Source organism: Prionailurus bengalensis, chromosome B3 (genome assembly GCF_016509475.1).
Source record: "Prionailurus bengalensis isolate Pbe53 chromosome B3, Fcat_Pben_1.1_paternal_pri, whole genome shotgun sequence".
NCBI classification, from domain to species: Eukaryota; Metazoa; Chordata; class Mammalia; order Carnivora; family Felidae; genus Prionailurus; species Prionailurus bengalensis.
In genome coordinates, this window is record NC_057355.1 from 115,993,943 (window position 1) to 116,123,182 (window position 129,240).

The 129,240-nt window shown below is 46.4% G+C and overlaps 1 protein-coding gene across 4 annotated transcripts; it reads left to right on the plus strand.

Annotated features, from left to right (window-relative positions):
* Nucleotides 1-6,348: 6,348 nt before the first annotated feature.
* On the plus strand, nt 6,349-105,104 carry SUSD6 (sushi domain containing 6). Of its 4 annotated transcripts, none has more exons than XM_043556446.1 (6): nt 6,349-6,670; nt 52,564-52,764; nt 92,761-92,958; nt 93,946-94,084; nt 98,351-98,778; nt 100,918-105,104. In XM_043556446.1, the coding sequence occupies exons 2-6, from the start codon at nt 52,644-52,646 to the stop codon at nt 100,941-100,943; spliced, it is 912 nt and encodes a 303-aa protein (XP_043412381.1). In that variant the 5' UTR covers nt 6,349-6,670; nt 52,564-52,643; the 3' UTR covers nt 100,944-105,104. The 4 variants fall into 4 exon arrangements, with proteins under 4 accessions (XP_043412381.1, XP_043412383.1, XP_043412384.1 ...); XM_043556448.1 differs by lacking the exon at nt 6,349-6,670 and adding an exon at nt 6,914-7,058; XM_043556449.1 differs by lacking the exon at nt 6,349-6,670 and adding an exon at nt 52,186-52,302.
* The last annotated feature ends 24,136 nt before the right edge of the window (nt 105,105-129,240 follow it).

Below are 129,240 nucleotides of genomic sequence, written 5' to 3' on the forward strand. Positions count from 1 at the left end.
ATAATAGATGTAAATAAACTCGAAAACATTATTTGATAAGGATACAATATAGTAAAATAGTTGGGAAGTGATAAGATTTGAGTACTTATTACTTAAAAATACAATTTACCGGGGTGCCGGGGTGGCTCAGTCATTTGAGCATCTGACTCTTGGTTTCGGCTCAGGTCATGATCTCACGGTTTATGGGTTCGAGCCCTGCATCGGGCTCTGTGCTGACAGTGCGGAGCCTGCTTGGGATTCTGTCTCCCTCTCTCCGCCCCTACTCCACTCGCGCTTTCTCTCCCTCAAAGTAAATAAATAAACTTAAGAAATACAATTTATTTAATTTTCCATATATAATTTAATTTTTATTAAAACCCATATTTAACAGCTGAGTCACAAAAATCTTGGCAATTTTACAGTTGGTTCTTGAAACACAGTACAAGCAGGCTTCAGCACTGCAGGTAACCGACAGTGATTTCCCTTTAAAAATCACATTGGTCTTTTGCAGTGCAAATTGCGGTTGGATTCTCTAAGAGGTAGGTAGGCCTTGCCCCGATACTTAGTAACTGTGGCCTTGGTCTTATCTTTAATCTCTCTGTACCTCAGTTTCCTCACCTGTAAAATGGAGATAATAGTATTAATACCGACTTCACCAGGTTACCGCAAAGATTAAATGACGTCACGTATGTAAAGCCGTGAGCGTCGTGCCAGACAGACATTGGGACGTAAATTAGCAGTGGCTGCCAGAACTTCTGCAGCCCTGTCTCTGCCTCTTCAGACAGTCTGAATGAGGGGGCCCCTCCATTCCTCCATCCACCTGCAGCTCAGAGCTAAGCGGAGCCAATCCACCCTTAAGTCACCTGAAACTGAACGCCCAGGGCAGCTTTGAGGAAGAAAGCCATCAAGGGAATGCGGGGTCAAGTGACCCGGAGCAATGTGGGTGGGGTCTGTGTCTGCCAGAGCGTCAGACCTTGGGCTGCCCCGAGTGCCTTCCTTCTTCCCAGCAGGTTGACTCCCAGAGTCACTGCCAGCCCTTGGGCAAAGGGCAGAAAGTAGAAACAAGGAAACAGGGCGACTGGAACCTGTGGAGGGAGGATTGGGGCAGTTCTCCTCTGAAGACATAGCAGGTAAACACTCTCTTTGCTACCTGGGCTTTTCCTTGAATGTAATACGGGGCTAACACTTTCCCCCAGTTTACCTGGTTTGCGTCAGAGATAAAACTGTCAAAGACTTGTCAGTGCTTCAGAAAAGCAGAGGGTCACCCTCTCACACACGCTCATGGACTGGGCCGCATCAGGTGCATGCTGCCTCAGGTGTACATTTTCCAGGGCTGGGCTCAGGGTTGGGGCAGGCAGGGAATCGTAGTTGCTGTTCTGAGCAGCCCTGCTCTGACCTCTGACCTCTGCAAAGCCCCCCTGCCTGGAGGCCAACAGGACCTGGGTCACCGAGCCTGGCTCTCAAAGCTTCCTGACTTGTCAGGGGTCACAGGCTGCTAACATAACAGAGGAAAGGTACTGGCAGAGGCCTGCGTATTCAGACCAATGACCTGAGCGGATGATCTTCCTCCTCAGGCTGGGAGCCGCCCCTCAACTCTGCTGGCTCAGCACTGCCTGGCCCACCCATCTTGAACTCTGACTTTCTGTGAAGACATCCTCATGCTCTGGGGTCAAGTGGGTTTTCTTATATACTGTCATGGGGCTTTGAAATCTGCCCAAGGAATCTTGCATCAAAACAAGAAAACCTCAGGGCACCTAGGTGGCTTAGTTAAGCGTCTGATTTCAGCTCAGATCATCTCACAGTTTGTGAGTTTGAGCCTCGAATGGGGCTCTTTGCTGTCCTTATGGATCCCTCTTTGGATCCTCTGTCTCCTTCTCTCTCTGCCCCTCTTTCTGTCTCTCTCTCTCAAAATTAAATAAACTTAAAAAAAAAAAAAAAAAAGAAACCCCATGCTAACTCCTGTGTGAGGTCAGACAAACCAGTAATCTGCTCTGTGTCTCAACTTCCTTATAGGTGAAAGTATGGCATTAATAATGTCTCATTTTATGGGGATGTTGTGTAGATAAAATGAGCTGGTATGCAAGAAAACATTTTCAAGAAGATCAAGAGATATGTAAGGACAATTTGTGTCATTATTTGCTATTTTTATTGAGGGTAGAAGGGGCCATATATGATGTATTTGGAAAAGTATAACTTTAGGAACAAACACAAATGAATTCTTGTTTTGCAACATACGTGCTATGTAGTTTTTTTTTAATTTTTTAAAATGTTTTTATTTATTTTTGAGACAGAGAGACAGAGCATGAGCAGGGGAGGGGCAGAGAGAGAGGGACACACAGAATCTGAAGCAGGCTCCAGGCTCCCAGCTGTCAGCCCAGAGCCCAACGTGGAGCTTGAACCCACGGACTGTGAGATCATGGCCTGAGCTGAAGTCGGACGCCCAACGGACTGAGCCACCCCGACACCCCTATGTAGTATTTGATGCTACAAAAATGTCTTCTGAGGCTGTTTCCTCCTGTGTGAAATGTTAATTTGGAGGGTTGTTGTCAAAATTAATGGCTACATGAATAAAGTCTTCTAAGTACCTAGCACACAGTATGTGCTCAATTAACAGTAGCTGTGATTCCTGCTGTTAAACAGATGACGATAGCAACACAGATCCCAAGTACTAATCCCCAACTTTTTCCTCTCCTTTACTTCCTGCCCTTTAAGTGGTAAAAGCACAAGCTCCTAGTCACATTCCTGGAAAAGGAAGAAAACCATGCCTTCTGACTCATACCACAGGAGTGACCAACTCCTCTCGATTTGACAGGAGGACTCTCCTAGTTTTAGCCCAGAGGTCCCAAGTCCCACGGGCCCTCTGGGCCCCAGCCAAACTGGGACAATTGACCACTCACCACCAACCCGGGTCCAACTCCGAGCCATCTTCCAGTACCTAGGCTTAGAGTACTAGGATTTGTACTGGAAATCTGGAAGGACCCAGGAACACGACCAGCTCAAAGAGCCATTTTAAGTCCTTTTATTTATTTATTTAAAAAAAAAATTTTTTTTTCCAACGTTTATTTATTTTTGGGACAGAGAGAGACAGAGCATGAACGGGGGAGGGGCAGAGAGAGAGGGAGACACAGAATCGGAAACAGGCTCCAGTCTCTGAGCCATCAGCCCAGAGCCTGACGCGGGGCTCGAACTCACGGACCGTGAGATCGTGACCTGGCTGAAGTCGGACGCTTAACCGACTGCGCCACCCAGGCGCCCCTTAAGTCCTTTTAGAACAAGACAGGGTCTAGATAAATAAATGAAAATAAAAAAATTAGCTCTGGTCCTAGAAGTCATTATGGTAGGTGTAAGATACAAAAAATTAATTCTGAAGACCACATATTATATAATACCATTTATATAAAATGTCTGGAAGAGGTAAATCTATGGGTAAAGAACGTAGCTTATTGGTTGCAGGGTAGAGGTGGGGAGTGACTGCTAATGGGTATAGAGTTTCTTTTTGGGATCATGAAAATGTTGATTGTGGTAATGGTTGCACAACTCTGTAAATGCACTAAAACCCATTGAATTATATACTTTAAATACATAATTATACATTTAAACTGTAATTGTATGGTATGTGAACTGTGTCTCAAAAAAGCTGTTGAGTTAAGAAAACACAAAATTTGAAAACAATATTTTTGGGGGCTTATTTATTTTGAGAGAGAGAAAAAGAGCAAGCGGGGGTGGGGCAGAGAGAGAGAGAGAGAGAGAGAGAGAGAGAGAATCCCAAGCAGGCTCCATGCTCAGCAATGAACCCGATACACAGGGCTGGTTCTCATTAAGGTAAGGTCAGTCATGACCTGAGCCGAAATCAAGAGTTTGACACTTAATGGACTGAGCCACCCAGGTGCCCCTAAGACAATTTTTGACTTAAAAAAAAGGGTTCTTCCACATTAGAATCTCTAAGTCTAAATTATTCTTTTTTTTCTAAGCCTGTATTATTTAAAAAAAAATTTTTTTTTTAAATTTTGGAGAGAGAGAGTGCACAAGTGGGGCAGCGGGGCAGAGGGGGAGACAGAGAGAGAGAGAGAGAGAGAGAGTCTTAAGCACGCTTTATGCTCAGTACAGAGCCTGTAAATCTAAATTATTCTTAACCCTCATTTTAAGAATTATCTTTTCAATGGCATAATAATGTTTAACCTAGGCTGTGAAATACCACCCCAATGTTGCAGGTAAGATGAGTAAGACCCACAGCAGAATGTAAAGAGGCTTTTGCTCAGTTCTGTAGGAGGCCCGTGGAGCCTCAAGCAGGAGGGGAAATGTGGGAGAGGAGAGGCTGGGGAGCCAGCATTTACAAAGGAAGAAAAGAGATTCACCCCGCATCCTGTAATAGAAAGCAGAAAGAAATATGTGCTAAACTGAGGCTTGTCCAAGATGCCATAGAATGGAAGAAGGAGAGCAAAGGTGGCAAGGGTAAGTGGGAAGGACATTCCAGGCCCAGGGAATAGTGTGAGCACAAGTTCTGAGTTGTGAAGTAGGTAGCATGTTTGAGGTACAGAGGGGGTATGTAGGGTGTTATGGAAGGATGGAGAAGACTTGGGACAGATTGTGGAGAGCCCTGGACACAGTCCTTGCTTGGGGGTTTGATTTCATTCTGTGGACACTGGGGGCACCCAGGGGACGATTTTTAAGAAGTGAGTTACAGATCTGCAGAGGGTCTAGAAGCCATTTTACAGTGTGAGAGGTGGTGAGTCTTGCATGAAGTCACTGAGCTGGTTAGTGGCCAAAAGCCAGGGGATCTGATGGCTGGCCTAATCCATATTCCGTTACACCAAGCTGCCTTTGTAGGTAATCTGCCCACCTTTTTTTTTCCCTCTCCATTTGTCTTCTCTAATTCTTCCTCCACCCTTTCCCTTGTCCCCTTCCTGGGCCTTGGGTGTGCCTGGTGTGTACTTGCAGCCCACACAGGGTTGCTGAGCTCTGTTGCAGATCCAGGCCAAGCTAATACTTGCTTTTCAACCCCCTGGTGGTCTGGGTAGTGCAACCCCAGTAGAGAGGGAAAATGAGGAGGAAGGGAGGGATGCCCAGCAGGAAGGCAAGAGAGAAAGAAGGCAGAGCAAGGACAGACATAATGGAAAAGGTAGCTACAGTCACAGGTTTTGCGGGGCCTAGAAGGGGAGGGTTCCCTTGGGGATGGGTGCCTGTGCATGGGGTGGTGAGGAACACTCTGCTTGTCTGGTTTGAGCTACCTCAAGGACTTGCCCTGGTAATTCACAGCATCTTCTCAGAGCACCTACTAGAACTAGGTTTGCTGAGAGGTCCTGCGGGGGGAGTATCCTGTCCAAAGGACATCTGGGAGAAAGGGCTTGCCTGACCCAATCTGCAGCTGGAGCCTGAATTCTCAGGTAGGAGAGCTGCAACATTTATTGAGCCAGCGAGCATCTCTGAACAGGCACTGCATGAGGCCCTGGGGCACAAAGACAGTAAGTCACCATCTTGGCCATGAACGGGCCACAAGCCCTGTAAACACCCAAACAGAGGACTTATCTCCCAGGGTTGCAGTGAGATCACCAACAAATGATGTAGTGATACAGTGCACAAACTGTTGGCATAGTATATGCTGGAAAACAGCCCAAAGGGGCAAGGCTCAGGATGGGAAACAAAGTTAGGAGTATGACAGGGTCCTAGCCCTGACTCTGCCAATTCTTGCTTTTAACTACTGTTTTCTCAACCTTGAGATCCATTGAGTGCTTTCAGTATGCTGAGAAATCACTTCGGAATGCTTCTTAAAATAGATCCCAGAATCCGATCCTAGCTTTACTTAATCAGAATGGCTGGAGACTATCCCGAATCTGCATTTTTCAAGCCCTCCTCCGCCCCCCCCCCCGCCCCCCAACCCCGGGACAACTTGGAGCTTGTTCATCTGGGAAGCACTTCTGAATAGGGAGATAATGATCTGCATCAGCCCTAGGTCTGGCAAGCGATTCAAGACCTAACAAGGCAACCAACGTGCGTGGAAAGTGCCCTGTGAACCTGAGAGCAAATTATTTGCAAATAATAGTAATCCAATAATCCTAATAACATCCAAAATATCCACAAAATAATGATAGTAAAAGAACTGGAGAGCGCACTGCAAATGCGGCGCAGGCTAGGTCGGTACCACGGCCTCGGCCACTCCAGCGCAGTTGGCGTGACTGTCCCTTTAAGCAGTCCCCCGCGCCCGCCTCCTCCCGTCACGGCTCCAGGCTCGCCTCCCGCGGGGCGTGCGGCCCCGCCGGCGGCGCGTGCGTGCTGGCAGCGGTCGATCTGCAGGGCCTCCCAGCGGGGCGGTCCCGGCGGCGCGACGCCGGCGCTTGTTGCGTGCGCGCCTGACCCCGCCCCTTGCCCGCCCCTTCCCCTCCCCCCGCACTCCGCGGTCCTCCCCCGCCCGCGCGGTACAGCTGGGCCAGTGACGCGGGAGCTACCGCCGCCGCCACTGCCGCCGCCGCCACTGCCGTCGCCACCGCGTTCCATTCTCCTAAGCCGGCGACAGCGTCGCCCCCAGCCTCCCACCGCCTTCTCCCGCAGCGCGGGCCAGCGCCAGCCAGACCAGGCACGCAGGGCCTCGCCTAGACCCGAGAGGGTTACGGGCGCGCGCAGGCGGCAGAGCGGATCCCGGCGCTGCGGAAGCTTCGAGCGCCCCCCTCGCGGAGGTCGCGGTGCCGTTCCCCGGGTGAGTTGTCACTGCGGCCCGGGGGCGGCGGGGCCAGGCATTGTGTCACTGGCGCGCCCCGCGGGCTGTCAGGGGCGCCGGGCTGGTGCGCACTGCTCTGGAGGGACGTCGGGGAGCCCCGACCGGCCGCCCGGCGTCTGCTGCTGTGTGCGCTGGCCCCGCTGTCACCCGGACGGCCGCGCGAGGGGCCGGGAGGGCCACCGGGGAGGCTGACCCGGCGGCGGCGTGGGCTGCGCCGAGGCCGGGAGGAGGACCGGACTGCCGGTCTTCGGCTGCGAGCTGGTGGCCGGGACCGGGGCGCGCCGCCTGGCCTCGCCTGCCGTGGGGGTCGTGCTCCCTGCCCGGGAGTCAGGGCGGAGACCACACTTTGCGGGTCGCGGGAGAGAAGGTAGGCGGAGGCCCTCTTTCTTATTGCTGTTATTTTCCCCTTGGGCCGACCAAAGCCGCCGGTCCTGCGGCGGGCAGGGTTGGCTTGGCGACGGTGGATTTCCTGAGGAAATCTTGGAGCCCGTGTGTGGGAGCATCGGAGCTTTCTGGAGCCTCCGCGCCTCGTCTGGTCTTTAATCTCAAAAACTTTACTTATTATCCGGGCTGAGACTCACCGAAACCACTTCCTGTTTATATATGTAGACTTGCTTTCTTACTCCTGGCTTTTGGGGACTCCAGATATTGGTGGAGGTCTGACTCTCCCGCGTCGTCCAGCTGTGGGGCTGTTGAATTGGAAAGTTACCTGTAACGAGGTTAGCATGGGGTGGGGGTGAGGTGGGACCACAAGACTCAGGAGGAAAGAGGAGTCACAATCAAGTCTTTGGCTGGCTAGGGGGAAGTTCATGTCTTGGCCCAGAGGCCTGATACTGCTGTTCCCACAGAACGTACTCTCCGTGGCAGGCGGCTCGCAGGGCTTTGTTGCTCTTGCTAACTGGGCTTGTGTCAGCTCTGTGCAGAGGTGCAGTGAAACTACCCAGTTCACTTAACTGGAGGAGGCATTTACTCCCTTTCGAGATCTGCAGCGGTAGGAGTACGAAGTGTCTTTCCATCCTTAGCAGTGGTGAATTCATTTCTTGCTCTTTTCATTCCTCTGGTTTAAAACATATGTCTGAAGGATGCACACACCTTTTCTCTTTGGGGAATTCCACACCCAAATTGTCACCATCTAGTGGAGGCTAGTAGAGACATGTTCGTGGCATTGAGTTTTGAATTTTCTGGGCTTTGCATTTTTAGCTAGATGCAGATTCAGCCTGAAATGAAAATTTTCAGTTGGTTGGGTGGAGAAGCGGAAGTAGGTTTACCTCCCCCTCCGTAAAAGAGGTGTTTAATAAAACAACAATAACAGCAACGATAGGAAGAGTTCTTGAGGACTGTGTACCAAGCTTTGTATCAAGAACTACTTTCTTGATCTCATTTAATAACAGACTTTTGTGGTAGATATTGTTTCATATATATATATATATATATATATATATATATATTAATGTTTATTTTTGAGAGAGAGAGGCAGAGCACAAGTAGGGGAGGGGCAGACAGAGAGGGAGACACAGAATCTGAGACAGGCTCCAGGCCCTGAGCTGTCAGCACAGAGCCCGACGTAGCCCTTGAACTCGCGAGCTGCGAGATCATGACCTGAGCCCAAGTCAGACGCTTAACAGACTGAGCCACTTAGGTGCCCCTAGGTATTGTTACTGTTCCCCCTTCCTTTTTTTTTCAGTTGAAACCAAAGCCAAACAAATAACTTCCCCAGAGTCATAAAAGTAGCCCATGGTAGAGCCCGCACTTTAACTGCTAGATTCTACTGTTAGCTTCTAATTTGCTTGCCATTTGGTAAAATTCAAAATGGAGTATTTCTAGAACTTTTTCAAAGCACTACTTCTTCAGGCTCTTTCTCATATCATGAGCACCCATAACTCTCCCAGGTACACATTTATGGTATGTGCACAATAATCATTTGCTTATTTATTCCTTCATTCAGTATTCACAAGTATTTATGTGATTTAGAACATATGCCCGGCACTGTGCTAGGTTTTGGAGATACCGCAGTGAGTAAGAATCCAGCCATGCCCTCATGGAGTTCGTGGTCTTTAAGTCAGTGTATTTTGATTTATGTTGTTAACTTTCATTGGCAACCATTTGCTGCTTAAGGAACTTCTGTCCGGTAAGTCAAATTAGAGGAGACTACTGATATGAAGCCTGATAGATAGGACTTCCTGTCCACAGAGTGGCTTTTTGGATACTGTAGTAGACATGGCATATGAAACAAATCCTCACCTATAGCTAGATCGGGGGGTATCAGGTCCCTGGGTGCTCAGAGTAGGACTGACCCCCTCCCCCCACCCCCAAACCCAGTGTCACATGGCAGTGTTCAACTTACTTGCTGAGGCCTGCCTTCTCAAAGCCCAGAATTTAGGCAACAGAAAGAAGAAGAAAGGTAGAGTGAGGTGTTACAGATTCAGGCTGGCGGATGAAGAGACCTCAGCACTTTGTTTGGTTTCCTGGCAGGTGTCTGTTGTGTGGTGGCTGAACTTGTGCTCTTATGTAATGGTGCATCTCCTGGCAGGGGATTTCCTCCTTTGCTGTTGCCGGGGCAGCAATTTCTACAGCTACCCTCCCATTCCATACACACATAGGCACTCTCTGAAGGTAATAAGGTATCTGGCTTTTTAAAAGTAAGAGCTTATTTCAGGTTTATTGCTACTAAGCATTATTTCACTCCCTCCGTACTTTTCCGTCCTCCTGATAAAAACTTGCCTTATGTTTTAAATTTTTCCCGTGCTCTTTTCCCATATCCTTAGCTGTTTTGACAACCAGATAACTATGCTTGCTACAGTTGACTCTTAAAGAACACGGGATTAGGGGCACTGATCCCTATGCAGTCGAAAATCTATGTATAACTTTGACTCCCCTCAAACTTTGCTCATAGCCTACTGTTGACAGGAAGCCTTACTGATAACATAAGCTGTTGATTAACACTTGTTTTGTATGTTACATGTATTATATACTGCATTAGTACAATAAGCTGGAGAAAAAAGTTACAAAGAAAATCACAAGAAAGAGAAAATAACATTTACAATACTGTACCGCAAAAAATCTGTGTGGAAGTGGGCCCACACAGTTCAAACCAGTGTTGTTGAAGGGTCACCTGTGCTGGTGCCTGTCTCTGGGCTCAGAGAATGATATCTTTAAAAAAAATCCGAGTCACTTAATCTAACTCATTTCTGTACTAAAACCAGTGAAACTGTGAAGTCTTTAGCAGAACTGCTTGTGGGCTGAGAAGGAAGACCAGAGAGCAGATATGCCGTTTTTTCCCCTCTAGTTCCCCTGAGAGGCAGCCCGGGACTGTAAAGCTCACTGGGAAGCCTGAATGTCAGCAGACCCCCCGGTACTGGTTGTGTAATTGCCACGCAGGAAGCATTTTACTGAGTTCCTGACGTGACGTGTGGTCTCCTAGTTGAAGCTGATCAGTGGGATTCACTTTCCTCCTTCTGTCTTCCTGGACAGTAGGAAAGTCTTGTTGTTTAGAGGCATTCCTTTAAGTAGTAGGAGGAAGAACAAACAGAGGAGAAAGAACACATATTTGAAAGCAGACTTGAGTGTTGAGGATTAGGACAGTTGGGTTAAGGGTAAGCATTAGGACAAATACGTATATGATAATAGAGACTCTTTTTCCTGGTTTCTCCTCAAGAAGGCTGCAGTCTTGGGGCCACCCACATATTCCACTATAGCGAGATTTCATTGAGTGGAATGGTTTTAAAAAAAATAATATATATTTTTTAAGTTTATTTATTTTGAGGGAGAGAGTGCGTGGGGAGCGGAGGGGCAGAGAGAGAGAATCTGGAGCAGGCTCCACGCTGTTGGCACGAAGCCTGACGTGGGGCCCGATCTCACGAATCCAAGCTCATGACCTGAGCCAAAAACAAGAGTCAGACGCTTAACTGACTGAGCCACCCAGGCCCCCCTAAAAAATTAACATTCTTAAGTTTTGGTGCCACATTGCAGGAAAGTTGGAAGCTAGATCAGTGAGAAAAAAAAATGCCTGTAGTGTGGGAGGGCTGTTTTCATACAGGTAGAAGTAAAGGATGCAAATTGAGGTTGGGGCTGAGGGTTTTGTGATGGTATTTATTTGAAGCTGCTAACAGCTGTGAATCTGAGACCAGTGAAGCAATTTCAGGACAGCGTTGGGGTGACTGTCCTTGAGCATCAAGATCTGTTCACTCCCACTCTGGCTCAGATTCAAGGCAACAGCCATTGTTCCCTTGGATGCTTATAAGTTCGTGTCTTTGTGTAAAACCTTTATTTGAAAAAGTAGAGGTGCGGGGGAAAGAGGTACCTCTTATAAGGCTTAGATTTTAGCAGTAAAACCTGTCAGGCACCCGTGGACGTTTCCTTTTTTTGTGTGCTCATGTGTGTCTCTGATGGTGTCCTTTTTCTTTCCCTTTTAGTCCTTTGGCCTAGAAACCAGCAGGGTGTCTCCATTTGCTCTCTCATCCTCTGATTCTTACCTGAGTGTGGAAGTCTCCACTCTGCTGGTAGACCTCCAGTGGTGCTGAGCTGGGTCACTTTGGCTGTGAAAGGCCACCTGTGCTTCTGTCGGGGCTTGGGGACACTTGAGTCTCTGTGAAGGTACTGGTATGGCAACAGTAGAAAATGTAGCAACTGTAGTGAGAACTGGACGGGTTTCACAGGCAGGCTCTGCTGTTGTCTGTGATGTATTCTCTTTCCTGGGCCCTTACATCTCAGAAAAGGAAAATAGCACCCTTGAAACATCTGAAGGCTGCATGCCAAGAATTCATGCAATACTCCAGAAACAGGATATTATTGAAGCATTTTTCTCAAGCAGAAACATATGTAGTTCCCTGTTACTGTCGCCAGTGTTAGTACATCCTGAAAGTTACCTGATAGCTGTGTGTGCCCTTACATGTACTCTCCCGTCTTATACTCCCCCTCCCACACGCACATGTACAAGTGCTAGACTGGTTTTTGGTTTTTTGTTTTTTGGTAGAGCTCCATTGCTTGGTTTGAGGAAAGTTAGCCTGGGTTCCTGAAGACAGAAATAGGTTCTCAGGGGTTTGCAGACCGCAGAGTTGGTGACTGACAATTCTTTGTTACTCAGAAGAGGAGGATCTTTTGTGGTGAAAAATTCAGTGACTCAGGATTCTTTTCTCCTGTAGTTGGAGATTGGACGTAAAACCTCAGAGAGGAGATATAAATAGGGGCTCTTTCCCAACCTTCCCTTTCTTACCATCCTTTCTGAAGGAGGGGGAAAGTTTAATCTTTCCAAATCCACCCTCCTGCCAGCGTTGACTTGCCTTCACCCACAGAAGTTTAAGATCAGAGCATGGAGTTGGCCTGTGTGTAGACTGTCTTTGCTAGGTTTTTGGCTAGACTAGGCTTGGGCTTTTGACAAAGCCAGTAAAATGAAAGCGGCTTCTGGGAATGGGATAGGACTGTTTATCCCATTCTTCCTTCTTTGGGCTGTTCTCAGTAGATCTCAATAAACTAAGTGGGTGGAAGTTTAAAAAGGGAACTTGAAAAAGAGAACAAGGTGATTTTGCTTATTCATTTAAGTGGTAGCCTAGGCAAACTGTCAGGGAGAAGACTGGGGCTACTTTTTTTTTAATTGTTAATACACTGGGATAAGATTACCGAAAGCTTGGAAAATAGAGGGGGAGAAAAAAAATCACCGTGATTCTACCATCCTACCACAAACATCATTTCCATCTATTCTGCTTTTTCTTTCAGTTGGGAATCCTGGTGTGCATTTAATTTTGTATTCTGTTTTTTCCAGTTAGCATTACGCCATAAATATTTTTCTGTAATGACATATAGGCTTTATAATTATTTTTATTTTTAATGGCTTTATAATATTCCATCAAATAGGTCAGCTGTGATTTAAATAGCCTCTCATTGGGGGCACCGGGGTGGCTCAACTGGTTAAGGGGCTTACTCTTGATTTCAGCTCAGGTCATGATCTCAGGTTCATGAGATAGAGCTTGAGTCTAGTCTGCTTGGGATTCTCTCATTCCCTCTCTCTCAAAATAAATAAATAGGGGCACCTGGGTGGCTCAGTTGGTTAAGCATCCAACTTCAGCTCAGGTCATGATCTTAGCGATTCGTGAGTTCGAGCCACCCATTGGGCTCACTGCTGTCAGCGTGGAGTCTGCTGCAGATCCTCGGTCCCCCTCTCTCTTGGCCCTTCCCCTGCTTGCACGTGTGAGCTCTCTCTCAAAAATAAATAAACTTAAAAAAAATAAACTTGAAAAAATAAAGAAACATGAAAAAAATAAATAGCCTCTCATATGTTTAGACTATTTTTTTCTTTCTTTTTTTATAATTTGTTTTGAGAGAGAGCGTGCTCATGTGTGCACACACACGTATGGGGCGGTGTTGGGTGGGACCAGGCGCAGAGAGAGAAGGAGAAAATCCCAAGCAGGCTCCGTGCTGTCAGCTTAGAGCTGACTCAGGCTCGATCTCAAGAACCAGGAGATCATGACCTGAGCCGAAATCCAGAGTCAGATGCTTAACCACCTGAGTCACCCAGATGCCCCTGTCTAGATTATTCCTAAGATTTGCTCAAGGCGATTTTTTTTCAGAGGGGTCATTTCATTTGTCATAATTTTTAAAAACAGCTTTACGGAGACATAATTTATATATCATAATATTCACTCATTTAAAGTTTACAATCCAGTAGACTTTAGCATATTTACAGAGTTGTACAACTGTCACCATATTCTAATTTTAGAACACTTTTATCACCCCAAAAAGAAACTCCATTAGTGGTCATGCCCAGTTCCTCACAATCCCTGTAGCCCACGGCCAGCACTGATCTCTTTCTCTCTACAGTTCACCTGTTTGGACATTTCACATAAACAGAATGTGTAATTGGCTTCTTTCGTTTAGCATAATGTTGAGTTTTATCCATATTTTAGCATATATCAGTACTTTATTGATAAATGATCTGTTGTATAGGTATATCACATTTTGTTTGTCCATTCATCAGCAATGTAATGGACATCTGAAATGTTTTTCTGGTTATTATAAATGTTGCTGTGAACACCGATTAGTATAAAGTTTTGTGTAGGCATATGTTTTTATTTCTTAGGGAGGTATTTTATTTTATTTTTTAAAAGATTTGATTGATTGATTTTTAAAATCTCTGTACCCATTGTGGGACTCAAACTTACAACCCTGAGATCAAGAATTGTATTCTCTACCAACTGAGCCAGCCAGGCGCCCCTCTTAGGGAGATATTTTAAAAGCTGCATCCATATTTCTACTTTAGAGTTAACATTTTACTTGGTTAAACAGTTTGTTTGGGGAAGAACAGTGTTATAGCAGAACGTTTTGGTCTTGTGTTGTTGAGGATATTGCCCTGAATTCAGAAAAGATGCTACTAAGAAAATGAAAGGAAGAATTATGTGTAAGAATATAGCATTGTTTCTAGAGGTGCCTGGGTGGCTCAGTCCGCTAAGCTTCGACTCTTGGTTTTGGCTCAGGTCGTGATCTCACGGTTCGTGGGTTTGAGCCCCACATTGGGCTCTGCGCTGGCAGCGTGGAGCCTGCTTGGGATTCTCTCTCTCCCTCTCTCTCTCTGCCCCTCCCCTGCTCACTCTCTCTGTCTCTGTCAAATAAATAAGTTTAAAAAAAATATAACACTGTTTCCAAATCTTCAGTGCAGAACTTTAAACAGTAGTGGGAGTTCACAGATGCAGTAGTGCCTAAATTCAGTGCACATGTACTGCTGCTTAAAAAAAAAAAAAAAAAAAAAAAAAAAGGATTTTCAGCCTGAAGTCTCCGTTCTAAATTGCGTCATTGTGTTTTATGGAGTGAACTTTACCATGAACCCCACAGAGCATTCCTTATCAAATGTAATTTATAGTTCTCAGAAGCTTTTCCTTTTCTTATGAAACATTCCATGCCGGGGCTGTGTGCACCTGCTTAGAGGCTTCTGGTAGGCTGGAATGGAGAGCCAACCATCAAGGTAAAGGGGAGGGAGAGGGGCTGCGAGTGTGGTTTAAATATAGGTCTGAGAAAGACTGCTCTTTAGAGCAGCTCTTACAGGGCTCTTGCTGGTGGACCTCAGTTGCACCTGAGGTTAAAAATATAGCTCATGCCAGACACAAAGAGGAACAGATGGTACTGCTGGGAGTGTCGTTTCCTCTACAGGACCTACCCCTGGGTGGTTTCACACCATACCAGCCATATGACTGAAATAATGCAGTGCCTCCTTTCGCCCTTGTCCTAATTGGAACTACTAGCATTCATGATCAATAGCTGTTCTTGCTTTCCTGACTCCTGGTTCATACCAAAAGCTCTTGAAAGTACGTGTATACAGGCCACCTAATTTTTTTTTCTTATCAGAAGATCAAGATGCTTCCACCCCAGAGAAATGTGGGGCACAGGGCACGTGCCTTTTGTCCAATAAGCCAGACAAAAAGTAGGAACTTGAATTATCTTCTCTTGGACCTGTATTAGTTTCTTGTACCTGGAGCCAAGCCCAAGGATCAATCCTTCCAGAAAGTTCCTGTGTGTATATGTGTGTAAGTGTAAATGTAAATGTATGCAGCCATAACTTCCCTGCCACAGTTTTAGAATTTTTTGAGTGTTCTCTACCTGGTAATGCAAATTCTGTTCCCAAGTCCTGGGGGAGTAAGGTAATACAAAATTCTTATCTGAAGATTAAAATTCTTGAGTATAGTATCCAGATATTACCAAAACTTCTTGAACAGCAAACCAAGTATGTGATGAGAGAGACTCTGGGTTCATTAGATGCTAGAGTTGGAAGAATGGGACTTTGGGGATAGTCTCCTCCTACCTCCTCACTTTATGGAAAGGAAGAATGGGAAATGCGGTGCTCAGCGCCGACCTCCCTGAGTGGTGATGGGGCCAGGGGAGAACCCAGGCTTCCTGATCCCGAGTCTAGTGCTGTTTCTTCCCCTGTACGATCAACTTCTCTCTCCTCTGGGCTTGTCTCAGGAAAGGGCATTGGAGCCCAGAACAGTGTATGGCTCATACTGTTTGGAGCAAATTCATCTCCTTTTTGTGATTGTGGTTTTGAATCTAATAGTGAAATTACAAAGAGGAATGAGTCGTTAAGTTCAGTTGTGAGGAAGAAACTGGGCATTGTTGTGCTTAGGTTGGCCCTGCTTAACTATTTATCTCTGTACTGTGCTTCCTTGTAATTAATAAAACACCACCTGCTTTAGACCAATGGGATGTGTTCTCTGAGTCATTTTCCCCTTTGGGTCCCCCTTGACCAGGTGGGACAGTGGCAGGTGCTGGTGGCATCCTAGATGTGGTAGTTGGGAACATGCTGTCTGGGAGGGCTGATGCTCCCTGCCCCCACCCCATTAGCAATCCAGAACCCTTCATAACTGTGATTCTGATTGCAGTGTGAACACACATCTCTAACTGTATCCCTAATCAGTCTGGAAGGAACCAGGCTTCTTGGGCTGAGGTCATGTATGCTAGCTTTCTCCACCCTGGAAAGCCGGTGAGCAGTTTTATGCTCAGTGGGTGCAGCTTTTTCAGTTGGCCCGCTCAAGACATTTTTAGAGAATTGACAAATGGTATGTTAGCTGGTCCACACCTTTATCAGTCCTTGATTCTCATCCACCTGCTAGGTAGAAACTGTGCTGTGGGAAGGCGATCTGCCTCCTCATTTCAGTCCTGTGGGGATTTTGCTTATTACACAGTGGGATGGCAAGAAAAACAGGCTCTGGGTTTCATAAGAGTTCATTGGTCCATCTTTTTTTTCCCTTTACATGCACCTTCAAGTCTTAATAATTTGTCAACTGATAATCTGGTTGGGCTGTGATGTCAGGCTGGTGGGAGTTAGGTAGGTGGTTGGTGCAGAAACCAAAAGGAAGTAAGTCTGGTTATTTGCTTGACAAGTATTTAGTGAATGCCTGTGGTTAGTGTTAGGTATACAGTTGTAAACAAAGAACAAAATGGACACAGTTCTTGCCTTCATGGCCTTAACCGTCCTGGAGAATACCCATTGGTTATTTAACTTGAAGTATAGCATTGGAGGAATCTATTGTGTAAAGTAGACTTTCAATTTGATACTCTGAAAGAGTCACTCTTTTTCAGTGACCTCTGTGCTCCCATCCAGCAGTCATCCTGGAAGAGAGGTAGGCTTGAAAAATATCCTTGGAGAATCCTCCTGGCATTCCAGGCAAGAAAGCAAATTGCCTTTCCCTGCAGAGTAAGTTAGGTCTAGGAGTTTGGTCTGCTGTGAGGATTCCTGTTTACAAGCTTTATTTAACTAATCATTTTTTATTGTGCAAATGTTTTCTGACCCTGAAATATCTTCTTTTTAAGTACTTTTTTTTAATGTTTATTTATTTTTGAGGGAGAGCATGAGTGGGGGAGGTGCAGAGAGAGAAGGGGGACAGAGGATCCAAAGTAGGCTCTGCATTGAGAGCAGCGAGCCTGATGCAGGGCTCATACTCAAAAACTGGGAGATCATGACCTTAGCCGAAGTTGGGTGCTCAACTGACTGAACCATCCAGGTACCACCCCCCCCACTTTTTTTAAATGAAGGGAGAAAAGCAGGTCTGGATTCCACAGTGAGAAATTGGAGGAAGGGAAATAGATCAATAGTGTGAATTCTTTAGGGAATCTTTTTTTCTCCCATCTCCCACAAGCCTCAATTTTAGATGTAAATATTGACTTGTGATACCTCTTTTCTTGATCTGTCTGTGGCTTTATAACCTGCTGGGGCATTAAAGGACCTAACACAATACTGGCACAAATAAAGCTCCCAATAAGCACACATCCTGTATATATTTTTTACCTCTATCGGTAGCCATCTCTGTTGGCCCAGGTTTCAGGCTTAGACTGGGAGTCTCCGGAGGTCATTGATGGTCTTGTCCACTTCTTTGTACTCAGCTCCTGGATTACTTGGTTGATAAGTGATTGACCAGGTAGAAAGGATTAAAGTCAAAAAAGGGTGAGAGGGCAAGGTGACTTTGAGGCCAAGAGCCCTGATGACAAGGAGTCAAAGAATGGTATTACTGATGAAATTCTAAAAAGAGACATTTGGAGGGGGACCTCATTTGAGTGAAAAACAGATATAAACAAGACGATAAAAAGCGGTTAACATTCACCAGCTTTACACTGGTGGTAGGAAAAGAAGACTGCTCAGAAACCATGGAGGTGGGAGGAGGTGAAGGAAAGAGATGGTACTGGAGGTTTTCCCAAATGTTTTAGCAAGACCAGTGAGAACCGAATTACAGGATCCTTTAAGAATTTGGACCCAAGGGGCACCCAGGGGGCTCAGTTGGTTGAGCGTCTTGATTTCAGCTCAGGTCATGATCTCATCGTTCTTGAAATCAAGCCCCAAGTTGGGCTCTGCGCTGACAAGGGAGCCTGCTTTAGATTCTTTCTGCCTCTGCCCCTCCCTGCCTCAAAATAAATAAATAAACATTTAAAGCTTTAAAGAAAAAAAAAAAAAAGAACTTGGATCCAAGACCAGAATTACCCTGCTAATTTTTAGGCACAGGTCTTTATTTCTAGAACTCTGTCCATCTTTTAAAAGCCTCAGGAGGCATTAGTCATGCCCTAAATCCAACCTACAAGTGTTTATCTACAGTTTGGCCTTATTTACTTAATGTATTTTTAGCATCCACTGTGAATCCTGTTGTAGTCAAGGAAGTAGTTAGTAGTGGGACACCTTGTTTCTGTTTGTGCTCCAGAACCCAGCTCTTTTGGGGGTGGTCCTGTTACTTCTGGAATTATAACATGTAGTTGTATGGGTAATCTCCTTTGAAGGTCTGTGCATGCTTTGGAAAAATCACATCTTTGGGGCACCTGGGTGGCTCAGTCAGTTAAGCATCTGATTTCGGCTCAGGTCATGATCTGTGGTTTGTGAGTTGGAGACCCACATCTGGCTCTCTGCTTAGTGCAGAGCCTGCTTCAGATCCTCTGTCTCCTCTGTCTCTGCTCCTCCCCCAATCTCTCATTCTCTGTCTCTCAATAAATAAACATTTTTTAAAAAGTGTAAGAGACTATAAAAAGAAAAATCATGTCTTTGAAAGAAGGGTTGCTCTCTACAAATGCTAACTGCTTTTCTTGGATATATGTGAGCAACAACAGAGTAACAGATTTCAGAGCCTTTGGTGTTCCTAGAACTTTCTGTGAATAGCAACAAGGCAGGTATTTTTCAAGCAGTGCGTCTGACTTTATTACGTGAACAAGTATTTATTGAATGCTCTTTCCCATTTAATGATCTCCCCACAGGGATTCTTTTTTTTTTTTTTTTTAATGCTTAACAATGTTTAGTGTTTTTAATGTTTAATAATTTTGAGAGAAGAGACAGAGCACGAGCTGGGGAGGGGCAGAGAGAGAGAGAGAGGGAGACACAGAATCCAAAGCCGGCTCCAGGCTCTGAGCTGTCAGCACAGAGCCCGGGGCTTGAACCCACATGAGAGCAGTAAACAGTGATCAGTACGATCATGGCCAGAGCCGAAGTCGGATACTTAACCAACTGAGCCACTCAGGTGCCCCCTCCTCATAGGGATTCTTTGCAGCACATAGCCCAACAAATGTTTTGTATTGTTGCTTCAGTATTTTGATTTTTCTTTTACACGCAGATTTTAAGCCCCTTGAGGATGGAAGTGCTGGTTTAAGTCTCCTCTGTGTTCACTCTGCAGGCTGGGTATCTGTATTAATAACAATAAAAATTTCTTCATTTTACAAAATGCTTTCATGTAAGATGTCATATAATACTATGAGGAAGATTTTAGTCCCATTTTATAAATGGGAAAGCCAAGGCCTTCGGTAACCAGTAGACATTTAACATCCGCTATACTTGTAATTAGTGACACCAAGTCACTTAGGGGCTCAACGGACTCAAACATTGGTACCTCATGCAGGGAGAAGGAAACCTCCTGGAATTGCAGACTTCATAAATTTTAACTTTCTCATGGAAAACGTTATAACAACCCCTCTCCCTTTCCCCTACTCAATCTCGGCATAGGTACTTTCAAGGTCAGTATGTCAGTATGTTTTTCTGTACCGATGGGACAAAAATGCGGAAGTGTATAAAATTTGAAAGGCAACTTTCATCTCCTAACTAAGGAAAAGCATTCCCATATTGGCCGAGGGACCTTTATTTTTATTTTCTGGAGGAGGGGAGAAGCCATAGAGTTAAAACCCTGGTATATAGAAATCCATGCAGTTTTGGTGTTATTAGAAGTTGCGTTTGGGGGTAAGCCAGAGAATGAATGCTGAGTTCTTTGGATTCTAAGGACTCTGTGATGGGGATTTTGAGCAGCTCTGTAAACACTGTTTCCAGAGGAGGACTGTCTGTGCCTGAGAACTCATGAGGGCTCCTGAAGGAACATCTTTGCTTTTTCTGCAGACAAGGGAATCGACAGTCTCCTATAGGTGAGGCTTGAACCCCTTTTCCCCACTGTCCTGCCCTTGTTTCCAAGGCAAAGATGAGTCTGTGTGGGTGGTGAGGAGGTTGGAAGTGAAGGTCCTGCTTCACCCGTGACAGCTTAGATTCGGACAGACATAAAGCAGTGCTGATGTTCCTGAGGCAGGGTGTGCTTGGACAGCCCTGTTTTTTCCATTTAGTTTAGGAAAGTGGAGGAGTAAGACTGGCTGTGGGCCAGGCATGGTTTCCCCCTTTCCTGTGGTGAATGAAAATGGACGATTGTTTGAAGAAGTGGGTACTGAGTGGGAGACAAGTGGAGGATAGCAGGCCTTGGACTCAGAATGACCCTGCTTTCACTGTCAGCTCAGCCATTTTCCAGCTGTATGACCTTGAGCAAGTTTAACCTCTCTGGTGCTCATTTTCATTATCTATAAAATGGAGATGATATTATTAACACTATCTCCAGAAGGGTAGCTACCAAAATATTAATTACTTGCTGTGGGAATTTTGGGGTGGTGAATCTTGGGATAACAGGAAAACTGTAACTTGTTAAAGTTTCTTTTTGTATCACTTGAATTTTTCACTATTGGCACATAGAACTTAATTAAAAGTACCCCCTCATGGGATTATTAAGAAAATCAAATAAATTGGGGTATTTAAAATACCAGGTACCGTGCTTGATAACTAAAAAATACTCAAATGGCAGTTTATTTGGGGAAGAAGTGATAATAATTCGTGGTTGACCCTTGCTTTTATAGTGTTAAATTTTCCTTCTGCCTTGTGTGGCTTTGGGTAAGTCTCTTTGTTAAGCCTCAGCTTCTTCAACTGAAAACGGGGGTTTATAGTAGTATCTACCACATATAGGGGGTGGAGGAGACCTATCAAGAGGTTAGCCTCGTGCTAGTAAAAGGCGTATAGTTAGTGCTCAGTAAATATTAACTGTTATCAGCTTTATCCTCACAGCTACGCTGGAAGTGAGGTGGGAGTTATGCCCACTTCAAAGTTACAGAAAGTGAGGCGGAGTCATTTGGTGACTTGTCTTAAGGCCATATGTTGAGTTAGCAGCAGCAGTGGCCTTCTCTGTTAACTGCCCTCCTGCCGGAGTCCACGCTGACGGCCTCACAGCCCTGAGTCTGCTCATCTCCTTCCTTCATCCCGGAAGGCCTGCACAAGGACGGGCTCAGCCTCTCTAGAGGAAGCCCTCTCTCCATACCACTTTGATACTGCCTGTGACTTCCCACCTGCTCCATAAAGATCTGCCTTGCCTGTTTGTGGTACTGATTGGGCTAAAGTTACTAGACCTGGTGGGAAATAGCTTTTGAGCTTTGTTGCTGTGGGCTCCTGTTCTGTGTGTTCACACTTTGAGGAAACCCCCCTCCCCCCAAAACAAAGAAAACAAAACCCTGAGTGATTTCTGCCCAGAATTGTTTCCAGAAAGTGGGAGATCCTCATCCCCAGACTTAGGGGGTCAGAGCTGATGCCACCAGTTTCTCACCTTGGGTTTGTACAGTACACTTCTCACCCTTCTTTGGTTTTCTCTTCATCGGACTTTACAACATTTGCCTCTCTCCCTTCTTCATAGAGGTCATGAAATACTTACCATTTGGTGAAAAATACAAGCAATGCAATGTCAAAAGTTTTATCAATCTAAATTTGCCTAGTGGACTGGAAGGAGTATACATATTTATACAGACTCTTGCACTTTATAGTTTTTATGTTGTTTTTGTGTGTTTCAAATACATCTTTTTCCAAATTTGCATTTAGTGGTGGCTAACTCTTGTAGTCTGTATTTCTTTGGAATATATACTTGCTGTGTAGGTATTGCGTTCACATCATATAATTCCACAGCAGGATCTGAAGGGCAGTCACTTTTCAGTACTTACCACCAGTCCGGTCTCTGCACCGCTAGACAAGTCTGCTCTGATTCCCAGACTGGTTTCTTTTCCTTATTTGTGGCTGCCTAAAGGCCTTCAGTGAAGTACATCAAAGTGCTTCCTGTTGGCTTGGCAAAAGGAAGATCCTTGGAGGAGCTTAAAGGCCTCGTGGAAAGGACCCTCTGACTCTTCGCTAATCGCAAAATGAGACTCTACAGTGGAGAAGCCACGCGCCCACCCGCTTTGTGAAAGCTCCTCTAAAATACAAGTTGTTCAGCTGTTTATCATGTTTCTGTCGTATTTATCTGGTTTTTGGAGATAGACCTGCTTAAATGAATTCTGGTTGATGCATGGGGGTGCGGGGGACTAATGTCCCTTCAGAGTTACAGGCAGTGAGGCACAGAGAGATCTGGTGACTTGTCTTAGGGCTGTACGTGGACTTAGCCAGGGTGGTGCCTGGAAACTTTGGAGGACATTCTCCAAGACAGAAGAGAGCCAAGCTCCGGGTTTATCTCAGGCCTGATCACGAACCTGCAGGAGCAGCTTCCGAGCACTGGGGAGAGAGGAATGGCACACTGCCTTGGAGCTGTCATCGAAGATGCCACCTTTTGGGAACCATATTGTAGGCAGTCTCTGGCCTATGTGAAGTCGTGCCTGGGCCTTATCAGAAATGAACCAGATGGTGTTTCTAGTAAAACTGGCAGCTGTTCTTGCTGTCAGAATTAATTAAACATTTTTATATGTAAATGTGGAATTATGGGAATCTTTCTTTTGGGGTTTTAGTCGCATGTGGAAGTGCTGCCTTTACCTTACAGAGGCCTTTACTCATCCCTTGCTTCTGGTCAGAAGTGACCCTCAGCTTTATGTCTTCCTATCCCTTCTGGTTACTTTCTTCACCAAATGGGCCATTTGTGATGATGGTGGTGAGGGGCGGATAATAAGGTAACCAGTCCTCTCTAGTGTAATTTGAAGGTCGCTGATGGGACCTTGTGCCCAGAATGTACCTGTTACATAGATAACATTGGTGGCTAAAGTATTCATAATTTGAGTGACTTCTTTGGGTTAAGACATTTGGATGTAGCACACATGATACCTAGGAACAGTGACAGTCACGGAAGCCAGAGAAGTTTTTCTTTCCTTTTTTTTTTTTTTTTCGGAAAAGAAAGAAGAAAAAGGTGGAGAGTGGGACAAGGCAGAAAAATGTGGAGAGCGCGTGCTCTGTGCCAGGCACCGTGCTAGGTTCTGTATTTTTGTGGGTTTGTCTTCACTTTCTAGATCAAAAAACTAAGCTCTAAAAAGTTAAGTACTGTAACTTACTCTGTTGGAGCAAGAACCAAAGGCGGGGTGATTCCAGAGCCTGTGTTATTCAGGGCAGATAAAGTAGATGTGGGTTAGGAAGCTGGAGGGGAGGACAAGGTGGTGAGGGAGACAGAACAAAAACCTGGAGAGAGGAGGTCAGTCGGGGCCAGGTGGGAGCTGCAGCGCAGGGACTTAGCAAGAGAGGATGGCCCTGGGTGACGGTCTGGGGGGAGAGGCTGGTGAGCAAAAATAACCCAAAGTGGAACAAATAAAAGTTGGGGTATCACTTGGAGGGGGGTATACTGTTGGATGATGGTGGCTTTTCCCTCAGGGAAGCTCTGGGGTCTGTTTGGGGTATGGAAGACCAGATAGTGTCTGTATTTAGGCAGGGGGCACTTGGCTGCACAGGAAGCCTTTTAGTCCCTGGTATTTATAGACTGGCCTGTACTCTAGTGAAAGACAACTCCCATTTCAGTTATGGAAGGCAGCATTATCTGCCTTTGAGATGCCGCATTTATGGATCCCCATTTGACCCAGCAGGAGGGGCGTGGTGATATGCCCCTTATATCATCCTGGCTCCCTCCTTCCTCAGAGGCTGAGCAGGGACACTTCTGTCATTTACCTCTAAGTGACCTCTAGCTGCTCCCTCTTCTGCAGATGCTTCTATTCCTCTTGAAGATGAGTTGGAGTCAGGACTGGGAAAGGTGGCCCTCTTGTCTCTCTCTTCAGGGTAGCTAGGAATTCCCTAGAATAATGATTCTGATTTGTTGCCCAGCTCCTTGCCCCAAGGCTAGGGTTGCTCTGTTTATACATACCATGGCCAAACCCTACATTCAGTCCAATTCAACACTGATTTATTGATACCTGCTACTATGTATGGGGTAGAATACAAAGGTGACTGAGATAGGTCTCCAGTCATGAGGGGGATAGTGAGTAATGAGCTCCCGTGGTCAGGCTAGTTCCTCTTCCTTATCGCGGGAAATGCCCATACATTTTCGGTCTTGTCTAACTTAAGTCATTATTGTGAGGACTGATTGTAGTAATAATGAATTGAGACTGCCTTGGAAAGTATAAAGCTCCAGATTCGTGTAAAACCTTCTTAATATTATAAGGTAGACTCATAATAAAAGATAACACGTATCAAGTGCTTTCTACATGTCAGGCACTGTTCTAGGTGCTTTATTTGTATTAGCTTATCTAATCTTCACAGCAGCTCTGAAGTAGGTTGCTTATACCCATTTAACAGTTGTAAGAATTAATGCCAAATTGGATAAATACAACAACAACAACGTTTCTAGGATGGCATGGCTGGTAAGTGGCAGAGCCAGTTAATCTGAACTATAAACTGCACTGTGTGGCCTCTGTTAAGACCCTCTGGAAATCTGGGAAGAGAGGAGTCCCACCCCAAGGGAGGCAGCAGCCAGGACTTACCCTCAGAGACTAGAAAGGAGCAGGGAAAGGTCAGCCTGGTGCCCAAGAAAGCATTAGGATTTCTACACAACTTAATTACATTACTGAAACTGTTTCTGAACTTGGAGCCATGTTTCTTGTATAGTAATGCAATATTCAAGATAATTTAAGCCAAGGAGGAAGGACAAAATTGGTGAGTGAGTTTACATATGCTCATGGGCACTTACTGACAGACTAAATAAAACACAGAGAGGCAAACCTTAAAGTGAATACATCTTTATTCAATTTACAAATGAGGGCAAAGACTCAGGCAGCATGTTTGCTGCTTTGCGTTGGGACTTCTAAAGAACACACTTTATTATTATTTTTTTATTTTTTTTAATATATTTTTTTAACGTTTATTTATTTTTGAGACAGAGCATGAAGAGGGAGGGGCAGAGAGTGAGGGAGACACAGAATCCAAAACAGGCTCCAGGCTCTGAGCTGTCAGCACAGAGCCCGACACGGGGCTCGAACTCATGGACCGCGAGATCATTACCCGAGCTGAACTCGGCCACCCAACTGACTGAGCCACCCAGGCGCCCCCTAAAGAACACACTTTAAAAAAAAAAAAAAAGAATTCTTCCCCTCAGCCTTTCTCTGTTGAAGTTTCTATTCAGGGTATCAGAGTCTGACCACTAATATGCAGTGTATCCATCTTTAGCAGTTATTTTCCAGAGAAATCCAGCTCACTTTTTGAGGCACCCTCTAGCCAGGTTATCTCAGATGTGGAAGATGGGGAGCAAACATATACACATCATGGGGAGGGCAACCTCTCCGTTAGATGTATGTCTGTAAAGAGAGCTTTGGGAGTTAATGTCTCTAAATTCCTGTTTCAGTCCACTCCACTCTTTGAATAGCTCTTTTAACATGCCGTGCCTGTCTCGTTAGCAGTTCAGGGGAATTAGCCATCAACATCTAATGACCTAGTTCCCAAATTTCCAGCAGGTTCAGAAGTTTCTAGAATGCCCCAAAGGAATGTTTCTCAAAGTGTGCTTATACTTTATACCTTGGGGTCAGTTCCCTTGTGGGTGTGGTCCTGGCGTTCACACAGAAAACGCTTCCCTCTGCTCAGGTTCTGAAGCAGAGCTGCAAGCCAAGTCCAAGCCCATCTCCAGAGGGTATGCAGCTGCAAGTAGCAGTATGGACAGTCTTCAAGGCTTCCTGTTTTCTTCTTACAATGAATGAGAATTTTGCCTCCTATTCCACAATAGATCCAGGATTATTTTAATATTTAAAATGAGTTACACTAGGGGTGTGTGGGTGGCTCAATCAGTTAAGCATCTGACTCTTGATTTCGGCTCAGGTCATGATTCTCAGGGTGATGGGATTCTTCACCACTCCCCCATCCCCCGCCTCCACTGCTCTCGCCCTCGCTCTCAAACACACACACACACACACACACACACACACACACACACACACACCCCTAACATGGAATAAATTTGAGCCTTTATCAAGATTGTGTGCTGTGAGGTGAGACTGCTTAGTTTGTAATCTTGGTGTCATGAATTGCTAACTCTATGACCTTGGGCAAGTTATTTAACTTCTCTGTGTCTTGTCTAAAAATGGAGATAATACCTACCTTTTAAGGTTGTTATGAGGATTATATCAAATATTAGAAAATGCTTGGATCCATGCACAATGATTAAGCAATCAAGTGCCAGTTAATGATGCTATTATTACTGTCCTGAAGGTCTGTGTCCCTGGGAGTATGACATATGACAAACATCCCTCTCTCCATTGACACAGCCAGGCTATAGGCTTATAAAAAGGCCTTTTGCCACCTATAGGAACCCTAAACAGAGCACTGGGGAAATGCTTTGTCATAACAGATATTCTCAGGTCACACTCAGTTTTATTTTAGTTGTTTGAGGTCGCTGTGTGAAGCATGACTATGCTCAAGCAGTCAGAATCTATCACTGGTGGGAGGGAAGTGCTTGTTTAGAAAATGTCAGAGAATCCACCAAGTTCCTTTGGCTGATAAATGTTCTTCAGTCTGTACTCTTTTTTCTTGTTTAATAGTTAGGAAAGAGGGCTAAGTTGTACTTTTCCTTTATAAAGTACACATCTCAAAATTTGAAAAATCTCAAGTCATACTTGTTTCTTGAAGAAAGTTTAGGATGTACAGGTTACTAGCAGTCACGGAAGGAGAAAAGCACCTGTGATTTCCCTTCCGGCCGTCACCACTGTTCACCTCTTACTGTGCTCCTTCCTTTTGTCTAGGATGGTCAGGGATGGCAGAGTGGTTGGCAGGATCTTGGAGAGAAGGACCACATTTCTGGCAGCCAGGGTGGCCCTCCTGTGGCTCAGCCTTACAGTGGGCAGCCCCACTTTGGGACAAGCACTTGGCAACACCCTTGTCCCCAAGTGCCCTCTCCTCTTCAGAGAGGTTATGTTGAAGGCCAGCTACTTCTTTCCAGTGATGCTGCATGTTCAAGCATTTTTGGCCTGGCTTATGTTGATCCTGCTCTCCTGATTTTGTGCTCATTTTCCACATAGCCAGGTGGTGAGGGTTCTTGGGCCTCTTCTGTCTTTTCTCATGGTACTGGCTCTCAGGGTTGATGCTTCTCTGTCTCATCCCTCCTTTGCACTAAATGCACCTAGGGGATTCTGCCACAGAGGAGAACTCATGGGGTGAGGAGAACACTGTCTCAAGGCTTTTTAAATGTAATGCTTCCTCCCCCTTTTTTTCCTCTGCCCAGAATAAAAGCTGCCAGTAAAATTTTAGTGCAGGACTATTGAGATGTATTTATCACTGTTGTGGTGGTCAAAAGAATTGTCAACTCTTCTCCTTATCGATCCCCTTCACTCCTTGCAAATGGGAATTACAGGAAATCACAACCAGCTTAAACGACCGTGGGCAGATGGGAAGGATGGAATGTGTAACCCCCATTCCCAGAAACAGGAAGAATGGCTGAGCTGATTGACCTCAGCATTTGGCAGTCAGGGGAGCGAAAGCATGGCCTGAAATAATGTCACCATCTGGGAACTGAAACCCAAGTCTTCCTGCTCTCTGACTTCTTTGTCATCATGACTCCCCTCTCCGAGCCCCTCCTTTCTGGTCAGTAGACAGGCCCTGCCAGTTCTTTCTTCAGTAGGTTTCTGTCACCACCACACTGGCCAGACATCACCCTGTCTAGCCTCTTAGGCTGCTTTAGTCTCTCTTGCCAGGTTCATCTCTCATGAACGTTGTTCTCACCTCAAGTGTGATTAGGTAAGAGAAAGAAGCCTGATGTGTGTGGGAGGTAGTATTACCATCCTTTTCCATGGTGGCAGTGCCCTTTGGCACTAAGTATTCTGGTGCCTTTCACATAGTAGGCCTTTAGTAAACGTTTAATTGGCTTAGGTCATGTTTCTTGCTCAAGAACGTTCATTGGCTCCCACTACCTACTCATCCAAAGCAGAAGTTTCTCTTTTTCATGGGTGTACAGACTGTTTTCACTGTAAGTATTCAAGTGAAAGCTTAATACTGTGGAATAACCAGAGTCTGCGAGGTGATAGATACTAGAGAAACCATAAGAATTGTCCCATGTCCTGGAGGACCTCAGATGGAATTTTTTTTTTCTGTTTTTCCCTGATTCTTGGCCTCTCTCCCCCTCCTTTCCCCACCTCATCCACCCCCCAGTGTATCATGGTTACTTCAGCCTTCCAGCCCCAGCAGTTTCCTTTTTCTTTCTCTATATTTATTCAGCTTTCTAAGTTTTCAGGTCAGATCTCCCTTCCTTCCTTTTAAAGGTCCTCTTTGATGGTCTTGGTTCAGATCCTTTCTGATTTTTGTTTGCTTTCATTATTTTGTCCTTAATTTACCAGAAGTGGCTGCTTGTTCTTTCTTATTTTCTAAATATTCGTGCCTCACGATTTAGTATTCTATTGCACCCATAATAGAGTAATGCAATAGATACTCCTGCCTTATTGTGTACCTTAATTGTTTGCTGTCTGAGTTTGTAGCCTCCCCAACTCCCTTGAAGGTTCCAAGTGGGCTGGGGCCTGTGCCTTCTGTGCATGTTACAAGCAAAATATAGAGGACTGTCAGGAAATGATGCTACATGGGGTAGACAGAGGTGACCCATTAGAAGTGAGAGGTGATCTCACAATGTTTTGAGAGTGTGGTTCCTAGCAGAATTCTGGATGGCCTGGAGCAGAGCAGGGACTGGAGGCCCAAAGACCATCGAGGAGTAGTTCTAGGGTTCTAAGACCTGAAAGAAAATGGCAAAGGCAGAAGGGTCAGGCTTGTCCCCTAAGAGTTTGTCTCATTCTGAGATTCTCTTGAAATCCTGGTTCACTTGGAAAATGTGTTCATACTAGAAGGCCACCAGGGTTCTTGGGGAATTCTGAGGCCAGATGCCTGTGTGGTGAATCTTCCCAAAAGGAGGGTAAAAGATGCCGGGCCATAGGGAAGCTTATGGCTTAAGGAAACAGATAATTAGGGGCAACAATGAACAAACCTGTTGGACTCAGCATTTGATTTATTTGTGGTTAACGGGATTTGTATTGATTTCTCTGGGAAATTTGGGGATATGAATGCATTCTGCAAATATACATATTTTGTCACTGATGGGGCTTACAGGGTTATGTTGCATTTTTTCTGCTAATATTCGAATCTTGTGTGAAATTGAAAGCAGTGTCTTCCTTTTCCAATTTGGGCAGAATTGTAAGCATAGTGCTGACCCCCTCCTCAATCCCCAGTTTATTTCTCAGACCCACCCAGGACTGTGAAATAGGTTAGTAAATAACATCTGTGGACTGGGACCAGTTTTAGCTAGCTGAATTCCCTGTAATCCAGTTTAAGTCTACAGGGTACATCTAAACTTACTGGAATTCTAGGTAGGAAGTGCGGTTGCAAAGGCAAAGCCATTTAATTGTAGCTTATATGAAAATAAAACCAGCTTGAATTTTCTTCTCACAAACTTTCTCTGAAACACCTCTTTAGATCTTTTATTTTTGGCAAATGGGCTTCGAGGTGGCAGCCTCATTACTGTTGTGATGGAGGGGTATAATAAGCCAGTGGGCAATTTCCCAGAATTCTGAGCCTTTGAAAACTGCTATTCTTTTTGGAAGGTAAAAAGTACAGAAGCCGGGCTGCCTTCTCCGATTTATTCCTTCTTCCCATTCTGTTCTCAACTAGTAAATACGTGGTCTCAGTCTGCGTAAAAACATAATGGCTTAAATTTGCTTAAATTTCTGTAGCAGTTTGGTAATGAAATTTAGCCCTTTGATGGTGGTGGTGGTGGTGGTGGTGGTGGTGGTGGTGATAGGCATTCAGTAGCAGGTACACTGATTGTGTTGTGAGCTGGTTCTTTCCAAGTCTCCTGGGAAGAAAATCACTAACTTACTTTATATGCGAAGGTCTTGGTGTTGAGTAGAGGAGGAAACAGCCTTGGAGTATAGAGAAATCATCTGCCCGAAGTTTATATTTTAGAGAAGTACTTCGAATGAAGTTGTATGTTTTCTGTTTGGATTGGGTGTATTGTTTCTTTTGAGAATGCTTTTTACAATAGTATAATGGTTCCTCTGGAACTCATAGCAGGATTCTTTTTCTACCCTCTCCTGTATTTACAGCTGCTTTTTCCCTAGGGGAGTATTCATCTGTTTTAAAAAGCAGAGAGAGAAAACAAGAAGTTCTCTCAGTGATGTTTGGAAACGAACTGCATTTGTCTTTCAGGAAGGCAAGTTCTTAAGAGTTGCTGTTTGAGTGGACAAAAAGGAAGTCTGGCTACAGACACCCCAAAACACACACGCCCCCCTGCCCCCCTCCACCCAGAGGTTCCTTGTAGCAGATATGAAAGAGTTTAGGACATGAGGTGCCCATTACGGTCCCTGTGTTGTACTAGACCAAACATTTCTTTTCAGCTCCTGAGAAAGTCAGTTTTTCTGGCAGCCCACATCCTTGCCCTGAATATCCGTGTCTGGGGTCCTGGGCTGGCACTGCCACTCAAGGCCAGGATCATACTTGGGTGTGGGTTCAGAGGCAGCATCCAAGGACATTTGGGACAGGAAAGAGATCTGATCATTAGGATGTTTTCATTGTACTGATGTTTCAAGGCCTTGGAGGTGAGGTTTGCCAGGGTCTAGATGAGGTTAGTAAATGGGCATAACTCTAGTGCTGCTTAGCCTCTTTCCACACTTTTCACCAGCTAGCTGGTCCTTGGCATGCATCTTTGTTTTGTTAGAAGAGGAGGAATTCTACTTTGCAGTTGAATAACTGTGCCTTCTATTCAAATTCTATGGAGGGTTACACTCGAAAAGCTAATAAGTACTTCCACTCTGCACACACTGATCCATCGTGGGTGGGTGGCAGGCTGGAGGCTGGGGGACCTTCATAGAACAAGTGTTATTGAAGGCAGATACTGAGGTGACACTGAGGGCAGCTGTGCCCTGAAGTTCCAGTGGCTTGGCCTACTGGCTGATGACCTATCCACCACAGCTAGGCCAACGGGGAGGCCTTCAGCTTCCCTGAAATGACTACTACTCACAGCTCATTTAGTGTGACCAGCCAGAGGGATGGGCTTCCTCTGGGAAAGGGTAGGAGAGTCCTTTTTTTTTTTTTTTTTTTTTTTTTTAAGTTTATTTATTTACTTTGAGAGAGAAAGAGCACATGCACAAGCAGGGAAGGGGCAGAGAGAGAGGGAGAGAAAGAATCCCAAGCAGGCTCTGCACTGCCACTTCAGAGCCCAGTTTTGGGGGCTTGAACCCACAAACTGTGAGATCATGACTTGAGCAGAAATCAAGAGTTGGATGCTTAATCAACTGACCCATCCAAGAGCCCTGGGTAGGAGAGTCTTTGTTAAGCTTGCCTGGTTTGGCAGTCACTCATACTCACCTCCTGTTTCTGTGTTGGCCAATAGTCTCCTCCAATTTTCCAAACAACTCTTCTTCATTTCCAAAGGGGGGCCCATTTTTGCTAACAACCACTCCCCTAAAAAAAAACCCACCAAAAACTACAACTTACCTTGATTGTTACTATGTGTGCCTTCTCTGCCTGTTTTCCGGCAGAGGCAGGCAGCCACTCTTGTTTTCTCTTGAGGTGCTCCTGCCACATTGGAGTTCCTGGAGGCTGATGCTGCTGAACTTCCTCATTGGGCAGAGGCCAGGATGTGAGCCGAGCCCCGAGTGCTCTGAATGGACAGAGCACACACAGTGGGGAACGTTGCTGGGTTGGCACTGGGTCTGTGGGAGCCCAGTGGTTGGATTCTGACTGGGGGATATTTGAGAGAACTCTGTTTAGTGAAGAGGTAGGGGAACTGAATTCTGGTTCAGCCACCAGCAAGCCATCTCCCCGGGCAAGTCGTGGCCCCTTTCTAGGCCTCAGTTCCCCTCCTAAAATGGGTAGATTGGACTTACAAGAGGACCCCAAGTTCCTTCAGACAATAATGTGTTAGGATCCCCAGGACCCATGAGTCTGCTCCTGGTGAGGGTGACAAGAGGCCAAAAAAGGCTGGGACAGAAAAACTTGCACTTGTCAGTTCTCTCTCTTTCTCCCCCCATGTTTATTTATTTATTTTGAGAGAGAGAGGGTGGGGGGAGAGAGAATCCCAGCAGGCTCCACACTGCCAGCACAGAGCCCATTGGCGGGCTCAATCCCATGAGCCGTGAGATCATGATCTGAGCTGAAAGCAAGAAAGGGACGCATAACTGATTGAACCACCCAGGTGGCCCCGCCCCCCCATTCTCTTTTTGCCTCCAGTCTTTTGCACATGCTGCTCCTCTCCCTGGAATGCGCCTTCCTGCAGTCGGTGTTAGACTGCTGCTTGCCCCGATACTGGTGGGGTGCCCCTCCTCTGTGCTGCCATATCTCTCTGTGCTCAGCACTTAACCCCACTGTCTTAATGTCTTTTTCCTTGTGCTTCCTGAGGGCAGAGACTGTCTACTCTCGCCACTATGGCTCAGTTGGCTGGTGCAGTGCCTGGAATGTGGTATATACCCAACAAATGTTGAATGATAAAATGACCTCTCCTAGGCCAACACACCCAGTGCACTCAGGTGGGCTTTTCCCCACCTCACCAAGCCCTCTTTCTGATGTTGTATGTGGATACAGGAGAACCTTGGATAATGCTGAGAGTTGAAGTTTCATCTCACTGTAGCAAAGCATTAAGTGATGTTGCCACCCCACCCTGGGGGTGCTCTTTCTAGGTGTTGCTTTGACCTGGGATGGTTCTGGACTTTGTCCTGCTTTTCCCCATCTGCAGCCTTGAAGGAGGGGCAGGCAGCCACGTGCAGATTGCGCTCTCTGCCAGCTGCCTGGGGCTGGGCCATCTGCTGCCAGTGACGGGGTGGGGTGAGGGGTGCGCAGCAACCTAATCTCCTTCGCTGCACTGACTACATGGCCGAGTCCAGCCCCCCCTTCTCTCTACACTCTGTCTTCTGTTCAGGCGCTCTGTTATACTACTCTTCATCGAGGTCTTGCTTTTGTTCCAGCTGCTGCCCCCACCACTCTGCTCGGAGAACCCTTGCTATGTTTCTGTTTATTCTGTGTGTGTGCCTTGCCCTTTAGCCCGAGCCCCCAAGAATCTTTATGTAATATGAGACAGCAGCAGCAAAAAGAAAAAAGCAAAAAAGGGGGGCCTGGATGGCTCAGTCAGTTAAGCATCCGACTTGGGCTCAGGTCATGATCTCACAGTTCGTGTGTTCGAGCCCTGTGTTGGGCTCTGTGCTGACAGGTCAGAGCCTGGAGCCTACTTCGGATTCTATGACTCCCTCTCTCTCACTGCCCCTCCCTGACACATGCTCGCTCGCTCTCTCTCTCTCTCTCTCTCTCAAAAAATAAATAAATAAATAAATGTTAAAAAATTTTTAAAAAGAAAACAAAAAACTTTAGAAATGAAACCTTGGACTCCTGTTGGCCAGTGTTCAGATGTAAATGAGGAGACTCTTACCTTTGTTTTTGCTTTTTTCCAAATGTTTTTTAAATTACTTTTGAGAGAGAGAGAGAGAGAGAGCGAGCAGGGGAGGGGCAGAGAGAAGAGAGGGAGACAGAAAATCCCAAGCAGGCTCCACGTGAGATCATGACCTGAGCTGAAATCAAGAGTTGGAAACTTAACTAAGCCTCCCAGGTGCCCCTGGAGTTTGTACCTTTGGATTCACCACCCTGTTGTCCATCCCTCCTCCCAGGGAATCTTTGAACAGCAGGGGTGGGCTGAGTCACTTGCAAAAGCTCTAATTTTGCTTGTGCTGTAAGCCTTGCCTCTTTCTGGCCTTGTGTGGACATAAGCAAGAGGCAAAGAGAAAGTAACCTATCCTCATCACTCTTGGCGACTCTGGGTTTGGACGTTCAGAACTGGTTGTGTGTGTGTGTGTGTATGCACACATGTGCACAAGCTGTGCCAGGAGGAGGCATTAGGAGGGAATGTGGACAGAGTTTTAAAGTCGTCTTTACCAAGTGAAGAGGTGACAGAGCAGAGAACAGAAGGGCAATATACCCTAAACTAGGACTTCTCAAACTTTAATAAGTGTAGGAATCACCTGCGGAACTTTATTACAATGCAGATTATGATTCAGGAGATCAGGGATAGAGGCTGAGATTCCACCAGTGCTGCTGTTCAAAGACCCATAATTTGAATAGTAAGCCGCCTCCTCCTCCTCCTCCTCTTAACACTGATTAAAAAGATTGATGTGGGGAAGGCCGGAGGGAGGCTAGCAAGGACTTTCAATTTTAAACCTGAAGGCCTGAGCTGGCCTTCCAGCCAGTGTTGACAGAGCCCTTTTCCACATACCTCCCTCCCTCATGCCTGAGTTCTTGGCTTCTCTGGAGCTTCCCTTGCCCCAGTTTGGTTTCCACAGTATAAGAACCTCTGTCCTTCGAGGGTGGGTGTGCATACTCACAATAAGACTGGATCTTTCCCCTTTCTCTTTGGCTCATTATAAATAGGTAAGGCTGAACCTAGCATTTCAAATAGAATTTTAGGACTGAAAGAACTCTTAAATTATCTTTTCCAGTCCCTCTATTTTACTGAGGAGGAAATGGGCCCAGGAAAAGTTTTGTGACATGTTCAGAATTAGCTAGTGGCAGAGCTGGAGTTAAAAGCCAGATGTCTGAACTCCTAAGCTCTTCTTTCTGAGGCACTGTAAGCCCAAGTTAGGGACTGTGGGAGGATCAAAATGTTGTTCTGGGGACAGGTGTTAAGACAAGAGGCTTTGTAGTGGTGTGAGGGAATTTTATACTACATGCACAACTAAGGCAGGTCTGCTGGCATCTGCTGCAGCTCAGCATTCACTCACTTAGGCCAGGCTTCTCAGCTGCAGCACTGTTGACATTTCAGGCCAAGTAATTCTTTGTTTTCTTTAATTCTTTGTTAAACATCATAGGATGTTGAAGTGGCATCCCTGGCCTCTACCCACTAGATGCCAGTAGCATCCCCTCACCCCCAAGTTATAACAGTCAAAAATGCCTCTAGACATTGTCACATACCCTCGGAGGGGGGTAAGATTGCCCCCAGTTTAGAACCTCTAGTTCAGGCACTAAGTATTTTGGGGAGGAGGGTCCCCTTGGGCACCTACAGTGGGTTTTTTTTTAGTGTATGTTGGTCTCTGTGTTACAAAGAAAGCATAAAAGGGGACCCACCCTTCCTGTGCACTTACAGTTTAGTTTACAGTTTAGTGGGGAGACCAGACCAGCCAATGCATGGGTCACATAAATTGCCATCGTAGTGGTCCCTCCAAGATGTAGAGCTGCAGGCTGGACTCTGAAGAATGTGGTGCCAGCCCAGGGTACTTAATGAGGGGATTTTGCTGCTCTGGGAAGGATTACATAGCTAAGAATTTAGTAATTCTCATTCATATCTTTAGTTATCCTTACCTACTTCTGCTCAAGCAGCATTCTTCCATTCTGAAAAAGCATTTCATCTGATCAGACACATTAATCAGCACATAGGTATACTTGAAGGGAGGGAGACCTGCTCAGGCCTGATGCTGTTAAGGTAACCCATTCCTTAGTGAGATTTACTTTTTCTTTCTAGTTTGATTTTCTTTTGCTTGGGATGAATGCCCTGGTAGACCTTTCTTGCATCTTTACCATTGTGTTAAGCAATATTGACATAAGGCTACATAAGAACTGTCATGTTCTGAATACATAGGTAAAAAACATGGTTAAATGCCCCTTTGTGAACCTAAGAAAGAGTCTTTACCTCTTTTCGTTTTTCATAGGATACTGTACTTAGGTTTTTAAGGCCACTGAGTACCTCCCCTCCCCATCTTGTGCTTAGCACAGGCCTCCCTGAAAAATGTTACTCCAGGGCACAAAAAGCATTGGTGATGGGAACCTCATAGTTCAATGAAGTCAATATAACTTGACCAGTGCGAGACTGCTTTTTTCCCATTACTTTTTTGGATGCTCCATTGCCTCCTGGGTTGCATTGTTTCTAATAATAAACCTGCTGTAATTCTTTGTTCTTCTTTTTTTTTTTTAATTTTTTTTTTAATGTTTATTTATTTTTGAGGCAGAGAGAGACAGAGCATGAACAGGGGAGGGGCAGAGAGAGAGGGAGACGCAGAATCTGAAGCAGGCTCCAGGCTCTGAGCTGTCAGCACAGAGCCCGACACGGGGCTTGAACTCATGGACCCTGAGATCGTGACCTGAGCCAAAGTCGGATGCTTAACTGACTGAGCCACCCAGGCACCCCAAATTCTTTGTTCTTCTGAATGCAGTATGTCTCTCATTCCCCTACCTGCCATGGCTGCTTTTAACACTTTCTTATCTGTCTATCTCTCTATCAATTAATCAGCCATCAAGCAGGAGAAAGGCAGGGGTTGGGGAGAATCCCAAGCAGGCTCTGCTCTGTCAGTGCAGAGCCCAATGTGGGGCTCGAACCCACAAACTGTGAGATAATGACCTGAGCCAAAATCAAGAGTTGGTTGCCTAACTGACTGAGCCACCCAGGGGCCCCAACACTTTATCACTTGTTTCAGCATTTTGATTATGTTGTGCCTTGTGTTTTCTTTTTGTCCTTCTTCTTGGTGTTTGATGAGCTCTTGGATCTGTGGGTTTATAGTTTTCATTAAATTTGGAAACATTTCTGGCATTTCTTGAAAATTTTTTTGTGTCTACCTACCCCATCCCCAATAAATACACACACACACGCACGCACACACACACACACACACACACACACACACACATTATGTGATTATATAACCTGTATACATACAGATACATGTCTATGTTAGGCTGCTTGATAGTGTCCCACTGCTGTGTTCTGTATATATTATTTTGGATAGTTTCTATTGCTGTGTTTTTGAGTTCATTAATTTTTCTTCTACAGTATCTAATCTGTTAATCCCATCCTATATCTTTTTCTTTCAGATATTTGTATATTTTCCTTCTAGAAGTTCAGTTTGGGTCTTTTTTATGTCTTCCATTTTTTTCATCATGCTCATGCCTTCCTCTTCTCTCTTGAACACATGGAGAATATTTATAATAGAGATTTTAACATCCTTGTCCACTGTCATTGGGTCAATTTTATGCCTGTTTCTTTTGTTTCATTATTCTTCTAGTTACGGTCATATTTTTCTGCCTCTTTGCATTCCTGTTAATTTTTTTATTTGAAGCTAGACATAGTTAGTTTTATTATTGTGGGTGCTGGAACTATTTATATTCCTTTAAATGCTTTTGGGCTTTGTTCTCAGAAACAGTTCAGTTACTTGGAAATTGTTCGATCCTTTCATTTCAAGGCCTGCTTTTTAGCTTTGTTAGATTGGGTCCAGAACAGCCGTTAGTCTGGGGCCAGGATGGCCCCATTACTAAGGCCAAACCCTTCTGAAGATTCCATCTGATGCCCTGTTTGTTAGGACATTTTTCCACTTTGGCCGGTAGGAACATGAATATTTCTGGCTCTGTGTGAACTCTGGGGGTTATGCCACCTACTTCTTTCCGTTCATTCTTTCCCCAGCATTGCTAATTTCCTCATACACATGCACAGATGAGTACTCAGCCAAAGTTTCAAGGGGTTCTCTCTTCAGATCGCTGGGGCTTTTTCTCTTTATGGCTCCTTATTTTTAGTTACTTTGCCCTGCAAATTCTAGCCACTTGGTCTCCCCGCACTCCCAACTCTGTCTCTAACTCTGAGATTGTTGAACTCTTTCATGTTTCTTCTTCTGCTTTGTGTTCTGGAAACTCCTGAGAGAGTTAGCTAGGGCACTAGTAGGGTTCACTGCGTTTCAAGGATCACTGCCCTGTGCTGCCTATTGTTAAATGTCTGAAAGCCATTATTTCATATATTAAATCTGGCTTTCTAGTTGTTTAAGGAAAGAGAGTAAATCTAGTCTCTGTTATTCCATCATGACTAGAGGTAGAAGTCCCTCAGACTAATTTCCAACCTTGGATATTTTTTTCCCTCCTGTGTTTGCTTGTTGAAAAATGGATCCATCAAGACAAATTTTACTCAGATTCAGATCATGTTAGTTTGCCAAACATTTATTGAACACCTGCATCCAGAGAATAGCATGGTTCAGTATTAGGCTATACGTGGCACAATCTGTAATTTTACCTGTGCTGCATTTTCTAGCAGAAAGCTGGGGGTGCACTTCTAGGTGTTATCCTGGCACAAACATGCACATCTATACACACTTTGAGCCTCCTTCCTGTGCCTCCTGACCATGCTCCCATTTAACCTGGGCAGCTAGTTGAACTAATAGGCACAATCCATGAACAAACAATAGGTGCCCAGCTGTGTATGCGTGAGTTAGCCAGATAGCCATCTCCAGAGAGCCTTGTGTGGGGAAGGGAGGAGTTTTAACTCTCTGTGTTCAGTGGCTCTTCCATCTTACTTAGGCTTACTCTGTGCCAGATCCTATATGTGTGAATCATGGACTCTTTGAAATTCTGTGAAGCATTCGGTGTTGTTTTCCCCATTTTATATATGACAAAATAGAGACTCACAACAGTAAAGTGGTACCCCTAGGACCTGTAAGAAGCAAGAGGCAGAATCAGGATTTGAACTCACTTTTGTGTAACTCTAAAATCCACATTGATTGATCCTGTAACTAACAGTTTCCTTTCCCTCTTCTGGGCTCCAGCTTACTTCTGTGTTTTGTTTTTGACATTTGGGCTGTATATCACCTATGTGTTCTCACTTTCTACCTCTGTATGTGTCTTACCTCCCCCAGTAGACTGTTATCTCTTTTAGGGCATATGCTTTTCCCCATCTTTGTGCCTTTCATGGAGTCTAGAATATGTAGGTACCCAATATAGGTGTTGAATGGAGTCAGTAAGTTCCTTAAGAAAGATATTTGTTAGGAATGAGTCCAGATGCCTGTCTGGAGGGAAATACCAGATTCCCTCCCTCATTAATTTATGTTATTTCTTTCTGTCTGCTGTGTTTATCATAATCCCTCTTAACATCTTCCAGGATGTAACCTGGACTTTATGAAGTTCTTTGTTTGGTACCTCTGCCTGAATTTTGACTAATTTGAGATTACTTTTGGAGTCTGTGTTTGGAGATTTAAGGAAATATCTGTTGTGAATTAGATTCCTTTCTTCTCGGGCTGTGATTTAGAGCTCCACATGTAGAGAACCAGAAGTATGGCTGGAGCTAGAACTGGAGCTTATAGGCTTTGGTGGAGGCTATAGGTGGGGGCAGGGGTGTGGGACTAATGAAAGGGGAAGGAACAGTAGGCAGGTTCCTGCTTCTTGTTTTTGCTTGGAACCTCACAGTCCAACCTTGACAGCTTACAGGAAGTTTGGGTAATTTGTGAGGGAGAGGACAGGAAGAGTCATGGTTTGGTTATAGATTCAGAGGCTTCTTGGAATTTACACAAGATGGAGAACATTTGGAGTCTTGTACAGCTTAAGTGTGTACCTGATTGGGGCTGTTAAGCTTTAGTAGATGGAAGTGAAGAACATGTTCCTAGAATCCTGAGCCTGCACCAGAACCTCAGGGGAAAATACTCAGGTGGCATGTGAGTAGAAAAGAGGAAAATGGCAGAAAGGGGGACCATATTTATGCAGAATCTTAAGGCCTGAGAGACACTAGGAAAGGTTGCTTCTGACTCAGCTACTAGGTAGACTGGTTCTCTCACGAATCTTACAGATGTAGCAGTTTTGGGGTAGAAGTGGAGAGGCTCTTTTGTTGCAGTTGAACATTAAGGAAGCAGGCAGCTCTTTAATATTCATCCCCAGTGTCTCCCTAGCTTTGGCCAGTCATGGCATGCGGGAGTGTTAGTTCAGAGACACTCTCTGTGGGGGTTCTCCAAGCTGTCTGGGCAGTTCAGGAATTTTAACTAAAATCCTTGGGCTAACTGAGAAGGTACAGCTTAAAAGATATAAATTCCTTCTAGCCATCCTCCAGTCTTTCTTCTCCCTTCTTTTCCAGCTCTTCGCTCAAATATTTTTGCCCTTATTGTGTCCACTTTGTCACTTTGAATTCATGTTAAGATCAGCATGATCTGCCCTCACCACTCTAATGAAACTACTCTTGATGAAGTCACCAAGCATCTTGTGACAAGACCAGTCTTCATCTTAGTGGACCTTCACTGCCAACTCCCCCTACATCCTCCTTGAATCTTTCTGTCCCTCCCTTGACATTTTGATGCATAGGCCCTGGTTTTCTCGTACTTTTGGAGTGTCTTTCGTGGGCTGTCCTTCCTTGACATGTTCCTTTAAAAAGTTAGTGTTCTTCCCAGGATTCTGTCCTTGACTCTCTTCTCTTCCCACTCAGCTCTCTTAGGTGAGTCCATCTATTGTACATGTATTCAGCCATCGCTTATAGGCTGCTAACTCCAAGCTCAAAGTGCTCTGCAGAGTTTCATGCTCATTTCCTGCCATTCTAATCTTCTCTGTATCATTCCAGTTTTTTAAAATTATTTTTTAAAAATGTTTGTTTTTGAGAGAGAGCACGAGCGAGCAGGGAAGGGACACCAAGAGAGGGAGACACAGAATCCCAAGCAGGCTCCAGGCTCTGAGCTGTCAGCACAGAGCCTGACGCGGGGCTTCAACCTGTGAACTGAGATCATGACCTGAGCTGAAGTCAGACGCCTAACCAACTGAGCCACCTAGCCGCCCCCCAGTTTTAGTGCTGCCAAAGCAAGCACCATGCTTATTTCCAATTTGCCTGCTAGACCTTTCTATGTGGGTATCCTTGAAGTGTCTAATTCAGCATATCCAAGAATTACCTGAACTCAGTTCATTACATTCGTCCCCCAGATCTGCTCCTCCACCTGTGTTCTTTTTCTCCTTTGGTTGCTTTCACCAGTCACCCCATCACTTAGGCCAAAAACCTTGGCGTCATCCTTTATTGTTGTTTTCACTCACCCCATCCTATTTTTGGCATCTTCTACAGCATTTGGCACATCATGAACATTGAATGAATAAATAAGAGAAAAAGTTTATTAATTTCATCTGAATTTAATTATAATTTAGCTAGCACTTTGGCCTTCATGAAGCTGAATACCTCTGATTACACTCTAACTTTTGGGAAGGGCATCTGACTTTTGGCCACATTCAAATTCTATTAAGGAGAAGGCAGTTTTTAATTTAAAACAGGAACATTTTGTGGAAGGGTTAGTCATTATTAGAAATGGGTGGATTGGCCACTGTGCTATCTTTTAGGGCTGCTCTAAGGAGCTGCTATCAGTTAAAGATGAGGTGGGTGAAGTCAGACTGTACTGGCTCATGAGGGCATTGTCCTTGGTGTTCATGGGAGTAGAGGCAGTGTGTTGTGGGTGAACTTGCCACATGCTATGGGTTTAATGCAGGAATAGGTAAGACTTTTCCATTGGGGAGGGTAGTATGCCTCCTTGCACTCACTGATGGATTTCCTAATAGTATCCTAGTGTTTGTAACATAAATGCTGAGGATATGTTTGTAACTATAATGCTTTACCAAGTTTATTTTCTTTTTCATCTAGCCCCTTAAAAAAAAAGAAAAGAGGGGCGCCTGGGTGGAGCAGTCGGTTAAGCGTCCGACTTCAGCCAGGTCACGATCTCGCGGTCCGGGAGTTCGAGCCCCGCGTCGGGCTCTGGGCTGATGGCTCAGAGCCTGGAGCCTGTTTCTGATTCTGTGTCTCCCTCTCTCTCTGCCCCTCCCCCGTTCAAGCTCTGTCTCTCTCTGTCCCAAAAATAAATAAACGTTGAAAAAAAAAAAAATTTAAAAAAAAAAAAAAAAAAAAGAAAAGAAAAGAAAAGGTGGGGCACCTGAGTGGCTCAGTCAGTGAAGTGTCTGACTTTGGCTCAGGTCATGATCTCACAGTTCATGAGTTTGATCCCTGCATCTGGCTGTCTGCCATCAGCACAGAGCCCACTTCAGATTCTCTGTCCCCCTTTCTCCACTTCTCCCCGACTTGCACTCTCTGTCTTTCTCAAAATAAATAAGTAAACTTTCTTAAAAAAAAAAAAAAAAGAAAAAAGAAATGGAAACAATGACTTAATCATATGGGGCTTAGTTGGTTGAGTGTCTGCCTCTTGATTTCGGCTCAGGTCAGGAACCCATAGTCATGGGATCAGGTCCTGTGTTAGCGTGGAGCCTGCTTAATTAGATCTTTCTCTCTCTCCCTCTGCCCCACTTGGGCACCCTCTCTTTCTCTCTCTCTCTCTCTCTCAAAAAAAAAAAAAAAAAAGAAATCATAGGATTTTGGAGCCAGAGAAGCCCTTCAGGTAGTAGTCATCTAGCCCAACCCTGACATGTTTTCAAAAAGTAGCAATAGTAATAATGATAGCTGGTAATAATTAGAATACCTAACATGTTTGACAGTTCACTAAGTTCCAGGTATTATGTTAAGTGCTTTACATGCATTTCCCCATATAATACTTACCCATGAGGTAGCTGTTATTAGTGCTATTTTATAAATAAGGAAACTGAGGTCCAGAGCAAATGAATAGCTGCATTGGAGTTAAGTATGCTGAAACAGCTATTGTACAGAAAGATGAAGCATCTTGCTTACTGAAGGTCAAATTTTCCAGTTACAGGCAGAACATGAGTAGAATGCAAATCTCCTGACTCTGAACTCAGCATATATTTTTGTTTTGAGCTGAGAATTCATTCTTTGTGGTCATTTGTGTCTCGTTTCTTATTCAGTCCCTTTTAGTTTTAGTGAAATTGAACGAAGTAGAGGAAAGGATGGTTTAGAGTTAGGGTTTTGGTGAGTTTTTTTAAGTTTATTTTTAAATAGGCAGCCTTCCCAGACTGACTGGGAATGTAGCAGAAGGCCTGAGAACCAGGAAGTGACACAGACCTGTTTATACCATCCCATTTGGAGGCCTTTGGGAAGTGATCCACAGAGATGGTAAAAAGTAAATATAACTGCATCAGGCATTTCTCTTGGGTTTGCTATTTTTGACCTGGAGGAGGTGTTTCCTGCACAGCTATGAGTACTTTGGAAACTGCAATCCTAGAGCCTAAATATCTTGATTGAAGGTATACACATAGGTATTTATTTCTCATTACCAGGCAGCAGTCAGTGGGGCCTGGCAGACAAAATTACCACTTTTTTTTTTTTTTCTTTTGGTCTTCCTCTCTCTGCCATCCTTTTGGTGAATTGCTCTTCCATTTCTTTGTCTTTCTTTATAATTAGCACTGTGCATGCAATCTGTCCTGAGAGCTCACTAGGTATGTGCATGAACTTCACGGTCCAGTTCAACCTTTCTTTTCCCCCTCCCCCTGTTCCCACTCAGAAGTCACTGTTCCTACCTCCTCTGCATTCTCATAGCACTTTTGATTTTTATTTATTTTGTTCATTTTTTAAATGTTTATTTTTGAGAGAGAGAACGAACGAACAAGCTGAGGAGGGGCAGATGGAGAGGAAGACACAGAATCCGAAGCAGACTCTAGGTTCTAAGCTGTCAGCACAGGGCCCGAAGCAGGGCTTGAACCCATGAACTGTGAGATCATGACCTGAGCTGAAGTCAGATACTTAACTGACTGAGCCACCCAGGCGCCCCCTCATAGCACTTTTTTTTTTTTAATAGCCATTTTATTGGGCTCTCATAACACTTCCATGGTGTTATATAGATAAGCTTATAATTCCTCTCACGTAGACTGTGAATTCCTTGAGAGTGGGGAATTCATGTCTGTGCTGCACTTCATTTCTGTGATCACCCAAGCCTTGCACTGAAGACAGCCAGTAAATATTTGCTGAATTGCAGTATAGTCACTGCAAACACCAAGCTGTAAGAAGTCAGATTTAGCAGATCAGCTTCTCAGACTTTATTTGTCCAGTGGGTATTGAAGCCTGCTCCACTTAGCTCTGATAGGAACCAAACAGAGGGGTATGATGACACATAGATATGTCTCTGGGGTCTGGGAACCAATTACAGCCCCTTCTGCCAAGCATTTGTTTTGCTACCTGGCCCAAACTTCAGGATTTATGCCCCTTTCCCCTCCTGTTTTATGTCTGTTGAGACTTTGCCATCTTTTATTTCCTACACAAATTATGTCTTTTGGGTTTATCTTTTTTCCTCCTTCAGTGAACAAGTAAATGTTGAGTGCTTTGAGGCACAGAAAGAGGCAGAGTTGGTGGTCTCTGCAAGAATTTATTATCTGCAGTGTATGCAACATACAGCAGTTAAGTAACTGAGCAGGCCTTGGGGAGGGATATGATTGGTTGTCCCGTTCATCGCTCAGGCAGTGATGCTTTGGGTTCAGAAGGGCCTTCCATGTTTATGGGCTCAATTGATGCAACTAAACTTTATCTTGTATTTGGACAACAAAAAAACAGGGAGCCCTTTGCAGTAGGAAAGCAGAGAAGGATAGACTTTTGGCCCCTTGGATTTCATTTATCTGTAGAAGAGGGGTAATGGCACCTATTTAATGAGGTAATGAGTGTGTGTATATATGTAATAAACACGTAAGCTCGGTGCCTCATCCTTCCCTACTACATGCTCAGACTAGAAAACTCCTGTGTCCCCCTGGACACAAATATTGCTTTAGTATAATCACATACATAATTATTTAATTTTGCAGGAAAGAGTGCTAAGTTCCTTAAAAGATACATTTTTTATTTTTTTATTAAAAATTTTATTTTAATGTTTATTTTTGAGAGAAAGAGTGAGACAGAGCGTGAGTGGGGGAGGAGCAGAGAGAGAGGGAGACACAGAATCTGAGGCAGGCTCCAAGCTCTGAGCTGTCAACACAGAGCCCGACATGGGGCTTGAGCCAGTGAACTGCAAGATCATGACCTGAGCTGAAGTCAGACACTTAACCGACTGAGCCACCCAGGCACCCCCAAAGATAAGATTTTTAGAACTTCCTGGAGGAGAACCTTGGAGGTTCACCTGTTGGCAGTTCTTTCATCTAAACTAATTTGTGTTTTGAGCGTAGTCTCAGGGCATATGTTTCCAGCCCAGCTGAAACAGTGCCCTTTAGGAATCCAGTGGCTGCTCAGTCAGAGCTGGTCAGAGCAGGAAGGAGCCTTAGCCAGCACTGATTTGAGTGCCCACTGTTCCATACACCATCCTGCATCCTTCACATTTATCTCATTTCCATCTCACAACAACCCAATGAAGTGGGTATTGTGTATCCAGTTTATAGATGGGAACTGAATGATTTGCCCTAGATCACCCCACTAATAATATCCAAGCAGAGCAGAGATTCTGGCCCAGTCTGCTAGAATCTTTCCACCATCCCAGTCTGCCTGAGAAATATTTAGTTGAACTGTTTCATTTTACTTATGAGGAGACAGAGGCATAGGGAGGTGGTGTGATTTGTCCTAGTTCAGCCCATCAGTTATTGGTGAAGCTGGGACTAGAGAAGAAGCGGTTTCCTGCCTTCAGGGTCGGAAATTTACTGACTGAGCCAAGTCCCTGCTCACAGCCACTCTGCCTTCACTCTCCTTTTTTTTCTGTCCTGTCTTGAGTCTGTGTGTGTTATTTTGTTCTCTTCAGTCCTTTTCTCTGGGCCCCTACAGCTCTGCAGTGGTCCCTGTGTGTGACGCAGGCTGTGTCTCATGCGCGCGCACGCTTGTGTGTGTATGTGCGCTTGTGTGTGCGTGCACGTGTACACGTGGAGGCTGGGTTTTTTTGTTGTTGTTGTCAGACATTTGTTATTTTTGGAAAGCACTTTAGGAACACTGTGTACAAATGGCCTATACAAATGTGCTGATGGATTGATTAAGCTCTAAATGGGAAAGTGGAGTTTCCTGAGTTTGCTGCAGTGCAGAGGGAGACAGATGCTAGGATGGGTCTTGGAAGATGAAGGGGGAGAGGACTCCTCATGCAGAACATAGAGGAAGGATTTAACATTTGTTCCTTCCAGTTAGTACTTTGGTTTACTTATGTTTTTGGAGGAAATATTCCTGGGCCCCTCCTATTCCCTAGAAGACATTCCAGATTCCTTAGAACTGAAAGGGCATTCGGGGATCATCCAGGCCCACCCCCTGAAGACCAGGAAGAATGACTGGTTGGTGGAGCTGGGACCTAGAGCTCTCTTATGCATTCAGGTCCATGCTGTAGTCCTTCTGCTGTTAGGTTGGAGACTGTTAAAGAGAAGGCTTAGGATGGGGGTGGGGGCAGTGTGTCTGCTGATGTCCTGCTGTCTGCAGCCTGATGAATACGGTAGGGGGAAAGTGTGACAACAAGAGGATGTAGCTTCTGGAGAAGCCAGACAAGGATACAAAGAATATCAAGGTGATTCAGAAAAACTGCTAACACCTACCCTATTCTGGTTTAGGTGGCTTATGAGGAAAGCTGAGGGTTATTTTGGTATTTCTAGGAGGTGAATTTTAATGAGTTTGACTGTGTCTTTTGGGCTTTGGAGCTGGAGATGAAAAGGAAATGGATAAGGTACCGTTCTGGCTGTCACAGATCTTTGAGTCCAGTAGAAGAGTTTGTGCCTGTTGAGGCCCTCACATGTTAGTGGCACAAAAGGAAGGGGAAGATACAGGGGTTAGCAAGATTGGAAGGAGTCACAGGGGGGAAAAGTAAACTAAAGACATCCGGAAGTAACTTCATTTTTTCATTTTGGAAGCAAGAGTGGGAAGCATTAGGATCTGATAAACGTTTAGATGTCTTTTGCTGCCGTGGCCTAGCTATTTCAGGGTGAGTGGGAGGGAAGTGGGGGAGACATGGAAGAGAAGAAAGGGAGCAGGAAGAGAGGCCTCCCTGGCACGTTAGCCACTTCTCTTATCAAACCCTCTGGGAGACTTTGGACTTTGCAGAGTTAGGACTTCCTATCTTTACACTCTGAAAGGTAATTAACTGGTTAAATTCTGGTCACATTTCATGAACTATTCTTTGTCTTCCACCGTCACGTAGCAGCACTGGGGTTGGTGAAGTCGGTTCATGGAAAAAAACCAGACTTTCTTGTTCCAGACTGTCTACTACCACCATCTTCTTTCCCAGCTAGATCTGAGGCAAGAAAAGGATTTTGTTGGTTTTACCCATCTAGTTTCCTCTCTTAACTAATGGAGAGATGGGTCATAGTTTAGGAAATAATCAGTCCTGACAATTACATGGAGACTGAGGCTGATCTCCTAGAACTGTAGAGAAATCTACTTAGCACCTGGGAGCCAAGCTTGACAGAGTCAGGACTCTTGTCTCACAAAGGAGAGATCAGTAGAGTGTGACATGACCCTGCCACTCCAGGAGGACTGTGACATTCTCCAGGGGTAGGCCCCAAGGCAACCAGGCACATGGGCTGAGGAGGTCTGGGCCCTCAGCTGTCTTGGGGACAGGGTGCTGTGGTGGTTTCATGGCTGGCCCCACCTGGTGCTGCTGCTTCCCTAGTCTGTGAGCCATTTTTGAAGGTGACTCTCAGGACACCTTTAATCTTTTCAGGCTCTTTGGTTAACCTGGAAGCATCTATGGCAACGATACGCAAACCACGTGAACTTTGGGTTCATGTTACAGGTTGTCCTTTACTCCAGAAGCCTGTCCTGTTTTCATCGTCATTTTTTATGAGCAGTTTCTCAGACCCTCTGCTGTGTTGGCTTCTAGGCCAGAACTGTAGATAGAAGGACCTGAGTCTTTTCAGTTTATAGAGCTGTCCTTTGTATTTTGTCCTTTTTGAGCCTCATTAGAGAGTAGGGAGATATTTAAAGCAAGCAACAACCCCGTTTTATAGATGAGGAAACAAGGCAGAGATGAGGTAACAGAGGCAAAAATGAGGTAAGTGGCTTCCCCAAATCAGAGCCATGGATCGTCATAGAGGATCATTTTGAACAGGAAATGAGTGTTCGTGACGTTCAGCAGAGCACAGTCACCCTGCTTTTAATGTTCTGAGTTCACTGAGGGGGAAAGACCAGACACTGACCTTGAGGGGCTGACATTCTAGCTCATGGGGTCTCTTTCTACCACACACTGTTGGGGTGCAGCCATGGTCCCAGGAAAGATGATCAGAAAAGGAGGAATGCAGACTTTCCATGACTCCTCTACACCCCATAGAGGAGTGTAGCCAGGAGCCAGGGGAAACTGGCTGCTGGAGGAAGGGTTGTGTGATACACAGAGAAGCTTGGATGTTTGGAGAATTCTGTGGCTGAGAGAGACCGTACAGCCTTTCTTAGATGTGCAAATGGAAGCCAGGGAGCCTTCATGACCAGCCAGCTGTTTAGTGGCAGAGATGGGACTGACATGCAGCCTCAGGCTTTCTCTTTTCTTTCTTCTCTCTTCTTACCTCTAAGTTTAAATGTGACATGCCTTGTGAGGGTGGATAAGTGCCATCTTTAAAGACGAGGCTTAGTTCCAGGCTCCTCTTTAATCATAACTTTTTTCCAATATTTTTTGTGGTAAAATACACATAAAATGAAATCAGTCATCTTAAACCAGTTGTAAGTATGCAGGTCAGTGACATTAAGCGCATTCCCACTGTTGTGCAACCATCACCGCCGTCCGTCTCCAGAACTCTTGGCATCTGGCAAAAACGGAACTTTGTACTTGTTAAAACACTAACTCCGCATTCCTTCCTCCCCCAGCCCAGACAACCAGGATCTACTTCCTCTTCCTCCTCCTCCTTCCTCTTCTTCCTCCTCTTCTTCCTCCTCTTTCCCCTTTCCCTCCTCCTACTCCTCCATGTATTTCTCTAGGGATAATGAATATCTAGTTAATTTTTTCTGAAATGTTTTTCTTTTCACTTGCTCTAAAGCCACAGTTCAAGTCCAGGTTTTATTTTATTTTTTAATTCTGTGTTTAAAGCAGATGCTTTCTTAAAATGATTAGATATGTATAGTGTGACCTTTTCTCCACAGTAGCCAGGTTCTCCCATTCTGAGCAATACCCTGGGGTCACAGGGCTTCGCTTTTTCTCTGTATTGTTTCTGAAGCACTAACTCTTGGCCTAGCCTTGCAAGTAAACACTCCCACTGACTACCCTCTATTCTCTATTCATCTTTTCTCTTCTTTGCAAAGCCCCCATCGTCACTACCCCATCTGTCATGCACTTGATCAGGTGTTAGGCTTCGTGGTGGAATTGGTCCTTTGGCCCAGGGAGCTGCTTAAGTCAGGGGGAGGAGTCTGTTGTTTCTCTCAAGACAAAACAGGAGCTCCTATTTGTGTATCTTTTTCCTAATTCTATATTGGCTCCTCCCCACAGTATTTGTGAGTTTGGCAGGCATTTGTTCACTGCCTTCAAGGAGCTTTGAGTCTGGTGAGGTGAGACAGATAAACATGTAGACGCATTAACCTGTTAGAGGTACAGTCCTAGCAGGGTGCTCGAGACACTTTGGGAATAAGAGGGGGTTAGTCCTACTGGAGGTGGGTGTGGTGTGAAGTGTCAGAAAAGAATTCCTCCAGGCGACTCTTGTGCTGAGCCCTAAGAGTGACTATATTCCTGGCAGGAGGAGCAATCAGGTTTATTTGAACATCAGTCCGTATGTTGAGGGAGGACACAGGTGGTCTACTGGAACACGTGGCTACATTAATTTTATTTTACATTTTGTCTGTTTGAATAGGTAATGCATGCACAAGGTACAGTATACTCAAGGACATTAAAAAGGAATACATATGACGAAAAACGAGTTATTTCCCTATTAATTGCTTACTTCTCCACCCTGAAGGCAATTATTAGCTACCGATTTCTTGTGCATCATTCCAGGCAGAGATTTTCATGGCATGCAAGAGTGTGTGTGTGTGTATCCCCTTTAAAAATACATGCAGCCTCGCAAGTGGCTTTCTTCATGTACTGATTGTGGAAGTCATTTCATATATGAGGACAGACTAGACCTGCCTAGTTCTTTTTAATTTTTTTAGTAGGCTCCACACCCAGCGTGGAGCCCATCACGGGGCTTGAACCCAGGACGCTGAGATCAAGACCTGAGCTGAGGGGCGCCTGGGTGGCTCAGTTGGTTGGGCGTCTGACTGTATCTCAGGTCGAATCTCGCTGTCTGCGAGTTCGAGCCCCACATCAGGCTCCATGCCCGTCGCTCAGAGCCTGTTTCCAATTCTGTGCCTGCCGTCTGACTCTCTCCGGTCCGCAGTCTGTGCCAAAAAAATAAATAAAGGTTAAAAAAAAAAAAAAAAAAAAGACCTGAGCTGAGATCAAGAGTTGGATGCTTAACCGACTGAGCCACTCAGGCACCTCCTGCCTAACTCTTTTTAGACCAGTACATGGTATTTTGTTAGGTGTGTGTATGACCACTTGTTTAACTTGCCTCACTTCAGTCTTTTGCCAGTACAAAGAATTCAGTGACTATCTTGCATCTATATCATTGCTCATGCGATTTTTGAGGACGGATTCTAGAAGTAGAACTGATAGGTTAGAGAATATGTGACAGATATTGTCAAATTGCCCTCGAAAGACCTCCACATTAATGATGCTAAATTTAAGATCCTTTACCACTTGATGCCCCCCACTTCCCCTCCTCTAAAATCCTTGCCACAGTGCTCGTCCTAAATGAATTTGGTCTTTTAACTCCTCTGTTTATGATCCTCTAAGCTGTACATGGTTTTCAGGGTAAAGTTCAACCTCCTTGGCCTAGCCCTTAACTCTAGCCTCTGCCAAGCGTGCTGTGCTCCCATTGTTCTGTTCCACTTGTATTTGGTACCTTCTTTTTCACTAAACATATGCACTAGCAGTCAGCATCACCTCCTCTGGGGAGTCTCTCTTGGTTACCTTCACTTGTGCACAGAACACCTAAGCACCACTCTGATCCAGTCCCATCCATTCACTATAGAAATATTTGTTGTGCACGTGCTGTAATGTGGCCCAACCAGGTGTTATTCTCAATGTTGCCTTCAGGGGGTGATGACTGCCTGGTACAAATACCTGCTGTGGATGAATCAAAAATGACAGCACCCATTGCTAACTGGACATATTGTTGAACCTCTTCTGACCTTGGGTTTTGGCATCTGCTGAATGAGGAGGTAAAGCCTGATGACCTCTAAGGTCTCTGCAGCTCAGCCTTATACTAATTACAACAGCAACAGCAGGTAGTAGTTACTGAGTACTGGCAAAGTGCCAGGAACTGCCAAGTGCTTTGTCTGATCCTAATCCTTACATCAAACCAATGAAGACGTATGGTTACTGCTCCCATTTTACAGATGAGGAAACTGAGGCTAAGAGAGTGATTTGGCTACATGGTCATAATAGAGGACACAGATTGGAATTCTGGCATTCTAACTCTGCTGTCCTTAGCCACATAAATATATACACATTCCACACATTTACACACACACAGTTTTGTGTACTGTTTTGGGTCACTTACAGACTCCACCCCTAGACCTCTTCATGAACCATCCCTTTTCTACAGCTTTAAAGGCTCAAGTTGGAGTCTGGGTAAAAGCTGTGGACAGAAGACTGCTATAGTCACAGCTATTTAGGGGTAGTGAGTAAGGACCCAGTGGCTAGCTCATGCTCATTGAAGGCCCTGCTAGCTGCTTTTCCTTCATGCTGAGGTAGCTCCTGTTGCTGTTTGCAGTAACTCTCTTTAGAAGGGGATGTAGGCCTGAGTCAAGGCTTCAGACATGGATTAAAGGCAGGTCTGTTTAATATCCCTGGCAGAGTCTCAGAGGCATCCTTTATTAGGGTTGTAGATGGCAGGCTCCCTTATCTATTTACATAAAGCCTTATTAATGGAGAAGGAGGTGTGTATGGAATTTAAAAAGGGAGTATAATCTTATTATTTGGAATACTTGTTATAAACTAGGGTAAATAAAATCAAATGACTGAACTAAAATGTAATAGGGCCCATATCATAATGTATCATCATCAACTCAGCTGCTTCTCTGAAGGCTTGTAGAAAGTAATCCCTTAAAGTCTTAACCCCTGATACACATATTTTTTAAAGACCCTGGTTCCTACTCTTCTGAAGTCATCTTCTGAACTAGAGTGGGTGGGGGTGCTAATTAACAGTCACAGCCCATCCTCTCCCAGTCCTTGTCAGGGACACCCAGCAAGTGTGGCCTCTTGGGGTCACAGGTGTGTCAGGTGAGCCTGGAGTAATTGGTCCATTTTTGAGATTCATGGCTGTGGAGTCAGCGTCAGATCCTCAGGGGCTCATCCGGCCTCTGGCAGCTGAGCAAGCCTAGCCATGGGCCCTTGGCTCCCGCAGCTGCATTCCTTCTCTAGGCGGTGTATTTCTCCCTTTAAGACACGTGTTCTCTATTTTTTTTTCCTTTCGGTTGGTTGAACTCACTCTGAGTCCAAATGGCAAAGGCAAAGCCTGACTCAGGGGTGTAGCATCTGTGTCAACAGCTGCCTCTCTCTCCTCTTCTCTGTTGGAGGCGGTGGGGGCAGAGCCTGGGCAGTTGCTGAAAGTTCTGCCATGCCTGACAGATTTCCAGGTGAGCTTGTGTTGGTCTCCTCGTCCTAGAGCGAGGATCTGGCTCCTAGATGCTGACACTGATGGCTTGCTGCAGGCCTCGGCATTTCCCCACATAGGAGTTGAAAAGCCACTTATGTGCCTGTCCCTTCTGGCAGCAGGAATTCAGTTACTAGCATTTTGTATGTGATTATGGCTTCCTTGCTACAGTGCCTACTTGCAGCTAACTTAGGGCCAAAGTTTTCACTTATGTCCTTGTTTTCTGTTTCTTTTTTTTTTATAGGTAAATCTACCCGTGGCTGACTTTAGAATTCTTCTGGCTTTTAAATTTTTTCTTTTTAAAATAACTTGGACGGATAAAAGATGTGCCATGGCAGGATAACACCAAAGAGCACCTCAGCGTTGGCCGTGGCCTCCGCGGGACATGGAGTGTTCCTTCCACTGGTGATCCTTAGCACCCTCCTTGGAGACGGACTTGCCTCAGGTGGGTCCCCGACTGCCTCTGTGTGGGAGGGAAAAGACTCAGTACCATTGTTTCTCCCAAAGGCTGGGATAGGGCACTGTGCATCTAGTGGGAAGTTGCAGGGAGAGAAGAGGGTGGAGGTGGGCTTTTGTGCCGTGGTATAGCTGGGGGCCAGGCCTGGGGGTGTGGCATTAAGGGGCCTCTTGAGTCACCTGGGAGACGGGTGTGTAGGAAACTGCTGGGCTGACATTGTCACCAGCCCCCTCCCCCCCCCCCCCCCCCCCCCCCCCCCCACAGCTGGAGTCACCAGGCAGGATGGAGGGATTCAGAACACGATATTCAGCAGGGTGCAGGTTTTGGAATCAGACTGCCTGTGTTCTGAGTCCAGTCCCATTGCTGGCTGTGCGACCTGAGCAGATCTCCTTACCTCTCAGCTACAGAATCGGATAAAAGTAGTACCTACCCTGGGGGGGGGGAGGGGGGTGAAGATTGTCTGAGATAACACAGCAAGCACTTAATGATTGTTAGCTTATTGTGTGTTTCTTGTCTTTTTATGTTTTTTTCTCAGAATAAGTACAAAGTTGAGGTGTTGTAACTTAATGAAAGCAGGACCTGGTCACTGACACTATAAACTTCGTGATCCTGGACAAGCCACTTAGGCATTCTGTGGCTTAGTTTCTCCATTTATCAAATGAGGGGGGTTGACCCGGATACCTTTAAGGTCCTATCCACTTCTCTCAGTTTATACTTTCATAATTCTACGGACTCTGGTTGAAGCTGATGGGCTGCAAGAGCTGTAGCAGTGGCTAGAAATGTAGCCATGAGGTTGATCCTTATTGGCTCTGCTCTGTTCTGCTGTGCTCTGAAGACCCTTCTTAGGTTCTCTTCACGTGGTCCTCTCGACCTGGCGTCCTTTTTAGAAAGCACATATTTTGATGTGTACCATAGGCTTCTGGGTGACGCTAGAGAACCTGCCTCTGTATCTGCAAGTACCAGTAGGGGTCTCAACTAATTATGAATGAACTCAGCAGTAGTGGGGCCCCTACCAGTCTTCATTAGATACATTAATACGGCAGTTTTCTTTGGACAGCATTCCCTGGAGAGGGATCTCAGGTAGATTCTGGAAGGGGACTTGAAGGATGAGAGCAGTGTGGTATAGTGTGGCACATAGAGTCCCCATACAGTGCTCTTTCTCATTCTTTCTTTTGAACACTTGATTATTTTTTCTAAATTTATTTATTTATTTTGAAAGAGAGAACGTGAGTAGGGCAGGGGCAGATAGAGAGAATCCCAAGCAGGTTCTGTGCTGTCCGTGCAGAGCCCATGCGCCATGAGATCATGACCTGAACAGAAATCAAGAGTCAGGTGCTTAATCGACTGAGCCACCCAGGCGCCCCCTCTCATTCTTTTTCTATCAACCCCTGCCACCCGCTTACGTGACACATGAAGATAATAGTGCAGTCTCATCTAAGCTTTTTCTTCTGAATTGTTGAGAAAAACAGTTACCCATTTGTTGTTGCATTATAGTCTTTTCTACCACGCACGTACAGATTTCCTCTTCTGCCTCTTCTTTACTCTGTTCTGACATTGAAACCTTTCCCACAAAGCATAACACCTCTTTGGCTGTGAGGAGCCCCTGGCACAACTAAGGAGGCCACTACTAATGATTGAGACCCCACAACGTAGGCATCATGACTATATATGAGATTTCAAAGGAAAAGAAGGCCAGACTACACCAGTTGTGCAACCAGATGAAGCAGGGCTTACGTTTGCAAGGCATATAAGCCAAAGCCAGAGGAGGCCTCTAGAAGCTGTAGTCACAGAGCCATAGAATATAGAGATCCTGCCTTATTCACCACTGTATCTCCAGAGCAGATGTTGGCAAGTGACAGTCCATGGACTGAATCCTTCCTGCTGCTTTTGTATGGCCTGTGAGCCAAGAATGGTTTTTATATTTTTAAATGATTGGGGAAAAAAATCAAAAGAATAATATTTCATGATACATAAAAATTGTGAGCTCACATTTCAGTGCCTATAAAGTTTTATTGGAACATAGCAATGCTTATTCTTTATATTTATGAATATAAATATGGCTGTGTTTGTGCTGCAGTGGCAGTGTTGGATGGTTGTGACATAGACTGTTTCACCCCAAAGCCTAGACTTTAAGATATTGGACCCTTTCTAGAAGAGATTTGCCACCCTACCCCTAGACGCAAACAAATAGTGCTCAATAAGTATGTGCATGAATGGAATAACTGTCAGAGCTAGGATTTTAGAGGTCATGCACTTGCCCAGGGTCGTAGGGCCCAGGCTCCAGAACCTGACCTAGTACCTAGTATGCTACCAAGACCACCTTCTTCCAAGGCTCCACTAGGGGAGCTGTCTGGTCGTGTGACCTGGCAATTTTAGGGCAGAATGTCTGCCTTTGGTGTCTGAGGCCTCTAACTTCCTTAGCTTCATTAAGCCATTCCGCCTACTGCCACCCTCCTTTTTATGGGCTCCACCCCTGCCTCCTCCCATTTCCCACCCCATTTTCCAACTACCCACACCTTCCCAACTTTCCACCCAAGGTCTGAATTCAATTATCAGGAACTGATGGTTTCAGACTGGCTGGATAAAGGGATTATTATTCTCCAATGTGGAAAAATGTATGTCTGTAGTGTGGGCTCAGAGCAGGATGGAAAAGTTGGCTCTGTAGCTTTTTTTTCCCTCCCCCATCTGCAAAGAATCCTCCCTTCCCTGCAACCCCCAACCCCCTAAGTCTTCTCCTTCCCATAAAACATGTGTACTGGCACAGAGCAGGATGCAGGCAGTGGAGGGGGTTTTACCATTACTTAGATCCAGTGCACCAAGTTGCTGCTGGTTTTTTCCCTCTCTGGAGTGGCTTCTCGGTGAAGAAGGTACGCACTCCTTGGCCTGAAACCCATAGCGCACCTGCATGGCTGTGCCTGCCATAAGCAGCTCGCCAAGAAACCAAAACTCTCAGATACCCTGAAGTTGAGGAAAGGCATGCCAGTTCAAAAAAAGTCCCCTCTTCCTCTTCGTGCCTACCTTACCTGCTCCTGTGGCTGCACTTGAACACTTACTCCAGAGGCATTGTAAAATGAGGTGCTTATAAAATACACAGCCTTCGTTACCCAGTGAGCTCTAGTCTTTGTGTGTACATACACACTCGTAACTGTGAGACTCCCACCGGACATACATAAGTGGGTGTCTTCTGGGGGGCAGTTCATCTGTAGAGTCTCTGGTTACAGATTCCACAGTCACCCTTCGTCTTGGTCATAATTGCTCAGGTCTAGAAGAAAAGAATCATGTAGGAACAGGCACTTGAGAGTTCTGGGGCAGAGTTGTGCCATGATCAAGTTCAGTTTTCCATCTTGGTTTCTCTTATCTACAGTTTGGGATTTGGAAGTTATAATGGAGAAGGTGTTAGGGAGGCAGTGGGTCCAGCTTCCCCCTTGGTCATTTCCTTAAGCAGATATGGGGAAAATCATTGGAAGTTTCCTTTCAAGGAGTAGCAGAAGGAAGAGTATCTTACCTCTTTACACGTGGTCACACCATGCAGGCAAAAGACCAGAATTGAAAATAAAATTATATGCATAGTACACAGCTTTCCTCTCTTCTTGAACCAGAGAGGAATCAGGGTCTCAGCTGTGCAGCAGCCTTTCCCAGATCTCGCACAACTCCTTCCCTTTACCCAGGATCTTAAGCAACTTGCTTTAGGACCTTAGGCAAATCAGTTGACCTCTTTGTGTCTCCTTTAAAACAGAAATCGAATCCTTAAGGATGTTAGGTTGGCGTTGTGTAGACTAATAAAAATGATTGGAGGGCACCTGGCATATAAAATGTGTGGTGTAATTCCCAAATAATAACAACAACAGGGTTGGTATGTGACCCACTGTTGAGTCATGCTGGGCAGGAGACTTTATGCAGATGACATCCTTTGCTGTCTTTAAAAAAAAAAAAAATGAAGATGCAAAGTCATTGTGTTGGGGATAAGGAATTGGGAGGAGGTGTCAAACTTGACCAGTTGAGGAAGTTTTGGTTACTTCTGGAAACCCCTTTGCCTTCCAGAAAGCTCATGTTTCCATAGTCTGATGGTCTCAACCCAGCTGGCTTGCTGACTCATGTAAAAAGCTTTTGATTTTCATTCTCTCCCTTTCCTGAGCATTTGCTGAAAAAACTCAGTATTTTACTTGTTTCTGATTTCCACCCCCCCCCCCCCCCCCGCCCAAGAGTGTTTCCATGACACTTTAGGCCATGTTAAACATCACACAAGCACCTAAAGCCATTTTAAAATCTCATCTGTATTTCTGTGCAGCAGAGTGAGAAAGCATGGCAGTTAGTGTTCACTGAAGAGGGAAAACGTTGAGAACAAGGCTCTCAGGGGTATGATACGACTTTGGCTCTTCATGTTGATGTGCTGGAGAGATGTTGACAAGTGGCCCTGGCTCATCTTGCATCTCTGAAGGGACCTGGAGTCAGAGATAATGTACACTGAGCTGAGAGGTGAGAATAGGCAGGAAGTTGACATGTACAGAGCATCATTTGTGTGTCAGGCTCTCTGTGTGTCATCCCATTAAAGCCCTTAGGAAAGCCTGTGAGCTGCGTGGTCATGTAACCATTTTACAGATGAGAAACTAAGGCAGAGAGAGGTTACATAACCTGCTCAGAGACAGGCAGTTGTCTGTGGGGAAGCTGGCTGGGATTTGTGCCGAGTCTGTCTAACTTTGCTGCCCGTGGTGTGCTGAGAACCACACTGCGTGTGCTGAGTGGCAGCAGGCTTCTCTGAGACCCATTTCTTGTGTCACCCTGTTGGAGCACGGGGCAACCTTCAGATGATTCTTTTGACAGAGGAAGACAGACTCCATCTGTGTTTCCTCCCCTGGATAAAGGATGCAGGAGTCATCTCTGGGTTACTGTGTTTGCCTCTGTGGTGGTTTCTGTTCTCATGTACTGGGACCCTGGATTGTTTGGTTCCCAGTTTAGGCACACGGTTTACCAGGGCGGTTCTATTCTTGGAAAGGAACAATAGGGACCACAGCAAATTGTTTGCTAAATGAGGATGTAGTTCCCAAAACATCCGCAGAGCATCTTCCTGTCGGTTGTAAACACTGCTGACGAAGTGATGTAATCTCTCCGTAGTGTAATTACCTGTGACTATAAAAAGACTTGGGGATTGTGGGAGGAGGCTGGATGGGTCATTATAGGGCTTGCTGAACCCTGGCGTCTCAAAAAGACATTGAGAAATTACCCTCCTCAGGCTAATTGTTGTGCCATGTTTAGAACATTGCAAACACATGGTATCAGCTTTGCACTGTAACTTTTGAAGAACAGAAACCAGGAGTCCACCAAACTGAACACCTAAGTGGGTCTCAGTCAGGCTAAAGCTCTCAGTAAGCACAGATCCCACCTTTGAAGCAAAGGTGCCCTACTACCCTGGCCTAATTTGTGAGCTAGGATTTTATCCTTACCTGCCCAACTCCTGCAAAAGGGGCCACAGGGCACTTAAAAAAAAAAACAAACACACACAACAACCTAGGGTCAGCTTCCAGTGTTCTTAATTATTCTAGTAGGTTTGCAGATGAATCCTTTCATCACCTCTTACCCGCTGGGAGATTCCTTTCCTCTGCATCACTCAGGAGTGTGAGCCTGCAGAGGGCATGAGCAGCCCTCACTCCCATTCCAGGTGGCTGGTGCTAGTATGACTGGTTCCCTCGAGTGTGGCCAGATCAGGAGTGACCTTGGCAGGCCTTGTGTTTAGTGTTGAGGCCCCGAGGGACAGCAGCATTTAGAGACAACCTTTCATGCTGCTGGGTGAAAGAGAGGGGTGCTGGCTGCTGATCTCTCCTAGCCCTGTTCGTGCACCTCACCTGAAGCCAATGTAAAGCATGAAATCTGAATGTACCAGAAGATAAGGGTGAGATTATAACTATTTATTTAAAAAGTTTATTTAAGTAATCTCTACTCCCAATGTAGGACTCAAACTCACAACCCCAAGATTGAGAGTCGCATGCATGGTCTTCCAATTGAGCCAACCAGGAGCCCTAGATTATAACTATTAAAAAAGGATTGTCCCCTAGCATTTGTTCACATAGCTGTCTCTTGTCAGGTGGCATAGGATTCAACTCATAAACACCTCAAAATAGTAAATACCACCTGCAGTTCTCGTGGTGGCACTGAGGTCACTAATGCAGCTCAGGGTAACATCTATCTGTTATCCTTCAGGTCCGCCCCTTGCTTGTTTGTTGCTTTTAATTCTAGTGTAATGAACATGCAGGGTTATATTAGTTTCAGGTGTACAATACAGTGATTGACAATTCTGTACATTCGTTGTGATCATCACAGTAAGTGCACTTGTGTAATTCCCTTCACCTCTTTCTTTTTAATTTTTTTAAATGTTTTTATTTTTGAGAGAGAGAGAGAGACAGAGCATGAGCAGGGTAGGGGCAGAGAGAGAGGGAGACACAGAATCTGAAGCATGCTCCAGGCTCTGAGCTGTCAGCACAGAGCCCGATGCAGGGCTTGAATTTGTGAACTGCAAGATCATGACCTGAGGTGAAGTCATGATCAGCTGATGGACTCAGCCACCCAGGCGCCCCCCGCTTCACATATTTCATCTGTCCCCCCCACTCGCCTCCCCTCTGTTAACCGTATGTTTGTTCTGTGTAGTTAAGAGTCTGGTTTTTGTTTTTGTGTTTTGAGGTTTTTTGGGGTTTTGTTGTTCTCTTTTTTTTCTTTGTTTGCTTGTTTTGTTTCTTAAATTCCACTTACGAGTGAGATGATATGGTATTTGTCTTTCTCAGAAGACTTATTTCACTTAGCCTTATATCCTGTAGATCCATCCATGTTGTTGTAGAGGGCAGCATTTCATTCTTTTTTATTGACTCCTTGTTTTTAGAGAGGCAGTGTAGTCTGATCAAAAGCGTGGACCTTGGAGTCCAGTTGCCTGGGTTTGAATATTTTGAATACGGACCCTACTCATAGCTCTCTGTGTTACCCTGGATAATTTTTCTGACCTCGCTGCCAGTGTTTCCCTAAAATGGTCATGATAATAGTAACTACTTCATAAGACTGTTGCAAGAATTAAATAAGAATGTATATATATAAAGCACTTAGGACATGGCCTGGCATACAAAGACGTAATTTCCAAGTTGAAAGATCAGATTCTAGCAGCAGTTGCTACAGTCTGCACTTCTGCTGCCACAGAGCTAGTTAATTCAGACAGACTCAAGGTTGGAAGGTATGCCTTGTTTCTTCTGTAGTCTTAGATTCTGTTTGATTCAATTCAGTACATACTGAGTAGAGTTGGCTGCATACTGCCTGAGTTATTCATAATTCATAAGTCCGTAATTCTCAAATACTTCCATGTCGGCATCTCGCATATGAAGACAAGGAGAAAAGAGCAGCAGTACCCCTTAGCAATCTTGTTGCTGGGGTAGGGGTGGGGGATCAGCTAGGTAATCTCACAGTAAGCCATTTGCTTCGGAGAGGGTCTCTTGTTGGCATTTCAGAGCCAGAGTTCCTCAAAGCTGCTGTTTGTTAGGAACCTTGGGAGTCATTTTGCAAATTAAAGACATTTTTCCTTTTATCAGCACCATGATGTGATGGGAGGATTGTATTTTAAAAGATTCTTAAACACATCTGGGAGAATACAACATGAGAATTAAGTAAGAACTCTCTTGTCTCCTCTCCCATATGGTAATCCTTTTGCCCCCTCCTACTTTTCTTAGCTATTTTGACAGCATTTCTTCTTTTAAGAGCCCTTTTCTACCTAGATTCATTTGCTTCCCCAGAGATGGGGATTTTCCCCATGTTTAGCTTCTTTGACTTGTTAACTCTGCCAGTAGCAGGTCTCCTAAAGTACAATTGTTTAATCGTTCAGAATTCTGGGAAGTAGTGCGGGCAGATAAACAGGTTCTCTTCAAGATTTCTTCTTTGCAAAGCCTTTTTTTTTTTTTTTTAATTCACAAAAGTATTTTAGGCATTTCAACCCAAGAGGGGAAATGTGTTTCAGGAAGTTATGGCCAAGTATAAACAGGGTTATAAAATAACTGTGCTGTAGCCTTTGTTATTCTGAGTAACAAGCAACACTTTATGAAATATGAAAGGGCCTGACAATCAGTTCTTCACATGTAGGAGACACATGTCTCCTTGGGAGAGGACAGGACCTGTGTGTCTGTTGTCACTGGCTCGAGTTCTGACAGTTGGGCCTTGTTGACTCTGGCAATGGTGGGAGGTACAAGAGAATGTTGTTGGGATTGTCACCCACCAGATGAGGAATGAGTGGGCCTGAGGAGCAGCCCAATAATGTTTACTGAGCACCGGTCAGGGAACAGTGAGGTGTGGCAGCAGATGGGAGAGAAGCCTTGGTTATTTCTGCTTCCCAGTTGATCTTAATACTTTGGGAAGGCCTTTGCAAAAGATCCTATGGTGTCTAGAGCCGGCGTAGCCCCACTAAACCTCCTGATGACCATGCGTGGCTGCTCAGAATTGCTGCTTAATGGCCTATGAAGTTAGCTGGTGAATTCAGTAGGCTGTGTGGCTCTCAGCTTCATGACTCCTGGACAGTAGACCCCTTCGGCCTCTGATCTTTGAGGTCTTCTCCTATCATGACTCTCCAACTCAGATCTTGGTATGTAAGTGTTTGCACATAAGCTCCTTGAAGGTAAGGACAAAGTCCTTTATACATTTGCTTCTTTGCTGTAACCAGGCCAGTGATCATCCCAGGTGGACCCAACCTGGGAAAGGTACTCTATGGGGTGAGGGTCCCTCCCAGCAGGGCTGTGCAGAATCATGGCTTGTCCTGCACATGAGGAGAAAGCAGCCAAGTGCACGGCCCTGTGAGCTGCAGTACCCTGTGGGCCTCTGCACTGATTTATGGTTCCCCATAAGATTCCATCCCTAGCTTTCTGGGGAGTTAAGAACGGTGTGAAAGTGCCTCTGTGCCTTAGGGGATGCAGGTGGTGAGGCTCTTCTGAGGAGAAAGGGTGGGACTGGGAAGGCTGCCTAGAAGAGTTCATTGCAGTGTGTGGACTTTCAACTTGGGTGAGGAACTTTGAACCCACTGTGGGTGTCGGTCCCCTTAGGTGATGGGAGGGAGGAAAGGTTGGCTCTCTCCTGGGGAGGAAAGGTCAGGAGGAGGAATGCGTGCTGACTCTGAAACATTCCCTGACACTGGGGAGGGACCCGGAGGAACAGCTTGAATGGGTTTGGCTCCCCTTTCCCACCCATAACTCCGTCTACTCTGTACCTCAAGTCAAGGCTAAGGGGACTCCTTTTCCCCCTTTACCTGCACAATAGCACCTTCAGGCCTATTCTCACTCTTCTTCCAGTGGCTGCATTCCTGTGGCTGGAATCCTGCCTCTTCCCCTCCCTCCCAAACCTCTCATCATCCTTCAAAATCCAATTCAGTCATCTCCTCTATGAGACACCGCTCATCCCCTTACCAGTAGGGTTAATAGGGTCTGGGGGAAGGAGAATAGGCTTTGTGTATGTTTCTTGAACTAGCAGGCACTCCTAGTCCTTTCTCTTGAGGATGTCAGAGAGGTTTTCTGGTGATGGACAGGATTCCAGTTCCTAGAACCTTGACTATCTTTGATTTGAAGGAATTGGACAGCTTGTTAAGACTTCTGGGAATTGCAGCTTTGGGAAGCCCAAATCCTTTGTTCTGCAGATCATGTTGCACATACCCTATAGACTTGCTGCAAGGCCTCCTGATTCAGGGCTGCCGGGGCACATGCTGGCTTTGGTATTTTCCTAAGCACACTACCTCATTTAGCAGGCATGGGTTGACATAAGGTTGGCAGGGAATTCTAGAATGCCATGGAGGGCTTTCTGGGGCCAGGTACTGGACTGGATCGTGGTGGATGTTCTCACGTGCAGTTGGGTTCTCAGGGTAAGCCTGTGAGGAGGGCACCTGCAGCCAGGAGCAGTGCTGTAGACCGGGAGGAGCCCGGAGCTGATGGTTTGGCACTCTGCTGTGCTCACAGGCACTTGTTGATGCTCCTGCCGAGCGCCAGGACTATGCCAGCTGCAGTTCTGCATGGTGTGTGTCCTGGCCAGGGAAGTCACTGTACCACACGGGATGCACATGAGAGGGGTTTCTGGCTCGGATTAGGGGGGCCGTGGTAGCCTTTTCTGAGAGAGAGAGAGAAGTCTACACAGAGAGCTGAAGGCAAGAAGAAGCTAGCAGGTAAGGAAGACAAGATGGTAGAGTAGAATTAGGATTGTAGTCTTTGGGGCCGGAAAGCCTGGTTTGAATCCTAGCTCTGCCACTAACATGTAGTATAACTTTGAGCAAGTTTCTCAAAGTGAACATCCCTCAATTTCCCTCTGTGTGACACTGGGATGAGAGCACACTGACTGTACAGGGCTGTGGTGTAGCATCATCGTTGCTGTTCTGTGGCACCTCGCCAGTGGCAGGGACAGCCAGCATGTTGGGGACATGTGTAGGGAAGACAGGGAGAGAGTCAAGTGTCGTGTCTGCTCGCTTCCCTGACCTTTGCTTTGCAGCTTGCTGTGACACTTCTGTTGAAACTTCGGAAGTCCAGTATACTCTGTCCTCCAGACTGGCATGCCTCTTGCCCTGGTGGATGAAGGAGTGGTCTCTGCCTTGGTGAAGGAAGTTTGGAAGCTGAGGTTTCAGAAGGAAAATAAAGTCTAGCCTTAGTCTGAGGGGCCTTAGTCTTAGTCTTAGTCTAGCCTTCAGATTGGGCTGAACTTCACCAGCAGTGCAGTTTAGGGGAAGCGTCTGGGAAGTGAGATGCTGCTGGTGGAGCAGGTGCCTTTCCTGCTGAGTTGTTCCAGTTGAGGACGGGAGGAGAGGGAGTAGGAGGAAGGGCAACAACTCTGTGCTGGAGTGTCTTCATGATCAAAGGGTTAAAGAGAAAACAAACACCAGTGAATGGATTCAGGGTTGAATGAGTCTAAACAGGGAAATAGGGCTGGAGGAGGGTATTGGTTTGGGTACAGATTGTGGAGAAGATTGGGGATGAGAAGAATGGCCTTTACGTTCCTATTTGCCCATAGGAACCGGAAGTGACCAGCTAAGTAAGGCCTGTTCCAGCCTGCTGGAGGGGTGGGGTCACTCAGGACAGGCCCCTCGTGCTCTGCCTCAGCCCAGCCAGCGGGTGGGAGGCGTGTCTGACAAGGACCCCTTATTTCAGCCAGTCTGCCTCACAGCACAGGGTCCCCTGGGGGTCTAGCTCCAGTCTGGGAGGACTGTGGGAGGCTCCTAATTGATTTGGAAGGGAGAGGAGGGGAGGAGCAAGCAGCTGGCATCTGTGGCGTGCGGATGTTTTCCAGGCCTCTTCAGCTTGGATCAGAGCTAGGGTAATTGGAGACGTCGGGGTGAGGCTGTCTGTGATTTGATGTGTTTGGGGGTGCAGAGAACTGTTGTGACTTCCAGCAGAGAAGTGTCTCAGGTTTCTTCAGCGTGGCTCTCAGTAGAGGAGCTCCTTCTCCACGCCGTTGTTCTCTTCTGTACCTTCTAGTTAGGCGTTCAGAAGCTTTGAGGTCCCAGCCTTGGCGTTCAGAAATTCTGTTAGCGGTAATGGCAGACCCCGGCCTTGCAGGAAAAATGAAGATGTGAATAATAGGATTAGATGAGGTAATATGTGTACAAGTGCTGGGTAAACAATAAAAGTCTGTTCTAATGGAAGGGATTATTATAATGTTCCTTTTTTTAGTCAGCATCTCTTCTCTGAATTGCTCAAAGCACTTGGTTGACACTAACTGGTTAATCCGTCATTTATCCCTGGATGGGAGGGTGGTATTTAATAGCCCCCTTTGTATACAGGATCAAACTGAAGTTTCCAACAGAGCCCCAAAGTTTGAAGCCCAAATCTATGGAGTCTGAATCTAAAGCTTGGGCCTCTGAATGTGATAATGCCTCATTTCTGGGAATAAAAGAAGGTGAAAGGAGAAAGGGAGAGATCATTAAAAACACCTAATGTTTCTTTTCACAGACAGCTAGTCAGGTCAGACAAGGTTGCCACAGTCAGGATTTTGAGAGACGTGGAAATCTGACATCCATTTTTCTCTGAGAAGCCACGGAGTCCCCGTTGAGAATTAGGCCTTGGTATATGCTAGAGAAGCAGCAGGCTAGTCAGTGTAGGTTTGGGACAAGGGACACAGAGAGGGAGCTGGCAGCGTTCTTAATTTTGTTCTGTTCAGGTTGTGCTTGCAGTCCTTGAAGTGCCAGGCTCTGCACAGCGGTTCCAGCTTCCTGGCACACACCAGTGCAAACCCACTCACTACTCCATCGTGTCCTGGGAGGCGTCAGGGCACCCGTAGCAGGTGCTTGTTGTATTTTGCAGGTCTCAGGGGGAAACCCCAGGGAGGTGGGTTCAGAAACCTCCCTGAGTGTGTGGCCCAGGCCAGTTTTACTGCAGAACAAATGCCTACAGCCTACATTGGGTGGCATGGCATCTGAGCAGATCAGCCTCGCGTCAGTGCTGCAGTCAGGGAATAGCCTAGGCCCGCTGGCTCACCTTTCTCCCTTCTGAAAGGTCTCACTAGTCATGAGCTAGTGAAGACAGGTCCCATTTTGTTCACATTGCTAAATATGGTCCCGCAGGGTCACCTTTCTTCCCATGCCCATGCTTTCCCGCCTCTGGTGAAGGCTTAAAGACAGTTTGTATACTTTCTTGCACACGGTCTTGAACCCTGGAAGCAAGAGAAGAATGTGCTGAGTTGGGAAGCTCCTTCTTCTAGTGGCCACTGCACGGTCTCCTAGGCTTGAGATTCTAGAGGTCATTCAGGTATGTCAGTTAAAAGTCACATACTTGTGAGAGAACCAGCAGGCTGAACCTTACGGGTTATATGCATCATTAGGTCTCAGATTTGAGCGTGCATTAGAATCTCCTGGAGAGCTCAGATTGCTGGGCTTGCCTCCAGAGTTTCTGATTCAGCAGGCCCAAGAATTTGTATTTCTGCTGAATTCTTTTTTTTTTTTTTTAATTTTTTTTTTCAACGTTTTTATTTATTTTTGGGACAGAGAGAGACAGAGCATGAACGGGGAGGGGCAGAGAGAGAGGGAGACACAGAATCGGAAACAGGCTCCAGGCTCTGAGCCATCAGCCCAGAGCCTGACGCGGGGCTCGAACTCACGGACCGCGAGATCGTGACCTGGCTGAAGTCGGACGCTTAACCGACTGCGCCACCCAGGCGCCCCTCTGCTGAATTCTTAATGCTGCTGCTGGTGATTTGGAGACCACACTTTGGGAACCAGTTTACACTTGGTGTGAACAAGCCCATCTGACCCTTTTCAGAGCAAATTTGGTAAGGTGGGAACAGAGGGATAGAGAGGTCTCGAACCCACTGTGAGGCGAGGTGGTGGTTCAGAAATAGAATGTTGCAGGCAGACCAACATAATTTAGAACCTGGAAAAAGTTAAGTGAGTAAGGGAGGAAGCTTACAGGGCTGTCACTTACCTTCTCTGAGCTGGCCCTGGTCCTTACTGACTGTCCCACAGAGAGTGGGGGCCAGATGTAGTGAGCCTCTGGCTAGGTCACCTTGGGCATCCTCCCTCCACTTCTTATTCTGCCCTCCTGGGCAGCAGGCAGCTCTCAAAGTGTGCATTTTAGGAAGTCTCCACAGCTTGAGTTCTGTGGTATGAAGAGCAGGGCCCTAAGCTGGGGGTGCCAGGCATCAGCCCAGCAGTGCTTCTAAAGAACAGTAACTAAAGGCCCATATTTTGCTCAGGAGTGACGTGAGGGTTGGACTAGCTTTCCAGGGCCCTTTGAGCTCTGGGATTCTCTAATGTCTCTTCTGACAGCTTCTGCCCTCGCAGTCAGGAACTTCTGCTTGTTACTTGTTTTTTTTTTTATGTTTTATGTGCGTGAGAACTTCTGCTGATAAGCAATATTGATCAGATGCCTATCCAGAGACTGGCTTGCCAAAAGTGAAACTAGAGAAGAGTTTGGGAATTGGAGTAACTTCTTTCTAGAGAGTCTCTGGGCCTCTGCCATTACTGTGTTGCTTCCATAAGACCCGTGTCCAGAGAGGCATGACTTAGCATCCTTGTCCAGTCCTGATCCTTATATTCCACATTGCCACACTCGACTGCAAGGTCTCACAGGCTTTCTGTTCAGTTCCCATTTCCAGGGTGATCAGGATTGCTATTCCATATCCTCCACTGCCCGGCACGGTGCTCGCGGTCAGCCTGGGTAAATATTTGCTGGGTGGACAGAATAGAGGGTTGTATCCCTGTACCTCATTTCTTTCCTTCCATTTCTCCCCTCCTTCCAGCCTGGCAAAATTGTCTTCCTTTGCCCTTCCCCCATTCCTTCCTCTGTGCTCATTTTACCTCCCCTGCACTCTGGCAGAGCCAGCCTTCCATATTTGTGTGTTGAGTGTGGTAGGGACTGGGGTGTGCCTGAGATCACGGAAGGCCCTACAGAAGCCGTCTATATGAGGGGCACTTCCAGAGTGCCCCAGCCTTTGCCTTTTCCCTTTTCTCTTTGCCCACTTTCCTAGGGTAGCTGTAAGTTACAGAATGTTTTCACCACCCCAAGGGGAATTTGTTGTTCTTCAGATCGAATTTGACCCTGTTTTCCGCCTTTATTTCCTGCTGTTTGTATTGGCAAACTAAAGGACTCCTGGCTTGGAAAGAATTAGCTCGTCTGCCTCAAAACCATTGTCTGGCCCTGTCTCTCCAGCCTCTGTCTGAAGGGGCGAACAGAAGATTTCTCGGCCTTGGCTAATTGTCACTTAGCCCCTCTGATCCTGCCCGGGTGGCTTTCAGGAAGCTCAAGCACTGAACAGCCCAAGGTTTTCACTGAAACAAGGAAAGATCGAGATTGCTTTCATTCATTTTAAGTGAAATCACCAGCCTTTTGATGATTCCATTAATTTCCTCCCTTCTGAAAACCCTCCTGTTAGTAGTAATTGGAAATCCTGCCCCTGTTTCTCATTTCCCCCCACTACCCTGCTTTAATCTGAGACAGCTGGCTGCTGCACTCTGCTTTTTCATTTGCTAGAAGAGTGGTTTGAAGATGATTTTAATGACAGGCTTCAACAGTACTTGCAGAAGCTGAGACTGTTTCTGCACTTAAGTTCTCACCCACTCGGGAGCCTCAGTCTTGCTCACCTGCTCCTATAAAATTTTACTTAGTTCTTAGTGTACAGATGGGAAGGAGTCCCCAAGGTCTCTTGTCCCAGGCAGTCTATGCAAACTTTTTATCACTCAGCGTTTGTAGACCACCTGTGGTGTGCCAGACACAGTTCTAGTTACTGAGTGTTTCCCTGGCACCTCCTTCCTGCCCTGGTGGGAGTGCAGAGGCCTAAGGAGGTGAGGTTGTAGCAGGTCGCTGGCTGCCCATACACCTTGGGAACTGTAGTCTCTGAGGCTTTCTCTCTCTCTCTCTCTCTCTCTCTCTCTCTCTCTCTCTCTCTCTCTCTCTTTTTTTTTTTAACGGTTGCAGTCTCTCTTTTTGTGGATTAGCTGTAAAGAAGATAAATAATACAAATCACCTCTTAAGATTAGAGAAATAGCAGGGAGCAGTGGCTAAAACAGCTTACCACTGTTGGCAGTTGACAACACGAAAAGCACTTTATTGTATACCACGTCCTGTTGGTGTTCTCACAGTAAATTTACCACAGCCAGTAAAGGATAAAGCTGGGATCTGAACCCAGGTCCTCCCATTTGTAAAGCAGATACTTTTTGTACTGATTATGTGAGTGTATGTTTTTAACATGACTTCCCTATGCCATTGTCTTTAGCATTATTTCAGCCACTTCAGCTGTTATATATACCCTGGGCCCTCTGCCAGGAACTGAGGGCCTCACATCTAATTGGGGGAAAAGGTAAGACCGAATACATCTTCATCCCCCTTGAGTGGCTCAGGTATTGAGTACTCTTGGAAAGAAAATAATGCTGATACCATCCAGGAAGATTCCTAGAAGAGCCAAGACTTCCACTGGGCCTGGTGGGGAGAGTTGGGAAAGGAAGTTGGGTTGGTATTTGTCTGCCTGAGATTCTGGGATGTGGAGAAAATGGTGAGATTTTGGTCCCGCTTTTCCAACTGTACTGTGCTTTTAAAATCTGATTTGCACACCCCATGCCCACAAAGAATAATTTGGTCAGAATAATTGGTTTTTCCGCAAGACAAACAGTCTTGCAGCCCTTCAATTCTCCCAGAAGAAAAGAAACCAAGGGTACATTTGTTTCTTTTATTTCCCTTCCAGAGGTAGAAACTGTTTAACCAGCTGCCCCCATAGTCCTGTAGCAGGTGGTGAGGGTGGCCCACACTTTGAGAAACACTGTACCTCAGGGCATGCTCGTGCCATCCATGTTGCCCAGAAGGGACCTGGGTTTTGGCATCATGGAGGTATCCCACTCCTGTGGACTAAATAAATGTTTAGGATAAACTGAGAAAGAATGGGAGGGAGTGGATATTAAATGATGTTAAGTTGACTCTGGCAGCAGCTGGGGTAGTCTGACTGCTCCCTTGACTTGAAGGCAGGTGGTGGGGTTGCTGAGGCTGAGTAACTTGAAAACGAAGACCATGCTCAGAGTTCCTGTATGTTCCTCTATTGAGTAAACATTTTTACAGATGCTGTTTGGTAGCTTAACTTTCAGATGAGTGTATTGGGGTTGGGAGCGGTGGTCAGGAGTCAGTTAGTGGGTGGAAACAGGTCTGGGATTCAGGGCCCTGTATGTTGAGAGCTCAGGAAAAGAAAACCCCAGGTCTTTGTAGGACTTAGCAATCTTGGTGAATCTTAGGATTGCTGTCTGTATTTGGGGACCAAATGGGCATAGGGTAGTTAGGAAGATTACAAAAGTTACCAGGTTACCAAATACCCTGTTACAAAATGATATATATACCTTAGTTTTGGGGTATTTGTAAAAATATGTACCCTATAGCAAAAAGTATTAACACTTAAACATGCAGTATGTTCCAGGTACTAGCCATTTTAAATCTATTATCCCATTTTCAGTTTTTCAGTGAAAATTTTCAAACATTAAAAAAGTAGAGACTAATATCATATGTGGGTACTTGCTGCCCAGATTTATTATTTTGCCATATTTGCTTTAGATCTTTTTCTCTAGAGGTAACCAGTGTTCTAAATTGATGTGTATCCTTCCAACCATGTTTGTATGTTTTTACATACACGTGTATTTATGTTACATACACAGGTTTTACATACTTACACTTGGATTGCTAAGCAATATGCAACATTGTTTTAGGGGCACCTGGGTGGCTCAGTTGAACATCCGACTTTGACTGAGGCCATGATCTCACGGCTCATGAGTTAGAGCCTGCATCCAGCTCTGTGTTGTCAGTGCAGAGCCCGCCCGCTTCAGATCCTCTGTCCCCACCTCTCTCTACCCTCCACCCCCCATCCCCTGCTTTCTGTCTCTCTCTCAAAAATAATAAAACATTTAAAAAGAGCGTTGTTTTAAAATGTTTGTAATTTTCCATAGCCCACCTTTTCACTCACACTGTTTTTGAGATTTAGTTATGTCGATATGTTGGTTTTACCTGGAGTATGACATTGCATTGTGTTAATATACCAAAATATGTGTAACCATCCTCTCATTGATGGATATATAGGTGACTTCAGTTTTTCACCGGTAGGAACAGTACTGCAAAGAGCATTCTTGTACATGTGTCCTAAGCATGTATACAAGGCATATACATTGTATATATATATGCATACACAAGGCATATACATCCATCAGCAGAGCTACTGGATTATTAGAGGTCCACAGCTTCAACTTTCTGCATATTGCCACATGACTCTCCAAAGTAGTTGTATGGGTTTACAACACTAGTGATGTGTAGGAAAATTCTTAGTTCTCCATGTGCTTTGCAACAGCTGGTATTGTTAGATACTAGTTTTTGCCAGTTGATGGACATAAAATGAAATCCCCATGTGGCTTTTATTTTATATTTCCTTGATTATCTTTTCCCAATTTGTAGATTTTTTTTTTTTTTAAGACTTTTAAGTAATCTCTACACCTAGTGTGGAGCTTGAACTCAGGAGTCCATTATCAAGAGTTGCATGCTCTACAGACTGAGCCGGCCAAGTGCCCCGTAGATTATTTGAACTTTCTCTGTATCAGTGGTTCTGAGGGGTCCTTAAGATCCTTTCAGGAGGCTGACAAGATTGAAACTATTTTCATATTAATACTAAGATGCTATTTGCTGTTTTTGCATTTTTTTCACAGGTGTGTAGACTTTCTAGAGGCTACATGACGTGTTGACATGACTGCTGAGATGCTTTTGTTATTTTTTAAATGAACTTATGAATACGCAATAAATTTTTTTAGTTTTATTTTCAACTATGATATATATTGATGTAACACAGACAAATCTTTGGGGGTCCTCAATAACTTGTCATAGTATAAAGGGACCTGGAAACAAAGAATTTGAGAACCACTGCTGCTTTACAATGTCAGCTTTATTAATATTTTTTCCCTTTTGGAATGTGAGTTTTTTTTTTTAACTTAAGAAATTCTTTCCAAATTTCTTAAGGATGGGCTCTTATATTTTCTTCTAGAGGTTTTGGAATGTATTTTTGTGGGTGGCATCTGCCATTTCCCAGGCCCTTCAGCCACTAGGAATAGTTTTTAAATTTCACACCCTCTTAAGAAACATTTTATACAGCTTGAATAGAACATTTCCACATCAATCCTTACAATGGAATTTTTTTTTTTTTTTTGAGATTTTTGTGTGTGTGTGGGAGGAGGGAGAAGGAGGGGATGGGAGAATGATAGGCAAGGGTTTAGTCACCTTCTGCAGACCCCTGTTATTCAAGAGAGTCTCCTAGCATTTTGCAGAATATAGCAGTCCTTCACTGAGATGGTATACACTCTTGTTTGGATCCTTGTGTTCATTTTTTCATTGCAGCTTGCCTCCCAGAGGACCAGAACTTACCAGTGACAGAGATTCTGGAAGCACACCTTTTTTCCAACCCTCCTGGTTTCCACTGGACGCTTTGGGTTTGGGTTAGCGTGAAGCACCAAGCTTTTCTTCCGGGTTGTATCTGTGCTGGGTGCACGGGCAGGCAGCTGGCACGTTAACTGTAGTCTGAGGTATAAATGATGGCCCCTTACAAGAGAGAACACTGCTAACATCCAAGGCCTCACCATCTCTCTGCAGACTCTTACTGGTTTCTCTGTCTCCAGTGTCTTCTTCACCTCCCTCTCCTTAAGTCTGTCTTCTGCCCTGCCGCAAGAGTAACCCAAAATTTCAGACTTAGAATGAGCCTTCTGTCCTTAAAACAAAAGAAAACAAACTCAGGGCTCACTGGAAAGATGTACAGTAAGGTTCATACTCTTTAGTAACATCACCCTCATCTGTGCTTTCAGCTTTCTCTCTAGCCACTCCCTGTCCGGTGCTCCGTCCTGTGTTTTATCATTCCCATAATACACTGTAGAATATGCCCCAGGTGCCCTGTGCTGCTCCCTCCAGCTCAAATGTGACTCCCCATTTGTGTGTTGGAGGAAAGCCTGTTTGACTCTCAGACCACAGAAAACTCAACAAGTATGAATTCTGAGAGGATGCTTTTGCTTTCATCGTAGTCTCCGCACTGACTCAGCCTTTCCAATTAAAATGAAGACTGGAAGTTAATTTCTGTTAAGTCTTTGTTTCACTTGTGGCTTTGTTAAGGCACAGCTGCTATGCTTCATCCCTTCCCTAGAAGTTCCTTCCCCATAAATTCTGTTTGCAGGATTGGCCCCTGTCGTTTTGCAGCCCAGTTGTTTAATAGCTATAGGAGAAGGGGATTTCTTCTTGTGGTTAAGGAGCTGATGCAGACACCCTAATAAATTGTTTTCCAGCACATCTTGCCTGCATGAAGAGGACGCAGTGAACAAACAGATGGAAACACCTAGTCCCTCCCTTTCCCTCCCACCAATTCAGCTACTGCTTATCTTGAAAAATATAAATTGACATTTATTTTAAATTGACTGGCATATTTAAAAAGTGGTACATGAGTTGCATGTATGTGTTAACGCTGCTGGCAGAAGGGGCCTCCTCAAGGATGGTGCTGAATGATGCTATTTTTCCCATGTAGCCACACCCAGCCTCCCACCTCCCCTTCGACAGCCTAAAAAATAAAATTTCATGAACCCTAGAAATCTGTTAGAGATGCAAATTAGGAAGATTAACTTTTATTTTCTGAAAGAGTTTTATGGCAGGAGTCCACAAGGGTACCAAGAAAAGGGGCTCCTTCTGCTTTGAAAGACTGCAAGCCTGAGTGGTCTGCTAGAAGAGGGCTGGGGTGGGGACCTGAGACGGGGAAGGCCCTGCAGGGGGAACTCAAGGCTGAGATTATAAAGTCTCAGGAACCTTCTTTGTATCATCACTGCATCTGAAAAGAAGCGGACTTTCTTTGGCAGCTTGTTTGTAGCCCTTTCATTAGTTCTCGAGAGCAGTCACTAGGTAGGTGAGGAAAGTAAGATAGCAAAAGGGGAAGAGCTATTCTCTGGGTTATGTTGCTGATAAGGACAAAGCTAGGCTTTGTTTGCTCCATTGTACACTGTCTTCTAATTTATGCAGACATTCACAATTTAGGTGGATAGGAATTCTCGAGTTCAGGAGAAGGAGCTTATGCCACAGAAGTGAGGTCTGAACACTCATAAGTCCTGCGTTGCTAGCTGTGGAAACATTAGGTCTTCATATGGACGTGGACCTTAGAGATTCCCTTTGTGGGTAACGGATGCTTTTCTTCTTACTTGAAGAGTACTGCTGATGTTGCTGTCGTGTTTGAGTACTAGTAGTTCTGAAAGTGAAATACAAGGAGGATTGCAGATAAGCCTTGCAGATGAAGCAAAATGATAGAAATTTTTTCCTTCTACCCTAGTTTGCCTGTGCCCCCTTGTCTTGAAACCCAGGCTCTCTGGAATATGTAAGAAAACAATCCTTATAATCAGTCCAAATGTATGAAATACAAAGTCACCTCCCCCAGCAAAAGTGTTGTTCTTGCAAGAAGATTTTGCTGTCCACCAAAGCTGTCATTGTGCAATTGTGTTTAAAAGGAAGGTGTTTGTGGCGTATGTAAATATGATTGCATTCACACCCAACTTTTAAGGTCACATTTGGTGTTTCAGGCATCTAAGAGAAAGAGAAGGTAGAGGAGCTCCCAGTGGCACCTTGGGCAGGATCAAATGAAGCATTAGGTTGGGCCTCCAGCTCTAAACACTGTGCTGAATTCTACATTTGGCCATGAGGAATTGCCTTCTTTTTCTCCCTGCAGTTCTTGTGTCTCCTGTTCGCTGCAAGACAGGCTCCCTTGCCAAGCATGAAGAGCCTGGATGTCAGATCCTTTCTGTCTGTCCTGACAGGAATGCTGTTCTGTTTGTTTTCCAAGAAGGCTTTTTGCACTTGGGGAATTTTTTCTTTTCTCTTATGGGAAGTTGCTTCATCGTTTCCCAAAAATATACCGCACCTCTTGTTTAAACAGGGTGCCCTTGAAGAGCTTTGGAGCCTGAAGGGGGAGGGGGGTGTTGTGAAATCCTTTGTTCGAAGCTTTGATGCAAGCCAGAATACTGGCTGGTTGCAGGCAGAAGTCTCAGAGTTTACCAGGACTCGGTCCAGGAGTGGGATGCGGGCAGGAGAGACTCCCAGGGAAGCAAGAGCTGGGGTCTTTTAAAGCATTTAATCAGTCCATGTTGTAAGAGGTCTCAGCCGTTCCAGCCACAGGCTCCATCAGGCGTTTGTACGGTGCCTTAAATGTGTCCAGGCTGGTGAAGGCAGATACTCTGCCCTTTTGAGATGTTCGTGATAACTTGGAGGGGCAGTACCGACTCACATGTAGCAACTGAACAAAATAGTGTGTTAACTGTGTCCTACATTGGATAGCCATGAGCGCTTTAGCCCAGAGGAAGGCAATTCCTGTAAAAGAGAGCACTAAGATCAGGTCTTGCACGTCGGGTTGGTTTGAGCTGATGGAGGGAAAAGTGGAGGAGAGTGAAGAGAGGGGAAGAAGTTGAGAAGAGCCAGAGGGCTGATCTGAGGCTACAGCTGTGGGTGAGTAAGGCCAGTGCCGGTGCCCTAATGGGACTTGGTATTGGAGAAATGGGACAAGTCAGATTGCAGAAAGCCTTGCATGTCCAGCAGAATCATTTATACTTGTAGAAAGAAATTGGCAGGCTTTTGACTTTGGAAGATTCTAAGAAGAGAGCATCATTGGAAAAATGTAGTTTTTTGGAAGATTAGCCTGCTATAGGGTAAATTGGAGTATGCCTCCAGGTGGGCAGTAGGAGGGATTCCCAACCCCATCCATAGTTCTTGGAACAAAGTCATGCTGTTAGGTTTTGGGAGGGAGGAATGGCCTGGTAGAAAGCTTCTATCTTTCATGAACACAGTCCCACAGGTCCTGTGCCCGTGGCCCTCTGCACCTCCCCCAGCAGGGCACAGCAACTCAGGCCATCAGGTTGTTGCTGACTGAGTAAGTAAGACCACCTGTTGGGTGCCACCCTGAGTAAAGCTCAGTGTAGAAGTGATGTCCCCTGGTGGGCCCGGGATTATTGCTCAGGTTCAGTCGACACCAGTCACCTCATGCCTTATCAGTAGTAGAAAAGTGCTGTTTTCAAAACCCTGGCCAGTGCTGGGTACTATTACTGTCCTCTGTGCCATGCACCCCCTTAACAATTTTAGATAAGGAATTTGGGTAACTTTGAATTTTAAGTTAAAATCAAAGAGGACCAAAAAGTGGTCCTTAATCTATCTAGTAGTTGCTCTTAGAGAAAAATGGAAAGCGGGGGAAAATAAATTTTTGTTGCGAGATTGTAGCAGTGGTATGCTTATCACAAGATCTGTTAATTTCCAGTAGGAGGGACAAGTAAATGGTTGCCAAGGGAGGTACTGCCCAGTTCTCTTAAGTCAGAAAATGAATGACAGTTCCAATACCAGCTGCTGTGCCTGGGCTGGGCCCGACACTCCCAGCCGACCCACCCCAAGCTCCCTGGCACAGACCCACAGCGTGGCCAGCATAGACATTGTGTTTGCAGCCCTGGGAAGCAAGTGGTTCCTCTTTGGGGATCACCCCAGCTTGTTGCTAGAGAGGCTCCACTGCCAGCCTTGGTTCTCTCCACCAGTGGGTTTGGGCCCCTGGTACAGGAGAGGTGCTGGGGGAACACTTAGCTGGAGCCTTGAGTCTTCAGCTGTCACCTCACATTGCTGCCTTAAAGACCAGCGATTTCTTCCTGTTCTCTAAAACTGCAACGCCCCCAGATACTCTGCTCAGGATTGCTGGTAGATAAACTGCTAAAACCATTCTGAGTAATCTCTTCATTAGAGTTGAGTAAGAGGGTGCTCCCCTAAAACAGGGCTTGACTTTGAGTGGCCCGGCCCCATATTTGCAAAGGGCCTAGTTGTCTTTATATTTGTTTTTCTCTGTCCCTCTGAGAGATGAGGCTAGATGAGAAGATTGAGGGGGACGGAGAGGAGGAGAAGGCAGCAGGCCCAGAGTTCAAAATCAGTTGCCCTGCAACTTCGGTGTAGTTTTGGGGTATATGGTTTCATTTGATTTTGCAGAAGGGCTGCAAGTACAAATGGGCCAACCCCAGAGGATGTTACCCACCGGCATGGAGATTGTGAAGCACACTGATTCCATTTCCCGTAGGCCAGGTTGCTCCCTGTTGGGGAAGGAGCCATTGTTCTACTGACTTATTCCACTGCAGGGTCTGGCGGGAGGCATCTGCCAGGATTCTGACTGAGCATCCCTGATTGCACGTGCAACAAGCCATTTCTATCAACAAGGCAGAGAGGCTGGGGAAACCCAGAATGAGCTGTCATCCTGAGTAACAGGCTCGTGGCAGGTGCTGACGAGCTTGACTTCCCTTGGTGCTGCGCAAGCCTCTGAGCCCTGGCTGCAGTCCTGGCTTCTTTGTAAAATGCAGGTGTGTGTTTGTTACCAGGCGCCAAAGATCCTTGATCCTAGACACATTCCTCATTTGTATCTGGGCCTACCTAAGAATTTACTTTCTTGGAGTTCACCAAAATGATCTGGGGCCAGGGGAGTGAGGAGGCAAGAAGTCCAAATCTGATACCTTGTGAGGTGGTTCTGAAGTTCTGCTGAGGAGCCAGCTTTTAAACATGTGTCTTCAGAACAACCTGTACCCTGGTGTGTCATAAATGGACGCCTCAGTTGCCTCTCTGTGATGAATTTGGACTTTTGTACTGCAGTTGGGGGAAGAACTCTTGAGCGGCCGTGAGCCGTGGCTGCCTGCCAGCGCTCCGTCTGTGCCGCCGTGTGTGTGGAGCAGCACCTTGGATTTTTGGAACTTTATTTTGTAAGGATGAGTTGGAAATGGAAAAAAAAAACATTGCTAATGGTAGATCAAAGAAGGGTGGTTCTTCTAAAGTTGATAAAATTGAGGAAACGATTCTGAAATTCAGTGAGCATGCTGGAAGTGGCGAATCATTAGTGTCAGTTGAACACTTGCTGATTGTAAGTCAACAGCCCTGTTCAGTTGTGAAGAGGAAGAACCAGAGTTAAAGAATAATGTATAAAATTGCCAAATTATAGGGGCGCCTGGGTGGCGCAGTCGGTTAAGCGTCCGACTTCAACCAGGTCACGATCTCGCGGTCCGTGAGTTCGAGCCCCGCGTCGGGCTCTGGGCTGATGGCTCAGAGCCTGGAGCCTGTTTCCCATTCTGTGTCTCCCTCTCTCTCTGCTCCTCCCCCGTTCATGCTCTGTCTCTCTCTGTCCCAAAAATAAATAAATGTTGAAAAAAAAAATTAAAAAAAAAATTTGCCAAATTATATTGTCCGAGGTTGTATCTAAAAGACAGAGTATAGGGGCGCCTGGGTGGCGCAGTCGGTTAAGCGTCCGACTTCAGCCAGGTCACGATCTCGCAGTCCGTGAGCTCGAGCCCCGCGTCAGGCTCTGGGCTGATGGCTCAGAGCCTGGAGCCTGTTTCCCATTCTGTGTCTCCCTCTCTCTCTGCCCCTCCCCCGTTCATGCTCTGTCTCTCTCTGTCCCAAAAATAAATAAACGTTGAAAAAAAAATTTAAAAAAAAAAAAATAAAAGACAGAGTATAACTAGGCATTTTATGACGTTGTTTGGCTCTGAGAGCATGACTTTCTTATAATACGTGTACACCTGTTATTTGATTTTGGAGGGCCTTTTCAGGGAAATGGGGGACTACCTGTAACCAGCTTCTGGTATAAGTAAGAGTCGTGCAAAAATAAAACCCTCTTTGTAAGTGCGCACGGCCCTTCCAGAACTGTGAGAGTCTGTCCTTCAGAATCCAAACTGTGTTGACCTACTCTCTGATCTATGAATGCCTTTACCCCCTGCGTTGTACCTCGTTTATATGCTCATTTCTACCATCCCTTTTCCACTTAGATACATTATGATTTTAAGCTGTCAGGTAGGCTTCTATTTTAAAAGGCTGAGCTGCTGAAACACTGCTAGCCTTCTCTAACTGGTAAAGCCCCAAGTTCCAGGAGGTTACAGGAAAACCACCACCAAAAGTAAACCAGCTAGCTCCTAGGCTGTGGACTTTTTCATATTCTCCAGTCTCAGCCTCTGTCTTTGTGCGTGTAGAATTGTATGTGTGTGCTTGAAGCAACTAAGTTTTTAAGAAAAAATAACCAGCATCCCACCCCAGAGTACCATAATAGAAAGAGAAAAATCTCTTTAATTATAGCAGTGTTGCGGGCTTCTCCCGTGGCTGGCTGGCCACGGCATGGAGTTGATAAGCATACCGTGTCTTTCATACTTGCCATTACAACATGTTAATTAAGAGAATTCAGCTGTGGCACCAGCTGGGGATGTCTGGCTTTGTGGAAGATTGCAATTAGATGCTTTATTTTCTATTTTCTTCTTCCCCTTTCAACTTTGGTGGAATGCCTTTGAGTAGGGGCTTTTAGTCTCAGCAGTATAAATACTTTAATGTGCCTAATTATGTAATCGTACACTTATACTCCTCTGTGTACACACACATGGTTTTATGGATTTTTATCCCCTTTTTTCATACGTGAAACATCCTGCCTGCTTTTTGGTTGGTATGGTGGAGCCAGATTCCTCCATGCATTGGGCAGGAAGAAGAGAGGGATCAGAGGCAGTTTGTGATTTTCCTCTGATTATGATCTACCCCTCTGCCCCCTCATTGACCCACTGGCCCTTTTATGGGCAAGTCCTTTATCTGTCAAATAATTAACATCTCAATAGTTTCCTAGCAAAGTCAAGGTAATTTAAATAAAATTGAACTTTATAATAATATATCTTTCAGTTAATTTGCAAGTGCTGTCTTCCAAAATGTGTTGTGTTAGTTTTCCCAGTCCTCTGTTCCAGGCAGGCGTAGGGCATTAGCCTGAACATGAGAGCTCATGCATGCAGGCACAATGGAACCCATTGATTTCTAGCATGCAGCTTGTGCAAAGAAGTCCCGTAACCCCAGCTGTTAGAACCAGGACCTGGGAGCAGCTGCTTTCTGAGATCCAGTCCTCCAGGGATAGGCCATCTGCTGCCATGTGAGTGAACCCTGGGAAAGAAATTGACCACAGGACATCTTTGTGTTCCTTTTTTCTGCTCCAATCCCTTCAGTTCTTTCCCGGCCCCCCTCACCTAGGCAAGTTTAAGAAGCATGATGAATCTGCACTGGAAAACTCACATGGTTTTCCTTTCTGTCCTTCCCCTGTCCCACACCAGCATACCCTGCTCTGTTGAAAAATAGTTTCCAGAATAGGCAGGCACATTTATATGACTGCCTTCTTCCGCTGGATTAGTTCTAGAGAGCAGACTTTTGTTTTATTATTAGCAACATGACTGCATTTTAGAACTGGAAGAGTTCTTAAAATCTCATTTTATTGAAGAGGAACCCAATATTTTTCATTCCTCAGCTCTGGTTTTTTAAATTTCCATCTATCTCCTGTTAAACACGAAATCCTTTGCTGCTTTCCATGCACACACCACCTCGTCTCGCTTCTCTGCCTTTACTGGTGCCCTCATCTCCCCCTTGAATATTCTTCCCATTCTCCTTTATCCCACAGTCACAGTCCTGCTTCCCCAAAATGTCAGAGTTCTAATACCATTTCTTCCATCTTTTCTGATCTCTTCTTCATTGGATTAGTCCTTCTTCAGAACTTCCTGTTGTAGGCCATGTTGATTTCTAATGTGTGTCCTTTATGGTTACTTACTAGGTAGTAAGCTCCCAGAGAGGAGAGTAGGGCCTGTGTCTTTTTCAACTTCTCCCATTGCCTGCCACAGTGCTTTTAGAACTTAGTAAAAACTTGAAAGAGTAAATGGATATACATAATCCTTAACATGAACTCTAGGAGATAGACAGTAAATATTACCATTATTATAACCTGGTTGGGGCTCCTCTATAACTCCAAAGAGTCTGAAAGTCTCTTCAAGGACAGAACCACGTACTATTTATTCTTAAATTTCTAGCACCAATTGGCAAGTAGGTGTTTAATAGTTATTTGTTAAATTAATGAAGTAATTCCTACCAGGAAAGTGAAACCCAGGGAGATTAAGAATCAACACTTACAGGAGCGCCTGGGTGGCTCAGTCAGTTAAGCAACCGACTTCGGCTCAGGTCATGAATGATCTCACAGTTCGTGGGTTCGTGCCCCACATTGGGCTCTGTACTGACAGTTCAGAGCCTCGTGCCCCACATTGGGCTCTGTGCTGACAGTTCAGAGCCTGGAGTCTGCTTCCGATTCTGTCTCTCCCCCTCTCTGTCTGCCCCTCCCCCACTTGCAGTCTGCCTCTCTCTCTCTCTCTCTCTCTCTCTCTCTCTCTCTCAAAAATAAACATTAAAGAATTTTTAAAAAAATAACACAAATGTTTTTCACTCTTTTCTGGGTGAAAGTTATTAAACCTGTTTTTTGGAAGACAAAAAGTTAAAGGGTATTTTCTGTTCACCAGTGTGACATCTGGACATAGTTATCTACACATAGAATGGGTGAGGCTGCAACAGGCAGTATCTTCTGACCAGGAATCTTGGGCTGGTCAGTCAGAAAGTGGCTTGGCAGGGTCACAGGTCCAAAGACCAGGAGAAGCAGGGGAAGCGACAGGAGCACAGGCCTCAACATCATTAATAAAAGCACAGTTGAGACTCTACCCCTGACTCTGACCTGGTCTGGGCCCAGACTGCCCTAATCCATTGTGAGGTTGGTCTGTTAAACGATCAAGGAGTCTCAGCACTGTGCTAAAGCCAGACTGGCAAATATACAGGCTAAATCAGAGGGGAGGCAAGTCCCAGTCTTGTGGAAAATCACCTTGAGGGCCATGTGCCCTGCTTTAGACCTCACAGTTGGGTTTTAGTGGATTCTTGTTTTTAATTTTTTTTTTATACTTATACTTATTCTTTTTTTTTTTTTTTTTTTTTTTTTGAGAAAGAGAGCACAAGCTGGAGTAGGACAGAGAGAGAAGGAGACACAGAATCTGAAGCAGGCTCCAGGCTCTGAGCTGTGAGCATAGAGCCCGGCACGGGGCTCAAACCCACAAACCGCGAGATCATGACCTGAGCCAAAGTCGGACGCTCAACTGACTGAGCCACCTAAGGGCCCTGAATTCTTGTTGTTTTTAAAGTTTCTTAAAAGAGGTTTAAGTTTGGCCTTCTCAGAGAAAAGCAAGTGGGAGGGATTCACCTCCTCTGCCTGGGAGGAGGAAGGAAGTGCCCTGTCACAGACAACCTCTTAAATGACCTCCGTGGCTCCATCTGGTCCAGAACTTTAGAAAGACCCAAATGTTGAAAAGTCGGGAAGAACCAAAAAAACTCTTTGGCGAGTTTGACTCCTCATTATCCTTGATCAGCTGATGGTAGCACAGGGTGATAAATTCCCTTTCTAGGAGGTACAAAGGAAATCGAGAAGGCTTGACAAGCTGCTTTTCCTGTGGTGGCCATGTGAGAGAGTGGTCTAAGATTGTTTCAAGAGAGTCCCATCCCCCACAAGACAGAGGAGGAAGAATATCAGATCAGTGGACTTTGTAACTGTGGACTCCCTTCTACCTGTGCCCACTTGTCACCGTGTTCCTTATAACTGGTGGTTCAGAGGTTGTAAGAGCTTCATTCCCCCTAAAAAAAACCAAATTCCTTTCTGTTTCCTTTTATATCTCCTATCCCTGTGTCATGGTAGGGTCAGGCCTGACTTGAGCCCCCACAGAATGTACAGGGCTCACCTCATGGCATGTCTTTGCTAACCTTAAAAATAAAAGTCAGTTATTTTACCAGTAAAAATGGGTTTACTCGGTAATAACAGAATTGCATTTTGGGACATGCAAACTATGGTAAAACCACAGACAAGCCTAACAAAGGAGAGGAACTTTTATTTTTATGGAGAAGAAGGAGGAAGTTGGGAGGGCTTTTTTTTTTTTTAATTTTTTTAATGTTTATTTTGTTTATGAGAGAGAGAGAGACAGAACATGAGTGGGGGAGGGGCAGAAAGAGAGGGAGACACAGGATCCAAAGCAGCCTCCAGGCTCTGTCAGCACAGAGCCTGATGCAGGGCTTGAACTCACAAACCAAACTGAGAGATCAGGACCTGAGCTGAAGTCCCTGCTTAACTGACTGAGCCACCCAAGCACCTCTGGGAGTGGTTGTTTTGAATGAAAGTACATTGGAGAAAAGCAAAAGTTCCGAGTGATGATGATTTCTCATTGGCTGAGTTACAGGGGTAATCAGTTTCTTGTAGGAGATGCAGTGTTCATCTTTTGGGGCCTGCCATTGAGGATTCTTTCCACTGAGATGTTCTGTTAGGGGTCTGTGATTGACCGTTCCTCCTGTAACGGACGTGGAGTGGTAGGGCTCTCCCTTCCATCTGCCCCTTCTAGCCTCCTGAGTGTACTTTAGTGAGGCTTGTCTTAATTAATTTTCACACTTCAGACTCACAATCTGTTAGTTACACCTTGTGTGTCACAAGGAGACCCAGTCACATCTTTCTTCAGAAAGACCATTTAGATCTTTACCCCTCAATTACTGATGAGTGTTTTTCAAGGAACTGTGGTGTTTTGGTGGGTTTAGACCATCACCTCGGCTGCTCTCTGCCACCATCCATAGCTAGAAGTTGACACCAATTATTTCCTTCCGGTATTGCAGTTGGATAGTGCCTCTGTGGGTAGCAGCATCCCGTCGAGCACCTGGGAGAAGGACGCTGCCTGACTGCTGTTGGGTGGCACATGGCAGAGGCTGATTATGTGGGGCTTGGGCAAAGATACCCCAGTGACCCTGTGTGTTCTGGGAGCTGGCAGAAAGTCAGCCCACTGCCTAATTCTAGGTCACATCCCCATTCTGCATTTAGTGACAACCTTCCTTTCACATGTTCCTCCAGGAAGATTTTCAGTCTTAGCTGAAAATGCCTCTGACTACTCTTAGCACTCAGAGATTAGTGAAGGAAACTGTCTGTCTTCCCTCCCCCCCCCCGCCCCCCACTGCTCTGGGAAAACGTGGGCTCACTTGAGATATGAGCTGAGTCCTCTGGGCACCGGTAAACTCACCAGTCCACACTATTCTCCAGACAGGAATCGCTGCAACTTTTGTCAGATGTATCCCACCCCCATGTTACACTTTTGTAGGGCTTGGGGTAAATGTTTTTCAGCAGGCCTCGGTAATCAAGGAGCTTTGTAAGAGGGGAAGGACAAACCAGAGTTTGGAATCCAGACTCCTAATGCTTAGTAGCCATGTAACCCCAGACCCGTTACTCAATTTTCAAAGCTTCAGTTTCTTCATCTGAGCAAACCAAGTATTTTACCACCTTCCTGGTAGAGTGAGAAAATTAAATAGGATGGCAGCTTTAAAGTGCCCACGGTGGTGCCTAGTGATACATGTTAATTCTCTTCCTCTCTTCTACCCTGTTGAACAACAGAAATCATTAAATTTGTTTTAAATTTAAATTTGCGTTTCTTGGAGGCCTACTGTGTGTGCTTGGCACTGGCCTTGGCATTAGGAGTTACCAGTAGAGTCTGAAATGAAACCACAACTTGGATCTTTGTGCCCGAGTCCAAGCCAGACTGCTAATTACTGCCTGCTTATCGGTTTCCCTTCTGGAGTTGGACAGTGCCTTAGGCCGCAGACTGGGGCCTTCCTGCAGAGGACTAGCATGCATCCTTCTTGGAGGTGGGGAATTCTGAGGGGGGGAGGGCAAACATATATGCAGTTTAGTTAGGTCATAGGATGAAGGAAGTGAGACCAGGAAGTAGTGGTTGCTGAAAAAAAGGAAAAATAAACATCATCCACTTTCCCTTAACTCTTTCACTGCCACTCTCAAGGAGTGCATAGTCACATTTGTTCCTGCACATGGAGTGGCTTGGCTCCTAGCTCTGTTGTCATCCCACTCTCCTGTGGGCTGTGCTCTGTAGGTCACCGCACTGGGTGGGGCAGTTCAGACACCAAGTGGCCCAGGCCTGGAGGGAGTAGGATGAAGGCCAGTGGTCCTCCAGGCTGCCCTCTTTTTAGCAGCCATGACAGGAATTGGGGGAGGGGGGGGCGCGGTGTGCAGCCACAGCTGGCAGCCTGTTCCCCTGTGTCCTTGAGCTGCGAGAACAGGAGGAGGTAAAAGGGTAACAGGCCATATGGAGGCCATTTGTCGGTCAAGAGCAGCCCATGGGGAAAGGGGCTGGTGTTGCTGAGCTGCAGTAAGGGGAGAGCAAAGACCCCCAAAGTGCTTGTCCTGCTCTGTTCTCTGCCTGTGCTCTTTCCAAATGGCCAGACAGTCCTGAAACAACCTTCTTATCTTTGCTAAAGCTTTGCCCAACCCCATTCTGAAAATCGGAGGTAAGGGTCTGGTTAGCTATGTGAGAAGGCGTGTACCTCACATGTGCCAGTCATCGTGCAGGCATCTTGTAGGTGAGCAGTTCTATCATGCCTCTAAAACACTACTTGGAGGTGCGTATGCCTCTCAGGGACTAAGGCTCGAAACAGTTTAGGCATTTGACAGGGTTGCGGATGGGGCCCCTGGGTCAAACGTAGATTCATCTGGCTGACCTCCAGGACCATGCTCTGACCTGTCATGGCCCTGGTCCTGTCAGGCTGAGAGTATATTTTCATGGCATACACCAGATTTAGAGAACATGAGAGGCACCGTGCGGAGGGCTCCTCTTTGCTGTTGTCTGTTCTTGCCTCATGTCGAATCAGAAACCACATGGCCCTTTGCAATTAAAAACATGACAGTGCCTTGAAATGTGGGCAGAATTTTGCAAGTCAAAGCAGTTTTCTACTAAGCATCTACGAACTGCCAGATTCTATGCCAAGATCTGGGGATACAAAAATGAGCGGAACAAATGCTTGCCCTACAGCTTGGGTGGGTGAGTGGGTAGGTGGGGATAGTGGAGAGGTGGGGGAAGGACTGACCTGTGAGAAAGTAATTGTTGCAGAGACAACGATGTGGTGGTAGTTTATAGAGAAGAATGAAGATGTTATGGGAACACAGAAGAGGAATAATAAAGCTACTGTTTATTGAACACTGAGTGTGTGACAGACCCAGTACCAGGCGCTTCACCTGTGTAATTGTGATTAATCTGCTCAGCCACCCTGTGAGGTAGACACCTGTACTTTAGTATCCCTATTTTACAAGCAAGGAAACTAAGGAATGGGCAGATGTGCCCACGCCCTACACGGTGGGTAGCCGTCGGCAGCGTGACTCCGTGCTCTCGCTCTAGGCCCATGTTGATAGTGCTACCCTGTGCTGCTTTGTTCTCCCTGGCAGTGCCCTTTGGAATGGTTTTCTAGAGTGGGTGACCTTCGAACTGAATCTTGAGTGATGGGTGGCATTCCAGCTGAGCCATGTGCTTTCAGGTCAGGGTTTAGAGGAGAGAAACAGCACTTCTTTTGAAATGACTGTGGGTTTGCTGGCTGCTTCCAGGTTACGGGAGTAACCTGCAGTGGGCTGCAGTGAAGAAAACATTCCCCCTCATTGGCTCTGAAGCCGCTGGCTGGCATTTCCCCTTTCCTGTGAGGCGGAGGGAGAGAGTGAGGGACCCCGACCCAAGATAAGACTGAGAGGCTCTGAAGCCAGACCCATTTGTGAGTTACTAGTCTTCCGGAGCAGGGCTTCCCCTAGGTCTCTGTGGGGTTGGGATGGGAGGGTGCAGTGGGGGTGGGGGATACGGTAGGGGAGGAAGGGGGGGCCTGGGAGGAGCAGTGGGGGCAGCCTAAGCCATGGGCGGGTTCCCCCTTTCCTCCAACGCCCCAGCCCCAGAGCCACACCCTGGGAAAGGCCTGAGCTGTGGCAGTCTGGCCCTCCCCCAGTGCGTGGGAAGTTCTCATGAGAAAAGGGATCCTGGCTGGACAATGGCTTCCTGTCTGACTGCTGGGAAGGTTTGTCTTAGAGGAGAGGAAGGTTGCAAATGGCATGAGAAATTGTCTCTCCCCTCTCGCTGCCGCCTGTTTTAGACTTCTGACTATTTGAGTGGGGGGTCAGGAAGGCGGAAAGCCAGGGAAATCCATGGACAGAAGCAGCCCTTGGGTATCTCTTGAGTAAGTGAACTCCTCCTGCCTGTTTCCCTGTTCCCGCTACACACCCAAGGCAGGAATCTGCCCAGATGGATGCAGGAGCTTCTGTGCAGACAGGATGCTTTCCTCAAGCCTCTCACGCCTTGTGCTCAATTTAAAGCCTCCATGGCTACATGTAGGACTTTGATGAAGGAACCTTGAGTAGGTGGGTGAGGCCAGCAACTCACCCAACTCAAAACAAATTTGCAAATGTCAGCAGAGACCTCAGAGGTCATCTGGTTCAGTACCATCATGTACCGGAACTGAGGCTCGGAGAGGCCACTGCCCACAGGCAGTACCCTTTGTCACTGGCCTCACTTTTCAGGATGTGGATGTGGGAGGAGAACCTGTGCCCGCAGACCCTCTGTTTCTGCCCAGTGCCGTGGAGAGGGAAGTCAGCCTTTCGGGTTCACACGTGACTCTGCCCCTTTCCTGCTAGGTGGCCTTGAGCAAGTTTCTGAACTTCTCTCACACTCACTCAATTTGCCCATCTGTATAATACTGTAATAATATGTTTCTTACAAGGTCTTTGTGAAGCTTAAATGAGTTACACATGTAAAGTGCTTGGAATGGCACTTGGCATTTATAGTAGATGGTTAATAAATATGAGCTGTTAGTACTGAGATTTTTAAAGGAGGCTTCAGAAAAAAAAACTTTTCACTATAGTCAGATGTGATTATTACCCTGCACCCCTGCCTCTTTGCATTTGTCTGGAATGCCCAGTCCCAACATTCTTGGGAGGTTTTCATGAAGAGAATCACCTTCTCTTTGAGCCTTTTCACACTATAGTATGACTTTTCCTTTCACATATAGAGTAGCTAGGTGTTCCAGAAGCTCCAGGCCTAGTTTATCAGGGTATGAGCCACAGAATGGAACCTGGTGTCCTGCCCTCCCCTGCAGGCCCAGGTCAGCTTAGTGGTCAAGCCTGCAGCCTAAGAACCAGAGTAGAGTGCCTGTTGAATCCAGCATCATTATTTACAAATGTGTGTTTTGGGGCAAATTACTCAACTCAGCTGAGCCTCATTGTTCTTAGGAGAAAATACAGTCCCTGCTTCATGTAAAGAGAGAACTCACAAGTGTGCCTGGCACATGTAATAATCTATTTGCAGTAATTATTACTTTCCTTGTTTTATGTCCAAAAAAACAAAAACCCCAAACTCCACATTTGAATACCCTTTTTGTCTGTTTTTACCTTGCTTTTTTCTCTGGCTCCGCTTATAATAAACCGTTGAGGGCTACAAGTAGAAATTGGACCTTCACATATCAAGAAGGGATTTTGAGAGCAAGCACATAAATAGTACCTTTTAAAACAACCTTCTGGGGGGGGACGCCTGGGTGGCTCAGTTGGTTGAGCTTCCAACTTCAGCCCAGGTCATGATCTCACAGTTTATGAGTTCGAGCCACGTGTTGGGCTCCGTGCTAACAGGCTCAGAGCTTGGAGCCTGCTTCAGATTCTGTGTTTCCCTCTCTGTCTACCCCTCCCCTGCTCATTCTCAGAAATAAACAAACATTAAAAAATAGAACGACCGGCTAGGCTCCTGGGGGGGGGGGGCCCTCCTGCCCCTGTGGTGTGCTTCTGAACCTTTCCACTGCTTTCAGATCGCCAGACTCCCCCTCTGACTCTCAGACAAGGACTCTTCTCCTGGATCTGTGCTGTCCAGTACAGTGAATCCAAGCCCCATGTGGCTACTGAGAACCTGAAGTGTGGTTAGTTTGAGTTGAGATGTGCTGACTTACTATGGAAAAAAAAATTAGATATCTCTTTAAAATAGAAAAATTTATATTTTATATAAATTAGGTTAAATAAAGCAGATTATTAAGATTAATTTCATGTGTTCCTTTTACTTTTTCACCATGGCTACTAGAAAATTTTAAATTACCAATGTAGGGGCGCCTGGGTGGCGCAGTCGGTTAAGCGTCCGACTTCAGCCAGGTCACGATCTCGCGGCCCGTGAGTTCGAGCCCCGCGTCAGGCTCTGGGCTGATGGCTCAGAGCCTGGAGCCTGTTTCCGATTCTGTGTCTCCCTCTCTCTCTCTGCCCCTCCCCCGTTCATGCTCTGTCTCTCTCTGTCCCAAAAATAAATAAATGTTGAAAAAAAAATTTTTTTTTTTAATAAATTACCCATGTTGGGGTGCCTGGGTGGCTCGGTTAAGTATCTGACTTCAGCTTAGGTCACGATCTCGCAGTACGTGGATTCGAGCCCCGCATCAGGCTCTGTGCTGACAGCTCAGAGCCTGGAACCTGCTTCAGATTCTGTGTCTCCCTCTCTCTCTGCCCCTCCCCCGCTCATGCTCTCTCTCAAACTTTGACCCTCCCCTGCTCACACTCTGTCTCTCTCAAAAACAAACATTAAAAAAATATATAAAATTACCTATGTGGCTGCATTATATTTCTGTTGGACAGTGCTGCGCTGGATGTGTGATATCCATCCATTCCTTCCTCCCATCCTTATTTTTTCTGATCCTATTTCTCTTCTTTGCCACTGGTTCTTACCTTCCTCTGGTTGCCAGCAGTGCTCCTTACCTGAATTAGATGGTCTCTGACAAGGATGGCCCAGGCTAATAGAAGAGTTCACCTTTTAACACTTCCTTCTTTGCTTTGCATTAGAGTTGGCCGTGTGTGAGTCTGTCCTCTCTAAGCTTTCTGAGGGCACAGTCTTGTCACATTTACATTTATGGCCTCCTAGAGCAGCCTGTGGAGAGATGGGGGCTCTGAGTTACTACCAGAGACATTTACAGTTCTGCCTCCGTGGTGTCCCTGATTATTACGACTGCTGTGTGGGTGTGCTGGGTTTGGGGAAGCCTTTTTCTTCTCCCCTTAATTCCCAGGAAAGCTTTTCTCCAGCCATCCTTTCTTTGGATGCTTTGATTAAGCACCTACTTCTCTGTGCTTAATGTTATGTTCTAAATGCTACTGCTCTGATTTTAGTCTAAAACTACATTATTTCAAACTTGTGCATGAACACTGACCAGTTTCTTAAGCCCTCAGTCAGTGTTTTAGAGTATGGTGTTTTCTTGATAACTGACGTCAGCCAGAAATCTCTTTTGTTGAGTCTTTTTTTAAATGCACCAGGTATTTAAATGTCTATTTGCCTTCCTCACACTGACCTTCACACTCCCTACTCTTCATACCTCATTTTGAAGGGGCTCAAGTGCTTGTTCAAGTGTGTTACACTGAACAGTTTGATCCGGGGCCCTCTCCTGGAGCTCATTTTGATTTGCTTGTTACGGAATCTTACAAAGTTGGTTTTGTTTATTGCCTCCTCCTTCTAAAAGGCTGGTCCTCAGGACACAAAAGCAAAGCCCATTTAGAAGGGCTAATCAAGGGTTCTTGTTTTCTACTGAGGGTTGTAGGCTGCAGTGACTTGGAGGTGGAAGGATCAGCCAGCTTATTTTGCATCTTCTCCGTCTGCATCCTCCCCAGCTGGCTGAATCGTCTTTCTCTGAGGCCCCTGAAGAACTACTTTGCTGCTTCCTGTGCTTACTGGAGGCCTAAATGGTTGTAGGAGATAATGGAAAGCAGAGAAGGAAGCTAAGGAGAACTAATTGATTTTTTTCCTGTAAAATTTCTATCTTCTGGCTTTCTCCCTCCCTTTTTACAATTACACAGCTTGACCAAATCAGATGAGTTCATTGTCTTCTTGCAGTTTAGAACCGAGCTTAAAACTCCCTCTGAGAACCTTGGGTTGTCAGAGAGAGAGGCTGAGATTAAGATTAAGGTAGCCTCTTGCCCAGGATGGTGGCTTCCAGAAGCCTCTGGATGATTATTTGCTCTTCCTGATGTTCTTCCATTTCTTGTTAACCCAGGCATCACTGAGAGGGTCCTTTTGAACACCTCTTTTATAATATTTAAAAAAAAATTTTTTTATGTTTATTTATTTTTGAGAGAGAGAGCATGAGCAGGGGAGGGGCAGAGAGAGAGGGAGACACAGAATCCGAAGCAGGCTCCATGTTCTGAACTGTCAGCACAGAGCCTGATGCGGGGCTCGAACCCACAAACCACGAGATCACGACCCAAACTGAAGTCGGACGCTTAACCAACTGAGCCACCCTGGCGCCCCGAACACCTGCTCTTTGCCACAACTCTCCCACTCTGCTGTTTGCCTGGGCAAGAAGGCCATATTTTTTTCTTGTGTTCTTGGTGTCTTGCCCCCTCCCCCCCCCCCTTTTTTTTTAACCTCCATAGCCTCCTTACTTCCCTGGACCGGGGGCAGCCTCTTTGCAATGCTGAGCCCTATGCATTTGACTGGTTTCCTTTAGCCTTCACAGATAATGTAAAAGAACCTATGTGCATGTATTTGACCGTACTAGGGTTGCTGTACTGTTGACAAACTTTAAGGCTCCCTCCAGCTTTGTCCATCTTTGATCAGATTCAGTTCTTCTTATAATTCTGCCCTTCTCAAGACCCCTCAGAAGCTTCCCTTGTCCTTTGAACATGTTACAAACACCTTCTGTTGCAGTCAAGACCGTCTGCAAGATGGTCTCATTGCTTGCCACTTTTTTTTTTGCACTAAACTTTCCTTATGCTAGGTGATCTCAAAGGTTCTCTAGATTTGGGCTTTACCGGCAGGAATACCAGCAGCAGGAGTGGCTTTAGAATCTGCAGCTTTTCCTCTGAGACCATCTTTCCCAGCACATTGGACCTGTGAGTGGGTCCTGCCTGCTTTCGGAAGCTGCCCTGGGGTGCTCAGCATTAATTATGCTGAGGAAATGACCCAATTAGACACAGTGCTAGGAGAGCCAGGGGATCTGTGGCAGCCTTGTTGCCCTGAACAAAAGAGGGAAAATGTAAAGAGTAAAGCAGTTTACAGAGGTTCCTTTGGAAATCCAGCTGGACAGCTTTTTGAACTAGTTGGCCAAAGTTGCAAGAGGCACCAGGAGTGTGGTGGGTCTGTCTTCCTCCTGTTTAAGACTTTGGGTGAGGTGGGTGGCGTGGGAAGAATCTGGAGAAGGCGTGTCTCTAGAGGGCACTGGGGCACTTACTTGGGCTCATCTGCTAGTTTCAGAGAAGCTGCCCAGACCTCTTCTTGTGCATCCCTGTGGCACCCACCCTGGCGTTATTGTCTGATAAATCTTTATAGATGAGTCTTTTCTCCTCATCTCAGCAATACACACCTTGAAGGCAGGAGCCATCATCTCTTTTTCGACATGACCTACCCCCCAGCCTGGCTGGCAGTCTGCCTGCTTACTGGCAGTCTTTAGGTTGAAGGGAAGTGGTATTTGATAAGAGGCTGTAAGGGCATCTCTGTGCAAGGGAGCAGTGGGCAGTCTTGTGAGTGGGAGAGGGTTCAGTCAGGCTCCAGGTCTGTTAGAGGAAGTGGGGAAAAAAAAAACAGTTCTTATTTTCATACCGATGTTCTTGTGATAATCAGGATGGGGGCAGGATATTTGTCAGCAAAATCAAATGTCCTTTGGAATTTTCTATCTTGTATATTAGTAAGGCTTTTGGAAAGTTGAAGTTCATGGTACCTGGCCATCCTGCCAGCATGTCTTCTCCCCCAGCCTAGCCTTCCAAACAGAATTTCCTTTAGTGCCCCTGTTGTGTAGCTCCTGTTAGGGCTAAGCACACCCCACAGTCCATTGCCTGACTTTTAACTCTGCAGCGTCAGTCTAGGATTGGAGGTGCAGGCCATGGAATCAGAGGTCACCCTTCTCATCAGGCCGCTTAGACCTTCCTGTTCCTCTGACTTACTGCTACAACTCATCTACACCAGGGTTCTCACCACACTTGGACTCCGTTTGCCTAACTGACCTGTTTGAAAGGAGGTGACCAGGACATGCATACTTCTTAAAGGCCCACTCAGCTCCTGGGGTAGAAGCAGTGTCTGCTGGTGGAAAGAGCACAGGTTTTAGAGTCAGAAGACTCGACCCTGCTCTCGGGTCTGCCCTTTACAGTGCCTTACGCTTGGCTAAAGTCATTTAACTTCTGTGGGTCAGTGTCCTCATCGACAAAGGGGAGTAATGATAACTAGGTCTTGGAGCTGTCAGAATAAAGGGATAGAAGGTGAAGATGCTTTTAAAGCTAAATAGTCTCGCCTGAGCGAAAGCTGTGGGCTTTACTGTGGGATGGAGACCAGTGCTGGCGGGGACTTCTCCAGTCCGGAGGAGGGCAGTACATGGGGGCTTGGGAGGGCCAGGAAATCCATCAGAAATCCCCTCTCAGGCCACGAAGGCACATTTTTATCACACCATGGCGTCTTTTCTGGTATTGTTATCAGAAACAGGGCTAACGTTTCCCTTGCACAGGTTGACAGTGTTTTACCACCTTTCACTCTGATTCATTGTGTGTTTCAGTAGGTTTTATGAAAACCATATGATGTGCTAGGTCTCTGAGTTCACGACTGTCAGAGTCTGTCACTCCCTCATGGGTGTGGTTCTCCCAAGGCACATACAGAGCAAGAGGGGAAATGTTGCAAGCAGCCAGACTTTCCCTGCGGCCATCGTGCTTCCTTTGGTCACTGGCAACCTGAATTTCCAGAGTTTGGCCAACAGCCTTTTAAGAGAATGGCTCTCAGATCCTCCTGCATTTCCTGTCCTCCTCGGCAGCACGGACAGGATCCCACTGGGAAACCTCACTGCTGTATCCCCACGCACTCTCTCTCTGTCTTTGCAGTGTGTTCCCTACCCCCGGAGCCAGAGAATGGTGGCTATATCTGCCACCCCCGGCCCTGCAGAGACCCCCTGAATGCGGGCAGCGTCATTGAGTACCTGTGTGCTGAAGGCTACATGTTGAAGGGTGATTACAAGTACCTGACGTGTAAGAATGGAGAATGGAAACCAGCCATGGAGATTAGCTGCCGTCTCAATGAGGGTCAGTCTGGCAGATGAGAAAGGGGGGCTGCTGGGGTTCTGCTTCCTTTAAGCTGATGGGAAGTGGCGCCCACTTCCTCCAGAGCACCTGTGCTGTGGGCGGTGTAGCTCCTTTGATGCCCCTCAGCCTCCCTTCCTTTGGGATTTCATGTCTTTGTAAAAGACGTTTGGGGTTGCTGGTGCGTGTCCCACTGCATTTCAGCTGAGCCACCGAGGGGCTTGGTAGCTTTATCAAGGCATCTGTTCTGCTTTGTAAAGTCTCTTTGATGCTTAGGATCTCTCGTTTGCCCAGCCAAGTGCTGGTGACCTTTGGCCATGTTCTGCTAACACCTTCTGGAGTGTCTCTTTTATATTATTTTTCTTTGAATGGAAATGGACTGTTTGTTATAGAGCTACAGTCCAGCTGGACAGAAGACCCCTCCTGCCTCCTCCTGTCATCCATGACAGGAAAATCCAACTGTCTGCAGGAAAGTATGTGTCCTACAGCTGTCTTCGTGCCTCACACTCGGGCTCCTAGACCATGACACCCTAGAGATGGATGGGGACCAGCCTGAGATTTGCAACTGAAGTTACAGGGTCTTAGAACAGGGGATCACAGCCCAGTTCTTACCAGTTTTCCTGCCACATGTGGGGAAACATGGGTGGGACCTAGGATGGTGGAAGGCTGTGTCCATGCACATGGTTGATGCCTACCAACCTGCTACTGAGGACAGGATCAGAAGTGGTTAGTAAAAGCCAGATCTCTAGGGGCATGTGAGGTTTGGTGTGAGATGGTCCTCAAAGGTCTGAAGTGAAGAGAATTTTAGATTCGAGAACAGGATGGGGAAATGACCCCTTACCTTATGTGTAAAAGCTGCTCCACACTTAGACTTCCAAAATGGCCATGGCCATGGCACCGTGCAAGGGACCTTTGACGAGATCAGCTATGGGGCTCACATGTTATGGGTCTGGGCACAGCACCCTTCTGATGATGATTTTATTTCTGTAGACAAAGATGCCCACACATCACTTGGGGTCCCCACGCTGTCCATAGTTGCTTCCACTGCCAGCTCCGTGGCACTCATTCTCCTCCTCGTGGTGCTGTTTGTGCTGCTGCAGCCGAAGCTGAAGTCGTTCCATCACAGCAGGTGAGGCCCGTGGTCGGGGGGCAGCGGGCATCGCCATGAGGCCTGGCCTTTGACTGCAGAGGGGTGCTTGTGGGCCTGGCAGCCTCTTCTGATGTGTGTGCCCAGGGGAAGGGGAGGGCCCTGCCATGTGTTCAACTCCTGGATATGCCTGGCACTGTGCTTATCATTTTGCTTATCACTAGCTTAATCCTCATTGGATCACTGCAGATAAGGAAGCTGAGGCTCAGAGAGATTAAGTCAAGGTCGTGACTCCTCTAGATGATGACCACCGTGGAGATTTGGACCCAGACTTGTCCAACCCCCAAGCCTTGTCATTTGCCCTATACCAGTGGCTCTCAAAGTGTGGTTCCAGCAGCATCAGCATCACCTGGGGACTTGTTAGGAATGAGAATTTTCAGGCCCCACCCCAGACCAACTGAATGAGAAACTCTAGGGCTGAGACCCATCCATGTAGTTTCATAAGCCCTCCAGGTGATTCTGAGGCAGGCTCTGTGTGCGAGCCACTGGCCTGGCCCCCTAGTTCCCAATCCTGACTGCACATACAGGCATCTGTAGGGAATTAAACACAAATACCAACACCTAAGCCTCTATCCCCAGGCATTCTGATTAATTTGGTTTGGAGTGGGAGCCTAGCATTAGTGTTTTTTGTTTTGTTTTTTATTTTATTTTTTTTAATTTTTTTTTTTTTTAATGTTCATTTATTTTTGAGGGAGACAGAGCGTGAGCAGGGGAGGGGCAGAGAGAGAGGGAGACACAGAATCCAAAGCAGGCTCCAGGCTCCGAGCTGTCAGCACAGAGCCTGACACGGGGCTCAAACTTACAGACCGTGAGATCATGACCCGAGTCGAAGTCGGACGCCCACCCAGGCACCCCTGTTTTGTTTTTGTTTATTTTTGAGAGAGAGAGAGGGAGAGAACGAGTGGGGGAGGGGCAGAGAGAGGGGGAGACAGAGGCTCCAAAGTGGGCTCTCTGCTGTCAGCATAGATATGGGGCTTGAACCCATGAAACGTGAGATCACGACCTGAGCCAAAGTTGGACGTTTAACTGACTGAACCATCCAGGCACCTTGTGGCATTAGTGTTTTTTAAAAAGCTCCCAGTGGTTTTAATGCGCGGCCAGGATGGCAACCACTGTGCCATACTGTGCTAGAAACAGAGGAAGTGGGGGTTTTTGCCCACCTTTGTCACTTTCCTTTTTCCAGTTGAGTGCGCTGCCCACAAGTCATCCCAGACTGGGTAGATGGGGGAGGGGGTGGCAGTGGTGGGGGACTGGCCCTGAGGGTATCCCTTAGGGGAAACTCTGCCCCGGGGCTGTCACGGCCCCCTGCAGTTTTTTTGGGCTGCCCCGGCAGCTCCTCATTCCGCTGAGAATAGTTGATGTGCACTCACAGCCCTTTATCAGTCACTGTCGTCATCCACAGGCACAGAGGAACAAGCTAAGTTGTGTTAAATCAAACGCTTCCTGGTCTGGAATTTACAGACCAGGCTCAGGCTAAGTTTCATCTTTGTGTACTTGTGTGATTTTTCTTTCTTCTTTCTATTTTGTTTTTTTCAGGGGCCGGTGGGGGGGGCGGCAGGTAGTAGCTATTTGTTTTTTCAAGGTTGTTACACAGTTCGTAGAATGAAGAGGAACTACTTGAAAGAATTGGCTATTTCCATGTAAAGTCAAGCTGATCTGTTTGTTGCTTCATCCAAATTAGGGAGTATTTTCCCTTTGTAGTTACCTGGTAAGTGTGTTAAAAGTAATTGGCTGATTTTGCCTGACTTGAGTGGAAGAAAGATTTATTTGTTTGTTTGTTTGTTTTTTATGGGCCCTGTTCAAATTTTGTACTGTGTTACACATATTACTTTTTTTAAATTAAAGGTTTTTTTTTTTAATGTTTATTTACTTGAGAGAGAGACAGAGAGAGAGAGTGAGCAGGGGAGGGGCAGAGAGAGAGAGAGAGAGACAGAATCTGAAGCAGGCTCCAGACTCCAAGCTGTTAGTTGGAACTCACAAACCATGAGATCATGACCAGAGCCAAAGTCAGATGCTTACCCAACTGAGCCACCAAATTAAGGCACCCCTTAATTTTTTTTTAATGTTTATTTATTTTTGAGAGAAAGAGAGACAGAGCATGAGCAGGGACGGGGGGAGAGAGAGAGGGAGACACAGAATCTGAAGCAGGCTCCAGGCTTTGAGCTGTCAGCACAGAGCCCGACATGGGGCTCGAGCTCACAAACTGTGAGATCATGACCTGAGCCAGAGTCGGATACTTAATCGACTGAGCCACCCAGGCGCCCCCACGTATTATATTACTTTTTAAACAACAACAACAAAACGCATTTTGAATAACAGAAGCTAAGCACGTACCAGAATGCACAGTGCTTTCTATGTCACCTTGCCATCAGTTTCCCTTCCTTCCAGAAACCTCCAGGCACTTCTGAGTACCACTTCTGTCATCCTCACAGTGTCTATGCCATTTGAATTGGTAGCACAGATTTTATCTGCAAGTACAGATGAGGAAATTAAGAGCTAATAACAGTCTAGCAATAGTAATGTGGTCCAGTCATGGAGCTTCTGTGTGTTCTGGTGTAATACCCTGAGGAGAACACAGCATCACAAATGATACAGTGTTCCAGGCAAAAATTGACTGGAATCTTAATCCCAAGGAAACAATTAAGTCCGGACTGTGGACTGTGGGACATCATAGGAGACAACTGGCCTGGATTCTAACAAAAAGTATCCTTGTCATGAAGGAGAAGCTATCGTGGACTGTTCTAGAGGAAAGGAGGTAGAATAGGACTAACCGCAATGCATGAGCCCTAATTGGGTCCTCGAAAACAAACGAGACTGCAGCCGAAACAGATATATTTTGGGGTATTTAGGAAAATTTTAATGACAGTATTATACCACTGTTAAATTTCAAGGAGGTAATAATGTTGCAGGTATGCAGAAGAGGTTCTTCGGAGGGGTGTGCTGCTGAATAATGTTCTATTTAGCCATAAATAACTTACTTTCAGAATGGTTCAGGAAATAAGTGTGTTTATATCAAAAAGTGATAAAAAAAAAAAAGGTGTTTGCATAAATAAATCTCACACAAAGTTCAGTAAAAGAAGCCAGATACACATACACATATGTACACACACATTCATTGTATATCCCATTTATATAAAGATCAAAAATACGCAAAACTCAACTGTGGTGTTGAGGGGTTCATTTTAGGCAGTAAAACTATTGAAATAGAAAGCAAAAGCCTGATTGTCATGTAAGTTAGGATAGTGGTTACTTCCGGTGTGAGGAAGTAGGGAGTCATCGGGACAGGAAGCAAGGGTGTGTGGGTGCTGGCAAGCATGCTCTTTCTTGACCTCGGTAGGGGCAGTACCTTTGGGATAAAACAGTAAGCTGTATATTTTTCTATCTTGTGTGTGTGTGTGTGTGTATGTTGTAATTCACATATAATTTTTTTAAGTTAAAGGTAAAAAGGCAAGCGGGGCACCTGGGTGGCTCAGTCGGTTAAGCGTCCAGCACTTGGTTTCAGCTCAGGTCATAATCTCACGGTTCGTGGGTTCGAGCCCCACATCGGGCTCCACTCTGGTGGTGTGGAGCCGGCTTGAGATTCTCTCTCTCCCTCTCTCTGCCCCCCCCCCGCCCCCACATGTTGTCTCTGTCTCTCTCAAAATAAATACACTTTAAAAAAATTGAATAAAATAAAGGGCAAGTACAGTAGCTGAGTCACAGGAATAGAATTCTTCACATTTTGACTCCGGCATCCCAAGACCACAATGCTTCTTTTCCCTCTCCTTTTTTTAACCACTGCTGCATGGAAATTTAATTCACACACCACACAGTGTGCCCACTTAAAGCGTTCAGACACTATACTCACAGATCTGTGCAAGCATTACTCTCTTACTTTCCTGTCCTCCCTGTGCTGCATACTGGCTTTATTTCTACGTCTCTAGGTTCCTAGTTTTTACACCATATGAGAGGGCTGGGTGCCTGGGTACCCAGAGGGTAAGAGCCCAGGAACTGGATTCACATCCCAGCTTCTTCCCGCACCAGCTGTGTGACTGGGCAGGGTACTTGACTTCTCTAAGCCTCATCTGCATTCTTGGTGAATCTGTACCTGAAAGGGCTCACCTGCGGGTTCAGTGGGATAAAGCGCTTAGTGCTGTGCCTGGCACGTTGTAAGTGCTCAAAACTGGTTGGCATTGTTGGTGTCGTTGTTGGTATCTATTTCTTTGTGTATTTTCATTCTTCCTTTGTCTTTTTCTCTTCTGGATGCAGGCGCGACCAGGGGGTATCTGGCGACCAAGTTTCCATCATGGTGGATGGAGTCCAGGTTGCGCTCCCGTCCTACGAGGAAGCTGTATACGGCAGTTCCGGTCACTGTGTGCCTCCTGCTGACCCCAGAGTGCAGATCGTGCTGTCAGAAGGGTCTGGGCCCGGTGGGAGGAACGGACCAAGGGAGCAGCAGTTGCAGGACCAGGGGGCCTGTTCCTCTGCAGGCGGAGAGGAGGAGGCCCCGGGCCAGTCTGGACTATGTGAAGCCTGGGGCTCTCAGGGCTCAGAGACTGTGATGGTGCATCAGGCAACCACCTCTTCCTGGGTGGCCGGCTCAGGGAACAGCCGAGTGGCATACAAAGAAGCCCCAGATTCAGAGAACAGTGACATACAAAGCCTTTTATCCCTCACATCGGAGGACTACACAGATGGTAGGTGGTCTGTACTGATTGTGAATTATGAGCTGCTCGGGGGCCTTGCTGGGAGTGAGGAGGGACCGTGAGCCTCTCTCATAATTGGGTATTTGGAGGCAAAGGAAGATAATACCTGGGGGATTAGCCTGCAGAATAAGGCCTCACCCTCAGTTCCCGGCAGGGCTTTGGGCTCTGTGTAGGAGACTTTTGACTGTTGTCTGTGAATCTTCGTAGTTTAGAGTTTCCAAAACTATTTGTGGTCACAGGCCTGTGCTAAATCAAAGAGAGGACAGCTGGCTGGAGGCGGGAGTAGGGTCTGTTCTCTTGTGATAATTTTTATGTTCCTGAAAGGACAGGAGTGACAAAGAGGTATGGGGTCATGTTACAGAGAAAACTGGAGCCAGTCTTTCTTGCCTGGGATTCAGCAGTTTCATTTTCAACAGGACTATGCAAGTCCTGTGCTAGTTGGTTTTCTTGCACTGTGTCAGTTAAACCTCACAGCGATCCTGAGAAGTGGATACTATTACCATCCCTATTTTATGGATCAGGATACTAAGGCCGGAGAAGGTGTCACTTGCCCATTGGTAGTAGCTGAGCTGGGATTAGAGCCCGTGTTTATAACCCCACAGTGCCATGCTACCTCTCAGGTGACTCTGGGTTCTTGGTGGCAAGCCAGCCATAGAAGGAAATTGCCAACTCCTGACCTACCTGCCTCTTCTGGGGCCTGGAGAATTGAATATCGGGATTGACTCTGTCACTTTAAAAAATATCTTTATATGAAACCCCAGTGCTTTTCAGGATGCAGGCTAAACCTAGAGGTTTCCCTTTTGACAGTAGGTTTCTGCACTTACCAAGCCCCTCCGAAAACCAGTGAGGAAGACGTATGTGCCCTGGAGGTCCTGGGTGCCATTAATGTCTGAGTTTGAGAGTATCTGAAAGCAGAGAAGTTGGAAATTCTTGAATGCAGATCATATTTAGGAGTTTCCTGAATCAACAGCATGCCTTCTTTCCTCTTGGTGGGATATAGAGCTGGGAAGGGGCCATTACCTAATTGACCTGCGTTTAAAGGTGGAAGCCAGTGACCCAATGGACAGCCAGCTATGCATGTTATGTGTCTGCACATTTTTTAAAAAAGTTTTTTTTAATGTTTATTTTTGAGATAGTGAGAGAGCGTGAGCAGGGAAGGGGCAGAGAGAGGGGGAGACACAGAATCTGAAGCAGGCTCCAGGCTCTGAGCTGTCAACAGAGCCCGACTTGGGACTTGAACCAATGAACCACAAGATCGTGACCTGAGCTGAAGTCGGATGCTTAACCGACTGAGCCACCCAGGTGCCCCTGTGTGTCTGTATGTATTGACACAGGTCCCAAGTGTACTTCTCAGCCCTTATCTTTGCTAAGGAGCCCTGATGGTGCTTGCTCCTCTCCCTTCTTCTCCTCAGTACCTTGCTTTGTTCCATTTATTGAACAAACATTTTTGAGAACCTATCTTGTGTCTGGTGCCAGTTAGATTTCTGAGGTGATAGAAAGTAATTTGAAACATGCTGTCTGCCTGCATGGACTGTCTTGGGAAGATCGGGCCTGTATTCAAGAAATATGGAAACAGGAGTTATAGGGTCTGTGTCAGTGTGAGGGGCACAGAAAACAAGATACATCGGTCATTGCAGACTGCCTGTGCTGTCTGAGGCTGACAGCACCGTAGGAAATCAGGACCATGAGGCATCCATGTAACCCGATGGACATAAAAGGAGACCCGAGACCCAGGGAAGGAAGTGAGTTACTCGGTATCACACAGCTGGTGATTGGCTCTAAGGAGGAGGTAGGACCTAAGCAGGGCTCAGCAGCCTCATAGGGTGAGATTAAGGGTAGAAAGAGAAGCAACTAGACCAGCAGAGTCAAGGCAGACAGGAGATTCAAGGTGGTGGGACCAGAGGGGGTTTGAATACTAAACATTCAGAGCTCATCACACAGGTAGGGGGAGAGATGAGCAAGGAAGGCCTAAAGAAGGGGCGAAGGGTGTAGACTCCTCTAGAAGGTATGAGTGAAGCATTTTGTTTCTTCAGACCAGGGCCTGCATGGGAAGCATGCAGTGGGATCAGACGTGCTGCAGAGAGACCCAGCAGGGTAACCACTGTGCTTTCCTTCCTTCTCTTCCTGCAGATATCCCGCTGTTGAAAGAAGCATGAGTGCTGCCACGGGCCTCTCCTCTCTGCAACGGTCCTCTCTGCCCCTCTTCCCTCTCCCTGTGGGTTTGAGTACGCCATACTCCAGCCACCCTACCCGGATACCTGAGCTGCCACCTGTGTATCTGTGTATCTCTGTATCTCTGAGGGCCTCCAGGCCCACCTTGCTGGAAACTCAAGATGATTCTCGCCATCTGCCCGCTGGACAGCTGGAGGAGCTGGCATTTTGCCTACTCCAGCCTTCCCATCTGTGTCGGAGACATTTGAATGTGCTGGACTGAACTCTTCCTTTCCCTGAGCCCTCCGGGTCCCCTCCAGCCAGCTCTTTGGCGGCAGACCCCACCAGCCTGCGTGGGCCTGAGAGCCGCTGTGTTTACTCGTGCCTTCCCCCACCCAGCCCATTCGGTTTCCCTGTCATGCAGGCTTGTTGCTGTCCTACAAGCCTTGGTGGCTGCACTGCTGCCCTCCGGCACACAGAGGGCCAGGCCTGGGTCTGGGTCTGGCCTGTCACCTTTAAGGGCTGGCACCACTGCCCTTAGCAGGAGCAGATCCAAAAGTGGCTCTAATTAGGGCAAGGATGTGGGTGCCCGGGCCTGCCCTGGGTTGACACCCGTGGCACATTTCTTTGGCTAAGGTTGGAGGATGTGGAAAATCACGCCAAAGCTATCCCAGCACCCAGGTGTCCAGCTCAGAGGTTCTGGCCCCTGGCCCTGTTGAGTTTCTGAGAAGCGTTGAGAAGATCCTGAGGGAGGGAAGGAAGGTGGCTGATGGGTGATTGTCTTCCTAATATGCAAATTCTCACTTCCTACTTCTAGCACCGGCCTTCCTGGCCTTGGTCTTTTCTGTTTCACTGGAGTGTGAGGGGAAGTGGCCTGCTGCCTCCTGGGTTTGGTCCTTGGCAGCCCCAGCTTCCTTGCTGCCCACAGGGGCCCGAGGTGAATCATCGCTGGGATGGGAGAGTTGCTGAGGTGCCACGGAAGGTCTGTGTGGCCAGTGGCATTTGGGGCACGTTGCCCCGTTCTGGGTTCGTGGTGACGGAAGGGAGCCTGAGAGGCACAGACCGAGTCCCCAGGCAGCTGCAGGCAGCTCCAGCCCCGGTCCTGAGGGTCCTCGTCACCACAGTCACGTGCCTTAGTAACTGTGCCCAGGAAGCGTGCTGCTGCTTGCTGCACTGCTGCTTTCCCTGCTTGTGTTTCCCCTGCCACCCTTCCACACGCCAGCCCACCAGCGAGTCCCTGCTCTCTCCCTTGGCCCCCCTGCCACCCTTCCACACGCCAGCCCACCAGCGAGTCCCTGGCACCTGGGGGAGGGGCCGACACTCCTGTACATCCCCCTTGCTGGTCTGCAGCGGGTGAATGCTTGCGAAGCAGCCTGGCTCCGGGTCCTGGAGTCGGAGCGGGTGGGCTCGGTGCTCCCAGATGCTCCTGCTGGGGGCTCTCGCTCTGCCACGTGTGAATGCTGACCAGGGCTGGGGTGGCAGAGCTCAGCCAGGCTACTGTCATCCTCAAAAGACGTGGCATTAAAGAATGCTTGTTTCTGTTTTGTTTTTGAAGCGCTGGGGCTGGGAGACTTGTAGCTGAGCCCACCTGTACCTCTGCTGCTCCCCAGCCGCTCTGTTTGGGATGGTGAAAACAGTAAAGAACCCAGTCTATTTTCAGTACCTGACCTAACAGGGTAGCTCCAGGCGTGGTTGGCCGCAAAGATTAAGAGGAATGGCCTCCTCTCAGCCTCCCGCGCCACCCTCAACACGCACTTTACCACCTGCCCGCTCCTGGCCTCCTGGCGCCACTGTAGTCTTCCTTCGCTCAGGGTAAGGGCAGTGCCTTCTGGGCCTGCGGGCAACCCCACACCTCCCCCCTTCCCCACCCAGGAGCCCTCACGTGCTGTGCGCAGAGCCCTGGCTGGCGTGTTTCCATACAGAGCAGGTTGGTGAAGGTGCTGGAACACAGAAGCCTCTGAGGGACATGCTGCAGACCAGGGGGCCTGCCCTTGCCTCCAAAGAGGCCATTTCCGGAGATGTGCCTGTCAGCGGTTGCTGGCACGGGGCCCATCTGGAGGGTAGGGTCCCTACAGACCCTAGTTGCCTCCTTTACCCACAGGGGTGCCCTGTCTTCCTCCAGAAAAGACAGCAGGGACAAATGGCGGTGGGGGGCGGGGGTTGGGGGCGGAATCCAAAGTCTCACTGTTGAGCCTGCAGCCTGAATTCTAGTCTAGAATATTTTTAAAAATGGAAGATCTTACCCTTTTTTATATCATTACTCTGGATCTTTCCCTCCCTAAGAGATTATGCTATTTGAGGTTTATTCAGCCGAGTAGGTGACGAACTTAGCCCTTGGGGGAAAAAATGAAAAGCCTTTCTTCTGAAGCCTTCTTCCACCTTGCTCACCATTAACACTGTCCTGCGGATCACAAGCCCAGACTTGACTACCTGGTAGGAAAGAAAGTCTGGATAAATGGGAACCTAGCATACACACACCTTTGCCACCTCTCTCCCGTCCCCTCTGTCCCTGGCTTTGCTGAGGCCCAGCTCCCACCTCCCACCTCCCACCTCCCGCCTCCCGGGGCCTGTTGGAGGAGGATCCAGGCCTCCCATTGCAGCTGACATCCTTGCTGGCTTCTTCTCTTGCAGTTCTCTTCTCTGAAGCAGTTTCTTAGCCATCAGCCAGGTGCTGCTGTTTCTAGAGCTTCTGGGGTTTGTCCCTTTCAAGGGATTAGGGACTCCACAGCTGCCTTGAAGTGGGGCCTGGCTGAGAGACCAGGGCAGTGGCAGGTGGCAGGCTGTTGGGCAGGAGGCTGCCAAAGGATCCCAGAGCAGGTGGGAAGACCACGGCCCTGGCTTTCCCGGGCTCACCTCTAGGGGAGTCCAGCAGAGGGCTTGTCCAGGAGGGTAGCCAGCACCAAAGGACTAAAAGTGTCTTTTTGCACACATGAGCTGACTCAGTGGTTTTCTATCCTGCTGACTTGCCAGCGACTTTCAAGGGCCAGTATGTGGTGAAAATCACTTAAGGTTTCCGTCCCTTTCAATGCCTTAGTTTAGCGGATAGGCTCTCTCTTTTGCCATTTCTGAATGTTGTGTGCCGTGTTCTCATCTCACTGGTGTGAACTGTGAAATGGACTGAGTCCCAGCCACTTTGTGAGTTCTTTTGGCTTTATAAGGCACTTCAGTGTGCATTCTACTAACACTCCATTTGCAAACAGAACTTAAGCTAATGTCTTCTCCATTCATCCTCCCCCTCCTCTCCCTTCCCCCCCCCCCCCCCCCCCCCGCCAGCTTTAAAGTTCTGTGGAGAAGCCTGATGGCAAGACAGACAAAGGTAGACTTTTCCTGCTTCTTTAGTGCTGGCACAGGGATCCACAGGCATTCGGCCTTTCCCCTCCCTCCCAGTTCTGGCCACATGGCAGTGTCTCCTCCGTTCACAGGGATATCCTCACATAGAGAATGGGATATGCTGCAAACACTTCTACATCCTTGCCTTTCTTTCCTCCTGAAAGAGAATAAGGGGCCCGGAAGAGAAGTGCTACACAGGCTTAAGTCCCCGTGTGCTTGTGAGGACAGTGAGGCCGAGGGCTTCTGGGACTCCCGGCTCTCAACGTAGGGCCAGTCTTTGCTGGGGCCCCGGGGAGGGGCTGAACTAGACTTTGCTTGGCCGAAGCACAGACTGAGTGGTAGAGTAGCTGATTCCCTGAACAGGGAACGGCAACAGGCTCAGCTTTGCTGGGAAGCTGCCGCTCTTAATTTCCAGTTGAAAACCTAGAAGAATCTTGAATGGAAACCCCGAGGTTGAGCCCTCTGTCTGGCAGCAGAGCTGGCTGGAGGGAACGGAGGGGCACAGCACTCAGATTGCCAGGCCGGAGGAGAGATGGACGCGGGTTGCATGGCGGCCTACCACACCCCGCCCTGGCTTCTTTTCACACCACTGTGGAATCCTTTGTAGAATGGTACTCCTAGATGATGGTTTCAAATGACACATGCATCATTGACTCTGTGCAGGATGTCCCTCAATCAGTTTGGGTTTGCTTTATTTTATTTTATATATTTTTTGGTATCCTGTACATTGCGGTGGGTGTGAAGATAGTATTTTAATATTTGTACAAAGTTTAATTTAATTTTAATTGTTCTATGTATATAACTGCATTTCTAAATAATAATTAAAAAGGTTCTTACGAAGGCAGTTGTGAGCGATGTGATCCTTCCAGGAAGTTTTCATAGAAACCCTCGAGCAGGAAAAGCCTAGGTGGCAGGAGTTCCTGAAGTGGCGAAGCACCAGCTCTGGGGAGGGGCTGCCTAGCAAGAGGAGACAGGACAGGGAGAGGCGGACGGTATCGGGGAGAAGCCCCAAACCGGAGTGGAAACACACTACCGGTCTTAGGCGTTCTCAGTGTGCCAGTCCCTGTGCTGCACTGGGACTCGGCAGCGAGCAGGCCCCTGCGTTTGGGACCCGGGCACAATTACTGCCCTGGGAGGGCGGGCCGTCCCCACAGCGTGCAGTGCTGATCAGGGAAGCCACGCTGGGTGGGGCACAGGAAGCATCTTTTGGATGGAAGGGCAAAGAAGCTGTGATAGGAAGGGCCGTACCGCCAGGCTAAAGGGCGGGACACCACGCATGCGTGGACGCCAAGGCAGCAGAAGGCACATTCAGTGGAGGAAGGAAAAAAAGGGGGCGCAGGGCTGGGGGGACAGTGGCTCAGCACAGGGCAGGAGAGGGCAGCGGGGGCTGGGTCCTGGAGGCCCTCCAAGCAAGGAGTGGAGAAGTTTGACTTCATCTTCAGGGTAGCCGGAAGCACTTGGACAGTGTTAAGTAACAGAATGATGTAGTAAGCTCCACTTTTCTGGGAGGACGCTCTCCCCCTCGCTTAAGACTGTTCAGGGGGATAAAATGTACTTTACCTGGAGACCACTTAAGAAGTCGGTCTTGGGAGGAAGGCACCTTGAGCAGCTAGCCATCCCCTTCCCTGAGGTGGAGAAGCAGAAGACACGGTCTGGGGCGGGGAATGATGGAGATCTCAAGACCAGAGGGCAGAGCACACAGAGGTGGAGACGTCATTGCCTGGTAGGAGAGGCCAACAGTGAACAATCACAAAAGGTGGTAAGGGCGTGAGAAGAGGGAAGAGCAGGGCACTGTGGGATAGAAAATCAGGCCACTTTTTTTTTGTTTTTTTAGATCAGGCTGCTCTCAACGTTGTCCTGGGGTAACAGTCAGGATATGTTTCTCTAATACTTAAAAGTGTCGGGAAAACGTTTTAGGAGCATCTGTGCCAAGTCTCCACCCCAGTCCTCAGTAGGGTCCGCACAAACATCACTGCCATTAGTTGTAAGGAGGTGAAGGGAAGAGCGCTTTGCCAGCTTTTGAAAGTAATGGTGGTAACAGCTAATACTTGCTCGCTGCGTACCTGGCAGAGTTCTACGCACTCGGTGTGTGTACCCCCAGGGGCACTCGGTGTGTGTACCCCCAGGGGCACAGAGCGGCTCTACGAGGCAGGTGCCCTTATTGCTCAGAGCTCCAGGCCACATATAATGAAACCGAGGCATAAAGAGGTGGGTTAACTTGCCCAAGGTGGGGTCAGGATTGAATTCAAACCCAGTTCTGCTGAAGTGTTCCCCTCCCTGTCCCATTGTCCCATTCCCAACCCGTCTGACACTGCCTGCCTCCCAAGGCCCTTGCTGCCCTCCTTCGGCCTTTCAGTCTCTGTTCCAACCAGTGAGCTTCAGGCGGAGGAAAAACTAATTTCATGGCATGGCAGGGAAATGGCACACCCTTCAGTAGGATAACAGATGACCTAAGGGTCAAAGAACGGCAGGTGCCCGGCAGTGTAGGGAGAGGGGGCATTTCAGCTCCGCAGACCATGATAAATCCGTTCACAAAGCGGCAGGAATTGTTCCTCCACGAGAAAAAAAACCATATATGAAGAGGAAAGACTGCTTATTTCCTTGATAGATAAGCCTTCTTTGTCACTGGAAAACCGGCAGAAACGTGTCCCATCAGGTAAGGAATGCTGGGGAAGGGAGACTTTCCAACGTGGGGTCAACCTGGAGTTGTTACCTTTCTCTTAAAAGACAGATGAGGGAGGACAAAGGCAAAAAGCCACAAAACCTGCAGAGCCTGGGGGGGGGGGGTTTGGGGGGGAGGGCTGGCTTTGAAGTGGTTGCCGCAGGTGGGGAAAGGTGGTGGGAGGAGAGAAAAGGAATTTCCTGCCCTGCTGCTGAACCCCCCACCTCCCCGTCTGGAAAGCGGAGAGCCCTGGACAACAACAAAAGTAGTAACCTCTCAGGTAGGTCTTTTCTCCGATCGCGTAGAAGTATTTTAAAATATGCGAAAGTAACCCTCACTTCAGAAAATTGAGAAAACCTACCACCTCCTGGTAATGTGGTTCTTTTTTCTATGCCTAAATATAGTTTCCTCTTTTAAAAAGATCACTTTTATGTTTTAATGTTTATTTATTTTTGAGATCGTGGGGGCAGAGGAGGGGCAGAGAGAGTGGAGGCGGGGACGGACACAGAGGATCCAAAGCAGGCTCTGCGCTGTCAGCACAGAGCCTGACGCGGGGCTCCAACTCACAAACTGCCAGATGGTGACCTGACCCGAAGTTGGACGCTCAACCGACTGAGCCACCCAGGGGCCCCTAAAAAGATCATTAAAAAAATTATTTTTTAAGTTTATTTATCCTTGAGAGACTGAGAGAGCACAATTAGGGGAGGGGCAGAGAGAGAGGGGAAGCAGGCTCCAGGTTCTGTACTGTGAGCGCAGAGCTCAGTGCAGGGTTTGAACCCACGAACCGTGAGATCATGACCTGAGCTGAAGGCAGACACTTAACCGACTGAGCCCCCCAGGCACCCCTAAGAAGATCATTTTTAAATAGTATTTTGATTTCTTAATCTTCACAGTCTAATCTCATAAAACATCCATCTACATAATTTTTAATGGTTGCAGTTTTCCATCCTATGGGTAATTTAGACATTTGGATTACCAAAACTTTTAAAAAATTCTAGTAACCAAGGGTTTGATAGTATTTTAAATTATTTCCTTGAGATAAACTACTGGAAATGGAATGCTAGGTCAAAAGAAATCCACATTTTAGTGGCTTTTGCTATATCTCAAATTGCCCACCAAGAAAGTTATTCCAAATTATACTCTCATTGGCAGTGTGTTTTCCCACAGCCTTGCTAGCATGGGGGATTATCATTTTTAAAAATATGCCAATTGGAAGAAAATGGCATTGTTTTGATTTACACTTGTGTCATTATTCCTGAAGTTAAAGTACGGTTTGCCTACTCTTTATAACAAGACATAGAAGACATTGAAAATTGTGCAGGTTTGGCGTCCAAGATGTCCATGTTTGAGATGAAGTCAAAACTGTGATTTCCCCTCTAAATAATGCATGATAGATAGATGATTGATAGATGATAGATAGACACATAGATGATAGATATACATACACAGGTCACTCTCCTAAGCTCCCTAGTGGTAGAGGAACATGGCAGGGCTTAGGGACCATCCCATCCCATGCCAAGAGGTGAACAGCTATTTGGCATTTCAGATTTCCCATGATGCCCCAGGGGACCCAGAAAATTTCACAACAAAGGAATGTCCTGTGCAGTCCATGTGGGGCAGCTTGACCTATTCCTGAGCCCGGGGTAGTAGATGATTCTCCATTTGGCAGGGCACTGCAGAGGGCTTGGCAAATATGGACTTCCCCACCCACAGCCTCCCTGGAGGAGCAAGTAACCCGGCCTCCAGCAGAGGCAGCCTGTTTGCAGGTTAATCCTGGGGGGCCAGGGCTGAACATCTGGGGGTGATCTGGGGTGTGTGATGGAAGGATTATGGCTCAACACAACTACCAAGCATGAGGGCTGCTGTGGCTTCTGGGATGGTCCCAAAGCCCTTGAGCATCCGGGTTCCAAACACTTGTAGGGACTTTTGGTGTAACCTGTCTGCGGGATGGAAGACTGTCCTTACTCATGTTCCAATCATTTTTTCATTCGTTTAATAAAATTGGTGGGGGGGCGGGTGTCTGGGTGGCTCATTCTGTTGAGCGTCCAACTTTGGCTCAGGTCATGATCTCGCTGCTCATGGGTTCAAGCCCCGCATGGGGCTCTGTACTGACAGCTCAGAGCCTGGAGCCTGCTTGGGATTCTGGGTCTCCCTCGCTCTCTGCCCCTCCCCCGCTCATGCTTTTTCTCTCTCTCTCTCTCTCTCAAAATTAAATAAACATTAAAAACAAAATTAAAAAACTTTTTGGTTTTTTTTTAGGATCTACTTAATACAAAGCCTGGTACTAGATTCCAGGGGCACAAAAATGAGCAAGACTCAGCCTTTGTCCTCAAATAGCTTGCAGACTAATAGGGAGAAAGAGACTAAACAGCTACCTAAAACTTCATTTAAAAAGTCTAATGGAGCACCAGCACAGTGCCTGAGTAGTGAGGAGGGAGGAAGACTTCATTTCTCGGGATGAGCGAAGATTCCCAGGGAAGGTGCCATTCACTTTACATCATGAAGGATGGATTATGTTTCGACAACACAGGTAAGGAAGTAAGTGGGAAGGGGACTTGTTAGGCCATAGATCAAAATACCAGCATATAAAATTAGAATCATCCAAAGCTGTTGTTTTTGCAGGTTAATAAAAAAGGTCAGCTATGGGCAATTTCAACCTAATACCAAAGATCTGCCAAAATAAGGGGCGTCTGGGTGGCTCAGTCAATTGAGTGTCTGACTTCAGCTCAGGTCATGATCTCGTGGTTCGTGGGTTCGAGCCCCACGTTCAAGCTGTGCTGACAGCTCAGAGACTGGAGCCTGCTTCAGATTCTGTGTCTCCCTCTCTCTCTCTCTGTCCTTCCCCTGCTCATGCTCTGTCTCTCTCTCTCTGTCTCTCTCTGTCTCTCTCTCAAAAATAAATAAACGTTAAAAAAAAAAAAAGATCTACTAAAATAAGAAATGCCTTTCTTCTTTGGATTGACTAAACTTTAATTATTTTAATCACAAGAAAGAAATTTCAGCACACCCAGAGACAAGTATCTTGAGACTGTCTGTCCCAGAGTCTATCCTGAACAAAAACAGAGCATAGCAGATTTTCTGTCACAATCCACCAGCTCCTGGCCCCTGCCAGCAAGGGGAGTCTTCAGAAATTACCAATTCAAGTTTCCAACGCAGGGCCAATTCACTTGCTCTTTGGGATGGCGACAGAAGGGACACCTACTGTTTGCAACCAAGTTTCTGCCAGCAACGACCAGGCATCAATTCCAAAGCCGAGAGGTGTTTTTTGGTTTTTTGGTTTTTTACCCCTTCTATTGTTTTCTTTAGGGCAGAAGTGGAAGGACAGTAGTTACATCCAACTACAACACTCTTGCCAAGTTTCTTGATTTGTCATTAGAAACATTCAAAAGTGGGGACACCTGGGTGGCTCAGAGGGTTAAGCATCTGACTCTTGATTTTGGCTCAGGTCACGATCTCACGCTTCATGGGATCAAGCCCGGCATCATGCTCTGTACTGACAGCACAGAGCCCGTTTGGGATTCTCTCTCTGCCTCTCTCCTGCCCCTCCCCAACCTCTCAAATAAATTAATTTAAAAAAAAAGAAACATTCAAAAATGAGCAAGCTATCATATAAAAGTAATACATGTTAAAACATCAGAAATAGGGGCGCCTGGGTGGCGCAGTCGGTTAAGCGTCCGACTTCAGCCAGGTCACGATCTCGCGGTCCGTGAGTTCGAGCCCCGCGTCGGGCTCTGGGCTGATGGCTCAGAGCCTGGAGGCTGTTTCCGATTCTGTGTCTCCCGCTCTCTCTGCCCCTCCCCCGTTCATGCTCTGTCTCTCTCTGTCCCAAAAATAAATAAAAAACGTTGAAAAAAAAATTTAAAAAAAAAAAAAAAAAAAAAAACATCAGAAATAGTATTTTCCACCTATGATACCGGCAAAAGAAAAAGCTTAAAAAAATCTGGTGGGGGTGTAAATGGGTACATTCTTTTTGCAGGGCAATTTGGCAACAACCATCACATTATAATGCAGTTCCTCATCCCTCCTATTACTGAACAAGTCCTTTCTGAAGCCGGTAAGTGGGAGCAGAGTTACAAAATCAGAAAGGGAAACAAAATAACCAACCCAGCTGTGTCAGATTGGAATTGGAGGTATTGGTGGGGACCCATGATATACCATCTACTCAAATAGATGCAGAAATAAATACACACAGTGCATGTTCACATGTACACATACACACAGATATTCCCTAGCTGTCCCCAGAGGGCTTGGGAGCAGTGACACCTCGACTACAGAGAGCATACCTAGAGTTCAGATCGTGGCTTTTATTTATTTATTTTTTTAAGTTTATTTATTTTGAGAGTGGGGGAGGGGCAGGGAGAGGGGAGAGAGAATCCTAAGCAGGCTCCACGCTGTCAGCTCACAGCCCAGTATGGGGCTCGAACCCACTAACCATGAGACCATGGCCTGAGCCGAAATCAAGAGTCAGATGCTTAACCAACTGAGCCCCTCAGGTTCCCCTAGATCTTGACTTTTAAAATATCGTTTGCCACTAAAAGGAACCAGGAGTCCTTGGAGAAATGGCTGATTCAGAGCTGGGGAGGGAAGATCACAAGATGGGCCTGGAACATTTTGTTGCAGCATACGATACATCCAAATACAAAGTGGATATGGAAAAGCAAATATAATAGTCCTGAACCAATCTTTTTTTTTTTTTTTTTTAAGTTTATGTACTTACTTTTGAGACAGAGAGTGCAAGCAGGGGAGGGGCAGAGAGAGAGGGAGAGAGGGAGAGAATTCCAAGAAGGCTCTGCACTGTCAGCGCAGAGCCCAATGTGGGGCTGGAACCTATGAACCATGAGATCGTGATCTGAGCTGAAACCAAGAGTCAGATGCTTAACTGACTGAGTCACCCAGGTGTCCCAGCTCTGGACCAATCTACAGAATCCACTGTCGTATGGGAAAAGCCAAGTGCAGAACAAGTGCATGAATGCTATCATCTGTGTACAAAAAAGAGATGACGAGAAATGTGTCAATGTGCACGTTTTTCTATGTACAGAGGACCACTCCTGATACGGGAAGCATGAAGTGCCTCTGGGAAAGAAGAGTGACATGGGAGGAAGGATCATCTTTTACCCCTTGTGTGACTCTGGGTTTTGAAGCAAAGTGACTATAATACCCGTTCAAAAAATTATTTCTTAAAAAGCAAAATGTGTATTACCTAGGATCAGAAGGAATATTCACGAGAAGTTTTGCAAATTTATCTGATGTTTTTCTCTTGCTCCAAATTAGTAATCTGCCTTCTGGGAAGGAACACGCAGCTCCCTGCAGTGCCTTGTTTAAGGACAATAAACCATGCTCATTGCCCGTTATTTCCATCTTCTTTCCCTGAGAAAATAATTATTTCCTGGGATCTTTGGTGTTATGAATTGGATTGCCTCCCCGCTAAAATGCATCTGTCGAAATCCTATTTGGAGATCAGGTCTTTAAAGAGATAATTAAGTTAGGGACGCCTGGGAGGGTCAGTCGGTTAAGCGTCCGACTTCGACTCAGGTCATGATCTAGCGGTTTGTGAGTTCGAGCCCCGCGTCGGGCTCTGTGTGACAGCTCAGAGCCTGGAGCCTGCTTCGGATTCTGTGTCTCCCCCCTCTCTCTGCCCCTCCCCTGCTCATGCTCTGTCTCTCTCTGTCTCAAAAATAAATAAAAACATTAAAAAAAATTTTTTTAAAAAGAAGTAATTAAGTTAAAATGAGGTCTTTGGGTGGACCCTAATCCAAACTGACTGGCGTCCTTATAGGAAGAGGGAATTTGGACACAGACCCATTGAGAGGGAAGAGGATGTGAAGACACAGGAAAAAGATGGCCATCCACAAGTGCAGGAGACAGGCCTGGAACACATCCTCCCCTCATGGTCTTCAAATGAAGGGTCCCTGCTGACACGTCGATCTAGGACTTCTGGCCTCCAGAACTATGACAAAATAATCTCTGTTGTTTAAGCCACCTGGTCTGTGGTACTTTGTTACAGCAGCCCTAGCAAACTCCTACATCCAGTCTCACAATAGGGTGTCCGGCCAAGGCTCTCCCCCGACAACACTGACCTATCCAGGAAACGGACAGGAGTCCAGGGTGGAGGGAGCCAGTGAGGGAAGCAGCTCAGGGGGTATGCCCACACCCAGCAGGACTTTGTCACACTAGGGATGCAGACAGGATTCCCCAGGCAAGTGGGAGCTACTGAAGGATTTGAAGACTGAACGATGTGGTCTGAACATAATATGTTAGCAAAGAAGGTGGTGGACAAGGGGTCGGAGTGGAGAGCCAACCAGGAGACCCCTGCAGGCGTCCTGGTGGGAGAGGGGGAAGGGCAGCCCTCTGGGGGATTAGAGCACAGGGGGGCTTGAGCGAGTTGGAAGAGATGAGAGTTTTGCTCAGGTGTTTGGGGAGATCGTTCAGGTCAAGAGAGCTGAGCTCTGTGGTTGACCGTGTGAAGAAGAGTAAGAGAAACGGACAAAAGGGTCAAAAAAGACTGTACATCTCTACGGCAAGAAGGGGGAATACCAGAGAAATGAAAGCAAGCTTTGATTGGAAAGAGCAAGTCAGGGGCCAGTGCAGAAGGTCAGGAGATCTTGGAGTGAGGGGCCAGGACCCAGGGAAGGGTCCTCGCCCTTGTTTGGGTGTGGGGGACAAAGCCAGGGGATTGCTTTTGGGGTGAAAATAGAAGTCTTTGGCCCCCACTGGAACTTGTAGAGGAAGTGGGAGGAGCAGAGGACAGCCTGCCAGCGAGGGCAGAACCAGGCAGTCAGTGAGTGCTCCGCCCCCTCCTCACAGCAACTGCAACACTGAGGTTGCAGAGGGCAGGTCGGGATTGGCAGGACAATGTGCAGAGAGGGGATCCGGTATCTCGGGGGCACAGCATCCATGGCTCTACCAGATCTGATGCTGGCCTGGTCCTCATAATCCTGGGACGGAGAGTCACAGTAGCTCCGGAAACACAAGCACTCACACCCTCATGGGCCTGCTCTGACGCATCAGTAATTAGCAAGTGTGTTGAGCACCTACTACTAGGAATACAGAGGCACTAGGAATACAGAGGAGCACAGATCCACGCAGTCTCTGCCTGTGAGAGCTGGTCTGGTCAGCTGGACCCCGTTGGTGTGGTCCAGAGCTTCCTTGAGGAAGTGATGGTTGAGATGCAAAAACGCACAGGGGTTAACTAGGTGAGGAAGGTTCCAGTTAGAGGTCCAGCCTGCCGGGAACTCAGAAGGAGGAAGGGCTGGGAGCCAGAAGGAGAGTGGGGTGAAAGCATGCTGCAGGAGTAGGCAAGTCTCATAGGCCATGATAAAGACTTGAACATCATCTAAGAGCGCTGAAGCCACGGAAGCCTTTTAGCAGGGGAGTGGAATCATCTGGTATGTCTCCAAAAGGTTCTTCTTACTGTGTTCAAATGGGTGGAGGAGGGTAAGAGCAGGTGCGGAAAGACGAGTCAGCACCGTGCGTGCCTCAAGAATTCCCTGGTCACCCGAGAGGAGCTTACCGAAATGTAGATTCGGGTCCAGGAGGTCTGGGGTGGGTCCTGGGACCCTGCGTCTCTAACAAGTTTCCAGGTGGTGCCCATGCTGCTGATCCACAGACCACGCTGAGTAGCAAGGGGCTAGTCCAGGTGAGCAATGTGGTGGCCTGGACCAGGGGGTGGCAGGGACAGTGGGGAGAAACGGACAAATCTCAGACGTGCTTTGGAGGCGGGCTCTTCAGTGCCCAGCAATGGGTAGGACATGGGGAGAAAGAGAAGAAAGTATCAGAAATGGCTCTCAGATTGTGGAGTGGGTTCTCTGCGATGGGAAGGCTGGAGAAGGAGCTGGGTCTAATGGACATTAGCCGTGGGAGATGTCAAGTTGGGAGGCGAATAGAGAGTCCCAAGAGCCAGAGTGGATTCACACCCTGTCTTCCCTCCCACATCCACGCCGTCTGCGGAGGTGGTAGTCCCCACACCTGGGACACCCAGGCCGGCTTGCCCCAAATCACGATTGCGAATCCTGTGCTCAGGGCCTCATGGGCATGGCCTGCGCTTCGTCCCAGCCCTGGGTGCCCCAGCCTCTGGTGGCAGAGGACCAGAGGGAAAGCGGCCCTCAACGGGCCACTCAAATTCTGAGGCTGAGAGGGAGGAAGGGCGAGATGGAGTTGGCAGGACAGTTTGCAAGGGAGAGGATCCAATTTCCTCTCTGACAGGAACAAAAGCCACTTTCTCTGGAAAGAACTTAAAGTTGGATGTCTGATCCCCATCTTGGATTTGCAGGGAGTCCTTTTACCAGCCCCCGGGGGCCTGGAGAGCCGGGAGGGCTCAGTCCGCTGGCGCCATCTAGTGTCTATAGGGAAGTAGTCTTCTGGTGGTCACAGAGCGGAGGCCTCGGCCAGGCTCCGGGTGGGGGGAGATCCAGCCTGCAGCAGAGTTTGGGGCAGCTGCGGCCTTCTAGGGCAGTGGGGGGGGGGGGGGTGGGGGGGGTGGGGGGTGGGGAGGTGACTCAGGAGTTTATGACTCCGTATTGGTCTCCTAGGGCTGCGGAAACAAGTTACCATAACTGGGTGGCTTAAAGCAACAGAAATGTATTCTCTCACAGTTCTGGAGGCTACAAGTTCAAAGTCAAGGTATCAGCGGGCCATTCCCCCTCTGAAGGCTCCAGAGGGGGAAACTTTCCCTGCCTCCTCCTGCTTCTTTGTCGCTGGCTGGTTTGTAGATGGCTCCAGTCTCTGCCTCTACCTTCAAGGCCTTCCCTGTATGCCCGTGTCCAAATTTCCCTCTACTTAGGAGGACACCAGTATTCAGATTAAAATCTACCCAGTCCAGCATGACCTCATCTTAACTTGATTTCATCTCCAAAGACCCTATTTCCAAATAAGGTTATGTTCACAGGTACTGGGGAGTTAGGATTAGAAAGGATCATTTGCGGGGGCGGGGGGGGGTGGACACATTTCAACACAAAACAGACTCCTTTCAACCAACAGCTGTTCCCTGAGCATCTGCAAAGTGCCCACCAGTGCTGGAAGCTGAGCTGGCTGAGCTGACTAGCCGACCTGTTCCAACCTTGAGGTTTTCCCATGTGGTTCTGTAAGTCTTGTCACTGATCTGTGGCCTCCTGATTCACCCTGGACTCCTTAGCACCCAGAGGGTCAGTATTTCATTGATGTAGGACGAAGAAGGGCAAGAGACAGGAAAGAAAGACTGCAGGAATGATGAGGAGGGGGACAACACAGGGGTAAAGGGGTGCAGAGCACATGACATTTGAGCTGGGTCTAGAAGCAATAGAAGTTTGCCAGGCAGGAAAGAGATAAGCAAGGGTGAGGGGCCTTCTAGGCAGAGCTGAAAGTGTGAACCACGGCTCGAGGGGTGACAGTGGCTGTGATGTCGGGGAGCACGGGGGAGTCTGGTATGGTTGCAAACGAGGGTGTGTGCTGCCCAAGGACCGTAGCCCAGAAGACAGTGACTCAATGGGGAAGAGTTTAGAGGACCATTCTCATGGCTTTAAATATTATCCTTGGAGGGTTTTTTTTTTTTTTTTTTCAGTTTATTTTATTTATTTACTTAAATAATCTCTACATCTAACGTGGGCTCGAACTCACGACCCTGAGGTCAAGAGTCACATGTTTGACCAACTGAGCCAGTCAGGTGGCCCCCACCTTGGAGGTTTTTAAGCCTGCTCTAGGTGTCATAATTACCAGTAGAGAGGGCAGCAGGCAGAGAGTCACGACAGGCGAGGTCCAGAGGGCCTCCTCGATAAAAATTGAAATATAGTGGGGCTCAGTTGCTTGTGTCTGACTCCTGATTTCTGCTCAGGCCGTGATCTCACAGTTCGTGAGACTGAACCTCTCAGCGGGCTCTGTGCTGACAGTACAGAGCCTGCTTGGGATTCTCTCTGCCTGCCCATCCGCTGCTTTCTCTCTCTCTCTCTCTCTCAAAATAAATAAACTTAAAAAAATTGAAATGTAAATCTGCCCCCACTTTCTGGCAGCACTTAGTCCAAAATAAAACCATGTTGTTTTGAAACTTACCCAAAATACTTCACACAAGCCCCTGGCAGTACTTTACTGAGGTGTGCAAGCCACCCCATGGCAGCAAGTACCAAGAAACTGGATCTGTGTTAGTTTACGCATGTCCCTCACAGTCTGGCTGTGGGCATCACCGTAGTCAACGCCTTTAATCCCTAGTGTGCCGAGTGTTGTTAAAAATGAATGAATGTTTAATTTTACCAAATGCCTCTTCTGCATCTATGAAGATGGTAACACATTTTTCTTTAATTTGGTAATATAATGCATTGTGCTGAATAGTGATAGAAGTATTTGCTGTTAAACTAACCTTGTATCCTTGCCAAACCCTACTTCATTGTGATAAGAGCATGTGGGAGCGTGTGTGTGTGTGTGTGTGTGTGTGTTAACTTTTTTTAACGTTTATTTAGTTTTGAGACCGAGACAGAGCACGAGCAGGGGAGGGGCACGAGACAGAGAGAAGCACAGAATCCAAAACAGACCCAAGCCTCGGAGCTGTCAGCACAGACGTAGGGCTTGAACTCAGGAGCCATGAGATCCTGACCCGAGCCAAAGTTGGACGCTTGACCGACTGAGCCACCCAGGCACCCCTTAAAATACAGCAGTTTTGGGGAAGCCTGGCCGGCTTAGTTGGGAGAACATGCAACTCTTGCTCTCGGGGTCATGAGTTTGAACCTGGGTTGGATGTAGAGATTACTTAAATTAAATAAATAAATAAATAAATAAATAACTTTAAAAAATGTATACAGAAAAATAAACTCCAGCAGTTTTTAAAAAATTTTATGCATCTATATTCCTTAGTGAAAATGATCTGTAATTTTTCTTGTACTTATTTGCTATCAGAACTATACTAACCCCATAAAACAAAATAGCTTGCTCACCTTTTAAAAATTTTCTGAAACACTTTGTAGGATATAGAGTTTACTGGTTTCTTTAAAACTTTTTTTAACGTTTATTTATTTTTGAGACAGAGAGAGACAGAGCATGAATGGGAGAGGGTCAGAGAGAGAGGGAGACACAGAATCCGAAACAGGCTCCAGGCTCTGAGCCGTCAGCACAGAGCCTGACGTAGGGCTTGAACTCACGGACCGCGAGATCATGACCTGAGCTGAAGTTGGACGCTTAACCGACTGAGCCACCCAGGCGCCCCAGGAGTTTACTGATTTCTTAACAGTTGGATAAAGCTGACATATAAAATCATATGTGCCTGGTGTCTTTCTGATGGGAGATACTTTTGATTAACAGTTTAATTTCCTGAAATATTGTTGATTTAGTTAGGTTTTCTGTTTTATTCATTTTGGTGGGTTTTTTTTTCTATGAAGTTACCACTTTATTTTTTTAATTAATTTATTTTTTTTAACTTTTTTTGCAGTTTTATACCTTTATTTGACAATCAGCAATTACTTCTCATCCACATTAACAGTCTGTAGATTTTTGGGGCACCTGGGTGGCTCAGTCGGTTGAGTGTCCGACTTCGGCTCAGGTCATGATCTCACAGTTCGTGGGTTCGAGCCCCGCATCAGGCTCTGTGCCGACTGCCTGCTCGGAGCCTGGGGCCTGCTTCAGATTCTGTGTCTCCTACTCTCTCTGCCCCTCCCCCGTTCACACTTTGTCTCACTCTGTTTCTCAAAAATAAATGTAAAAAAAAAAAATTAAAAAAAAAAACAGTCTGTAGATTTTTGAAAGTGGTGACAGGTACATAGGTAACCAACGTACAGAGCTTGTTTGGTGAATCCTCATCCTTGTTACGTTTTCTGGTCAACCGCACATGGATACGGTATGGAACATTCCTTGTTCCTTTGGGCCGGACAGCTTTGTTGAGCCTGGTGTCGATGCGCACATCTGGGGTTCCCGTCTCCTTCATAGCAAATTTCCGGATCTCTCTGAGTGCCCGAGGGGCATGCTTCTTCAAACCCACTCCATGGATGCGCTTGTGAATGTTGATGGTGTAGTCTCTGGTTACTACCTCGTTGATGGCAGAACGGCCCTTCTTTCCATCCTTCTTTGCGGGAGCCACCCTGCCAGGCCCGGGTTGGAAAGTGAGCTACCATTTTAATATATATTTTCAAATTTGTTGGTGTAAAGTGTTTTGATTTTTAAAATTTTATTATCTGTAATCAGGTCTGTAACTATATTTCTCACTTCCTAAAATTTGTTTAAACTTGTGTGACTTTGTCTTTTACCTTGAGCAGTATCACCAGAAGTTGATCTATTTCCTTAGTTTTGTTTCTTTTACTCAGATTTATTAACATATCATTTATATACAGTAAAATGCACTCCTTTTTAGTTTTTAGTTTTGACACTCATACGATCGTGTAACTGCCAAAAAAAAGAAAATCATGTAAGTACTGCCACGATCAAGAAATGTTCCATCTTCCTCCAAAATTCCTCTGTTTTTCTTTGTAGCCAACCCCTCCCCTGCCCCGGCTCCTAGTTACCACTGACCCGTTTTCTGTCTTTATAGTTTTGCTTTTTACAGAATGTCATATAGGGGTGCCTGGGTGGGCTCAGTTGGTTGGGCATTGGACTCTTGATCTCAGGTTTGTGAGTTCAAGCCCAGTGTTGGGCTCTGTGTTGGGCTCTGCAAAAAAAAAAAAAAAGCAAAAACTAAAAAGTGCACTTTCAGAATGTCATATAAATAGAACCATAGATGACTTACTTTTTGAGACTGGTTTCTGTTTAGCATAATGCATTTGATTTTATCCACATTGTTATGTGTATCAATAAGTCCTTCCTTTTTGTTGCCAAATAGCATCCCATCAGATGGCTGTTCCAGTTTGTTTATTCATTCGTTAGGTGAAGGACCTTTGGGTTGTTTCCATTGTTGACTAGTGACATTGAGTATCTTTTCATGTGCTTCTTTGCCATCCAGTTATCTTCTCTGATAAAGTGTTCAAAGTTTTTGCCCCTTTAAAAAATGTGGTTGTTTTCTTTGTTTTCTAATTAAGTTTTCAGAGTTATTTTCTATTGTAGACACAGGTCTTTTGTCGATGTGCGTTTTGCACATATTTGCTCCATTTTATTTTTTTAATTAAAATTTCTTACTTTTTTTAATTAAAAATTTTTTAAATATTTATTTATTTTTGAGAGAGAAAGAGACAGTGTGAGCGGGGAGGGGCAGAGAGAGGGAGACACAGAATCTGAAGCAGGCTCCAGGCTCCGAGCTGTCAGCACAGAGCCCGACACGGGGCTCAGACTCACTAACCTCAAGATCATGACCTGAGCCGAATCAGACACTTAACCAACAGAGCCACCCAGGCCCCCTGTTGCTTTTTAATTTAATTGCTTTGTATTTAGTAGAGACAGTGATTAGTACAACAGGTTATTTGAAATACATTGAGATTTTCTTTGTGATCTTATAACTGGTCGATATTTGTGGTGCTCTTTGATATTTGAAATAATGTATGCTCTCTATTTTTTGGTGCAAGTTTCTATATCCAAGCAAAAATACTTTGAATGGTGCTCAGCACCTAAGTTCTCAATAACTATGAGCTAACAGTACTATCTTCCAACATGCTTACACTTTTTTTCTGCACGATCTATCCATATATGATAGAGGCTGTTAGAATCTGCCACGAGGCTTAGGGATTTGTCTATTTCTCCTTGTCACGATGGCTGTTTTTGCTTTCCACAACTTGAGGCCATTTTATCAGTTGTGTGTTCCTGCATAGCAAGTAGCCCCCCCCAAACTGAATGGCTTAAAACAACAATATAATCTCACAGCTTCTGAGTCTGAGATTCAGAAATGGCTTAGCTTGGTGGTTCCGGTTTGGGGTCTCTCTGTGGGGCCACTGTCCTCTGCAGGTGCGGCCCAGGGCTGGAGGGCTGGTTCCAAGCTCACTCCCGTGGTTGGGAGCTTGGTGTGGTCTCTCTCCCTGCCCAGACCCCTCCTGGGCTGCTGGAGTGTCCACATGGCACGGCTGCAGGCTTTCCCCAGAGCGGGCGATTATGTGCAGGGCAGAAGCTGCGAGGTCGTGTCCGATGCGGCTTCGGAGGCCACATTCCGTTACTTCACCACATGCTCGTCATTAGAAGTGAGTTGCTAAGCTCAGCCCATATTCAAGGCGGAGGAGTGAGGCTCCATCTTTTGAATGGAGGAGGGTTAAAGAATCCGTGTGCATATTTAAGGGACTCAGCTATGTTATTCGATCTGCCAAGGTTTATGATGTCCTCTTTTCTTAATGGCATATTCTTTTATTATGTACTCTTCCCCTTCATCTATTATTCAGGGTTTTTTTTAATACCATATGGTTTATTTGTCTCTGTTATGCTACTAAGCCACCCTTTCATCCCTTTATTTCCAATTTCTTTGTTTTTGGTCTTTGTTTTGGTTATTTCCAATTTCTTTGTTTTGTTGTAGGTCTCTTTCGTAAGTAGAATTTTATTGGATTTTTAGGACTTTGATGCGATAAATTCTTTCAATATCTGAGTTTATTATGTTTATCTTTCTTACAATTATTAATACATTTGGGTTTATTTCCACTGTCTCATTTTGTATTATCTTTTTAACGTTCTTCCTCTTTATTTCATTCTACTTTCATTTGGATTGAAGATGCTGCCAATTTTCTATAATCTCTATTTTTTTTTTTCTTGTCTAGTTGGGAAACCATGAGATTGTATTTCCATTCTTTTAGAGGTCACCAAACTTTTTCTTTAAAAAAAAATTTTTTTTAACGTTTATTTATTTTTGAGACAGAGAGAGACAGAGCATGAGTGGGGGAGGGTCAGAGAGAGAGGGAGACACAGAATCTGAAAGAGACTCCAGGCTCTGAGCTGTCAGCACAGAGCCCGACACGGGGCTCGAACTCGGACCTTGAGATCATGACCTGAGCCCAAGTGGAACGCTTAACCGACTGAGCCACCCAGGTGCCCCAATCACCAAACTTTTTCTTAAAAAATTGAAGGTATTATCTCCACTACCCCCCCCAAATATTTCCTAGACTTTTGCCTCTCTTTAGATTTTAAAGTCTCTTTTGTCATACATTTCTAATTTTATTGCTTTGTCATCAAAGAATATAGTCCAAATGGTAAGGATCCTTTGGAATCTGTAGATTTATGAGCTTACCATATTGTTTTAAATGTTGCATCTCTCAAAAAGAATGTGTATTTATTTGTTCCAGGTATGAGGGTTATAGACATCTAATAGCTCAGTCTTATCAATTATGCTGCTTGACCATGGAGGAGGGTGATAATATTTCAAACCACAATTGTCGGCCTACCTATTTCTCCCTGAAGTTTTGTCAGTTGCGGCTTACCCTATGCCAAGATGCCCCCCTGCACTATCACAGACACATGTTATATTGATTTCTCGGTGTGTCTCTTTAATGTTAATGCCAAGCTCTGTTCTCACTGGTTCCATGTGGATAGTTTGTTGCTCAGATACATAGTCCTCTTTCAGATTACAATAAAAACGTTGGTAGAGGTTAGAAATGGATCCGGGCTCATACATTTGTTAGAAGCTTAGAAATGGATTCGGTAATGAGGGACAACACCTGCTTCAGAGCATTTGAACAGCTTTCTGACATCTGTGACCTGTCTCACCTCTAGAGACTGCCGGCAATGTAACTCGACCACTGGGTGGCGCACTAAGCATATACTTCGGTGCTCCCTTCTACTTGTCCTCCTCCGGCAAGAAAAGATCCGGTGATATATGTAAAGCGGGGGGGGGGAGGGGGGGGGTCCGTGAAAATGAGAGGTCTGAATCCAACAGTGTGTGTGCGTGTGCGTGTGCGTGTGTGTGTGTGCCTGCACCAGGAACTTACAGTAACAGAATATGAGACTTTTTTTTTTTTTTTTTTTTTTTTTTTTAGCAGAGATAATCCAGAGGATACAACAAATGGACTGGTTCATTGGTTCATGTGCTTGCTCATTTATTCATTCAATCGGAAATATTTCTTCATGTTTTTTCCCTTTTTGTAAAACAAAACAAAACAAGCAAAAACGTATCCAAACGTTGAAGAAATTAAAAAGTACTTCATCTATTGTTTCCTTCTGTAATGTCATATTTATGTTTTTTTACGTTTTGTTTTAAATTTCACAAAAAGGATTTTATATCTCTACTACTGAGCAATGTGATGCATTGCTTTAGTTGTTGAAACAGAAAAATACTGAGTCGTTATGTTTATGTTATCACCCCCACCACCCTCACACTGTTGTTCATTTGGTACACTTCTAATTTGTTGCATGCAGCCGCTTTGAACCATCATTATAAAGATTTTATTGCCATGTTGAAAATGCTTATAATATGGCAGGCAACAAAAAGAAGGCATAAAAATAGAAGATTTCCTGTCATTAGAGCCATGTAGAGATATGTGCACATATGGTTGGAGGCTGGCAGTGGATGATGGAGAAATAAACATGTGGTTTTCTTAGGAGACTGGATCTGTGTATGGTTTTTCTGTTACAAACCATACATTCTTGGCGTGCCTGGGTGGCTCAGTCGGTTAAGCGACCGACTTCAGCTCAGGTCATGATCTCACGGTTTGTGGGTTCGAGCCCCGCGTCGAGCTCTGTGCTGACAGCTCAGAGCCTGGAGCCTGCTTCGGATTCTGTGTCTTCCTCTCTCTCTGCCCCTCCCTCTGCTTGCAGTCTGCCTCTCTCTCTCTCAAAAATAAATAAACATTTAAAAAATTTAAAAACAAATCATACATTGTTGCTATAATAATTTGATAAGGAGTAAAAAAGTGAAATCAAATATATATATATATCAATACACTTTATGTATCAATATAATTGATATACAAAGTTTAATACAAGAAAAACTTCACTGTCTATGTTTCTCTTCTGGCCATTCTTATTATTTGTTTCCTTCCACGATTCTTGAGGAAAATACTTGTAGCGAGAAGGATGCTGTTAAACACTGATCTGCTCTGATGGTCAGACGTCCTGGGTCTGCTGCTGGGGGCCACCTGGGTTTCTCCTCTGCCAACTGGGACTAAGAAGGACAGGACTGTGTGAGGGTTAAGTTAGCGATTTGCATTCATTAGTTGAAATAATCACTTTACATTTATTCAAACTTAAACGCATTAAATTAAGAAAGCCTGCCAAAGCCGAGGGGCGCATCTCCCGTTTGAAAGCATGAGTCAGAGACCTTTCTCCGAATGGCAGCCTGTAGCTGAAGCCACCTGTGGGAGGGTGGAAACAAGGACGGCTTTGTCGCTGGTGCCAGGGGTGGGTGGCGGGGGCGGCACCTCCTGCCCCCCCCCCCCCCTCGTCGCACTCCCTGCAGCTGTCCCAGCAAAGGTGCTGGGTTGTCCGCCACCTGGGGCCTGGAAACACCAGGAGAACTAAACTCCCTGTGTCCTACAGCTTGGAAGTCGCAGCTGGAAAGGAAGGACAAAGGTGCAGGTTTCAGAGGAGGGATGGCTCAGGGAAGCGTCTCCCTTCTGGACAGAGACGGGTCTGGGCAGGGGGTTGCCTGTTGGTTTTGGCAAGGTGGGCTGGGCGGGGCCTTCGGGTTTCCCACCCGGTTGTTTCATTGGCCATGGTGTCCTCCCTCTGCCAGATCCAGCCAGGTTCACCGGGCTTCTCCCGAGGGAAAGCCGGTGTGGGGTTCTGCTCCCAGGACTTCTGGTCCCCACCAGTGCCACCTTCACGGAGAGCTTCCCTGGCCTCTGCACACGGCCCATATACGCGCTTCTCCTCACCCTGAGAATGGAGAAAGCCTGTTTTACAGATGAGGAAACCGAGGCAGCTTTATTATCTACCGTGTAGGGAACACCCTCAACCAGAAGAGGTTCCTTTCTGTGGTACAGTTTCATGTTCTGGAAAACGCAAGCGGCACAGTCATTGAATCATTAGGAGCGGGAGCCTTGGTTTGAAGAGGAAGGATTCAGTATGTCACTGGTTAGACTGTGAGCTCCCTAAGGAGGAGGACCGGCTGGCTCATCTCTGCCCCCCAGGGTTCAAAACAGTAACTGGCTTGTCATCCTTGGGAATTAAGAGGGAACAGTCACCACCATTATGTCGGAAATTGTACGCGAGCACTTCTGCCCATTCCTGCAAAGCGGTGCTCTCATGATTCCCTTCTACAAGTGGGCAACTGGGGTCTAGAGAGGTCAGATGGTTCGCCTAAGGTTAGTAAGGGGCCGAGGCCAGAACTGCATCTTTCACAAGCATCCGGGCTGATTATGGAATAGGTGTTCCCCCACTTTGACAAATACTGTCTTCAGGGAGGGTGCGGTGGGAACCTGGGAGGTTTTTCCCCCAAGTCAGGAGGATGGTCTTGAGCCTCGTTTGACCACAGTTGGGTCCAGTGGTCCCAACCCTTAGGCAAGGCTGGTGGCCTGGGGTCAGGAGCTACAGTTCCTCCTCCTAGCTCCCTGACTAGCAGCTGTGTGACTTTGGGTCAGTTACTCACCTTCTTTGGCCCTGAATTTCTTTCTCTGTACAATGAGAGGACTAGGCCAGGCCAGCCATTCTTGAGCCTTCTTGACCGCCCTTCACTGTAGTCATACATCTTACACTGTACCTACGGTGTCCTTTGAGAGCCTAGAATCTTCTCTCATGCTCACTCTTCCATTCTAGTTCATTAAAAATAAAGTGATCTCAAGAGCCACTAGTAGGTGGAGACCCACAGTTTGGAAACCTCTGGACTAAATGGCCTCCTGACATTCTGTGGGTCTATAACCAAGGGTCCTGAGCTCAAATCCCTGGGGCCAGGCAGGGGGGTGAAGGAATGATCAGTGGTTGGAGGGGGTGGTGACTTGGTCAGTACCCATAGCCAACCAGTTGGAAGGCATATCTCCAGACGCTTTTATTTTATTTTATTTTATTTTATTTTTTTAAAGACTTTAAAAAAGTTTATTTTCTTACTTTGAGGGGGGAGGTGGCAGAAGGAGAGAGAGAGAGAGAGAGAGAGAGAGAGAGAATCCCAAGCAGACTCCACACTATCAACACAGAGCCCAACTTAGGGCTCAATCTTACAAACCATAAGATCACCACCTGAGTCGAAATCAAGAATCAGACAGTCAACTGACTGAGCCACCCAGGCACCCCAATAACTTTGGTTTTAGATAAAATATTAGGAATTTATTACTTTGGTTTTTAAATACTGCACAAGCAAAATAAAACGGAAGGAAGCAAAACCAAAAAACATGCAAAAAAGCCCGTAGGGCCAGAAATTTTAGTTCTGTGTGTAGATGATCAATCCTTGTTTTCTTTGCTGTTGTTTGTTGGTGCGTTTTCGCCTTTGCCGGCCTGTCCTACAACAAATTAACAAATTAACCAAAAACGCTCCCTGCGAAAACATTCTCCACCTCATCCCCATCGCGGAGCATGGAACACCCTGGGGACACCAAGGGCCTGCCTCCAGCAGGTGCACTGTAGGCAGCTGCTCCCAGAGGGCCCGGTGCTGATGACAAAGAGGCCAGGGCATCCAAAGCCTGAGCAAGAGGCAGGAGGAAGCCAGCCACGCGGTTCTCCAGGAAAGGGACCAGGCGTTTGCACAGAGCAGCGGGCTCCCCCTCTGCTTCCCCTCCGCAATGCCCTCTGCCTCCGGGTCTGTCACCTTACAGCAGCTTTTCTAGAGTGAGTCCTGCCCTAGATCTCCTTATCGGTCTCCTTGTCCAAGCTGGCCGCTCACCTCACATGAACTTGAGTATCCGTCAATCTCCACAGCCCTGGGGTTCAGTCTCAACTGAAGACAGCTGTCCCATGCTTCGAAACCTTTTGCAACCTACTGTTCACCTGCTCAGGGTGGTGTTTCTGGTTTTGAAGAAAACATCCCAAGGAGGAAGAAAAAACTACCAGGTCTTCGAACACTCCAAATCCAATTCATGAATGATAAGCAGTCGCTTAAAATCACGGTGCCAAAACCTATTTGAGGGGCGCCTGGGTGGCTCAGTCAGTTAAGCATCCATCTTCGGCTCAGGTCGTGATCTCACGGTTCGTGAGTTCAGGCCGTGAACCCGGCTCTGTGCTGACAGCTCAGAGCTTGGAGCCTGCTTCGAATTCTGTCTCCCTCTTTCTCTGCCCCTCCCCACCCTTACACTCTGTTTCTCTCTCTCTCTCTCTCTCTCTCTCACACAAAAATAAACATTAAGAAAAATGTTTAAGAACCCCAAAATCTATTTGAGTATGATGTTTGTGGTATATTCTTGCTAAGTGAAAAAAAAAGTTATAACCCTGCCAACAGAGTGATCCTAATTTTGGGGTGCCTGGGTGGCTTAGTCAGTTAAGTGTCCAACTCTTGATTTCTGCTCAGGTCACAATCTTGAGGTTCATGGGTGAGCCCTGAGTCGGGCTCTGTGCTGATGGTGTGGATCCTGCTTGGGATTCCCTCTCTCTCCCTCTCTCTCTCTCTGCCCATACCCCACTTGTGCGTGCTCTCTCTCCCAAAATGAATAAACTTTTTAAAAACTGTTAAAAAAAAAAAGTGATCCTAGTTTTTTGTTTGTTTTTTCTAACTTTTATTTATTTTTTGAGACAGAGAGAGACAGAGCATGAACGGGGAGGGTCAGAGAGAGAGGGAGACACAGAATCCGAAACAGGCTCCAGGCTCCGAGCTGTCAGCACAGAGCCTGACGTGGGGCTCGGACTCACGGACCGCGAGATCGTGACCTGAGCTGAAGTTGGACGCTCAGCCGACTGAACCACCCGGCCGCCCCCAGTTTTGACTTGACAAAAGAACACACACGTAGGGAGAAAGCCAGAAAGAATGCCAACACGTTGGTGACATATGCGGGGTCTACTTGTGGAGGTATTTGGATCCTTCTTCTTTGTAGAGTTTTTCTTTTTTTTTCTGACGAGATGCGTGTAGAAAAATAAGCAGTTTGTTTAAAATGAATTAAGACACTCAAAATACATAAAATGTTATGTTATTAACCCCAGTATCACTGCACTTGAGAGCAAGAAGGGCAACCAGGTGCTCCCGTCAGAGAAAGAAGGTCATGGAGCTGGAAGAACCCGTCTGACAAAGACACTGAAAACGACTTTGTTTCCTCAGGTGCGAAGAGGAAACAAAAGAGCCAACAGAACCTGGGGAGCCTTTGATAGTCTGTGTGCGTGTGCACGTGCGCGTGCACACATAAGTGGTCTGGGCAAGTGACTCTGATCTAGTGCGGCAGGGTTGACACGTGTGCTTGGCTCCTGATAAAATAAGGTTCTCTTCCCCCAAGGAGCCTTTAGGCAAATTGTACATGAAAAACAAAACACGGTCCAGAAGTGACACCTTGACGGCAAAGACAGAATTCTCGGAAAAGGAAAGCGGCCGGGGGCCCCCGGGTGGTTCAGTCGGTTAAGCTTCCAACTCTGGATTTCGGTTCCGGTCGTGATCTCACGGTGCAGTGCGAGGACGGAGCCCTGCCTCCAGCTCTGCTGGAGCCTGCTTGGGGTTCTCTCTCTCCCTCTCTCTCTCTGCCCCTCCCCCACTCGCACTGTCTCTCTCTCTCCCTCTCCCTCTCTCTCTCTCTCTCAAATAAATGAATTAAAAAAAAAAAGAAAGCAGCGATCATTCATAAAAAGACAACCTCTGCTGTGGACAGTGTTAGAACACGGCAAGTCCTGCCCCAGGAGCCTTGGCGATGCTTCTTTAAGGAGCAATCCAGCGTGGGCTAAGATTTCAGTTAAAAACTGTCCCCCTTTAAATTGGCAGCAGCCTGTGTGGCAGAAGGAAAGGAACGGTCTCACAGGAAACGTGGAAGAATAATGCTAATGCAAACACTAACGCTAATACGAACACCGATCCTAATACTAATAACAGCAGCTACATTTGTTGGGCCCTTATTATGCACCAGGCACTTTGCATGTATGATCTCACTTAACTCTTGTTATGACTATGAGCCATAAAAATTGATGGCAATATTATTTAACGTCAAGACACAGGGCTGAGAAATCTTATTCTCTAAAATCATAGACTATTGGGGAACCTGGGTGGCTCAGTCGGTGGAGCGTCCAACTTCGGCTCAGGTCATGATCTCGCGGTCCGTGAGTTCAAGCCCCGCGTCGGGCTCTGTGCTGACAGCTCAGAGCCTGGAGCCTGCTTCGGATTCTGTGTCTCCCTCTCTCTCTGCTCCTCCCCTGCTCACACTCTCTCTCTCTCTCAAAAATAAATAAAGATTTAAAAAATTAAAAAAATAAAAAAAGGATGAGTGGCTCAGTAGGTGAAGCATCCAACTCTTGATCTCAGCTCAGGTCTTGATCTCAGGGTCGTGAGTTCAAGCCCCGACTTGGGCTCCACGCTGGGCATGAAGCCTACTTAAAAAAAAAACAAAAAACAAAACAAACAAAAAAAAACAGTAAAAAGTGAAGATGAAAACCTGAGGTTCATCATGTGTCTGAAACACATGGCTTTTGAA

Coding starts and splice junctions, on each gene's coding strand:
- SUSD6 (XM_043556446.1), top strand. CDS start 52,644: ATGTGCCATGGCAGGATAACACCAAAGAGCACCTCAGCGTTGGCCGTG. Junction 94,085..98,350: donor AAGTCGTTCCATCACAGCAG/GTGAGGCCCGTG, acceptor TTCTGGATGCAG/GCGCGACCAGGGGGTATCTG. Junction 98,779..100,917: donor ATCGGAGGACTACACAGATG/GTAGGTGGTCTG, acceptor CTCTTCCTGCAG/ATATCCCGCTGTTGAAAGAA.